This window comes from Staurois parvus, unplaced genomic scaffold, assembly GCF_062004578.1.
Source record: "Staurois parvus isolate SC_StPar_1 unplaced genomic scaffold, SC_StPar_1.0 ptg000156l, whole genome shotgun sequence".
Taxonomy (NCBI): domain Eukaryota; kingdom Metazoa; phylum Chordata; class Amphibia; order Anura; family Ranidae; genus Staurois; species Staurois parvus.
The window spans coordinates 528,479-672,657 of record NW_028317952.1 but is presented as its reverse complement, the minus strand read 5'-3'; the positions used below and the strand labels follow the sequence as shown (position 1 = coordinate 672,657).

The window sequence follows — 144,179 nt, the reverse complement described above, 5'->3', positions numbered from 1 at the left end:
CTCCACTCCTCCTCTGGTCCTCCTCCAGACCCTGCACTTTCTGCTTTCCAGCTCTGCCCTCAAAGGGGGTGCACGGTGATGTTAGAGAGGGTTTGGGATTCTTGACATCTGATGTAATGGCGTGTGAGGTGCTCTGGACATCTAGTTTTACAGATACAACCTGCCCTTTGAGGGCAACCATAATTTCTGATATGGCCCACAATGAAATGGAGTTTGACACCCCTTAAAGTGTTACTAAACCCAGAACCCTGCATTCACTATATCTAGTCTCCCACAGTACACAGAACATTGAAATGCAATTATTTTAGTAAATATAAACTGCTAAATACCTTTTCTCATCAGTAGTTAGAGCCGTCTTGTGAATTCTGTCAGTGTCATCACTGGTTAAAGCTTGTAGGAGTTTTTATTCTGCTCCAGGAGGATGCAGGACCCATGACTTCTGTCTGGACAGTGCTGATTGGCCCTGTGCTCATCACATGCACTCTCCCAAGAAAAAAACACTCTAGTAATACACACAAAACTGAGCATGTGCAGAGTGACTCCACAGGATATGTCTTATCAAGAGATAAGAGGGGGGCACTGTAAGGAGGATCAGAGAATTTAGGGTAAAACAGCGTTTTTACACAATGCAGAGGATTAACCCCATAGGTTTCACAGTGAGTATAACAAGCATGCTTTACTACATATACAAACTGAATTTAAAGTGTTAGTAAACCCACAACAGTAAAATCAAACTAACAATCTACTTCAAAGCATACTCTACTTATAAGTTTAAAGTTTAAACTTGAGTCTTATATATAAGATTTTACTTGTATCACGCTTTCTCTCCCTGTACTGTGCACATCCTGTGGATTCTCTTTGTAGTAGGACAGGCGAGTGACACTCTCCATGGTCCCCTCCTCATTGAGTGCCAAGTGCGGGTCACATAAGAGGCCAACTGGGGGGTGGGTTCTTCTAGGCTATACTAGGCACCTGAGATGGGTCACTACCTTACACATGGGGTACCAATACTTGCACAGCTTACTTATTTATTTATTTATTATTTTATTTATTTATCGAGTTTATATAGCGCCAAAGGGTTTGCTCAGCGCTGTACAATAGAGGGGGGACAATACATGAAACAGTACAGTAACATCAAACAGCACACAAGGGGTAAGAGGGCCCTACTCTTTCGAGCTTACAATCTAGGAGGGAGGGGGTGGAGGTGCAGGAGGAAATGGCTGTGGGGGATGGAGTGGTAGGAGGAGGGAAGGGCAGCGGCTGTTAGGTGAGGGTGGGGTAGGCTTCCCTGAAGAGGTGGGTTTTCAGGGAGCGCCTGAAGGTGAGGAGGGAAGGTGACAGTCTGATGGATTGGGGTAGTGAGTTCCAGAGGATGGGGGAGGACCTGGAGAAGTCTTGCAGTCGTGCGTGGGAGGAGGAGACCAGGGAGCAAGATAGAAGGAGGTCCTGTGAAGAGCGAAGGGTACGGGTAGGGTGGTACCTGGGAATCAGGTCGGTGAGGTAGTTAGGGGCCGTGTTGTGAATGGCTTTATAGGTCAGAGTGAGCAGTTTGAATTTAATGCGTTGGGCAATGGGGAGCCAGTGGAGGGAGAGGCAGAGGGGGGTGGCAGAGGTGGAGCGGCTGGTGAGGTGGATGAGTCTGGCAGCTGAGTTCAGGATGGTCTGAAGCGGGGAGAGTTTGCACTGGGGTAGGCCGGTGAGGAGGGAGTTGCAGTAGTCCAGGCGTGAGATAATCAGGGAGTGAACGAGTAGTTTAGTGGTGTCTGGGGTAAGGAAGGAGCGTATCTTGGCGATGTTCCGGAGGTGGAGCCTGCATGTATTTGTGAGGGATTTGACATGAGGTTGAAAGGAAAGGTTTGAGTCCAGAATGACGCCAAGGACCTTGGCTTGCTGGGCGGGATTGATGGTGGTGTTGTTGGTAGTGATGGAAAGGATGGGGGGGGGGGCACGGGAAGGGGGAAAGACGAGAAGCTCGGTTTTGGAGAGGTTGAGTTTGAGGAAATGGAGCGACATCCAGTCAGAGATGTCGTTTAGGAGGTGAGTGATGCGGGCGGAGAATGTGGGGGTGAGGTGAGGGGTGGATAGGTAGATTTGAGTATCATCAGCATAGAGGTGGTAGTTGAAGCCGTGGGAGTGTATGAGTTTGCCAAGGGAGGAGGTGTAGATGGAGAAGAGAAGGGGTCCAAGGACAGAGCCCTGGGGGACACCAACAGAGAGGGGGAGGGAAGAGGAGGTGGCGCCGTTGTAGGAAACGCTGAAGGAGCGTTGGGATAGATAGGAGGAGAACCAAGAGAGAGTGGTGTCTCTGATGCCAAGGGAGAGTAGTTTATTAAGGAGGAGGGGGTGGTCGACTGTGTCAAAGGCCGCGGAGAGGTCTAGGAGAAGGAGGACAGAGTAGTCGCCTTTGGCTTTGGCGGTTAGTAGATCGTTGGTGATTTTGAGGAGGGCAGTTTCGGTGGAGTGTAGGGGACGGAAGCCGGACTGTAGTGGGTCAAGGAGGTTGTTGTCAGTTAGGTGGGCGCTTAGGCGATCGTAGACCAAGCGCTCAAGGAGCTTGGACGTGAGTGGCAGCAGGGAAATTGGTCTGAGGTTGTTGAGGTCAGTGGGGTCCAGGGAGGGCTTTTTGAGTATGGGGGTGATGTGCGCATGTTTTAGGGGGGAGGGGAAGACGCCAGTAGCGAGGGAGAGATTGAAGATGTGGGTAAGGGAGCAGATGAGGGAAGAGGGGGGTGACCGGAGGAGTTGAGAGGGGATAGGGTCCAGGGGGCAGGTAGTGAGGCGGGCTTCTGAGAAGACTCTGGTGACTTCCTCAGTGGTAGTAGGGCTGAAGGAGTGCAGTGATGGGGGGGTTACGGTAGGCAGGGCCTTGGGTGTGGTGGGGGGCAGTGCCGTTGTAAGGTCAGAGGAGGGGAGAGATGAGAGGGTGATGGAAGGGGGGAGGCTAGATGGGGACTTAACTTTAACTTCCCTGGCGGTATTCCCTAGTGTAGCTCGGGGTTAACTTTCAGTACCAAAAGTGGTAACCCCAAGCTACTCTTGGGATTACCCCGCAGCACTGCTCAGGGATTCCCTCGGTCACTTACTTTGTCCTTCGCTCTCGCATGTCCCCCCTGCAGCGTCTCCAGCCATCTCCTCCGGCCGATGCCAATCACATAGTATAACATTACTGTATCAAACCATTTCACTTACATTTTGTCCCTAGTACTTTGTCCTGTGCCCTGCTTGCATTTTTACTGTTCTTTCTGCCTGGAAAATGAGAAAAGTCCATGGCATCCAAAAAGCGTCCCTTTAGGTCAAAAGTGGTTTTAGACCAGCTAGAGAACAGCGATAGTAAATTAGAACCACTTGAGAATTGAGTGATAATGATTTGTGGGGAAATTTGTATTCAGACACTGAAAACGATTTTGCGACTAAGCTCAGTGATGTGCGAACTTGGCACTCTATTTCAGATTTCAATGTTTTTGGTTTGATTACATTATTGAATTAAATTTATTTTTCTTATATTATTATTTTTATGATTATTTATTATAATATAATTTATGATTTTGTGTTTCAAATTTTATCATACCCGGGATGTTTACTAGGCTCTTGTTCGGACAGATTTCAGTGAGTTATTCCTAACAATTACAGGCCTACAAAAAAAAAAACAACATATTTCCATGCAAAAAAATTTACCTCTTTGAGCACAGAAATATTGACATAATCAGACTGCTAGGGAGGTTAATAAACTCTCTTGGGGGGCGTGGTCAGCACGCAATGTAACAGGACGAACAACTCCGCCAATATCTTGCTACTTATTCTGATGGCACCGTTATTCTGACACCTACATCTCTGTGAGACACCTTACTGGTTTCCTCTTTGATCTGTCCACCTCCTGACGAGTCTGTACTCTCCTGGACATCGGGATCGGGTGAGTAGACAGCCCTCCCGGCCCTTGACCCTGCCCTCCAAGATGGCGACCTCCCACCCCTCTCTGCAAAGTAAGCGGCTATTTGCACGGACACCTGCAAAGGTGCCCCTCTCCTCCATGTTGACTCCTGCTGGAGCAGTGATCTGATGCATTTGCTTGGGACCTAGACTCACCTCTTACTCAGCTGGGGGATCCTACGGGTGGTTGCCTTGTGAACGGGGCCGCCTCCTCTCTTCACCTGAGGCCTAACCTGTCTTCTACTCCTCCAGGCCCAGAGCCTTCCCTTAGAGATATCCTCACTGCTGTCACTATATGCAATGCCTCTATATCAGATTTAGCAGGTGAAGTTAAGCGTATGAAAATGGAAATATCTTTAGTTCGCCAGGATATGCAAAAACTCAGTGAGCGAACCTCGGCATTGGAGGGGTGGGTAGGTACTATAGAGGATGATTGGCAACCATTGCAGAGAGATGTTCGCTATATCCAGTCTGTATCCTGTGACTTTCATTGAATCCTGGCTGATGGCTACCTTTGGGAAAGACACCTTCTCCTCCACGTTTGCTGTGGAGAGAGTTCATAAGGCTCCCACGAAACACCCTCCCACAGCTGCTCCTCCGAGACCCTTACTGTTTTGCTTAATTATAAAGGCAGAGACTCCATCCTGACTAAAGCTAGAACAGTGAATCTTTCTGTGGATAATGCCCAGGTATCCTTGTTTCCTGATTTTTTGGCAGTGGTATAGTGGGTGAAGTTTCTGGATATCAAAAAGAGACAGTGTGCTCTTGGTGTGCAATATTTTATGCTCTACCCTGCCAAGTTGAAGATCATGGTAAATGGCACATCCAAGTTCTTCGATAATCCTTCGACAGCAATGAACTGGCTTGGTAGGAACTAGTATGTAGTTTTTTGGCTTGATGAGGAACTACAGTATGTGCCTTTTTGGACCCGGTTGGTCTGCTTGTTTGATTCTTGTGTTTTTGTTTCTTTTTTGCAACTGGGACTTTTCCTAGGATCTATAGTCCTGCATATACTTGTATTGCTCAATATTCTGTATAAGAGGGGACACCCTAGAACCCCCCTCTGGGTCATTGTTTACCTGTTTCATGCAGGACGCAGTTCATAAAAGTTAACTTTTTTTGACCTGGAATATGAGGTCTAAAAGATAAGGTTAAGAAGGGGGCTATGTTTAGTTATGTTATTCCTATGCAGCCATCTCTTATATGGTTTACAGGAGACTCATTTTGTTGCCTGATTCCGTCCTCCTGCTGCGATCTCAAAAATTTCCTACACAATTTTCAGGACGCAGTTCATAAAAGTTAACTTTTTTTGACCTGGAATATGAGGTCTAAAAGATAAGGTTAAGAAGGGGGCTATGTTTAGTTATGTTATTCCTATGCAGCCATCTCTTATATGTTTTACAGGAGACTCATTTTGTTGCCTGATTCCGTCCACCTGCTGCGATCTCAAAAATTTCCTACACAATTTTCATTCTACATATTCTTCTTTTGCCCAAGGGGTGAGTGTATTGATATCTAAAACAATCTAATTTGTGTGTCTGAAGCAGCAGATTGACGAAATGGATCGATATGTTTTTTTGGTATGTAATATGAATGTTTTGTTGTTTTTTTTTATGTATTGTTGCTGCAGTGTATGTACCTCCACCATTCTCCTCAGAGGCTTTGCAAAAACTTGCTCAATCCATAGCCCCATAACCGGATGTCCCAGTTCTAGCCTTGGGGGACTTCAATATTTTTTAAACCTTGCATTGGATAAATTATCTCTCACCCTGCGGAATATGCCTTCTGCCGCTAAGTGTATACCCTTTGCTATCCTTCTTACTAAACTAGGTCTGAGGGATGTGTAGAGGGAGAAGCACACAGATCTTAAATGTTACCCCTGTTATTCGTTCTTCCATGGAGGTTGTCCCATATAGATTTTGGGTTGGGTAACTCTGAACTAATGCCCCATGTAGAGGATTCAGCATATGAACCCCTTTCGGATCACTCTCCGTTCTGGGTGCGATTGCTGATTCCTCTGCTGTCCGCACACTCTCTGTGGTGGCCTAATCCATTCTGACTAACTCTCTTCCCCACATCTGACCCCGTTCCCCGAGCTTTTACTGACTTCCTTGCATTAAACACTGGTTCTGCTTCTGCTGCTGTCCTTTGGGACACGCTTAAAGCGTTCCTTCGAGGGCTACTTATATGAGAGATTACTACTATTAAATGCAACTCCTGGGAATGGGAGGATGGGGTCTGTACAGAGGTTCAATGTAGGGAGATGGAGTTGGTGGCCAAACCTAACCCTACCAACTCAGCAGCAACAATGGGTAGAAGCACAATCATTGTATAATAGGGTGGTCCTATCTGCTGCAGAGAAGAGGCATGATTTTCTTCAGCAGAATTGCTTTGAAGAAGGGGAGAATACTGGTCATCTCTTGGCTCTGGTGGCGAAGGCTCAACGAGACACTTCTACTATTGATGCCATTATCTTGGCCGCTGGAGAAGTGGTTACGTCTACTACTGCTGTTATCGATACGTTTCACCACTTTTACACTGCGCTTTACACGTCAAGACTGTTGCCTCACCTAAAATGTTGGACTTTTTTTAGATGCCCTTTTCCTTAATTATCTGATTCTGAGGTAGCAGAATTGAATTCCCCTATAACTATTGAGGAGCTTGTGGAGGCCTTGGCTGCTGCCCCTACTAACAAATCCTTGGGATCTGATTGGCTCCCGGCTGAAATATACAGTAGATATGGATAAGTCCTTCCATCTTAAAGTGGGCATTCGAAGTAAACCTTCCAACAAAACAGGAATGTGATATGTTGACAGTTGATATCTATAACATTCCTACGTTCTATGTTATTCCCAAAATACATAAGAATCCCACCCAACCACCGGGACGTCCAATAGTATCAGCCATAAAAGGCCCATTAGAGATAGTCGGCAAATTTGTCGATGACCTTGTTAAAGATATGGTCATCAAACTTAAGTCTTATGTAAGAGATACCGGAGATGTACTGGGAAACATTAGTGATTTGGAAGTACCAAAGGTAGCACTTTAAGTGGGTATAGATGTTGAATCACTTTATACCTCAATCCCACATGTTTGAGGACTGAGAGCTATAGCTTTTTTTCTGGAAATACATTTTCCAGGAATGGAGGCCCAGAATGAATTCATTCTGGACCTCATGGAATTTATGTTGACCCACAATTGCTTTCAATTCCTGGGGGCATGGTACCAACAGGTATGTGGTACTTCCATGGGAGCACCCTGGGCTCCGGCCTATGCATGTCTTTACTTGGGCCTTTGGGAGGAAGATTTGGTATATCCCTCTATTCCGTTTAACCTACATGTAGTTAAATGGCTGAGATATATTGATGACGTCCTGATGATATGGGATGGAGATATGGGACAATTGGATTGCTTTCTTGAACTTCTCAATAAGAATGACAGAAATATCAGGTTAACATATACTGCTGATAGCGAAGTAATTTCATTCCTTGATCTTTCTATTTCAATATGTGAGAATAGATTAATTACTAAAACATTTAGAAAAGAAACGGCAGCAAATACACTGTTACATGCTACCAGCTACCACCCGGAAAGCCTAAAACAGGGTATACCCATTGGCCAATTTCAGAGAATTAGAAGGAACTGTACTAATGAGGTCCAATATAAAGCTGAATCTATTCAGCTTTATAAAAGATTTAGGAAAAGGGGGTACTCACATAGGACTTTGAGAAGAGCGAAACAAAGAACTTCCTATAAAACAAGGAATGAATTAATCTCTAACTCTAAAACTAAAGCGGGCAACAAATATTTTAATCAACCAGTAAGGTTTATAACAAAATTTGGACAACAATGGAATGATGTTAAAAAGGCCTTACATTCACATTGGCATCTATTAACTCAAAACTCTGGAATAGCACAGATAGTTGGTGATAATCCACATATGGTAGCAAAAAGAACCCAAAACTTGAATGATATCTTAGTACAATCAGAGTTCCAAAGAACTCCTCAAACCAACTGGTTAACTAAGCAAACCCGTACTACTGGGACATTCCCCTGTGGCCACTGTCAATTTGCCCGTATGTACACAAGACTAACCAATTTTCCAATATAGATGAATCCCAGCGATTTAAAATCAAGAATTTTATTAACTGTTCTAGTAATAAGGTGATCTATATGATAGAATGTCCATGTAAAAAGAAGTATATAGGGAAAACAAAAAGAACCCTTAGAATTAGGATAGGTGAACACCTGAGAGACATTAAAAATGAGAATAAGCATGGAAATGATAAAGAGAGGGAAAACCCGCTTGCTCAACACTTTAAGGATGTACATGGGGGAAAAACTGAAGGCCTAAAAGTCAAAGGAATTTTCCTGTTGAACATCTCAGCTAGACGAGGTGATTTTGATAAAGTTCTTCTCCAAAAAGAAAAGTACTGGATATATACTCTTGATACATTAGTCCCATACGGTTTGAATACAGAACTCAATTTCAAAGTTTTTTTGAACTGAATGAAAGATATACTCTTGATACATTAGTCCCATACAATTTGAATACAGAACTCAATTTCAAAGTTTTTTTGAACTGAATAAAAGATCTACTTCAGGGCTTAAGATTTATCCACATTGCCATCTGAGTCAAAAGAATTTTTGGTATGAATCTGTTTGTCTATGCTGACCTCTTTTCCTTGAAATAAGGCTTTCTCTCCAATGTCACCATTGAGTATATGTCTTTTTGTATGATTTTTGATTTTAAATGTAGTGATGGTTTTTCAACACAAGAGGGCGACATAAACAACAATGTACGTAATTAAGGTACTATATAAGGCAATGTAATAGTAGTCCCCTCCCAGTTCTGACGAAGTCTGCGGTGATTGGCGGACGAAACGCGTCAACGTGATGACATCATTACGCTCGGCGTCCCCATAGGGCGCGGTGCCTACGAGGAAGGAAGAAACGGTTTGCTTCAGCTTCACATTGGAAAGGCAGGAGACACTCAAATTATGATGAGGACATCATCTTAACCAGCCCGCACATGGCAATTCTGAGTCACAGCCTACTTCCACCGGTGGCAAGGTTGTAGCCGTTTGGCTAAATTAGGCTTTAGCGCTATCTATATATACGGGTAATATACCCTCACATTTTGGAAATTCTGTGCCTATTTACCTCATTTTTGGGGAATTTTTTGAACTCCTATTGGAGGAATACATATACAGTACGCTTTATATGTGTTGTGTCATGCTAAAACAGTCTCATATATATTTTTAAGGAACTGCACTACTTTCTCATTATTGAGCAATTTTTGGAAACCCAGATTTGGGACTATATATTTAAATATACATAGACTGTATTAACCAGTCTGGACTCTATACATTAACCACCTGGCTTCCCACCCCATATTCACTTTTTCATCCAGACCTGATCTTACTTCAAGTGAGGAAGAGTCCCCTTGATCTTTTGTATGGTAATATTCAAAGATTTTTACCCTTATTTTAGTCCCATTCAGGTTTGCTGGTAGCTTGATATTTATGTCTCATATTTATACAGTTTTACAATCACTTACTACTGTGGATACATTTCCATTTGGGGTGGTTACCCAGGAAGGCCAAATATCCATCCTTTCATGATGGTCAAGTTTATGAGAAGGTAATGGAATAACATATATACCTTTTATGGGGTTGTTCTGTTATTGTATATGGTTAGTGCATATATCCTATTTTTGTTCCCTCTACTATGATCCTTTCTTTTCTGGTTTTCCATTTCAGGAGGTCATTCTATTTACTGTGGTGGTTACCAAAACAATTTTTTGAAGAATGCTCTCCCTATGCAGATATCGTATGGAAAATATGAAAATTCTTTGATCAAGTAGTTAGGAACTTCATTGCCTTATGTGGATTCCTGATTGCCGAATAACTAAATTGCCGAATAATTAAATCTGGAGACGCCAAATGTTTTTAATTTAGGGAATTTATAATGACTTGTTTACCATGTCTCTGTCTAACCTCCGTATAATCCATGTGATCAAATAAAACTTTTTTGTAATTACTAATTATATTACTCCGCTTGGATTTTCTAATAACCACTCTGTGTGAGTGGTTGTCATACTGCTGTCATACTGCTATTTTTTATGGAGAAGTCCTTCCATCTTTACATGGAGCATTGAGGGAGATCTTGGACACTGGGGATCTCTGAGATTCAATGAAAGAGGCTATCATTGTGGTGATACCAAAACCTGGGAAGGACAGGTTGCATGCTGATTCCTATCGCCTTATTTCTTTGCTAAATAAGGACATCAAACTTCTTCAAAGAGCTCTTGCTACTAGACTCTCTCGGGTGATAGGCAAGCTGATACATCCGGACCAATCAGGATTTATCCCCTCTAGGTCAACTGCCAATAATATTAGACGTTTGTTTCTCAATTTGCAGATACCTGTGGATAATCCAGAAGGTAGGGCCATCCTGAGCTTAGACGCTGTCAAGGCTTTTGATAGTGCCGAGTGGCCCTGTCTCTGGGAGGTTTTAAGGTGATTTGGTCTGGGGAGTGTTTTTATAAACTGGGTGCAGGTACTCTACTCAGCCCCTCGTGCTAGACTTCGTATTAATAATGTGCTCTCCTCTACCTTCCCCTTATATAGGGGCACTCATCAGGGTTGTCCTCTATCCCCCCTTCTATTTGCATTGGCGGTGTAACCTTTTGGCAATCCTGATTTGCAAGCTATTTTAGGGTTCCGCAGAGGCTGCATGGAGGGTAAAATATCTCTCTATGTAGATGATATGCTAATATATTTGAGGGATGTGGCTGACTCCATTCAAACCTTGATGGAGACCATTATTGAATTTGGTTTTTCAGGTTTTACTATCAACTGGATGAAATCTACCCTTGGCCTTGGACCCTTTGTCCTCTCCTTTATCTATGTGTGCTAGGCAAATTCCTGTTGTTCAATCCCTCAAATATCTTGGTGTGGTGATTTCTCCGGATCCCTCTACCTTCCTTTCACTGAACTTACTACCATTATTGGATAGACAAAGACAGAAGGGCCATAGTATGTGTAAGCTACCTTTATCTGTGGTGGGGAGAGTAAACCTTATTAAAATGATTTGGGCACCTAAACTCCTATACATATTTCATAACTCCCCTATGTGGATTCCACAGCAGTGGTTTAAGCTGGTGGACTCCCAATTTAGGGCCCTTATTTGAAGAAGGGGGACTGCTCGGATAAGTCTGACTACCCTACAGTGTGGTAAAGATAAGGGGGGCATGGCAGTTCCACATGCTAAATGGTACGTGCTGTCCAATCCCAGGAACTTGCTGGGTGGGGCCGACAGGACAATTTGCATCTGATTGCCAGACTGATCACTGTACATACTCCGGATTTACTGCCTGTTTCTCATTTGGATATGGACTTCCCGGCTATCCCTTCCTCATGTCCCACTGTTATCCTCCTGCTTAAAGTCTGGGTTGCCGTAAAATCGGTGCTAGCCATCTCAGGTTTCATAGATTTCACCTCTATCTGGAATAATCCTAGGTACCCAGAATTAAATACATTAGAGGGTTTCTCAGAATGGAGATGCAGGTATTCTCTATCTTACTCAATTGTTTTCTGATGCTCATCTCAAATCATATGACCAGTTGAGTCGGGAGTTTTTGTTGCCCCATAAGCACTTTTATAAATATCTTCAGCTTAGACATGCAATACAGGCTCAGAGGCAAACTCTCTCTCACTAGGTCCACGTCCAGATTACTAACTGAAGTATTACAGGCTTCTTTGTGCAGTGGTTTAATATCTCGTATTTACAAGATATTACTCTCCTCTATTCAGGACCATGCGAATTTGAAATGCAGAGCCCAATAGGTGGACAATGTGGGAGAAATAGGGGAAGACCACTGGGATATGGCTTTGGAATCAGTACCTATATCCTCCTTATCGGCATCACAGAGGCTTCCGCAACTATTTATCCTTCATAGGGCATACCAGACGCCTGTAAGATTGTTTGAGTGGGGTAGGAGAGATACACCAATTTGCCCCAAGTGTACTGCACACAGAGGAGACTTTATCAACTTGATTTGGAGATGCCCGAAACTAATGAGATATTGGGAAGAAGTTCTGTGTATTGTCTTCCCTCTCCCAGACTCCCATCCCATCGGATCCACTAGTGTGTCTATTGGGTGCGCTGGATCTGAAATTATACTCTCTGAATTATACATCTCTTGCATTTGGCGAGAAAACTAATAGCTAGATATTGGCTGTCTAGTACAATACCTACTAAGAAACGTTGGAATATGTTAATTCTCTCCTTTCACGGGAACAACTTATTTGCTGTAATGCTTTGCATAAATTTGAGCTTATTTGGCAGAGCTGGCTAGATACACCTGGACTGGCCCCTTCAAGGTTGATAATGAATAGACTTTTGCAAATATGAGACATAATGGTTAATTTATTCCTAAGATAAGGCCTGGGTACTCACCTGCAGTTGTTGTCTTTTTTCCTTCCTATTTTTATGTTGTCGTTCCCTTCCCCCCTTTCCTTTTTTTTTCTTTTTCTTTCCTCTTCTCTTTTTCTTATAAAAAATTATTTTCCTATTTTCCTTCTGTTTTGTAAGAAGTTGATTATTATGACATTGGTTATCCATAGCATATGTGCACTTTGACCGTGTCTGATCTATATATGCAAGGTATACCACTACCTGTACTCATCTGCATGATTGTTCCATGCCCTGTTATTTGCTCATGTACTTCTTTTCAATAAAAAAAGGTTTGTATTAAAAAATAAAACCTCTCTTGATGTTAACACAAACCACTGCTTCACTTGTTGCATTTAGGAGGGACACGCTGAGCCTATGCCCTCTCCACCTGTCCAGCCTATCTGCGCTACTTCATTCCCAGTAGCAGAATGGAACTCTGCCATGCACCTAGCATGGACTCCATGCTCCAGTCTGGGAACCTGTGAGAGCTACTCTTGTTGCTATGGGAGAAGGACCGCCAGGGGAGTTATGCCAAGAACACTCCCTCGCTGCAAGAGTATGTCCCACTTGTCACAGGTACATACTTGGCAACAGGCTGCTATTGAAACCTTTGTTATTCTTTGGTAATAACTTCTGTCTTCATGCCCTAACGTGTCTTAACTGACCCGAATTCTAGGCTAAGTGTAGGATGTGCCAGTTGCTTGCATTACACCTCTTTTTATAACTTCAGACCAGATCGATGGCTAAGCTTAAGGCTTTGCTGAAAAATTCCAAACATAACAGAGTTCAGGGAGCAATACATTTCTTTCCGTGCATCCCCATCTCAGGCTTTTGTGCTGCCCCGGCACCCCTACATAGGTAGAGTCCATTAGTGGCATGTCCATGTTTGGCAGTGTCCAGCAGATGGTGTCTTCGGGTGGACTAGCAGTCCCACTACATGATAAAAAGCTACAGTTGGCCAGCGACCTCGACCTTTTGCCTCAGTGGTGATATCCAGGGAACTCTGGATTTCTGATACGAATACACCACAACTATTGCTGCTCTCCCGGGCTCTCGGCGCCAGGCCACTCTCCCTTTTTATAGGTACAGGATCTGTGAGTCAGACCCAAGAAAGCCCACCAAAGAGAACTGCACAAAATAACATTATCCCTAACCCTCTCATCTGGGGCAGCACCTATCTTGGCTATAAGCAATTAAGTATGTGTATAACCACCTTCCCCCAAAACCCCTCAAAAAGTCACACTTTCTCCCCAGAAAGTAACACAATATTATAACCTTTTTGAAATTACATAAATCTACTCATATTCAAATAAATGAATATAATAATAAAATTCGAAAAATCAAAAAAATCAAAAAAAGTCCAATACAAAGTGTCCCAAAAAATGTCCCAATACAAACAAAAATAGTGTCCAAAAATTGTCCCAATGTTCAAACTTTATCCTCCAGTAGGAAGAAATTCCATTTCATCCCGTGGTACCTCAAAAAAAAACAAATTTGAATAATCTAGTGCATTACCTTTATAAATGATATATTCACTCCGTGCAAAAAACACAAAAACTGTGCAAGAACTGTATATATATCTCCTCCGTGCACATATGAGTTAATTGTGACCACTCTGTGAACACTGCAACACTGTGTATCCACCAACACCAATAGTATTAGATACTATTACCCTCTGTATCCATATACCAGTATCCAATGAGATCTTCTAATTCACTTCAAAGAAATTATTCCAAGGTCCTCAAAAGACAAGAAGGGTCTCAAGGCTCATATTCAAGGTATAATTAAGAAATTTTTAATAGCCACTTACATTAAAACTTCATTAATCCAGCTTCCAACATGTTTCTCATATGAGTTCTATCAAACAAATGCGATCTGCCATGTGTTGACAACCCACAAAATGGCCACGGCGACACTTTCGGTCTGCATGCTTGCGTCACGACGTCACACCCTTAACGCGTTTCGTCACTTCCGGACTTCGTCTGAAGGGATCGAAGTCCGGAAGTCCGGAAGTGACGAAACGCGTTAAGGGTGTGACGTCGTGACGCAAGCACGCAGACCGAAAGTGTCGCCGCGGCCATTTTGTGGGTTGTCAACACATGGCAGATCGCATTTGTTTGATAGAACTCATATGAGAAACATGTTGGAAGCTGGATTAATGAAGTTTTAATGTAAGTGGCTATTAAAAATTTCTTAATTATACCTTGAATATGAGCCTTGAGACCCTTCTTGTCTTTTGAGGACCTTGGAATAATTTCTTTGAAGTGAATTAGAAGATCTCATTGGATACTGGTATATGGATACAGAGGGTAATAGTATCTAATACTATTGGTGTTGGTGGATACACAGTGTTGCAGTGTTCACAGAGTGGTCACAATTAACTCATATGTGCACGGAGGGGATATATATACAGTTCCTGCACAGTTTTTGTGTTTTTTGCACGGAGTGAATATATCATTTATAAAGGTAATGCACTAGATTATTCAAATTTGTTTTTTTTGAGGTACCACGGGATGAAATGGAATTTCTTCCTACTGGAGGATAAAGTTTGAACATTGGGACAATTTTTGGACACTATTTTTGTTTGTATTGGGACATTTTTTGGGACACTTTGTATTGGACTTTTTTTGATTTTTTTGATTTTTCGAATTTTATTATTATATTCATTTATTTGAATATGAGTAGATTTATGTAATTTCAAAAAGGTTATAATATTATAATATTGGCTATAAGCAACCTGCTTACAAGTTCTCAAAATGTATGCACACTCTGCCAGTAGTCATTGTTGTGGAACTGTAATGCAAAACCATGTACCAAAGCACATTGTCGGCCATAATCTAACTTGAGCACACACAGGGAAGGACAATACAGGAAGATGTACAACACAGGGCTGGGTCTAGCCTGTCTGAAGTGAGGGTGCACTAAAAAAAAAAAGGGGGGGGGCAGAGTATGAACGGTCAGCAGGGTAGAGGATAGTGTCAGCATTTTGTAGGGCAGTGTTCAGAGGCAGATAGTTTGTAAGGCAGTATGCAGGGGTCAGAAGGGTAGTGTATGGGGTCAGCAGGCCGGAGAACAGGAGTGATTGCTGACAGGGCAGGAGACAGGTGCTACTGCTGACAGGGCAGAGGATTGGGATCACTGCTGGCAGGGCAAAGGTCAGGTCACTACTGGCATAGCAGAGGACAGAGGTCACTGCTGGCATACCAGAGGACAGGGGTCACTGCTGGTAGGGAGCTCAACAGAGCTCCTCCACCTATCTCTGCACTGCACTCCACCTCCCCACACAGCAAATAGCAGATTGCATTCCCTTACTCACGGCCACAGCACAGTGTATAGCTGTCTGTTGCAGCTGTGCTACCATTCTGATCTGGAAATGTCACAGTTCAGAACTGCAACAAACCAGCCAGGTACACACTCAGGGCCATAGATAATTTTCCTGGGCAGGGGGTTCAGCTCTCTCAAATTGTAAGAGAGAATATGGTGTCTTTTGCACCTGCCCAGTACAGTTGGCTATCCTATCAAGGTGATTTTGTACACTGTGTGCAAGATCATAAGTTGTGCTCTCCTGCCTTTAAAAAAGGTGCAGCAACCATTTACTATACAATTATAATCATTGGGTGTGACTTTCATTGCACTGAATATTGGCTTAAAGGGACACAGAATGCAGGGGTTCATTAGTAAGTGATGCAAAGGTTCAGTAGTTAGCGAGGCAGTTCAGAGGTCAGTAGATGGTGAGGTAGAGTTCAGGAGTCAGTAGTAAGTGGTGCAGAGTTCAGAGGTCATTAGTAAAAGGTAAGGGACAGATTATGTCTAACAGTGGGAGGGGCTTCTAGCATAAATCCTTCTTAACATTCCCCTCCCCCCATCCCCAAAAGCATGGATCATATTCCCTGCACCCAATTCCCCACTCCCTTGCTGTACCTATGCCACCATAAAACCTCCTATTCCCTTCTTCCAAATCTTCCATCCACAGGCACTCTCATTCCCCCTGTAACTCTTCTCTACTTCAGTGATCCTTCTGTATACATGCATACTCCCTACCCTGAACATTATCCTTTACCTCCATTTTTTGCTACTTTCCTCTGAGCTTCATTCTCCCTCACTTCTGTTCGCCGCCATTTCCCTCACTGGTCATCATAAGGAGGAGCCTAGGGGAGGCTTCCCCAGATCTGTCCCATCAGTGTGACAGCTGGGAAGAGATCCAAACAGCCACAATAAGAAAGCCCAAGTGTCAGCCTCACTATGCCTGAATGGAGCTGGGCTGAAGCTGCTTTCATTTATCTGACACTTGCGCTTTCGCAGACTGCAGCTGTTGTATCTCTTTTGCCTCACGTGTGAGAGTATAGTCGACATGCACGCTCTCCACTCACACACAGGGGGAGAGGGGTGGCAAAACTGAAATTTGGGGGTCCACCCTAGCACTCCTCTAGATCTGGCCATGGTACAACATGTTTAGTGTAAATATTTGGGTTCATATACCCTGCAAGGCAACATAAATAAATATACCATCCCAAATGTGGAAACAATATTACCTTTTAATAATCAAACATTAGTTTAAAAAAAAAAATCTAATCCATATTCAATTTAATCAGAAAAGCTTTCAAATAACAATCCTGCAGCATCAAGATTAACTGCTCTGTTCTGCAAATTGGTCTAATGAGAGCTTTAATTATATTTACTATCATTACATTCTCATATTACACAAAACAATAACAATGAAACACAAATTGTCCATGGAGGCTGTGATCTCCTTTTATAGTTCTGGGATATCAAACCATATAAGACAAGTGGATTGACGCTGTTTAGTACTATCTAGGAACTACACAAAAGAAAAGGTCTTAGTGTGGTATCATTACATTTCCCTGCTAGAAATAAACAAATGGTTAGCACCAAACACACATTGTGCAAAGCACTTTTCACAAACCACATTATACAAAACATATGGCCATTATTTTGTTGACTTGTCATATGGCCATATCACCAAGTGGATTTTTCTTGTTCAAACGTTTTATTGGTTTTCAAGGGATGGGAACATAGGCATAGCACAATCCATAGACATTTGTACAAAGCAATTTGTGAAAACAGATATGGCGTCCAAGTGAGAAAGGGGAGAATAGTACCAAAATACAAAAAGCTGCAGGTGGGGGTGTTGGGGAAAGAAAAGAAAGAACTATTGTGAGGGGGTAAGAGAGAAGAGGGGGGTAGATTAAAGGTGGGGGTAAAAAGGGGGAAGAGTTGGGAAGAGGATAGAGGAGTGGGCGGGTAGTGTGTGACTCCTAGGATCCTATAGGGGGTTTGAGACTGACGATAATGGAGAACAGATTGATGGAGTAACAAGGCAGTGGAGGTAGTAAAATCAGGGAAGGAGAAGGGAATCATCAAAGTTAGGTGGAAGGAAGCATTCCAATCATGGGTTCCAGATTACCATGAATTTAGGGATATTATCTAAAATGGTAGCTTCGATTTTAGCATGGATCATAGCCTGCGTAACCTTGTTCTTAACGGCTACTATACATAAGGAGGGAGATTTCCATGATTTGGCTATTATCTGCTTGGCGGCCGTGGTGACTTGTAGGAGGAGTTTAAATTGTGATTTAGTGATGCCATGAGGGCGTAAAGTTTAGGAGCGCTACTGTCGGATTGAGTATGGGCGGCTTTGCGCTGAGCCTAGATAACATATGAAAAATGTCTGTCCAGAAAGCTTGGGCTACCGGACAAGCCCACCAGATATGATAAAAGGTTCCCGCCACCGCACAACCTCGGAAACACTCAGGGGAGTAATTTGGGGTGCATTTAGCGATCCTCGCCGGGACCAGGTACCAACGAGCCAATACTTTATAGTTTGTTTCTAGAGCTACCACGTTTTGTGATGAGGATTTGGTATTGGTCCAGATAAGGTCCCAGTCTTCAGGATCCAGTGATCGGCCAAGGTCAGTCTCTCATCTGCAGACATGGGGGGGATGATGAGGATTTAGGGGTAGAAAGGAGGGAATAAATGTCTGAAATTAGTCCTCTCCTATGCGGGTCTTTGTAGCAAGCACGTTCAAAGAAGTACATCGGGTGGCCAGGACGGGGAGTGGTAGTGTGTGGAGCATAAAAGTGTTGTAGTTGTAGATATCTGAATATTTCAGAGGCTGGAAGAGAATGCGTCTCGCGAAGTGAGGGGAAATATTTGAAGCCGGCTCTAGTGAAGAAGTGGTGGGTGCAGAGGAGATTAGCTGAGGACCAGTTTCTAAAGGCGATTGGGGAGGACCAGGCTGGGGGAAAGGCTGGATTCCGGAGGTAGGAAAGCAAGGGGTTGTGTGGAGATTGCAGGGAGTAGCGAAGTTTCAGTTTATCCCATAGGGAAATATAGTGGGTTGTGATGGGGTTAGTTAATGAGTGGCGGTCAGCCAAAGGAGGTTAGCGGTCAATAGGGGGTCACAGTCTGTGGATTCGAGTACGACCCATTGGGGAATTTCTTGAGTCACATGGTATTTGGGTAATTGCGCGAGGTGCGCCGCTTGGTAGTACTTACAGATGTCTGGAAGGCCAAGGCCGCCTCTAATTTTAGAGCGATGTAATGCTGAACGTGGAATGCGGAGGCCAGTGTGTCCCCAAATGTAGGTGTATATACAACATTGTAGTGTACGGAGATAGTGCGTGAGTACTGGGATGTGGAGGACTCTAAATAAGTAGAGTATTTTGAGTAACATTGACATCTTCATGACTGTAATTCTGCCCAGCCAGGCCAATGGTAGAGAAGACCATTTGGTCATGAGGGCCGTGAGGTGGGTCAGCAGAGGCGTATAATCGGCCATGTATAAGTTCGAGAGTTTAGATGTCAGTTTTATTCCTAAAAATGGGATGGGGTGCTGCAACCAGGAGAATGGGAGGATCTGCTTCAGATGGGCTAAATCCCAGGGGGAAAGAGATATGTTGAGTGCTACAGATTTATGAGGGTTGATACGGAGGCCAGATATTGAGCCAAAGTCCTCAAGAAGTCGGAAATTGAGAACTAAGACTACCGATGTCCCAGATATCAGACTCTAGCCGAGGGTTCACGACATAAAGAGAAAATCCAGGATAAAAAGTAGGGGCCAAAACCCCAACGGAGTAGAATCTAATCAAGGTACGGCCACAAAACTGTATCAAAAGCTTTTCTGATATCCAGAGACAAGAAGCAAGTGAGAATGTTACGGGATCGAGCCAAGAGAGAAGGGAGGCATTTTTGACATTGTCCCCCGCTTGCCAGGTTAGGATAAAGCCTACCTGGTCAATGTGAATTAGGGATCCTATACATGTATTAAGACGGGTGTAGAGAATTTTTGCGAGAAGCATAATGTCTATGTTAAGGAGGGAAATTGGTCGGTAGTTTGACCACAATGTGTCATCCGAGTTTGGTTTTGGGATCATGGAGATGTTTGCCGATACCGTGCCTGGGTTGAAAGAATGGCCAGACAGAATTGCATTAAAGGCATTTGTTAGAATAGGGGAGAGGAGGTGGGCAAATTTTTTGTAGTATGCAGCAGAAAAGCCATCCAGGCCAGGGCACTTACGTAGCTTTAGGTTTTTGATGGCATTTGAGGTTTCAGTGGGAGTTATTGGTTGTTCTAGTGCCGATAGGTGGTAGTCTGATAGCTTCAGGAAGGAGAGGGGGGCTAAGAGTTTACGCACGGGATGGGTCAAAAGGGCCGGAGGGGGAGTAGAGTAATGAGAGGTGTTTGCGAAAGACATCCAGAATGTGCTCAGGGTTGCTAGTGAAGTTGGATTGATTTGGTGATCTGATCTAGTCTCCGAAGCAAAAGGGCTAGAAATTTGTTGGGCTTATTTGCTTTGATGTAGTACTTATGTTGAGACCTGCGGAGTGACAGTTCTGCCTGATCCGTGAGAAAGAGATCAAGAGCCAAACGTGATTGTTCTTATGCTTTTCGATTAGTGGATGATGGAACCGACTGAAAAGCCTGGTTATAAGCTTGTTTGAGGCGGGAGCGTTGTAGTCTTTTCTCTTTGTTCAAGAAAGATGCTTCACTGATACGGAACCCGCATAGGACAGGTTTGTGTGCCTCCCAAAGAAGAAGGGGGGAGATGACTGGGGTGGCGTTATAGGAGAGGTATTCCCTAAGGGCACTCTCGATGTCCGAGCAGTGTGATGGGTGGAATAGTAAATTGTCGTTAAGGATCCAGGAGGGATCAGAGGGAGAAGGTGCCAATGATGCGATGGATGTTAAGACAGCACTGTGGACCAACCAGGGTATGGGTATGATTGCGGAGGTCAAGAGGCGGGGGGAGGAACTGACAGTCGCGAGGATATGGTCAATTTGTGAGAATGTCTTGTGAGGATGAGAGTAGAAGGTATATTGGCGTTTTGCCGGGTTTAGTTCTCTCCAGGTGTGACGGTGTAGTAGAGATTGAAAACCATGTTTGGAGGCCGGTGGGAGGGAAGGTTGGGGCGACTTATCAAGGAAGGGGTAAAGGGTACAATTAAAATCTCCGCAGATAAAGAGAGTGCCAGGTTTGTGGTGGTCAATACATAAGTTCCTCAGTTGAGTGTTAGGCGGGAGAAAATGGAGGCAAAGGGTGTGCAACAGGCAGTTTGGCCCCGACCGGTGGTGTGCAGACGAGGGGGCCAAAGCGGACAAGTAAGCATCAGTCTATGTAGTCTTGGTGGGCTGGAACAGGTGAGGAGAAACGTCCTCTCTTTTGGGCACTGAGTTGACCAGCGGCGAGATGAGAAGGATGCAATTTTAGTGGAGAGCAGGATGCAGATTGTCGGCGGGAGCCCTCAGGGGGGGTCGCGGATGGAAGAAGTTGAAGACTTCGCAATGTGTCGAGGAGGTCCTCAGGAGTCTTGCAGGTGTAGTCTCGGGCTTGGAAATGGAAGAGTACTGCAAATGGGAAGCTCCATCTATAAGGTATGCCATGCTGTTGGAGCGCTTGAAGGTGAGGCTTCATAGCTCTACGTTTTGAGATGGTTGTGGGACATAAGTCTTGAAATAGCTGATAGGAATGGCACTGGAATGACAGAGAGCCTGCATTGCGGGAGGCTTGGAGGAGCTGTTCCTTGGAGAGGAAAAAATGGAGCTTGGCAATGATTTCACATAGGGTGCCGTCAGTGCGGCGCGGAGCCAGTGCTCTGTGGACTCTGTCCATTTCTAGTCGCTCTATTGGTATTGCGGGGGATAGCTCTTGAAACAGGGTGGTGACAGTGGATTGGACATCTACAATAGATTCTGGAAGGCCACGGATTTGAGCGACGAGCTCGGTTTTCAAAGTCCTCAAGATGAGATTGTAATGTTGCGTTTTTGTCACGTAAAAGCTCAAGTTCATCTGAGTGTGTTTGAAAAGAAGTGTCAAGGTCGTCGACCCGGTGTTCCAAGTCAGCGGTGAGTTGCCCCAATTTGCGGATTTCCTTAGACAGCTTGTCAGTTACAGTTGTGTCCAAAATTATTCAACCCCCAATGCTGTAAAGGGGTTTAGGGACTATAGTGTACATTTGGAATTGTATTCAGAATCAAATCCTACAAGGACGTTGTAACTACCCAAATGCAACTAAAATGACATCAATTGTTTATGTAATACAGTAGTAAATGGTTCTTATGTGGTTTCTTCATTGCCACAATTATTCAACCCCTTAAAGACTACCACTCTGAAGAACAGAGGTTCATACAGGTGCTTTCCATCAGGTATTGAAAACACCTGTGGATGTCACCGAGCAGCAATCAAGCATAATAAGCACCAATTAGGCAGCTTTAAAATGACTGTGATACTCAGCTCCTTCTAGACATTTACTGGTGTGGTTACAAACATGGTGAAGGCAAGAGAATGGTCCAGGAAGACAAGAGAAGAGGTGATTTCTCTTCACAGGAAGGGCAATGGCTATAAGAAGATTGCAAAGATGTTAAACATACCAAGAGACACCTTAGGAAGCATCATTCGCAAATTCAAGGCAAAGGGCACTGTTGAAACGCTACCTGGTCGTGGCAGAAAGAAGATGCTGACTTCGACTGCTGTGCGCTACCTGAAGCGTAGAGTGGAGAGAAGTCCCCGTGTGACTGCTGAGGAACTGAGAAAAGATTTGTCAGATGTGGGTACAGAAGTTTCAGCCCAGACAATAAGACGCACACTGCGTAATGAAGGCCTCCGTGCCAGAACTCCCAGGCGTACCCCCTTGCTGTCTCCAAAGAATAAGAAGAGTCGACTGCAGTATGCCAAAAGCCATGTGGACAAACCACAAAAGTTGTGGGATAGTGTTCTGTGGACTGATGAAACAAAATTAGAACTGTTTGGGCCCATGGATCAACGCTATGTTTGGAGGAGGAAGAACAAGGCCTATGATGAAAAGAACACCTTGCCTACTGTGAAGCATGGTGGAGGGTCAATCATGCTTTGGGGCTGTTTTGCTTCTGCAGGTACAGGGAAGCTTCAGCGTGTGCAAGGTACCATGAATTCTCTTCAGTACCAGGAGATATTGGATGGAAACGTGATGCAGTCCGTCACACACCTGAGGCTTGGGAGACGTTGGACCTTTCAACAGGACAATGATCCCAAGCATACCTCCAAGTCCACTAGAGCATGGTTGCAGAGGAAAGGCTGGAACATTTTGGAGTGGCCATCGCAGTCACCAGACTTAAATCCGATTGAGAACCTCTGGTGGGACTTAAAGAAAGCAGTTGCAGTGCGCAAGCCTAAGAATGTGACTGAACTGGAGGCCTTTGCCCATGAAGAATGGGCGAAGATACCCGTAGATCGCTGCAAGACACTTGTGTCAAGCTATGCTTCACGTTTAAAAGCTGTTATAACTGTAAAAGGATGCTGTACTAAGTACTAAGATTGAATGTCACTTGGGGGTTGAATAAAACTGATAATGCTGTGAGCACAGAAAAGACATTTGTGGTTATTTCATTATAACTGTTATGTTATATTTGTCTGACCTACAAGTGCCTCTTTAATGTAAATGTAAGCAAGATGACTGAATGATCAAAAGCAATGTCAAACTGGCCAAAACACTCAATTTCAGTGGGGGTTGAATAATTTTGGACACAACTGTATGTGGTCTGAGGTTTGTTTCAGGGCCTTATTGTCAAGGTCCTACCTTTCCTCAGGGCTTGTGCTGAGCAAGCTCCTGTTTAGGTTCTCATTGCTCTCCTGGATACCGACTTGGCTTTGGCAAGACTCCTTCCTGGCTTCTGACCTTGGCTCTAGCGACCATCCTTCCTGGCTTCTGACCCCGGCTCTGGTGACCATCCTTCCTGGCTTCTGACCCCGGCTCTGGCGATCATCCTTCCTGGCTTCTGACCCCAGCTCTGGCGACCATCCTTCCTGGCTACTGTTCTACCAAGTCATCCGCTGTTGCTGTTGGACTTGAATAGACTTTGTCTTGTTTTTGTATAATAAACCTACCTTTAATTGCACCTCCTTGGCTCCTCTCTCCCTGACACTACACGAATGCCATGAATCCTGACGGTGCAGGTATGCCCTCGCTCCCTATGTTCATTGCCAGACTTGATCAGCAGGATCTCTTGTTTGTTCAGTTCGCTCAGGCGTTGCAGACTCTGCTTGCACACACAGCGCACCTTACTCCTGGTGCTATTAGGCCGGTTGTCACTCCTGTGGTCGCTCCTGCTGTTGCTCTGGTTGTTGCGCCTACCTCCGCATCTGCTGCCGCACCTGCGGTGCCCAGAGGTATGACTGGTTCAGCCCCCCTTCCACAGCGCTTTGGGGGTGAGCTGAGTCAGTGTCGGGGTTTCCTTAACCAAGTGGGCATATATTTTGAATTGATACCTCACGCTTTTCCTACTGAGAGGTCAAAGGTGGGCTTCCTAATCTCGCTGCTCTCAGCTGCCTTGGCCTGGGCAAATCCCTTATGGGAGAACGATAACCCTGTGATTCACGAGTTTGCCGGTTTTGTTGCCTCCATACCATACGGTATTTGATATGCCTGCTCGCTCCGCCTCTGCTGCTAAGCTGCTCATGTCCATGCATCAGGGTTCACGAACCGTTGCCGAGTATGCCATAGAATTTCGTACCCTGGAGGCAGAGGTGGGTTGGAACAATGAGGCTCTGGTGGCTGCTTTCTCTCATGGTCTCTCAGATGCGGGAGGGTCGCTGCCTGTACTGTGGTCTCGGTGGGCATTTTCGGCAGTCCTGTCCGGTCCGTCCGGGAAACGCTCGCACCTGAGATCCTGTCGGGGGCAGATCTTGGGTGGAGTTTCCTCGTCCCCAGTTTCCCGCAAAGATAAACCGCTAAACTCGGGCACTGCCAGAGGGCCCCGGGTCAGTAGGGGGCCCCATGAGATGCCCCTGGTACCTTTTTCATAGGCTTTTTTGAGTTTGGGCAAAAAAGAAAAAGAAGGGCGGTGAATTGAGGCCTTGCATTGATTGTAGGGGTCTCAATTGAATCACGATTAAGAATGCTTACCCAATTCCGTTGATAACCGAGTTGTTCGACTGCCTCAAGGGAGACGGTCTTTACTAAACTCGACCTTAGGGCTGCGTACAACCTCGTATGGATCAAGGAGGGCGACGAGTGGAAGACAGCGTTCAACACCAGAACCGGCCACTATGAATCCCTGGTTATGCCCTTTGGGTTGTGTATCGCTCGTCTTTCAGGAGTTCATTAATGATGTCTTTCGTGACTTGTTGCAGCAGTGCGTGGTGGTTTACTTGGATGACATCCTGGTTTACTCTGCGTCTATGGAGTCTCATATCCAGGATGTTAAGCGGGTGCTGCAACGGTTACGTGAGAACGAGCTTTTCTGTAAGCTCGAGAAGTGTGAATTACACCGATCCCAGGTTGCCTTTTTGGGCTACATCATTTCCGCTGTGGGATTTTCCATGGACCCTCAGAAGGTTTCAGCAGTTCTGCAGTGGCCTCGTTCCAGTGGTCTTTGGTCCATTCAGTGCTTTTTGGGATTCGCCAACTATTATCGGAAGTTTATCAGGAACTTCTCCACGCTGGCCAAGCCAATCTCAGATCTGACCAAGAAGGGCAGTAATCCTCACGAGTGGTCATCCGAGGCCATCTTAGCTTTCGAAGCTCTGAAATCCGCCTTCGCTTCGGCTCCGATACTGTCTCATCCCAATCCTGGGTTGCTTTTGTCCTCGAGGTTGATGCATCTGAGACGGGAGTAGGCACCCTCCTGTCTCAGCGTCGGTCGCCCGATGGACCCCTACTTACCTATCGGTTCTACTCCAGGAAGCTTTCCTCCGCAGAATGCAACTACCAGATTGGAGACAGGGAGTTGTTGGCCATTATTCAGGCTCTCAAAGAATGGAGGCACCTGCTCGAGGGTTCTGCGGTTCCGGTCCTCATTCTCACTGACCAGAAGAACCTGACGTATCTCTCGGAAGCTAAGAGGTTGACACCAGATGGGCTCTGTTCTTGTCGCGTTTTAACTATGTGGTCTCCTATTTGCCTGGCTCCAAGAATGTCAGGGCTGATGCCTTGTCGCGGCAATACTCTGAGCTGTCCAGGGAGGACTCTGAGCCGACCTCGGTCATACCTCCGGATCAGATCCTGGCTGCTATTCGTACCAGCCTGACTTCTTCCCTTGGGGAGCAGATTTTGGCAGCTCAAACTGATGAGACCGGTTTGTAGATGTTTCGTACCTGAGGGATTGCGCACCCGCTTGCAGCGTACCTACCATAATTCCAAGACTGCCGGTCATCCAGGGAGGAACCAGTTGTCCTGGGTCATTTCTCGTTTATTCTGGTGGCCATCTCTCCGTTCCAACATCGCCTCATATGTAGAGGCATGTTCTGTCTGTGCCCAGAATAAATCTCCTCGACATCTTCCATTGGGCCTTCTGCAACCCAAAACTGGGCGTGGATTTTATTGTAGACCTCTCTGCGTCTTGAGGCCATACGGTCATTCTTATGGTCATTGATCGTTTCTCCAAGATGTGCCATTGTGTTCCGTTCAAGAAATTGCCGACTACGCAAGAACTGGCTACGGTTTTCACCAGGGAGATCTTTCGCTTGCATGGGTTACCTAAGGTGATTGTCTCGGACCGTGGGAGCCAGTTTGTGTCCAGGTTCTAGTACGCCTTCTGCTCCCAGTTGGGTATCAAGCTCTCCTTCTCTTCAGCCTACCACCCACAGTCCAATGGGGCTGCGGAGCCTTCCAACCAGGCCCTGGAACAATTCCTTCACTGCTATATCTCAGACCATCAAGACAATTGGGTCGATCTCCTGCCATGGGCAGAGTTTGCGAGGAACTCGGCTGTCAACTCCTTCTCCGGGATGTCACCCTTCATGGCCAACTATGTGTTCCAACCTGCTGTATTGCCTGAGTTGTTCTCGCCACAGGACATTCCGGCTGTGGATAACCATCTTGCTGCCCTGCGTTCCTCGTGGGGGCAGATCCAGAGGTCCTTGAAGGCCAGAGGCTCCAGGCTGATCGTAGACGGTTGCCCGCTCCTTCATACCAGGTCAGAGATCGGGTGTGGTTGTCCACTCGTAACCTCAATCTTTGGGTGCCCACACCGAAACTGGCTCCCCATTTTGTTGGTCCTTTCCGCATCCTCCGCACAGTGAACCCGGTTGTCTATGCCCTTGCTCTTCCTCCTGGGGTGCATATCTCCAATGTCTTCCACGTATCCCTGTTGAAGCCTCTGGTCTGTAATCGCTTTACTGCCTCTCCGCCTCGGCCTCGTCCTATCCGGGTTGACGGTCATGAGGAGTATGAGGTGAGCCGCATTCTGGACTCTCGGTTGGTCCGCGGTCAGGTGCAGTTTCTGGTCCATTGGCGTAGTGATGGTCCTGAGGAGTGTTCCTGGGTTCCTTCCATGGATGTTCATGCTCCTACCCTCCTCCGCGCTTTTCACGCCCGCTTTCCCCAGAAGCCTTATGTTGAGCTGCGGAGGGGGGGGAGCCCTTGAGGAGGAGGTACTGTCAAGGTCTTACCTTTCCTCAGGGCTTGTGCTGCTCCATGTGCTAGCATCCATCTTAGGTGTCTGCAAAGCATTGTGGGATCCTTTATGCTTTCAGGCCTCTGCAGCTCCTTCCCCAGGAGGTGGCGGCTTATCACAAATAAGTCTGCTGTTTGTAGCTGTCCATTGCATTCGTGTCCTGTCTGTTGCACAGCAGCAAGCTCCTGTTTAGTTTCTCATTGCTCTCCTGGATACCGACTCGGCTTTGGCAAGACCCCTTCCTGGCTTCTAACCCCGGCTCTGGCGACCATCCTTCCTGGCTTCTGACCCCGGCTCTGGTGACCATCCTTCCTGGCTTATGACCCTGGCTCTGGCGATCATCCTTCCTGGCTTCTGACCCCAGCTCTGGTGACCATCCTTCTTGGCTACTGTTCTACCAAGTCATCCGCTGTTGCTGTTGGACTTGCATAGACTCTGTCTTTTTTTTGTATAATAAACCTACCTTTAATTGCACCTCCTTGTGTGTCTGGCTCCTCGCTCCCTGACACTTATGTAGTATCCTTTCAAAATGCATGAGAAGGTCAGGTGTACATGGGTCAGTGATGGGAGCATGTAAGGGGGTCGCCAGGTCAGTGTCAGACTCACCATCTGATGTGCAGGATGGGCTGGGATGAGTTGGCTTCAGGGCTGCATGTGGCTGTGACTGTGTCTTGCCTCCTGCTGCAGGCACGGTGGCCATCTTGGATGAGGCTTTTGCTAAGGCCTCTTTAATGGGCTTAATTATCGGTGGCGCCTGATGTCGGTGCGCTCCTGGACCATACTGTTGGGTGCCAGGTTGTTGCCACGGCGACCGTTCCCGCTTATAATTCGATGTGTGGAGTGGAGATCAGGAGGCTATCTTCCCCCTAGTGTGGCGGAGCTTCAGGCGGACATGTCCATCCCGCCGGCTCGTGCATGAGTACCCCCACCAAGTGGATTTTTATTAAAGAAAGTCCATTAAAAGTTGTCATTAATTCATCATTAGTTAATTTGATATTCACAGTAATATTTTAAAATGTATTAATCACGTTTTTTGGACAAGGATTATACATCAACATATCCATTTAAATGTAAGGTTATACACTTGGGGGCTAAGAATATGCATGCATCCTACATACTAGGGGGAGTAAAACTGGGGGAATCAATGGTGGAGAAGGATCTGGGAGTTCTGGTAGATCACAAACTTAATAATAGCATGCAATGCCAAGCTGAAAAAAGCGGGCAAAATTGTATTAAAAGAGGTATAGACTCCAGAGAGAGAGATATCATATTACCCCTGTACAAATCATTAGTAAGACCTCATCTGGAATATGCAGTTCATTTTTGGACATCAATTCGCAAAAAGAACATTGAGGAACTAGAGAAAGTACAGAGAAGGGCAACCAAATTGATACGAGGCATGGAGGAGCTCAGCTATGAGGAAAGTTTAGAGGAACTGAATTTATTCTCTCTTGAGAAGAAGATATTAAGGAGGGATATGATCAACATGTATAAATACATCAGTGGTTCATATAGTGAACTCGGTGTAGAGTTATTCACCCTGAGGTCGTCACAGAGGACAAAGGGGCCTTCTTTACGTCTGGAAGAAAAGAAATTTAATCTCCCAACACGGAAAGGTTTCTTCACAGTGAGAGCTCTGAAAATGTGGAATAGACTCCCTCGAGAGTTGTTTCTAGCCAGCTCAGTGGATTGCTTTAAAAAAGGCCTGGATTCTTTTGTGGATACACAGAATAGAACTGGTTACTAACATTAAAAGGTAAAGGGATCTAGGATATATCCGATTGCCTCTCGGGGGATCAGGAAGGAATTTGTTTTCCCTGCAGGAGCAAATTGTATCATGCTTTGCTGGGTTTTATGACTTCCTCAGGATAAACTGTGGGTATAGGATTATAACTTTTTTTTAATGGTTGAACTGGATGGACTTTTGTCTTTTTTTTTGTTCAGCCAGACTAACTATGTAACTATTTTGATTTATCTATCTCAGCCACTTGTCCAACTCCAACTATACAGATGTTGAAAACTCTTTTTTTTTTTTTAAAAGAAACTTTATTGGGTTTTATTGTCACACACATTAACCAACGGTGAAGTTTGTCAGTAATCATATTGTGGCAACATTCCAAAGCAGGTGGAAAATTTCAAAGATGACAGTTGTACTCTTAAACATATTACATAAACCCCAAAGGAAACAAAGAGGGATTAGGGAGATTCGGAAAAAGAAAAGTTTCTTATGAAAAGAGAAGCATCGTATGATATATCAAGATGTAAGGGCTTAAAAGGTAAAGTAGTCAGGATGTGGAAGAACGTGTATGTGTATTCGTAGGTATGAGCAAAGAGAGATAAGCGATGTATGCAATGTTGACCATTTGTCGAATGACCAAGAGGGAGGTCATAGTGCATATGATTAGGAAGTAGAAGAAAAGTGAGGACATAAGGTGGAGATAAATCAGTAAGAAAATAGGAACAAGGAGTTGAGAGAACCAGCATATAAAAGAATATGCCAACAGGAAAGGAAAGAAGGAGAAATGGAGGACCAGAGGTTGTGGTGCCAAGAGTCTGAGGCCAGAAGACCCAGAAAACATGCCAGGATATAAAAATTAGGACAATAAGATAAAAGGAAGATATAATAAAAGGGTAGTAGGAAGCAGCGCAACAGTATGTGTGAAAATGGGCTAGTTGGGGAACGCTTCACTAAGAGTCAGCATTGAGGTGAGAAATAGTAAGAGTAAGAGGACAGAGCGCCAAGGTGGAAGGACGGCAGATCGAAGGGATAGTAGAGGAAAAGTCTAAGAAAAACACAGCAAAGGTAAATTAGCAATCAATTGCCCCCTTAGACAAATATAACACAATGCATCAGGAATAACCCAGTGACTAACTTGTGACTAGTTTAAAAAACCATAAGAGGGGGGTGCTAGGGCTCCAAGGTAGGGAATACTCTTGAGACATATTGACCCCACTTGTGGTTGAACTTTTCCACCCCTGATGTGGAAGGAGCGATATGAGTGCTGAGCCGATCCAATCGAAGTAGGGAGTTAAGTTCCATTTTGACATCCGAGATAGTAGGCGGACAGTTTGAAGGTAGAGACCAAAGGGCAACTCCAGAACCTGTGGTGAAGTGATGGCTTATATGAACCACAGAGCGGACATGTGGGGATCGTTGAGGCTGATCGTGAGTGCAGACAAGGCATATAAGCATGATGCATAATTTTGAATTGTTGCTCCCTCCAAAATTCGTTCGTGTTGAACACACAGGTAGTGTTAAAACCCGTGAGTATTTGCTTCGCAGTGAAAGTATTGTCGAAGTCCCGTATCCACGATTTAATGGAAGTATAGGATTCCAACGGTTTTGCGTAGTGCATAGAAAGTTGACCATATATATTGGATATGTTGTATTTTTGATTCCTTGCAAGGACTTCTATCATAGTCGTGCAGAAGCGAGTGGACTTGTTCCGAGCTATGGAGTTCACATAGTTCCTAACTTGTAAGATATACAAAAAATTATGAGAAGGCAAAGCAAACGAGCTAAGTATTTGTTGGAACGGAAGAGGAGATCCTGATGCAGAGTCATACAATTGACTAACAAGTCTAAGACCCTGGTTATACCATTTTTCATAGGCTGCATGATGTTGAGAGACAGAAAAGGAAGGATTTTGATGAATAGGGAGAAAACGAGACAGCCAGGGAGAAACTCCTAGTCTACGTCTGACCTCCCTCCATGTGAAGAGCGTATCCCGTATGAGTGGATTATGTTTAAGATGCAAAGGAAGTGAGTTGGTATTAGAATGTAAAAGGGCCGACAGATCAAACGGATTCACCATGGCAGATTTGAGTTGGTAATTGGAAAACACGGACGATCGGGAGATCCAATCTATACATACCCGTAAAATGCAAGATAGATTATAAAGCCTAATGTTAGGGAGGCCACGTCCGCCCTCACATCTAGGGAGAAAAAACTTATATATAGCTATGCACGAGCGGCGCCCCCTCCATAGAAAACTGGAGATCGCTTTGTTCAACCTGACTATATCTGTATGTTTGAGCAGGAGAGGGATAGTTTGGAGAGGATATAGAAGCTTCGGGGAAATTCGTCATCTTGAAGAGGTGGGCTCTACCCATAAGTGATAACGGCAGTTCTTTCCACATTTCTAGCTCCCCTAAAATTTTTTGTATTACTGGCGAGTAGTTAAGAGAATAAAGGGACGAAGCTAATTTCCCAATTTTTATACCTAGATAAGTAATATGATGTGTATTAAATTTGAAAAGTGATTTGCCGGCCCACTCAGGAAGTCGAGCATGATATAGGGGGAGAACCTCACTTTTCGCAAAATTTATACGGAGGCCCGAACAACACCAAAAATCTGCAAACACTGACTGAATATAAGGTAAGTCTAGAGTCGGGTTAGAAGTGAATATTAATATGTCGTCGGCAAATAAGGCTAGGCGAAGAGAAAACTCTTTTAACTTTTAGGAACAGATCTGGTTCCTCCTGTATTGATGAGAAAAACTTAAAAGTTTGTATTATATTCTAAAATATTACACTTTATTACAATCACAAATTTAGGACAATATAAAGTTGTAATCATTCACGATTGTCCCATCCTTTGCTATGAAGTAAAAATATTTTTGGCTTTGTCACAAACATAACATATTCTACAGAACTGCCTTCGAGGAAGTGCAACTTAATTTTTGTCTGTGGGTGGTGCTTAAATTGTACTTCACTGGGCATGCAAAAGGAAGAAGGTATGGACTGGAATGAAGAGCTAAGCATTCAAATAATTATATTCATGACTGTTTTTCAAGAATGTTAAATTTAAAATCAGCCATTTGCCTTCTTTCTTTCCTTTGTTTCAAATTATCTGATGAGTTGCATCATAAAAACGATTTTATTTTGTAAACTAGCCACTTGCCCTCTGCGAGATGACCCCCCCCCCTTAATGACCAGGCCATATTTTGCTATTCGGCGTTCAACTGTTAATGCAACACTGTACCCAAACTAGTTTTATGTCCTTTTTTCGCACAAATAGAGCTTTAAGATTTTGGTGGTTTTCGATTGTCACTAGGTTTTTTTTTCACTATAAACAAAGACCAAAAATTTTGAAAAACCCCCAAATTTTCTCATTTCTGTCATAATAAAAATCCAGTAAACTCAAATTTAATCATAAATTTAGGCCAAAAGATATCCTGCTACATGTCTCTGGAAAAAAAATCCCAATAAGTATATATTCATTGGTTTGTGTGAAAGTTTTATAGCATCTACAAACTATGGTATAAATACTGGAATGTACACAGCTTTTACTTTCTGACTGCCTATCACATTCCCTGAGGTGCTAAAATGCCAGGGCAGTACAACACCTACCAAATGACCCCTTTTCAGAAAGTAGACACTCTAAGCTATTTGCGCAGAGGCATGTTGAGTCCATGGAAAATCTTTTTTTTTTTTTTCCCTAGTTTTTTTGGCAGCCTAGCCACATACATGAGCCTGAAATCCAAATGCCTGATGCTGTGTACATTCCTCATTTCACTTCCTCATTAATTATCACAGTTTCAGAGGCTCTGAAATATTAAGTGATTTTCACCTTTTATTTAAGACTCTCTATAAAGCCGAGGGATTCTCCCCAAATTTCCATTTACTTATTAATTAATTATTCAACTTTCCAAGTGCACTATATCCTTACACTCCTACTTACATCTGTGACCACCCAGTGTTTTCCATCCACTAATTTCCACTTGCTTTAACCACTTGCCCTCTAGAGGATTTACCCCCCTTAATGACCAGGCCTCTTTTTGCTACTCGGCGCTGCAGTAATTCAACTGATAAATGTGCGATCATGCAATGCTGTAGCCAAACAAAATTTACATCCTTTTTTTCACACAAATAGAGCTTTCTTTTGGTGGTATTTGATCACCTGTGCACTTTTTATTTTTTGCGCTATAAACAAAAAAAGAATTTTGAAGAAAAACAATATTTTTTAATTTCGGCTATAAAAAATATATAGTAAACTCAAAGTTAGTTATAAATTTAGGTCAAAATGTATTCTGCTACATGTTTTTGTAAAACAAATCCCAATAAGTGTATATTGATTGCTTTGTGTGAAAGTTATAGCGTCTACAAAGTACGGTATAGATACTGCAATTTATGCCATTTTTTTGCTATACATCGCTTCACTAGTTTAACTGACAATTGCGCGGTCATGCAATATGGTACATAACTGAAATTTATGTATTTTTTCACTTTCTTTTGGGGATATTTGATCACCTGTGTGCTTTTTATTTTTGGCGCTATAAACAAAAAACTTTTGAGAAATTTTTTTTTCTCATTTCCGTGATAAAAAATATCCAAAAAAACTAAAATTTTGTCATAAATTTATTCTACTCCATGTTTTTGGTTAAAAAAATCCCAATAAGTGTATATTGATTGCTTTGTATGAAAGTTACAAACTATGGTATAGATTATAGAAATTACACTTTTACTTTCTGACAGCCCATCACATTTCTTGAGGTGCTAAAATACCAGGATAGTTCAAACACCCCCAAATGACCCCTTTTCAGCAAGTAGACACCCTAAGCTATCTGCTGAGAAGCATATTGAGTCCGTGGATGATTTATTTTTTTTCCACAAGTTTCTGGAAAATGCCAAAACCTTTTTTTTTTTATTACACAAAGTTGTCATTTAAATGATATATTTCTCGCACAAGCCATGGGTATATGTGGAATTACACCCCAAAATACATTCTGCTACTTCTACCAAGTGTGGGGGTACCACATATGTGAGACTTTTTGGGAGCCTAGCCACATACAGGAGCCTGAAATCCAATGACCACTTTGAAAGCCTGTAGGTGCGTAACTTCCTCATTTCACTTTCACTTCCTCACTACCTATCACAGTTTCCAAGGTCCTGAAATGCCAGGATAGCACCAAACCTCCCCAAAATTACCCCTTTTTGGAAAGTAGACACCCCAAGGAATTTAAAAAGAGGCATGGGGGGGTGCATGCGCTCCTGTATGGACGTGCAGTTAGCACCGCTCCGTCCATAAGCCAGACCCGATGCGGCACACACCGGCTCTAAGGGACAACAACCCCAGAGCACACAAGGGCAGAGGTGTACAACCCTCCCTACCTATGCCACGCCAACGGAAAACCCCGGGACAGCCCGGGAAACTGACCCTTTTCTTCCCTGCAATCCAGGCAGGGATCCAAGATGGCGCCGGATGTCGGAACGGAGCTGACAGGCAGGGAGAAGATGACAGGGCACAGCGCACAGATCCCAGGCTGCAGTATCCGCTCTACCCAGGGGACCCTGGTCAGTCTTCTCCTCCCCTGACACCCACATCAAGCAGCCCAGCTAAGTCCAGACCATGGCTAGACATGGATAATATATCCATGTGCCAAACCCTCATCCATCCATCCCCTCAGCATCCCAATGATCTCCCGATAATTGAGTCGTTCCCGGTGTCTGACCAACCTATCTCGGAGATCTGTATGAAAGATATGCTCCTTTCACTAAGGCAGACGCTACATAACGATTTGACATCATCGCTTGCCCAAATCACTACCGTGATTCAGAAACAAGACCACAGACTACGCCATATTGAGACACGGATGGGGGAAATAATTACAGCCCACAACGACATGATTGATGCACACGCTGACCATACCTCAGACATCGAACAAATTAACTTAAAGCTAGCGGACCTAGAGGACCGCTCAAGACGCAACAACATCAAATTTACAGATATTCCTGAACACATCACCAACGAGGCACTACTACCTTTCATACAACAATACATGAAATCTCTTATCCCGTCTCTCTCAGATATGGAGATCGCAATTGACCGCGCTCACAGAATACCCAAACCGTCTTTCCTGTCAGAATCAATCCCTGGGGATGTTCTGGCGTGGATTCATTTTTACCATATAAAGGAGAAAATAATGTCAGCAGCCAGAAACCCTCCATCACTCTCACCATCTTACTCAAATATTAAATTATACGCAGACCTTTCTAAAACTATGCTCCTTAACCGTAAAAAATTGGTTACCATCACCAAAGCCCTGCGGAACCACGGTATGGCATACCAATGGGGATTCCCCACAAAAATAACTGTCAGACACCAGGGAAGAATCTACACAATCAGAAACCTAGAAGCGGGCATTGAATTACTGAAGACATGGAACATAATACCCGCAGACCCCCAACAATCTACCTCCTGCGAAGCCCATCAAATGGAAGCAGGCTGAACATAACATTTAGCACCTCAACCATCCTCAAACTGCACACCTCTGTCGCTCAACTCTACGACGTCCCATTCTATCAAGATCTGGCGATCGGCCCGATTAAGAAAAATTATTTGGTTACAGAATACTGTTTGGCATGACCCTATAGATGGTCAATGCTTTTTCTCACCCCCAAGTTTTGAAGTAGCATACCATGCTACCCATGTTTCTTGCATTTTTTGCAAGCCTTTTTTAACCGTACCAGCACCCTTCCCTTCATGCACCACCAGGCAACTAGACATATCACCAGTTCCACTACCTCAACCGAATACATCAAGAATGCAGCTTCTGAATCCCCACATGAGCCAACTCTGCGTTACCCAGACCATGACAATCTATCTATTCAAACTATATCCGCTCAACGTGGATCAACGCGCTCACCGCTTTAAATGCCAACTCGACCACCCTACACACCGGACAGAAAATCTACATTATGATTAACATAACATCTCTAAATGTACGTGGTCTAAACTCCCCTTTCAAAAGATTGATGCTCCAAAAGGAAACTCGGACATCCAATGCGGACATAATTTTCATACAAGAAACACACTTCGTAACATCCAAGACCCCCAAACTACAACTGCATCGATTCTCTACCATTTACATGGCCACCAATCCCAAGAAGCATAACGGCGTTCTTACAGCAATTAAGGACACTGTACAATTCAGCCATGTCTCGGAAATAGCTGACCCCCAAGGTCGCTACCATATTCTGATCTGCAAAATTAATGACACTCTCTACACCCTAGTGAATGTTTACAGTCCAAACAACAACCAGACCCAGTTTCATCGTAAACTCTATAGCATCATCTCTTCCAAAAAACAAGGCAGATTCATCATCGGCGGAGAATTTAATACCATCGGCAACCCACTCCTGGACTCATCCTCCAAGAACAGATCCTCAAAACAAAACTTCAACCGTTTCCTGTTCGACCACGATCTTTATGACATTTGGAGATGTCAACACAGCACCGAAAAAGACTACTCCTATTACTCCCCTGCCCACATGTCCTACTCCAGGATTGATTTTTTTATCACAGATAAATGGACTTTACAGCACGTAACGTCATCCAACATTTAAGTTTTAAAAGTATAAATGCTACTGCGAAGAGCTTTATATTGTGAGAATCACAAGAACCAGACCAACATTTTGTTGTATAGTATGTCTCTGAAATATTAAAAATGAAGGCACAGTCGCAGTTTAAAAATGTCCCTTAAAATTTCAGGTGGCTGTGAGTGAAGTTTCAATGAAAGTCAATGGGAGGGGTGAGTTGCAAACAAATGGTCATATTGTGAAAACTATCAGGAGTATGGCTTAGCCGTGAACATTTTTAGTGACAGCAGGGTTAGCTGAACGTTTTGATATAAGATATGTGTAGGTGGGCTTGAAAATGACAGAGTGATGGCAGTTTACAAATCATGTTCTGATTTTTCCTTCCACACTGTAGCTTTGTCAGTTCTCACTCTAGTTGCGCCATTCATTCCTATGGGACAAATTTCACCACAAGAACCATTTGGCGAAACGTTCCACAAAGTAATAGCACACCAATCGGGAACAATCCGCACGTTTCGGTATATTACTTGTCTATGTAGTGTAAAAACTGTGGGAGGAATTAGGGTGGTAAAATTGGCTATAATAATAAGAATAAGAATATATATGTGAGATAACAATAAGTGTTCTTTGCAAGAACACTTAATAAGAATATATTTGTGAGATAACAATAAGTGTTCTTGCAGGAACACTTAATAAGAATATATTTGTGAGATAACAATAAGTGTTCTTGCAAGAACACCTAATTACGGTATCCATATCATTTTAATTAGGTTTATCCTCCCTACTTGAAAGCAGTAGTTTGCACCAGCTTATAGCTTTCTGTTTAAATTTAATAAACAGTGGGTTACAATTTAAATCTGCATACCTAAAGATATCCCGATGTATAATAAAATACCTAACCAGCCTGTCATTGTTAGCAGACCTCTCGCAACATACACTAAAGCAATGCAAAAAGTTGGACAACACTACCACACCTTTTATGCATTTACATATTGTTGGAGTATCCCCTTAAATTGATCACGATCTGAGAAGGTAAAACTTTCATTGTTAATACTTTGGAGGAAGGTCTCACTTTATTAAAAGAATGGCATATATTGCCTGCAGGGGACACGGTTCACAAAAAATCGCCCTCACCTAAAAAGTGTCCATTCGGAATGTAGTGCAGTTAAGCCCTACCTCTGCTAACAAGGATTGATGCAGTTAACGTACACCAGAAATATGTGCCTCAGCAAGCATTTGAAGATATTTTAAGTGCACTTAGTTATGGCATTATTTTCCCCCCAACTAACTGTTGCAGTACTCAACCCCCCAGATTCTTTTATGAGTTCACTCTCCCCCTTGCTGTTTGCTCTCATCATAGAGCCTCATGCCCAGCTCATTTACTACAGAACCAGCATTACCACTTGCCAACTGGGTAATAGCCATATGATGGCTGGACACAGCATCACAAATAGGGGTAAAGGGCCAATCACAGTGGCCCTTTACCATGTGAGCGCTCTGTCCAATGACAAGCGATCACAAATGTAAACACAGAGAATCATGCCTGGGTCTTCTTTCTCCTTTCCTCACACCAGTATCAAGTATGAAGAAAGGAAAGAGAATTGGTTGCAGCAGAGGGAGTTTTTTGTTATATGTGCCCCATCAGTGCTCATCAGTGCCCTCCAGTTAGAGCACTAATATGCACAGATGGACACTGATATGAACTAACTGGAGGGCACTGATGAGCACAGAGCACTGATATGCACAGACGGACACTGATATGCACTATCTGTGCTCATCAGTGCTCTCCAGTTAGTGCATATCAGTGCTCATCAGTGCTGCCTCATCACTGCAGTTTCAGTGTTCACCAATGCTCATCATTGCCCATCAGTGCTGCTTCATCACTGCAGCGTATCAGTGCACATCAGTGCTGCTTCATCACTGCAGCTTATCAGTGCCCATCAGTGCTACCTCATTACTGCAGCATTACTATCAGTGTAAATCAGTGCCACTTATCATTGCTGCCCTATAAGTGGATTCTCATTAGCACCCATCAGTGCCAGTTTATCAGTGCATCCTCAGTGCAGTGCATTAGTGCACATCAGTGCAGCCTCAGTGCAGTGCATTGGTGCACATCAGTGCAACCTCATCAGCGCCCATTAATGCAGCCTCATCAATTCACATCATTGCACCCTCATCAGCACTCATCAGTGCACCCCCATCTGCACTCATCAGTGCACCCCCATCTGCACTCATCAGTGCACCCCCATCAGCACTCATCAGTGCACCCCCATCAGCACTCAGGTGAGGTACGTGTATGCCTTCCTCATGCATGAAGGAAAAGACACCCAGATGCATCCCCTGAATGCTCAGATTACATTGGATCAAGTGGAAAAGTCATTTGGCAGCTTGTATTTCCACTCCTTGAAAAGGGATATCATCTCTATGTTGATAATTTCTACACCAGGTTGCCCCGTTTCTGCAATCTTCACCAAAGGAAAACACTAGCATGTGGCACCGTGAGAGCTAGTAGGAAAGGCTTCCCACAAAAGCTGGTAAACACAAGACTATAACTATAGGGGAGTCTGTGAGTTTTCAGAACAAATAGATATTGGCTATGAAGTGGAGGGACAAACATGACATCTACATGCTCTTATCAATTCACAACGACACCCACGTGCAAATCACCAGAAGGAATAGCACAATCCAAATACCAGAATGTGTCCACGATTATAATTTGTTCATGGGGGGGAGTCGACGTCAATGATCGGATGATCCATCTCTACCTTGCTGTAAGGAGAAGCCGTCAAAAAAGTATCCATTTATTTTTTCAATTTGGCCATTTATATTTATATATGTGATCTACCGCAAATTCCCAGAGACACCCATATCCTTTCTTTGATATCAGGAGTTAATTGTCACCCTGGAGGCCCACAGGAAAGCATTTGCTCAGATGCAGTAAGCAGACACCATGAACTCCATTTTCCCAAAAAAGTTTCTCCCAGAGAAAGGTCAAATATGTAAAAAAAAAATATTAGGTAAATCCATAACAGGATTTAGATGAGACACCAATTTTTATTGTGCTCAGTGTCCTTCCCAACCAGGCCTCTGCATAGGTTACTGTTTTTTCCGTTCCCATACCTCTCTACAATATTAGTGAAGTATGGTAAACGTAATTCTGACTTCCTGACATTTTCCTTCACACGCCTCATGCCTGCTCCTGAACTGACCCTAGCCTGTTATTTGAGCACGCCACTGCCTGCTGCCTAAACTGACCATATCTCTGGAACTGACATGGCCTGTTTATTGACGATGCCTCTGTTTGCCACATTTCTGCCTTCCATCTAGCTGACCTCGGCTTGTTACTTGACCACGTCTTTTGCCTGCCTCTTGGACTGATCTTCTGCCCTGCTACTGTAGTAGTAGTAGTATTCAAGATAATACAGGGGTCTCACATATGTGAGGGGCTTCAGAATAATTTTTCAGAGTGGAGAAAACAAAATTTTTTGGTTTTATCTGGGTTTTGTAATTCTGGGAAAAGGGTCTGTTAGTCCAGACTTCGAAGAGATTGGGTGGGATGAAGCCTCTTACCCCTGTGCCCAGGTCTTACCTGACCGAGGCCCTAAGCCTGATATTTCTACCTGCTGTCGACTTACTGCTATCTTGCCTGCTGCATGCACTGACCACACCTTTGCCTGCTATCTGTACTATGGACCTTGTTCCTACCTACTACCAGGACTGATATTTTGGCTGTGATGACCATGTCTCTGCCTGGACAATTCCTTTGGCTGCTGTTGACCACATCTGCCTGCTGCCTAGAACAATGCTTTGGCTGTGCTGACAATATTGCTGTCTGTACTGACTATAGACAATATTCCTGCCTGCTGCCTGGACAATTCCATTTGATGTCTCTGACCACATCCCTGCCTGCTGCCTGGATCAATTCTCTTCATTGTGGACAACTGCACTACTAAAACGACAAGTAATCTTTTGTTTACCCTTTGCTCAGCAGAATGTATTTTGGGGTGTAATTCTTGGTACGTATATGCTATATGTTAGAAATATGAAGGGCCTTCAAAAATGATAGGTTGTCAGGAAATTAGCTAGAACACCTGACGGTGCTACTTGGATGTTGGGCCTCTGTATGTGACCAAGCTGTGAAAAGGTCTCACACATGTGGTATTGCCATACTCAGGACGAGCAGCAGAATGTATTTTGGAGTGTGTATTTTGTTATTTACATGCTATGTGTTAGAAATATCTTATAAATGGACAACTTTGTGTATAAAAAAAGTTTTCTTTTTTTTCACATTTTGCAAAAACATATGGGAAAAAATTACATCTTCAAAAGACTCAACATGCCTCATAAAAAATACTTTGAAGTGTTTGCTTTCCAAAACGGGGTCATTTAGTGGGTGTTTCCACTGTCCTGGTGCTCCAGGGCATTGAAAACGTGATAGGTTGTCAGGGAATAGATGGGTAATTTTTGCCACTAGAATGCTTAAAGGTGCTACTTGGATGTTGGGCCTCTCTATGTCCAGGCTGTGGAAAAGTCTCACACATATGGTATTTTCATATTCAGGAGTATCAAAATATATCTTGGGGTGTAATATTAGGTATTTACATGCTATGTGTTATCTAGATAGAAATATCTTGTAAATGGACAACTTTTGTGTGAAAAAAATGCATTTACATTTTATTCCCCCATATTCCGAAAACTTGTGGAAATAAATGACATGTTCAAAAGACTCATTATGCCTCATATATTATACTTTGGGGTGTTTGCTTTTCAAAATGGGGTCATTTTGTGGATAATTCCATTGTCCTGGTGCTTCAGGGCCTTCAGAAGTGTAATAGGTGGTTAAGATGTTAGATGTGTAATTTATGTCTGTACAGTTGATGGTGCTCCTTGCATGTTGGGACTCTCTAGGCTTTGGAAAAGTCTTACACATATGGTATCACCATACTCAGGAGGAGTAGCAGAATGTGTTTTGAGGTGTAGTTGCAAGTATGCCTGTGCTGTGTGTGAGAAATAAAAATAAATTTTGTGAAAAGAAAAATCTTGTTATTTCAAAGGATTGTGGGAAAAAAATTACAACTTCAAAAAACTAACCATGCCTCTTACTAAATACTATGGCATGTCTACGATCCAAAAAGGGGTCATTACGGGGGTATTTGTACTGGCATTAGGGCCTTAAGAAATGAGAGGCTGTCAGTACATCAGGTGTGATCAATTTTCAATGATTGGTACCATAGCTTGTAGACTCTATAGCTTTCACACAGACAAAATAATATCAGGGATGTGCAAATCATATCTCCCAACGCCCGGGACATGTAGTTCCGGGCGCCGGGCAGGTAGTTTTTTTTTTCCCACCTTTAGCCCTGCTGCGGGCAAGCAGCAGGGCTCATCTGTTGGGCAGAAGCATTCGGGCGGTAGCGCTGCCGCCCGATTGCTTCCACGCATCCCATAGTGCCAGCCGCTGGCCCCCTACTTGCTATATGTCCCAGGCTCTGCTTGCCAATCTGCGTGCCCGGGACTGGTTCATTGGGTGCCAGCAGGATGCTAGTATAGAGGAGGGAGGAGAGCGGACACGTCCACTCCCTTCCCCTTCTTGTCCTGACCCGGAAGTAATGTGACGTCACTTCCGGGTCCCTGTTGACAGATTCCCAGCCATCGAGGCCGGGAAAGAATGCGATGCGGTGCGACGTGCACTGCATTACATTCATTAGAGCACAGGGGAGACATGCTTTCTTTAAATGTAAGTTACACCCAAGCATATAAACCCCCCCCAAAAAAAATTTCAAGGCCCCCTCACCCCCACATATGTATGCACGCACAAACATAAAAGCATGCACCGGGGCGCCTACACATGAAACTGGCGACTGCAATACATGTTACATATCGCCATGCACGCCAGCATGAAAGCTCTAGACCTCCTCTGTAACTCTAAACTAATGACCTATAAGGGGCTTTAAAAATATCACCTATAGAAAATATGGGGTACTAACTTTTGTTGCCGTTTCACGACCACATGCAAATGTAAGGTTTGACATGTTGGATATCTATTTACTTGATGCAACCTCGTCTTTTATATTTTACAAAAAGTTTTATAATTTATAGCTTTTTGTCCCCTAAAATTAACTAAAGTGTATTTTTTACTAAATGTTTGCGTTTCCTAGACCTTTGTGACAATATCGTGTGACATAAAAAAAAAAAAATAATTTTAACTACTGCTATTATATTCTCTAGGGTCTCTACTTTCAGAAAATATATAATGTTTTGGAGTTCTGTGTAATCTTCAGGCCTTAAATGATTTTTTAAATGTGTGCAAAAAACGCAAAAACTGCTTTGGCAGCGAAAGGGATAAAGTCCAATACTCCCCTTTCCTGACGAGCACCCAATCGGTGCTCATTACACTGCAAGGTCTCTCTCCTCCTTCCAAGTCTCTAGGTGCGGTGCTGGAGAGAGGCAGGGAGGGGAGGAGAAGATATACAGCGCAATGTTAAAAATAAAAAACGTTTAAGTCACCATAGAGCCCCTTTCATTTTTAATAGCCCCAGACATTACTTAAAGTAGATTTAAATACGGTTTTGGTTAGATTGTCACGAGGGACAAATAGATTGGTCTTTTAAAAAATTTCCACATACCTGTAATATACACTGATCTGGGTTATCTTTACCAAATAAATGTAGCAGTATAAATTTTGGTTAAAATTTATGAAGACAAATTACTTATTTGCAAAATGTTATAACAGAAACTAAGAAAAATGCATTTTTTCAAAAAAATTTGCAATCTTTTTTCGTTTATAGTGCAGACAATAGAAAACTCAGTGGTGATTAATTACCACCAAAAGAAAGCTCTATTTATGTGAAAAAATTAACAAAAATTTTATATGGGTACAGTGTTGCATGACTGAGTAGTTGTCATTCAATGTGTGAGTGAACTGAACGCTGAAAATTGGCCTGGGCAAGAAGTAGGTATGAGTGCCCAGTAGGCAAGTGGTTAAGGGGCTAGAAATTGGAGGACATCATCATAAAACATGCCTTTTCACAGATAATGTCCTGATATTTATGTCATCCCCCCTCAAATCTGCTCCTAATCTCCTGAGAACTCTTGATCGCTTTGCAAACATCTAGGGCCTGCCACATAAGGTTCAGAGCCATGGACTTCTGAGGATTACCGAACACCCTGCCTGACCTCCAATTACTGCAAGAGGCTTTGCTATTCTTGTGGTCCTCATGCCACCTCTACTATTTAGGAATAAAATTACTGAGCAATCCCAACAACCCCTATGGCCTTAACTACCCTACAATCTTGACCCATCTCTTTGCTCTTTTGACTCGATGATCCTTCCTGCCTATCTCATGGTTGGCTAAGATTACGGTAGTCAAAATGACGATCCTACCAAAAATACTTTTACCTTTTTTCGAGTACTCCTTGTCCCGGTCCCATCCTACTATTTTTGCATCCTACAACGTCACCTCTAAAGCTTTGATTGGGGCCCTGGAAAACCCTTGGCTTTCCAGAAACATACTGGAAACTCCCAATTTCATAAAATACTACTACGCAGTCCTCCTGGCACAATTATCAAAATATCATTCTGTACGACTGTGAACCACTTTCTACCTCCTATGTTTAAAACCCTCCAACAGGATGGCTGTCATTAGCCTGATCATAAAGCACTCCCTTAAGCTTAATACACAACTCTGCCTCTTATCCCCCAAATGTCCCCCCTACTATCCATCCTTTCTTAAGAATCCTTCCTTCTACCCAGAGTGGGTTTCCCCCTCTTCCTTCCAAGTTTGAACAACAGCAAACCTGATCAGAGTACATAAATTGACCACCGATACTCATTCCGAAATCTTTTGTTGCCTACAGCTCAAATATTTTACAATTCTTTACAGCCAGGATCACCGCTAAACAGACTGACTGACTCAATTTGAACATACACCCTGTTCCAAATTATTATGCAAATTATATTTTTCTCATTTACCTAAATAATTGATGTAAATAACAGTCAGCATAATTATCATGTTATCAACTATTAAGAGTACAATTCAAATTTTATTGAACAAACCTCCTAATGATAACAGTATTTTTTTTTAACATAAAAAACCTACAATGCACTGTTCCAAATTATTACACACAGTAAGTTTCAAAACACTTTATAGGTTGTAAAGAACTGAAAATTGTCATTTGTTGTGTTTGCAGCATATTTACTGAAATCAAAAGCTATTTCAATCAAACTTTTAAAAACATTTTAACTTTTTAAACATTTTAACAGGTCACGATACATTTTAACATAGGACCCCTTATTTGATAGCAGCTTCACAAGTCTTGCATCCATTGAACTTGTGAGGTTTTGGACAGTTTCTGCTTGAATTTGTGTGCAAGATGTCAAAATAGCCTCTCAGAGCTGCTGTTTGGATGTAAACTGCCTCCCACCCTCATAGATCTTTTGCTTGAGGATGCTCCAAAGGTTCTCAATAGGATTGAGGTCAGGAGAGGATGGAGGCCACACCATGACTTCCTCTCCTTTTATCCCCATAGCAGCCATTGATGCAGAGGTATTCTTTGCAGCATGAGATGGTGTATTGTCATGCATGAAGATGATTTTATTACGGAAAGCATAGTTATTCCTTCTGTACCAGGGAAGAAAGTGGTCAGTCAGAAATTCCACATTCTTTGCAGAGGTCATCTTTACACCTTCTTGGACCCTAAAGGGGCCAACCAGCTCTGTTCCCATGGTTCTGGCCCAAAACAGGACTCCACCACCGCCTTGTTGACGTCGGAGCCTTGTTGGAACATGGTAGCTGTCCACCAACCATCCACTACTCCATCCATCTGGACCATCCAGGGTTGCATGGCACTCATCAGTGAACAGGACTGTTTGAAAATTAGTCTTCATGTACTTTTCTGCAGAATGCAGCTGTTTCTGCTTGTGAGCATTGGTTAGTGGTGGCCGAATAGAAGGTTTATTCACAGTTGCAAGACTCTGGAGGACTCTACACCTTGATGTCTGTGGGACCCCAGAGGCACCAGCAGCTTCAAATATCTGTTTGCTGCTATGTAATGGTATTTTAGCAGCTGCTCTCTTGATCCGATGCATGGATCTGGCAGAAATCTTCCTCAATGTGCCTTTATCTGCACAAACCCGTCTGTGCTCTGAATCAGCCACAAATCTCTTAATAATGCGATGATCACGCTTACGTTTTCGTGAAATATCTAATGTTTTCATACCTCGTCCAAGGCATTGAACTATTTCACTCTTTTAGGCAGCAGAAAGATCCTTTTTCTTCCCCATATTGCTTGAAAATGGTGCTCTGCTTAATAATGTGGAACACAATCCTTTAGTAGTTTTTCCTTAAATTGGGCTCACCTGCCAATCTAATTATCACAGGTGTCCGAGATTGTTTTCAGTGATCAAAAGAGCCCTGACACACAATGCCATCCATGAGTTAAACTGAAAAACAAAATATTTAATCTTTGTGACACTTAAATAGAATTTGCATAATAATTTGGAACAGGATGTATTTGTAAACGTGACCCTCATGCATCAGGTCTTTTCACTCTTCTCTATGCACAGCTGCTCATTAAACTCGACTCTACCCCTCTAGCCTAGGTAGTCTGCTGGGAAGTAGATTTAGGAATTTCAATGGAATGGAATGGAATTTCTTGGAGTGATATTTGGAGCACCACAAAATCTTCAGCCCAAAATGTCGTAGCCCTGGAAATGAATTTCAAAGTCCTAACTCAATGGTACTTCTAGATAGAATTTTTAATACTATTCCAACATACCTGCCAGTTTGCTTCCATGGCTACGGGCTCATACATCTACATTTGGTGGCAATATCTTATTCTGAGAATGTTTTGAACAGAGGTATTTAACATTTCCTTTGATTTGCTTGCAGCTCTACCTAATACCTAATCCCCACACTTAACTTCATCACTGCAGCTAAGCAAATACTGCAAAGGACTAGAAAAAGGCTTCTTTTTAGAGACTGAAAACAGAGTTACCCAGGCCATGATTCATTCTAAAACTGATGCAGTCTACCTTGATAAAATCTGAAAATATGAAACAATCTGGAGGTTTGGGTGACACACATCCTGGGAACCACCTCCCCTCCCTTTCCTCCTCATGCCATCCCTTTTACCTCTCTCCCTACTTGTGTTCCTTTTCTGTACCAAGGTCCTTGATACCTGCAACTTTTTGAATGTCCCCAACTCTCATGCCTTGCAACAAGTTACATGGCTGTTCAATATACTACCTACATGTAGCTACCGATGTCTCACCCTTCATCCTACATATCTCATTAATACTTATTGCATACTAATGTGATGAATGTCTTTTCCTTTTAGCTTGCATACTTTATAAAACGGAACTTGGATGCTCTGGGGTCTGTTCCCCATTTGTAACCGTATTGCAACTTGCACCATTGTTTGTTCTGCTTCCTGTACTATTTAAAACTGTTCAATAAACCTCTTGAACAAGTAAAAAGTGCAGGGGGTATGTGTCTACCCAAGGATTATTATATGGCAGTAATACTAGATCAAGCAAAACATTGGATTCTTTCTACTCCAAAGCATTGAATTGCCCTGGAGCAGTTGTGTATCTCCATGCAGACTTTATTATTGGAGAACCCCATAATGAAAATCAAAATCTAATATAGACCACCCAACTATCTCAGCAACTCTTATTGCCTGGGATAATTTTCTAAAAGCAAACTATCTTCATGAAAAGCAAATACAGATTGCGTTGCCATTTAAACATTTTTAAATTTCTTATCCCAGCCATCTCTCTTAAAAGCTGATCTGAGTCTAACAACTAACGTGTCTCTGACCTATTTAAACAAAGCAAAATAATACCTTTTGAATGTCATAAATGCCTTTTTGAATGTTTTGAATGGCTCCGGACTTTTCCTTTTCACCATAAGAGTATCTTGCATATGCTAAACTGTCATTTTACCTAAAATGCGACCCTGTTTCCCAACTTAAAATTTCCAACTGGAATTTTTGGATATATATATATATATACAGTATCTTGGATCATTGAATAGTACAATGAGAGGTATATGAATCTATGAACTTCAGTGCAATTATGTGCTATCCCATATAAATAATGCATTTACACTGCAGCTAACACTGTGTTCGCAAAATATAATATTGTCTCAGTGTAGCGCTGTCTTATGTGATTAGCTGTGCCCAAAATTTAACATTTGTACCACATAAAAATCAAAAATATTAATTCCTTCAATAAAACATGCATTTAACAATCAATATGTAAAACAAACATGCAGCGCTCCTAAATGGTATGAAACAAACAACATAGAAAACAAATATATATTACTCCCAGTTTAACATATATGCTTATATGTATGCAAAATGGTGCATGACGCACATAGCTTTAAAACGCCGTGCGTAGATAAGTTCATAGAAGCGTGAAGATGGGTGACAGTCTGTTTCTAGTGAACATCAAACATTCGTGATATCAAATGGTGAGGAAATGAGAATATTATGCACTAACCAGATAGCGCTATATAAAACGCATGTAGATGATGAGATCATCTAGGTGTGAGCATCTGGACCCAGGTGTTCTGATTATGGCAACATCTATCACAGCATTTCCACAGGATTTCTAAATCTACAAAAAGGAGCTTAAAAGTCTTCTAAAAAGAGGGTATGAAACAGGAATTTTGAATAAAAAGGAGAAGGATTACCTGTGTCCTATAGCACCGAGGTTACCGGTTTTTTACAGCTTACCAAAGATACACAAGAACCCAGCCAAACCTCCAGGTAGACCAATAATAAGTGGCATAGGCTCATTGACCTCACGAATAGGACATTGATTTTTTTCCTGCAGCCATTGGTAGCTAATACACCGGCCTTTCTAAAAGACACAAAACAAGTAATAATAGACCTGAAAACCATTAGGATCCAACAACCCACTTATCTTGTAACGGCTGACATGGCTTCATTGTATAGCAACATCAAACATTCCGATGGAATGCTAGCTGCCAAATCATACTTGAATATAGCAGAAGATATCCCATTGCTACAAAAGGACTTTATACTAGACCTTCTTGACTTCGCTATGAAGCGCAATTATTTTTGGTTTGGAGAGCAATACTACCTGCAGATCACGGGCGTGGCTATGGGGGCAAAGTTTGCCCCCAGTTTAGCTAATCTGTTCATGGCAAACTGGGAGGAAGAAATTATTTATTCCAGAGACTGGCCGGACCTTCTGTTTTACAGACGCTATATTGATGACATTCTATTATTATGGAAAGGTGATGAATATTCCTTAAAAAACTTTTTTAAAACCTTAAATTTTAACAATCTTAACATTAAGTTGACATATGAATACAGCTATTCAGAAATTAACTTCCTAGATTTAACACTTTTTATAGAAGATAATACTATTTTAACTAAAAGTTTTTTTAAAAAAACAGATCGGAATGGTTACATTCCAAAAAATAGCTGCCATCATCCAAGATGGCTGAATGGGATTCCAAAAGGTCAGTTTCTGCGGATACGCAGAAATTGTAATAAATGGGAGGACTATAATGCTCAAGCCAATATACTCAAATCACGGTTTGTGGAAAAAGGATATGATAGCTGTATCCTAGAGAAAGAAATCGAAGAGGTGGGAAATTTAGATAGAGAAAATCTCTTCATTCCCAAAGACAAACAGTATAATAAAAGATTCTGTCCTTTCATAACCCAGTTCTCTGTCCAGTATAAGAGGGTCTCCAGAATCATCAGGAAACACTGGTCTTTACTTAAAAATGACCCTATACTGGGAGAGGTTTTACCGGAACATCCGGAAATTACATTCCGAAAAGCCCCCCAGTTGAGAAATATGTTAGCACCAAATGTGGTTGATTCCCCCAGACAACCTTTGTTTAATTTTAACCAGAACCGAAAAGGCTTTTATCCTTGCAATCGCTGTATGCTATGCACACATAACGGTATTCACAAAAAGCCAATTAAAAGTTTCCAATCAAGCGCCACTGGGAAAACCTATGAAGTCCAAACGGTAATAACATGCTATAGTACCCATGTAGTGTACCTACTCGAATGTAGCTGTGGAAAACAATACATCGGTAGGACTACTAGACGCTTACAAGACAGACTTAGGGAACACCTAACGAATATTAAAAAAGGATATAAAGATCACTCTGTGTCTATGCATTTTCGTAATGTACACAATAAAAATCCACACAATCTTAAATTTATGGGAATCGACATGGTCAACAGTCACTGGAGAGGCATTTTTAAGAGACGAGCAGTATCAAGGTTAGAAACGAAATGGATATACCTACTGCGAACCTCGGCACCATCAGGCCTCAACATAGAATGGGATATCAACTGCTTTATAGACACTAGCTGAGAACAAAGGTATTATATAGGATCCATTTTAGAGCCATAACACATAGTCTCAATACACATTTTATTAAGTTACGTTATCTATTGCCAATTTTGGCAACGCATCTTGAACAGCAACAATGGAGTGCGATACCTAATTTGACCTCTAGTGGTGAACACTGGGGGCTAATCATTATATCATATATCCAATATTGAATAGTAATGAAAGGCGAGCAAGGCCAGGACTAAGTTATGACAGGTCCTCTTTGCCACCTGATACGTTTTACTACTATTTTTATGTACGCCATCCCATCAGGCTCATTCAGATTGAAGTACACAATTTATTCCTATGAAATTATTACTAATTATTACTAATTTTATAGATTGAATTTTATATTTTTATGATTGTAATTTAATTATTTTATGCTCATATCATATATGTGATTTATAAAATATAATCATTGGGTTCACATTTTTAACCAGTTTTATGAATTTAGCATGCTTTTCACTAAGTTTCATATTGTTGTGGTGTGTAATATCGATTATCTATAGGGGTATATACAGGTTTGGGAAGAAAATTCTGGCACCTGTAGTTCCACAGGACTGCTAAACTAATAGATCCTCACACTAAACAAACAGGTGATTACTTTGAGTAAGATCCCTGTTATAAGTTTATATTTCCCCAATCATTCATCTCTAGGATGTATACTCTGCCTTCCAGTACCAAATATGCATATCGATAGAGGGTATTAGCATTGTAATATCATGCTTCAAACATGGGAGAGAAGTGATAGTAGAGTGACCATCCATACACTCTGGCTGATCACTTCCCATGTCTGCAATTAGAAGCCAAATATGCATTGAACTTCAATAAAATGGCCGCCGTGGGCGCGAACCGGCAAGCGCGATCTGCGCATGCGTGAACGGCGGGAACGCCAATTTCAATTGAATTGAAGGGAATCTGTTCCTCTATATATATGCTTGATCAGTCACTGAGGGGGCCAGCTTTCTTTGAGAACGTGCTTGGCACGAAACATGTCAGAAGGCTGCCCTCAGTGACCTTTTAACCACGTGGACCTATTTTGTCTGGCCAATGGGCTTTTTCATATCATGTGAGTTGTATATTTTATCATTTCTCTGCATCTTTGAATAAAGTAATGCTGCACTTAGATATTTTTGTTCTTTGGCTCTTTTTTGCTTGAGCCAATTTTCCCTAAGGATATTATTGGATATTCTCCTGAGCTCTTTCTCCCTCTGGTGGTCGGTGAACACACTATATGCCTTGGGATACCTGGTCTGAAGAGATCCTGGTTGCTGGCTCCCTCTGGTGGTCTTCAATCAGAGCTCTGCCATTTGGAAATCCTGTGGAAATGCTGTGATAGATGTTGCCATAATCAGAACACCTGGGTCCAGATGCTCACACCTAGATGATCTCATCATCTACATGCGTTTTATATAGCGCTATCTGGTTAGTGCATAATATTCTCATTTCCTCACCATCTGATATCACGAATGTTTGATGTTCACTAGAAACAGACTGTCACCCATCTTCACGCTTCTATGAACTTATCTACGCACGGCGTTTTAAAGCTATGTGCGTCATGCACCATTTTGCATACATATAAGCATATATGTTAAACTGGGAGTAATATATATTTGTTTTCTATGTTGTTTGTTTCATACCATTTAGGAGCGCTGCATGTTTGTTTTACATATTGATGTTTTTCCAAGAGGTTTTCTGAGGTTTTACCCTTTTATGCTAAGCTGCTCCACTATATAGATCTAGCGCCCCTTTCTTTTTAGATATTTGTATGCATTTTAACAATGTGCATAGTGACCTTATTAGGAAATAAATGTCCTTTTGGTAATCTATCCATTAGTGTTAAACCATCAATATACACTAACATTTAATATTAAATTATCCAAGTGCTGTATAAACGTGCCATTATTGATATGAATGTCCCAATTAATTTGCGATCAATTAATGTGTAATCCATATAATCTGCTTTTGACACTCATCAATTACAGTGCTCTTCCCTCCACCGACACATACTGTATATGCACAGCCAATATCTGACCCAAAATATTGTTAGGTCAAATAGCGCTTTTCCCTTTAAACCGGGTAGATATAGCTTAATATATATATTATATAGATACAGGTATTTCTCGAGACTTGTGTATTCCAGATGTGCAATCCATTTCCATCCTCCTTGATCATGCCAAATACCTTACACCAAAACTCACATGAAGATTAACCATCATAGCGTAAAACAGTTTCCACGAGTGTTGCCAACTGTCTGTGTTTTTACAGGCAACTAGTAAAAACGAGGCAATTTTTTCATGCTGTAAATGGCCATGAAGGGAAAAGCGTGCCAGTTAAAAAGCCTGTGATGGGTGCAGTTTCGGACCGGAGCCGCATAAGACCATCCGACATGATCGAAGATATTCTGAGTGCGAGCAAGACTCAACCCGTGCCGGCGGGAGTGGGGGAGACTGACCTGCAGAGAAATGGGAGGCGATGCCGGGGCATGATGTGACCTGTGATGATGTAATTTCCTGCCACCACCGCGCCAACTCAGGAGCCGAGCAGCCTCATTTGCAGCAGTGGGATGTTGGCGGTCATGGAGTCAGACTTTGTACATAGTCTGGGCACAGGAGAGGTACACTTTAAGAAAATGCCATCATACTATTATAGCTGAGGAAAAGGTTTAATGAGTATGTGTCTCTAAATCTTATTTCTGCAACTGGATACTTATCAAATCATACATAACTTGGATGGAACTTCCTTTTGTTAGGACTGCCTCCAATGTCCTCAATGAGATATGGCTGCTTTGAAGGATCTGGGGAACCCACTCTTTGTGTGTGTGTGTGTGTGTCAGTTGCAAAAACGCTTGTGTAGTATAGGTTTTGCAAGGGTTCTACTCAGGGCTCAAAAATACCAAAAGTAATATGTTTTTTCACCTTAATATCTACCTTAAATTACATTGCTAATTGCATATTGTACTTGTTTGCAGCTTAAACACTGAAATTTGCACTTACAGCAAAATTTTAACTGGCAGTTACAAAATTAGTTTTGTCAGTAAGTTTTGGCTATTGTGCCAGTGAATTTCAATCTGGTAGGTTGGAAACACTGATCTCCACCAATATTTATTTAAAAATAGTTTTAAAAACTGACATTTAAATGCTCAACAGTAAACAAGCCTTTTTTCTCTTAAGGGTACTGGTGCCCAGACACTCACAAGCTGGCAGATTGCAGACCTCTGGCTGTGTGGCTTGACTTCATCAGCCCTGCCCTACGCATTATGTCACAACACACGTGACTTTATCAGGGGATAGATTTAGTTTGTATTGTGATAGATAAAGTTGGTTGTCACACTGTAGACAGTGTGGTTATAATTATTGTTAGGTAAAAGCATAACTTGCACACTTTAATCAGTGTTGCTGTATTCTAGTGAGGTCTACTCAGTATGTTCAACTGCTGCCAGCCTGATGGCTCCCTCTGCATCCAGAAAACTTGAGGAGTTGCTGGATAATAGGTGTGGAGTTGTGCAAATGGCAGCCTTGACCTATCCCAGAGAGAGAGGCTCTGATGGCATACTGGGTACCTGTATATATTCAGTGATTACACTGACTGTTCCAACCTGGAGAGGGCATGCTGCCCTCCCAGGCAATGCTGATGCAACTACTGTCATAGGCCTCAGGTGGACGACCCGAGGGCCTGAATGTTGAGACCCGGTTTCTGCTAAAATCGATTTCAACATAGCTTATCTGAAAGAATACCTAAAGTCTTCAACTGTATATAGTTCTTGTTTTTGGAGTATCCCACCTAATTCCCTCAACCCTATCCAAGTTCTCTAAAAATAAAAACACCCCTAGACTGGTCATTGAATAAATGTGTGAGTGAGGCTATGTGCCTGACTGCGGGGCAAAGCTTTTGGGGAAGACCTGAACAGTATCCCTGCAGTTCCTACAGGAATAGCACTACATATAAAAAAAAAAATGACAAGTCATGCAACCATATATGCAAACATCATCATATTGCCTAATGGCTGTGTGTGTAACTTATTTAAAGTGGTGATGGCTCAACAGGCATAGTTAAACCAATGTGATTTATTCTTAATAAGCATGTGAACATAGTAAAGCATGAAAGCTGATTAAGTACAATAGATACGTTTTTTACAAATAGTTTTTTTTTTAAGGTTACGTACTTTTAATGTGACCCAACAAATATTAACAAGGAAAATGTATGAAAACAGATGGTAACATATGATCAGTGAAAGTAAATATTAGGGAAGTAAATAGGCATACATTAGCTAAGCAGATAAGTTACTAAGGGATTAACAGCCTAATCACACTTTGTCTTGTTTAATTTTTTAACGTGTAGGTTTACTTGAACTGAATTCTTGTGGAGATGAAAGGAAAAGTCTTTGGTCTGTACATAAGTACTAAAACAATATATTGTAACACCTTTAAAATTACAACAGTATGAATAGAGTCAGCCAGCTTTATTTACACAGAAACAGCCAAACCAGACACTGTACATAGCAGTATTAAACTAGAATGTCCATTTCAAATATGTATAAGTGGCAACCCTACCCAAGCTTTCTTAGAATGTCCACATAGATTTAGTTACTTACTAGCTACATAAGGTTGACCATAAAGGTTTGCTTGTTTTTTTAACTTACCAAGACTGTACTGTGTAGTGTGTCCAAATGCTGACTATGGACTATAATATATTGAGTTAATTGCATATACTCAAATCAAACAACTTTAAAAACAGGTTAAGGATCAAAGGATATAATACATTGGAGATTTCTGTCTATTTTAATGTGTGCATTAATAGAAATTGTACAATTCAATGTACCTGTACAAATACCCAAATAATATATTGGATATCCTATTATTGACAAATAATATCAAAAGGCCCAAATAAACTTTATCTGTAAATATCCAGAAGGGGAACTTCAGCTATGGCCCATTAATATTTACAGAGTGTAAATTCATACTGGTCTATGTTTGTATTATTTAAAACAAGTAAATTCTTGATAATCAAATGTAAAGACTCTGAATTCTATAACATTTAGCGTTTTTTAGGTCCATGCCTAAAAGTAAGGATTCCACAGACTTATAAAGGTAACAGACACAGTGTGAGAACAAATCTGTGAATCCTGTATTCCCTGAACTAATCCCAAAGCCATTCTAAAATAGCAGTTATCTTCAAATATCTTCACTGTATAGTGCACTTCTCTCTGTCCCGGCTCTGTCCTTCTCCTAGAACTTTTGCTTTAATATATTTCAGATCACTGTTGACACTAGGACGTCTAGCAGAAGGGGATATCATGCCATAGGCATCCATTTCCTTGAGCCTTCTTAACCTAAAAGACTTCTGTTGAAATGTGTCTCCATACTGCATAGAGATCTTCCTATGAAGGGCAGGACTCATTTCATTAGGAAGCTTGGCTATACTGAAAAGAACCTGAAACATTTTATCCACGTTAATATTCTTTTTTGCAGAAATTTCAAAGTAAGCACAATTTTCATCTTCAGAGGCTAGCCTTTCTGCTTCTTCAGTCCGCACTTTGCGGTGATGCTCTCCACAATCACTTTTATTTCCACAGATCATCATGGGAAATTCTCCAGTTTCTTTTGCCTTATTTTTGACACATGACTTTACTTCCAAGATTTGTTTTCTTAGTCTCTTGACTTCATCAAATGTTTCTCTGTTGTCTATGCTGAAGACAAGGATGAACACATCACCTGTAGAAAAAGGACATGCAACTATTGATTTTAGGGGCTTATTTACAAAAGTTCAGCAGATAGTTCACATTTTTTTTTCACAGGAAATAGGGATTGCTATAATTTTGCCCATGAAAAAAATTGGCATGGGCAACTTCCCCTCCCATATTTATGATTTTTTAGAACAGAGAACATAACTCAGTGAAATGATTATGTACAGTTTATTGATTATGTACACACAATTTTCATACTTTCGGCTCCGTATGCCACCAGAATAAACTAAAATGAAACAATCCAAATGAATTTGAAGTGCAGACTTTCAGCTTTAATTCAAGGGGTTGAACATACATATCAAGTACAAATTTTAGGAACTGCAACCATTTTATACAGAGTCCCTCCATTTTCAGGGGCTCAAATGTAATTGGACAAATTAATATAATCATAAATAAAATGTTCATTTTTAATATTCTGTTGAAGCCTTTACTGGCAATGACTGCCTGAAGTCTGGAACCCAGGGACATTACCAAAGACTGGGTTTCCTCCTTTCTGATGCTTTGCCAGGCTCTCACTACAGCTGTCTTCAGTTGTTCTTTGTTTATGGCTCCAGTAACTCAGCTACCAAGAGTAAAATGTAAAAATATTTGTATATAAAATAAAATATTACACAGATAATTTGGAAATACTGATCTACTGTATATATGCATCTGTTGCTGTATCAGTGGCATTGCTACGGGGGTGTGGATTGCACCCAGGTGACACCCGCCCGAATGGTGACACCAGATGTAGACTGGGCCAATTGTCCCCCGGGCCATTTTGATGCCCTCTGAAAAGCTGTACTGCTTCCGCTGCAGACATGCAGGGCCACCAGAAGCAATGGAGAAGCGACCAGCCATTAATCAAAACTGAAGTGAAGATTACACAGTTCATCCGATCACAGTTTGAATGGGGAGGAGAACCGGCTGAGCAGACAGAGAGGGGATCTCCTGATGTCACACAGCTTGGAGCTGAAATGCCAGCCGCTGTCAAACCAGGTCCTGCCTCCTGGACCAGCTCCTATGGTAGACGTCACACTGGCCCATCATAGGAGCTGAGAATGTGGGACTTTTTTACAGAGGCCAGTGTAGCATGAAGACTCCAGAATCTCAGCTCCAAGTGGTGATAGATCCCCTCTCGGTCTGCTCCAGCCAACTCTCCTACCCATTCAAACTGTGATCGGGTGCACTGTGTCATCTTCCACACAGTTTTATTTTAATGAATGATCACTTCTCCGTTTGTGAGTGCCTTATAGTTTTTGTTTAATGCTCTATTTGAACTGGGTTCTTTATTTTTTCAGCTTCAGGGCCCATTCTCAATAACACATTCCGGTGTGATTCACATTTGATCTGAGTGCAGTATGATGCAGTGCGTTTTCAGACCATTAATTTCAAATGGACTGAAATCACACTGCACCACACCAAAAGTAGTGCATGCACTTCTTTTGGAAATGTACTGCAGCTGGATTGCATGGTACTTCTGTATCATACAATCTGGTTCAACAAATGCACTGCAATTGCGACCTGCATTTGGGGCGTCCTGAACTTTGCATTGACACCTGTTGAGGATCGCAAGGGCAGTGCGTTTGGAATGCAGAGTGGGAAATGTGCACGGAACACGGGTTTCCTGCACTGCATACCAGTGTTAATAGGCCCTAAGAGTTGTCTGCTTCACTATCCTGGGTTGCATAGGACTGCTTCACAGTTTTAGGGTCTTTCACACTAGAATGTGGTGCGTGAAAACCACATTCCTGTGCAGCTGACCGTACTACTTTCCATTTGCACTGCCCATGCAATCTGCTGCAGATGTCAGTGCAAAGTTAATGACACCCCAAACGCAGGTTACAAAAATTATTGGGGGTCGGGTGACACCATGTTTTACTGCAATAGTTGACACCAACCCTAGTGACACCATTGTGCTGTACATGTCATTTAAAGTAAGCTTCCTCCCAAGACCACCCTTTTCCTTGCTTTGATCTTAAGTCCTGCCCTGTATCAACAAAGGTAAATAATGATAGTGATAATAAAAAACAATAATAAAAATAATTTTATGTGTACATGCTTAGGAAACAAAATACACACAGTATATCTCATGTTTTATAAACCAACTCCAGGGGGGGAAGTTAACTTTTGTCTATTTTAATTGTGTCTGTGTCCCCGTTTGGCATATTTCCCCTTACTTTCTATCTATCTGATACAGTAGGTATCTGTACAGGAAGTGAGGGAAACGCTCCTTGACTTTTAGTTTATCAAATGTATAAATTTATACTTGTGAGCCACTCTTATGGTTGTGAATTAATAAGTGTTGTGGTTCGCTGACATTAATCACATCCTCATTAACATGTGTATTAGTACCAGATCATTAAAAAATCAAAATGTCGTGCTCCAAAATTAAAAATATCTAAATAATATATCACAAAATAATTCCCAGTGATTTGAATCCTTGACTCAACATATAATCAAATGTGCCTTATACCATATATTCACTTATCTAATTAATGTGATAAATTATTCAATTATTGAGAGAAAATATTAACATTAATCAACTGTGCCATATAATAAATTATTTCAACTCAAATGTGATAAAAACTAAAATAAATAAGTATACATTTAAATAAATAGTGACAGTCCCATAAATCCTTATCCAGAACGATATTTGCAGAATCTTGTATGCTCTTATTTATGATTTTAGTATGCGCTCACCTCCATGTAAGCCTAATATTATATTTAGTAAAACATCACTTTGTGTCCATAATTAGAACCTGATGGAATCGTTTGTTGAGCCATTGGGATTTAATGGATGATGGATATTCCCTGGGAGCTCCTTAGTAATATTCTCCTTGTCTGCAGATATGACTGCTGGGATCTCTCCCTCCTTGTGCTGCGGGATTTCTCCTCCATCCCCCCGATCCTCTCCTAGATTCTCCTCCGTGTTAATTGCATAAAAGAAAGGAGATATAGTGCCTTATCCTTTTTTAAAATTTACTTTAGTGCCCAACATTGCACTCACATTATTAAAAAACATAGTGCGCTTTGTATATACAAAATAGCCTCCTCTTTGTGTGTGTGCCGTACACAGCCTATACTCGTCGTCCTGGGTGTGTGATGACATCAGAGCCCCTACCCTACACATTGCGCCACAGGTCCACGTGGCTTTGTCACGGGGATGTGATTGCGATGTGATTCAAAATTCTTATTATACTTAATGTACAGTACAGGACACAGTGGGGTGTCTCTAAGCAATGAATAAGAAAGGTGGGCAACAATGAAGCAAACAGAACAGTGCCAACAATGAAGCAAACAGAACAGTGCCAACAATGAAGCAAACAGAACAGTACCAACAGGCCCAAACAACAAAGGTCAGAAAAACCAACCTCAGTGTGCTGCTGCGAGAACCTTGAATCCAAAAGCTGCAGAAGACTGGATGTCCACGTGGTAAACTTTGAAAAAGTATGAACAGAAAACGGGGCACTATTGAGCAGTTGACCAAGATGGCTGCATTCTGAGCTGGCTCCTGTTCCTCCAGGCTTGCCCGCAGTAGGATCACCTCTGTCCCACGTCTCTCATTACCCCTTCTGTATACTTTGTCCCTCCCAATCACCTTGTGAACCATCAGGGACAGTTTGGGAGCTAGTGCCTGCTGCGGAAATCCTGATCGCTAGACTCACTAGCAGCTCTGCTACTGATCAGCACATTTGCATCTGAGGCTGCATTTCCCTGCCTCTGATCGGTGGTTCATGTTCTCTCTCCTCTCACTCACAGCAATGATTAGAACCCTCCAGCATGAGCACACAGAGTGCCTGCAATACTTGGAAGCTGTATTTACTTGTGAGCTTCACTCTTCATATTGGCAATTTCCTGTTGACCTGGTCACATGGCACCATCTGCATACATTGGGATCTCTTTCACTCCACCTTTGTAGCTACACTGATTCTTGGACCCAACAAGGTACTCTGATCCATATCCTCCTAACCCTCTTGTGCCTCACTCTCTCCTCCACTCTGGAGAAACCTTTCTACTGCTTTGAGACATAACTGTCATCTGCCTGCCACTAATCTAGCTGTGAGCCATTCCTTTCCTTATAGCTGGCTGCTTCACAGCTTTTATAATGCTCAATTTACTTTACAATCGATCTAGGCAACACAAGTATTTGTCCACAGCTTAGTGTCCAGCTGGTGCACAGTTACCTCGCATAACCCCACCTTATCCTACCATTTGTGGACCCTTTTCTTCTGCACCATCCTTTCACTATATATTTTTCACATTATAGGGAAGAGCTCTGCAGTTCCCTCAAAACTGAACAAAATAACTACAACTAGCCTTAAAACTACCGCAATTCAGGCCAAGTGGCCACAAACTAAGATGACCTCTCTGCAAACTTTGCCTGAACAACCACCACCTAATACCCAACAAATCGTCCAACAATGCTCCTGTCTGGTTGAATACAAACAGACAGAGGTGTAACTAGAACCTTTAGGGCCCCTGTGCAAGCAACCATGAAGGTCTCCCCTGATCAACAGCCAATGTCCTTCCCACTGATCCCGGGGGCCCTTTACTCCTGTTGCAGCACCCTTTATTACAGTCCTACAATGGGCCTACTTTTTACCGTCTTGGGGCCACCTCACTGCTGTTAGCAGTTTTTTTATTTTTGTTCTTTTATTTTTGTACTTGACATGTCAGGGTGTGAATGGCATTGTTGAACTGCTTGGAGACTATCTGCTATGGTGGGCTCAGCAGCTTGTCCAGGGGGTCCAGGTGGGCATACTTTCTGTGCTGGAAGGGTGCTGTGCACCATGTTCTGAGTGAGTAGCTGCTGTAGCTGCAGTAGAAGGGCTGGAGCATGGTTGAGTGTCAGGTGGTGACAGGGTGGCCTCTTCCACCCTGTCTGTGCTCAGGGCAAATATGTTAAAGCATTGGGAAATAAAAGTGTCATGCACATATGTTAACTTGCTACAGACAGAGCAGGCATTTCAGAGGGCATATGAGATTGGGGGTGTTTGGAATCAAGGGGATAAATGTTAAGTGGATTGCGGCTGTCGGCAGAGTAGAAAAATTAGGATAAGGAGGGTGAGGAAAGTAAGATGGGAACGGGATGTATATGAGCGTACATATCTCACTGTCCTGGTGTTTGTCAGCACGTGGGTTCAGTATTTGCAGGAGACGCTGGGTGCAGTAATAGGGAGAGGGTAGGAATGAGGGTGATATGGATGAGCTGTGGGGTAGAAAGGAGGGGTAAAGTGAGGACTTTTTGAGGACAGAAAACACTAATGTGAGAAGAAAACGCATGGAGGGAACATATTAGTGGGAAGAGAGTGGGAATCAGATGTAGAAATTGAATTTTCAAATGTTGGTTTGCCTGCCATCTTTCCACAGTGGAGCAGAGTTCTTGTTGTATCTAGTTATGTATTCATACTGCTTTTGTTAAGCTGCTGTGTTGAAACTGCTACAACACTCATTCAAGAAACGCTCAGAAGAGAAACACCGTGTTCACGACTGACCCCTGTTTTCAACTTTCCCATAAGCTGATCTAAATTTATACGGAGATGGGGCAGGAAAGCAATTGCCAATTGATCAAATAAGGAACTGATAACAGACACTTGACTGGAAGGGGAAATCGTCAAAAAACAGACTAGCCACAGACATAGGCCATAGTCATAAAAGGCAATTGATTACCGTATTTTCGCTCCATAAGATTCCTCTCCCCCCTAAAGCACGCGCATATCACCCCCATCCTCAAAAAGCCCTCCCTGGATCCCGCGGACCCCAACAACCTCAGACCCATCTCCCTGCTGCCACTCACCTCCAAGCTCCTTGAAAGCATAGTCTACGATCACCTAAGCTCCCACCTTACAGACAATAACCTCCTTGACCCTCTACAGTCCGGCTTCCGTCCCCTACACTCCACTGAAACTGCCCTCCTCAAAATCACTAACGACTTACTAAACGCCAAAGCCAAGGGCGACTACTCTGTCCTCCTTCTCCTGGACCTCTCTGCGGCCTTCGACACAGTTGACCACCCCCTCCTCCTTAATAAACTACTCTCCCTTGGCATCGGAGATACTGCGCTCTCTTGGTTCTCATCCTACCTATCCCGACGCTCCTTCAGTGTCACCTACAATGGCGCCACCTCCCCCTCCCTCCCCCTCTCTGTTGGGGTCCCCCAAGGCTCTGTCCTTGGACCCCTTCTCTTCTCCATCTACACCTCCTCCCTGGGCAAACTCATACACTCTCATGGCTTCAACTATCACCTCTACGCTGACGACACCCAAATCCACCTCTCCACCCCTCACCTCACCCCCACTATCTCCGCCCGCATCACTCACCTCCTAAATGACATCTCAGACTGGATGTCGCTACATTTCCTCAAGCTCAACCTCTCCAAAACCGAGCTCCTCATCTTTCCCCCTGCCAACACCCCCCCCCATCCTATCCATCATCACCAACAACTCCACTATCACTCCTGCCCCGCAAGCCAAAGTCCTTGGCGTCATTCTTGACTCGAACCTCTCCCTCCAACCGCATGTCAAATCACTCACAAACACATGCAGGCTCCATCTTCGCAACATTGCCAAGATACGTACCTTCCTCACCCTTGACACCACCAAACTTCTAGTACACTCCCTCATCATCTCACGCCTTGACTACTGTAATTCTCTTCTCACCGGCCTACCCAAGTGCAGGCTCTCCCCGCTCCAGACCATCCTGAACTCAGCGGCTAGACTCATCCACCTCACCACCCGCTCCACCTCTGCCACCCCCCTCTGCCTCTCCCTCCACTGGCTCCCGATTGCCCAACGCATCAAATTTAAACTCCTAACCCTGACCTACAAAGCCGTTCACAACACTGCCCCTGACTACCTCACCAACCTGATCCCCAAGTACCGCCCTACCCGTACCCTTCGCTCCTCACAGGACCTCCTTCTATCCTGCTCCCTGGTCTCCTCCTCCCATGCACGACTGCAGGACTTCTCCAGGTCCTCCCCCATCCTCTGGAACTCACTGCCCCAATCCATCAGACTGTCGCCTTCCCTCTTCACATTCAGGCGCTCCCTCAAAACCCATCTCTTCAGGGAAGCCTACCCCACCCTCACCTAACGGCCATCCTCCCTCATTCCTCCCACCACTTCATCCCCCTCAGCCACTTCCTACTGTACCTCTACCCCCTCCCTCCTAGATTGTAGGCTCGAAAGAGTAGGGCCCTCTTACCCCTCGTGCGTTGTTTGTTGTTGTTGTACTGTGCCATGTATTGTCCCCACTATTGTACAGCGCTGAGCAAACCCTTTGGCGCTATATAAACTCGTAGTAATAATAATAATAATAATAATAATAAGATGCACATTCCCCCCCCCCAAAAAGGGGGGAAAATGTCAGTGCGTCTTATGGAGTGAATGTAAAGCGGCCAGTCCGGTATTTCTGCCGCCACCATGTCAGAATATTGGGACGGCTGCTTAGCTCTTCTCTCCTGCAGGACCTTACCAGTTCCTCGCTCCAGCACTGCAGTCTTCCCGCAGCGGCTTCTATGACAGCCGGGTGCCCACTGCGCATGCGCGAGAAGCGCCGCACTTTGTGAATGGTCCGGTGTCTTCTGGGACACATGACAGGTCTCAGAAGGCTCCGAGCCATTCACAAAGCGCAGCGCTTCTCGCGCATGCGCAGTGGGCATCCGGCTGTCACAGAAGCCGCCGCGGGAAGAAGAAGGAAGGACAACTCTGCGGAAGTGGGAGCGGGTACCTGTCAAATTCAGGTACCCTCTCCCCCTCCCTCCCCAAAGGTAAGCAGTCTCTGGTAATCTCCTTTACGGTCTGCAGTCTCTGGTTATCCCCTGCACTGTCCGCAGTCTCTGGTCTTCTGTACTATGTCCACAGTCTCTGGTCATTCCCTGTACTGTGTCCGCAGTCTCTGGTCATCTCCTGTACTGTGTCCGCAGTCTCTGGTCATCTCCTGTACTGTGTCCGCAGTCTCTGGCCATCTCCTGTACTGTGTCCGCAGTCTCTGGCCATCTCCTGTACTGTGTCCGCAGTCTCTGGCCATCTCCTGTACTGTGTCCGCAGTCTCTGGCCATCTCCTGTACTGTGTCCGCAGTCTCTGGCCATCTCCTGTACTGTGTCCGCAGTCTCTGGCCATCTCCTGTACTGTGTCCGCAGTCTCTGGCCATCTCCTGTACTGTGTCCGCAGTCTCTGGCCATCTCCTGTACTGTGTCCGCAGTCTCTGGTCATCTCCTGTCCTATGTCCGCAGTCTCTGGTCATCCCCTGTACTGTGTCTGCAGTCCATTGGTTCAGAATATTTTTTTTCTTGTTTTTCTCCTCTAAAACCTAGGTGCGTCTTATGGTCAGGTGCGTCTTATGGAGCGAAAAATACAGTATTTGATAGATGAAATCAAAAGGAGGTAAGACTCAATCATCAATTTTATAGACAAGTTTAAAGGATATTGCAAGCACTCATTTACCATAAAGCATAGAAATGACAATTATCAATCATACATGGCAAGGGAATTGTACGCATGGATGTTGCAAGCAGTCATGTACCTGTGAAAGAGCGCAGAAGACATGAGAAAGTGATAGAAACAGCGCTACAACAATCATTCAAGAAACACTGAGGAAAGAAACAGGATGTCCACGACTGATCTTCAATAGCACTAGTCTTTTATTGTAAATTTGCTTATTGGATTGTTTATGTTTATTGTATTCATATATGACTTTCCATTCTCTAGGACTATTTTTGCAACTAATGAAATTTTGCTAATTTCTGCCAGGCTTTTCATGTTATATTTTGAAAATACCTCAATAAAAATGTATTGAAAGTGAAAAAGTATGAACAGAAAAGCAGGTGGTGGCCTTACACAACTGTGCATAGAGATTTAGTACCATAATGCCCAGAAAACTCCCGCTGATCTTGTGCAATGGGCATATAAAATTCTATAAGTACGTGTAATAATAATAAATAAGAATAAGGGGAAGGGAGGAGAGGGAGGAGAGGGAGGAAAGAAAGGAAGTGTGACAGACCAGGACAGGGGCTTGCCTACTGACCATGGTCCTGGCATCTGAGGGAGCTCTATTCTTTAAATGTGCCTGGGGGGAACCTTTGGAGTAGTTTTACTTGGGATTCAAGTCTATGTCTGCCCAAAACACACAGACTCTGAGAACTGGAGGGCCAACATACAGATTTGGCATCTCTGTGCTCAAACCAGGATTGACTGCTTCAACCCGCCCTCCTTTCCAGACTCAGAGACTCTAAGAAGATGAGGATGTAATTAGCAAAACGACCTGATGTGAGGACTCTTGCTCTGTGTTTATTAAGGTGTTATGTGTTTACTATCTTCTCCAATTGTGTGCCTCCTAGGTGTGCCTTCCCATTGTTAAATGAGTCACCTATTGTGGGTCTATTGGCAAGTCCTTTTGGAGGCTCCTACATGATGAAATTAGACTGATGTCAGCTTCACCTTGTTATCTGTAATGGGATGTAATATTTGTTTTATTGTTCATGTGAGAGCACTGCCCCTATTTCTGGAGTGTATTTCTGTTCAATAAAGTAGTTCCAGTTTGCATCAAGCTGTGTAGTCTTGGGTGCAATGCCTGGCTATAATACCTTGGCCCTGTGTCCCAGTGGTGAGGAAGTGTTTCTCTGACGGAAGGCACAAGCTGGGTGTCAGACATTCCATCATGTTTGGTGGCAGCAGTGGGATGCTTCCTGTAGTCTGGAACATCCATACCACCACCGGTTAGCAGAGGAGGAGAGGTACAGACACCAGCCGCCATGTTAGGAGCTGTTGGACGCTGCTCCACCAGAGCCAGCCGCCAGCACTCTCCAGGGTCAGCTAAGGAGCGCTCCTGCTGCCCTGCACTCCCAGCAAGACTATACAGCACATGCTTCCCCAGCAGCTAAACCTGGTGTAGCTGTAGGCCGCCATTGTGGCTGTCATTGGAGCTGTTGTTGATGTTCAGTTTGATGAAGGCCTTCCACCTATTCTAAATGCTCTGGAGGGCCAGGGCAGGGACACCAGGCTGGTTCTAGAAGTGGCTCAACACTTAGTTGAAAACACTGTTCGTACCATTGCTATGGATGGTACTGAAGGTTTAGTCAGAGGGCAAAAGGTTCTCGATGCTGGCACACCAATTAGAATTCCTGTGGGGCCTGAGACCCTTGGAAGAATTCTGAATGGTGAACCCATTGATGAAACAGGCCCAATTGCAACAAAACAGTTTGCTGCTATCCATGCTGAGGCTCCTAAATTTGTAGAAATGAGCGTTGAGCAAGAGATCCTGGTCAATGGCATTAAAGTGGTGGACCTTTTGGCTCCATATGCTAAAGGAGGAAAACATGGTTTATGTGGTGGTGCTGGTGTGGGTAAAACTGTACTGCTTATGGAGCTGATCAACGTAGCTAAAGCTCATGGAAGGTTTGCTGGTGTGGGAGAACGTACCCGTGTAGGAAACAATCTTTACCATGAAATGATGGAGTCTAGTGTCATTAACCTGAAGGACATAACATCAAATGCAGTCCTGGTATATGGGTAGGTGAACGAAAACCCATGTGCCAGAGCTCGTGCAGCCTTGACTGGTCTTACTGTTGTTTAATACTTCAGAGATCACGAGGGACAAGATGTGCTACTTTTCATTGACAACATTTTCAGGTATACTCAGGCTGGCTCAGATGTGTTTGCCTTGCTGGGTCGTATTGCCTCTGCTTCCCTCTCCTTGTTTGTCTGTACCAAGGTCAAACATTTCAAGGTATGTAAACTGTTGATCAGGGCTCTTTGGGTGATTTATGTTACCATTATGAATTAAAAAGCAGCCAAACAACTATGTAATAATAAATGTACAAATAAAAGATGATCAGTCATCTTTTCAATATAAATGCCAAAATGTCATAATTACTGCCAGGGTATGGAACATTTTGAGCACAACTGCATACACCTCAAAAGTGCAAAAAATGTTAAAAGTGCTATAGTGTATAAATAAATAAACGGTCATAAAGTGATAATAAAAACTCATTTTTTTAATTTTTTTTACATACAGGTAAGCTTATAAAGCTTACCTGTAGGCAAATTGAATATCTCCTAAACGTGCATCGTTTAGGAGATATTCTAGTGAGCGGAAGCCGGTGACATCACCAGCGCATGCGCTCTAAAGGAACGGTATACCCGTGCTGTTCCTTCAGTGCTCTGTGCCATGGCCGTGACTCCAAAGTGCATGCGCGGGAGTGACATCCCCATGGCTGGGCCATTCAAGTGGCAGCAGCCTGGGAACCCAGAAGGAAGACTGTGTAAAGACGGAAGCAGCTTCAGCGGTGACAGTGACTTGAGGGCTTCGTTTCAAGGTAAGTCTTTAATAATGTGCTAGTATGAGATGCATACTAACACATTATGCCTTTACCTTGCAGGGGAAAATCTTTTTTTTTTCTTTTTTTTTTAACTTTACTACCACTTTAGGTCCAAACAACATCTCATACTGGTGCTTGTGAAATATTCCAACCACAGCTGGTGCTTTCCAAAGTGCTCCAGTTCCTTCAAAAAACAAACTCCTTACCAAACAGGTAGACTTCTAAATTATAGGAGGTCATTACAGCACAAATGGATAAAACCCAAAAGCATAACAGCCTCTGTCTGGATTACATCTCTCCTTGGCCCCAAAATATGGCTCTCCTTGGCCCCAAATGGCTCATGATTACTTCCAACAACTTTGGTAATTAATTAACTCCATCAAAATATATGCCACTCAGGGAAAGAAAAATAAAGATTCCATGACCCAGTATCAACTCTAACCAGACAATTTATAATAGATATCTACTTATAGATCTACAGCAGTGTGGCCTGCGTGATTAATTCTCAATTCTCAAAGAAGTGACACCTTCAAAATGTACAGCGAGATGTCTGTTTAGATCATACATTGCAGAATCAATCACAGAATAGCCCACTTTTTTGCAAACTCTTTTTCCACTGATTTTAGATTTGGGGGGAGGAGTCTTTCAGGAGCGACTCATTCATCACAGACTGAACATTTTATCTGTTCATGAACAATGTCACGGTCCAACCTGCAGATTTCTGTTTGTGAAACTCTTACCTCCTTGTTGCAGTGTTCTGCTGGATCTGTGACTCCATTTCACATATGGTGTTTGGCATCACCTGCTATACTGTGGGTTTATATAATTTTCCCTTCTATGATCTCCCGGTTTGCTTCCCTATTTATACATGTGCTCAGCAGAGCGCTCCTTGCCTGAGCAACGTCACAGTCCTCTGAGCTCCCATCTGTGTATCCTGTCTGACTACCCATGTACCACCTGCCCTGACCTAAGCTTGTTTCCTGGTTTCCTTTCTGTCTCCTGCTGTTGTAGTCCACACTTGTTTCGCATTCTCAGCTGGGAATACCTTGGTTCCAGCTTACTGCAAGACCATCCCCACCATCAGGGGCCATGGTGAAGAAGCAGGCCTGGGCTTAGACTCCGCGTCCTGGGGAACCCCAAGTTGGCAAAACTACAAGGGCTCACTACTATTGCAATCTGACAAAAAGGAATGTTTGCAGGTCAATGGGCTTTCCATTATTAGAATGCATGTTGCATGATGCTTCCTCTTCAATATAATGATAATCTGGGGAAGAAAAATAGAATGCAGTTTCCTCCAATACTGCCTCAATATTCTCTTCATTTCCTTCTGTGTATTTGTCCTCTATGTCTGGTTTTTTGGTATCTGACGTAGCTTGAGAAACAAGGGTAGGCCATCCTGTAACAAATCCTTATGGTGCAAGGTTGGGAGGAAGCTCTAGGTAAAAATGGCAGTAAAGTGTCCAACCAGAGGTCTGATGTAACACATAGTCATCCACCTGAGATTAAGCTCTTGCATGGAAGAATTTTAGTGCCATGTTAGAAAGGTTTACACTGCAAGGAGAATGCAGTCCAAACATAAACATATTTTCACAGTAATGGTCACAAATACATGGTGGCCCTGTCTTACCTTACCACGGCACTGGACTGTAAGAAAAGGCTTTGCCCATCATGGTGGGCATAACCCGAACAGATCTTCAGAGTCTGGGTTCTATATCAACAGACCAAAGCCCTGTGCCTTTATATGATCCTGAAGTCAACTTAACATGTGGCACCAAGTGCCAAGGCGATTGGTTATGCAGGATTCAGTGCTCGAAGCAATATTACAGGCTGTTCCTACAGCATGGTGTCCAGGTATTGCTCCCAAGGTTTTACTGGGGTTGCACTGATCCAGATACATTGCATCTATGTTGTCATTAAAAGACAGTGAGGGACTGATTGAAGAATCCAAAGATAAAAAAATAAGAAAAATAATAAACTAGTTAGGCTAAGACTGATTTTCTCTGTGAAGGAGAAAAGGTCCATCATATTCAGACACTAGCACAAAACTGAGGACTCTCAGAGCAAGGTAGGGTTACAGGGGAGGTGCCCACAGGGTGTGTCCTTTAAAGATTTGCAACTGTCCAATCAGCTGAAGGCATATGCCTATAATCCATGGTGTAGGACTACTCTGCCTGTGTCCTGTACTGTATGATTAAAATAATCTATTTTTAAGTAGAGTGAGGAAAGGTTAGAACCCTTGTCAGAATTTTATTGCTGTATTCCAAAAGGGAAATAAATAAATCTGACAGACAAATCTCACTAGGGACACAGAATTTAAAATCTAACATAAGTTTCAACTTTTCACTCTAACAAAAACTAAAATAATGTAAATTGCCTGGAGATGGGCTTCAAGTGGTAATTGTAGGTTTGTTAATAAAAGAAATAGCTCAGGGCAGTTTGAGGTTACTGGACATTATAAATACTTTTTTTTTTTAAGTGATAACATCCCCTCTGTTCTCAGCTGCATAAGAGCTAGGGGAGGAAAAACAGCAATACACTTCCTAGTGAAAGGGGGGGGGGGGGGAGTGTTAGGATGAGTCTGTTCGTTGGAGGAGAGCAGTCTGAGTTCCCGGAATAATTAGAGAACTGACTGTTCTGCTTAGTGTGGTCAGGTTTTAGGAGGAAAGCAGAGATACTGACAGAAACACCAGGGATTTCAGGCAAAAGGAAGCAATACAAATAAAACAGGATACTAGTTCATACATGTGCATGGTACAGCAGGCACATATCGGGAATATGAAATGTTGGGTTTACATACTATCATGTACCTGGTGTTAAAGGCCACTGGAGAGAGGGCTTCCCTTGCGGCTAAGTTCCAGACTCCCCTGGATATGGGACAGAAGGAGTCAGGCCCAAAGTAGCACGGGTTGCCTGTAAGAGTGCTTGTCAGAGGTTGGCCAGGAGAACAGCTGATGTACTGGAATGGTGACTGCAGACAGGTGGTGCCCAGCGGCGGACTGACCATTTGGAAACTCGGGCACTGCCCGAGGGCTTGGGGTCAGTTGGGGGCCCCATGAGATGCCCCTGGTACCTTTTTTATAGGCTTTTTTGAGTTTGGGCAAGGACACAGGGTCCCCATGATCCCCTATTGCCCGGGGCCCCATGAGTTGTCAGTCCGCCCCTGGTGGTGCCTGTGAGAGGTACGCAGGCCTTCAGAGTAGCAGAGGACCACAGAGTAGTTGGTTCAAAGCCAAGGTTAGATGTCAGGTGGAGATTGGAGCAGACTTAGTCAATAGGATAGCTGGGGTCATACACAGGGGAGCAAGTGAGAATATCCGTTAGCCAAGCTGGGGTCAACTCAGGACAGCAGCTGAGAATATCTGTTAGGCAAGCTGGGGTCAGATCAGGAGAGCAGGTGAGAATATCCTTTAGCCAAGCCGGGTGCGATCAGGAGTCAGGCAGAGAAGACACGTCCAAGAACAAGCCAAATCGGTAACAGCAGATCACAGTAGCAAGGGAACATGGACAAAAGGTACTGAGGAGCCAGAGATCATTCAGAAATTTGAGGGAGTGATGGGCTTCCTTATAAAGGCTGTCTGGCACCAAACTGGGCTAATGCATGCATAACTATGCACCAGTGCGCATGCATGTTCTGGCTCGTGTCTGTGCGCCAATGCGCACAGATTTTTTGCCAGTGTGCATTTGTGCCACCGTGCAAGGTACTGGCAGGAATGCCAGGTTTTCGAGTACCTCTGCTGTGGACAGAACCCTGACACATACACTAAGGTTTTTTTTTTTTACCTCAGTGCATTCTCTGCATTAAGGTAGAAAACTTTCTGTGCTGCAGGATGTCCCCCTGAGTCCAATCTCACTCCAGCACTGTGCACGAGAGAAGAGGGGAAAACCCCTAGCTGTCTGTGTCCTTAGAAGCAAGCAGCGAGGCTTGTGAGCGAGCCTGAACAAGTATCCCCCCTTAGCAAGAGGCATGGTAAGGGGGTACTCAGAAAGGAGGAGGACCCAGGAGCACCACATCCCTGATGACAAGGATCTGGGCTGCTCTGTGCAAAACCACACAGCACCTGCACAGAGCAGGTAAGTATAACAGGTTTGTTATTTAAAAAAAAATAACAAATACGATTAACTATCACTTTAATGTGCGTTATGTCATTGCATGGGTGGTGAAGCATTTTCAAGGCTTGTAATGATCATCCTGTAGTCTCCACCATTTGCCAAACATTATGTACTGTACCACGATCATACTGTAGCTGCACACCTGGTCCCGGTCAGGAGTACTTACGTGGAGATTAAGATATTTATTCATTCTTGATCAGAGCAGTGTCTTGCTACCTGTCTGGCTACATGTGGACTACTCTTCAGTATTATGATGGAACGCCTGTCACCCCGATTGAGTGATTCCATCAGAGAACTGCTTCCTTGCTGCTTAGACACAGGACCAAGCTATTACAGCTGGGCATCGCACCCACAACACTAGCTCATGTGCAAAAACTGGAACTGTTTATTGAACATAAATACAGGTATTTTTTACAATGAACAATAAAAACAAATATTACACATTTGGGATAAACATCACACAATGATTAGATGAGGTCTAGTTAACACAAGACTAATCCCATCCTGTAGGAACCTTAGTGAGAACTAGCCAACAAACAAAAACAATGGGTGACTCAACTCAATTAACAATGGAAGGAATACACAATGGTAAACACATCACACCTCAGTGAACAGATTACAACAAGAGAGCTCAGCATCAGGCTGTTTTCAGCTGTTTATATTAACATATGTTCTGAGTCTCGGAGGAGGGTTGAAGCAGTCAATGCTGGTTTTGACCCCAAATCTGAATCCTGGTTCTCCAGTTCTCAGAGTCAATGTGTTTTGGGGACACATGGACTTGAATCTGAAGTAAAAGCCCCCCCCCCCCAGGCAAACACCTCCCAAAGGATAGAGCCCCCTCAGATGCCAGGGCCCATGGTCAATAGGCAAGAGGCTAGCCTGCAGTCCCCTCCAAAAGCCCCTGTCCTGGTTGGGTCTGTCACAAGTATCAAGTCAGACTTCCCTTGGTTACTGCCCTGCCTTCAGATTATTTGCTGACCTCATGAGCCTGCCCTGACTTGCTGCCTCTCCTGGCCTTTTCTAAATAACTATGGTCCTGCCTTGAAATTCTGTACTACATTGTCTTGCGATCAGTCAGCAGCCCATCGGCATACCTGTCGCCAGTGCAGCCTAATCAGTGAACACGTCACAGAGCCTCCATCACTGCCATCCATCAGTTGTTTACTCATCATACAGCTGTCATGTCCAAAAAATTTTATACTAGTGAGGCGGCATTTCAAATCCACAGTATGACGGACGAGAGCAGCAGGGAGCTCTCACCGTATGATTCCGATTCGGAATACAAGCTAGTCAAAAGCAGTGGATTGGTGACCAAATCAGAGGAGGAAGCAGTCCCTCCTAAAAGAATAAGATGCTCTGAAGACCAGGCAACCATGAGCTGCATCTTACACCCTAAAGGTGAATCTGCACACACCAACTGCGCTAGCCCTCAGAATGAAAACGACCAGTACAAGCACTGGAATATCATACCAGACATCAAGAATCAGGACTCAAAAATATCTTCCAGATGCTGTGCCAAACCCACTATGGCAGCCTCCCAGCTCAGGATCAGCTGCAATCCCCCCTTTCACCACACAGCCAGGTGTGCAGGCCAACACTGAAAATTTTTCAGAAATTAAATTTAACATTTATTTTTCTATGCCAATTTCTTCAATTCATTGTGGACCAGAGTAACCTTTTCGCCCAACAATATATTGAAAACAACCCCAATTCATGCTATGCCCATCCGTTTGAATGGAGATGTCTAACAGTGAAGGAGTGTAAATTGTTTTTGGGCCTTACGATCAACATGGAGCTTACAAAAAAAAAAAACCATACATGCTTATTGGTCCATCCACCCCATCCATCACATTCCCATTTTATCAGCTGTAATGTCCATGTCACACTATGACATGATCATACGCTTACTGCATTTCTGCAATATCTCACAGTGCCCTCCCTGAGATCATCCTGGCTATGACAACTATACCAAATCTCCCCCTAATTTATTTTTTTTTCTAAGAGATTTGCTGAACTTTAGGTCCCTGACCAAAGCATCTGTGTGAACGAATCCCTTGTCCACCTTACTAGACAGCTGGTAATCAAGCAATACATTCTCAGTAAAAGGGCCAGGTATGGAGTAAAGCTCAACAAGCTCTATGAAAGAGCCATGAGATATGTGCAAGCCTTCCGCGTGTACGAAAAAAGACTCCCAGCTCCAATCCCAAGAGCCCAACCTACATCAGCACAAGTGGAAAATTTATCTGGGACCTGGCTTTTCCACTATTCTAAAAGAGGTATCACATCTACTCAGATAATTATTACACAAGTCTGCCCCTTTTCCGCCACCTGTACTGTGAGAAAATTATGCCTGTGGTACCCCCGAACAAACAGGAAGGACTTCCCACAAAGTCCCATGGCTACAAAGGAGGAATCAGCAAGTCTGAGGAACGAGGAAGTGTTGGCCTTGAAGTGGAGAGACAAGAGAGATGTGTTTGCCCTTGTCAACCATCCACAATGACACCGCTGTGGAATTTCAGGGAAGACGCAGTCCCATCCAAATGCCTGTCTGTATCCACGAATACAATAGATTCGGGGGGGGGATTTAAATGATCAGATGCCACAGCCCTATTTATCAACAAGAAAGTCCCACTTCTGGTATGCAAAAGTTGTAATTTACCTTTTTCATTTGACCATTTTTAACGCATAAATCACCTATCAGAAATCAAGGAACAGACCCTCCACCTTCCTCAAATTTATAGAAGATGTGATCACTGCCACTGAAGTGTCAGCAGACTTCTTGAGCGCCATTTCCCTGAGAACGTTTCCATCAACAGAAACAGGAAGAAGACACCAAAATAAATGTAAGGTATACTGCAGAGAGGGAGTTAGGAGAGACAAGTTTTTGTTGTTCCCAATGCCCCTCCCAACTGGGCCTATGCATCAGCGACTACTTCTGACTTTATCACACATCATTAAAAGTCTGAGTTATTATCTGATAACTTCCTTTTCAGGAATCCTCCATGACGGTCACATGAGAGATCACAAGCACAGACAGGTTTAAAAGACCGCCCAAGAGGCTGCCCCCTCAGTTATACAAAGATTGATTGGACAGCAACAAAACAGATTTCACAAAATTTCTCACAAGCGTACTTCAGTGAGGATTCCTGGAAAGGGAGTTATCAGGTAATAACTCAGACTTTCCTAAGTTATCCTCTAGGACGGAGACCCCAATGATGCACACTCGATGGAAGCCCCAGCCCTCTCAACCAATGAAGTAGTGACTGCTGGAATGAAGTGATCCCTAATGCCTGAAGGACAAGGCCATAGCATTAGTCATTTTGATCTATCTAGCTATGGAATTCTTTGTGGCAGGCTTCCCTTCGTTTACCTCTCAAATTAAGACAAAGGGAATTGGTGATTTTCTAAAAGATTTGGTGGCTTTCAAATATTGAAGAACACATCTTTTGATATCTAGTGAGGCAAAATTTCTCTCTACTTGATTGCTAGGATTTTGAAATAAGGATGGCAGCACCACTTCTTGAGTTCTATGGAATGCCGACGCCACCTTAGATAAAAAAAAGGGGATCCATTTTGAGTATGAGCCTGTCTGAAAAAACAGTTAGAAAAGGCTCTTTAATGGATAAGTCCTACAAATTTTACTGATGTCTCTTCCAAAGACTCAAAGGAATCTCTGGTCAAGGCTCTCAAGACTACCAAGAGGTCCCAAGGTGCCACCTTGACTGATTTACTGATTTACAGGGGTGATTTCTCGAAAGCCTTAAAGAACCTCTTAACCATAGCATTTTCGCTCAATGGAAAGTCAAGAAAAACAGCCAGTGCTGCAGAATGGACTTTGAGGGTGCTTACTAAAAGTCCCACTTCCGCTCTGTCCTTTAAAAAATTTAAAACAGTAGCCAGTCTGGAAATTTGTTACCCAGACTTATCAACGCCAAGCATTTATTTCAAACTTTAGTGTAAAATTTCATTGGTTTCCAGTTTTCTACTGTTTAGCAAGGTATCAACTACCCGAGTAGAGAAACCTTTGTTCAGTAAAATTGACTGTTCAGGATCCAAGTAGCCAATTTTCGAGTGTTTGGATGTGCATGGAAAATGACCAACTGAGTCAATAAGTCCTCCCTTGCTGGAAGAATCCAGCGAGGCTCTTCTGCCATGTTCTCCAGCGCAGAAAACCAGGCCCTTTTTGGCCAAAAGGGGCATTAGTATCACCTTCATTTTCTCCATGTGTTTCTTTCTGAGTAAGTACCCCTGGGATCAGTGGGATGGGTGAAAAGGCATAGCCCAGATTGAATTTCCATGGAAGCTCCAGCGAGTCTATCCCCAAAGACTTTTTCTTCAGAGAAAAAAATCTTTCAGCTTTTTTGTTGTTTGCTAAATAAACCTATCATCGTAGTCTCCTATCTCACTGTTATTTTTAGGAAGATCTCCTGGTTCAACTCCCATTATGTTGGTCCTAGTTGCCTCTGGCTTAGTAAAGCCACCAATTTGTTTTCCGTACCCTTGATATGTACTGCAGAGATGGATGCCAGGTTGGCATCTACCCATGTTAACAGGCAGTGGGCTGTGCTCATCAGGATTTTTGAGCTGGTGACTCCCCTGGTTTGGGTGAGCACCCCACCATGATGTACTTGCGTCAGCATTTTGGCTTTCAGTATCCACTATCGTAGAGAGTCCTTAACAGTCGTTGGAATAACAATGAGTTCTTCTAGTGACTCTATTTGCCCATTCCAATCACACAGTAGATGGGCCAGGAGAGGTCTCCTATGGAGCTGTGCCCATTGTATCGCTGGGATAGAGGCTGACTTTACACCCAGGAGTGACATTAGCATCTGTTTCAAGACTAACTGTGCCTCTGCCACCTGACCTACAGTCTGTAGCAATTTGGTGACCTTCTCTGCTGGTAAAAAAATTCTGTGTTCAACTGCCTTGTCCACCAATAACAGAGAATCTATGGCCTCTTCTGTGCTCTGAACCTTCTCAAGGTGTGAGTGGAGCTGCTCCAGTGAGAGCATGAATTTCCTGGCCATGCAAGTGTTGGCTCTGTTCTGTGAAAAAGTCACTGCCTCATAGGCACATTGTAGCATAGTGTCAATTTTCTTGTCCATGTTGTCTTTCAGAAGTGCCATGTCCTCAAAGGAGAGCTCCGATTTTTTTTGAGACTATAACCAATGAAGCATCGAGCTTAGAACATTTGGCCTGTGCTCCTTTTTTCATTCGGTGCCATCTTGCATTACATAATTTTTGCCTTTGTTAGCCTTCATGGTAAGCCAACAGCTGAAGGAGGAAGCCACCGGTTTACTGTGGGAGACAGACTCTATGACCCTCCGGTCTGTCCATGCAAGGCGGTGGGACAGCGCACCGAAGGCAGGCTGGCACACAAGTTAGCCCCATCCATGCATTCCAAACATCCCCACCTGGGGTGCAGGAGGAAGGCATTCCCTCACAAGGGAGCTTGAAAACAGAAAGGAGCCTTGGAGAACCCTTCACAGCTCCCCTCTGTGTCCTCTCAACCCCATACCCCTGCATCAGGCCCCCTAGTCTGCCCTCCATAGGGAGGGATGGGAGGTATTCAGGGACACCTGCTCCAAATAAGACCCTGAAAAAAAACAAATAAACTGCAGATGCTGTGCTGATGTTTGAAGGATGGATGAAACAGAAGAACTAAGGGGGCAGCCTTCTAGGCAGCCTTTTAAACCTGTCTGTGTTTTTGTTTCATGTAGGATGTGGAGCCTATCTCTCATGTGACCGTCCTGGAGGATGACTTGGGAAATATTAGTTCACCTTATTTTTAACAGTTTGCCATTTCCCCATTTCTAATATCTGTGCTGATCATTTGTCTGCTGCCTCGATTGACCATGCCTCTGCCTTCCACTGTAACTGACCAGGGGCGGACTGACAATTCATGGGGCCCCCGGGAAGTAAGAGATAATGGGGCCCCCTGTGCCCCCCACCTACACTCAATCCACACACACACACACACACAACACCCTACCTATATATTGCAGCTCAACTGCATAGAAGGGGCATTTAAATATTTACTGCAGCAAAGACTGCATGAATGTTCCCGGCTTCTTTCCGTAGAAGCCACTGGGCACTTTCAGGTTTAAAGATGGCTGCCATGTGGGGGCAGTAATAGAGAGAGGGAAGTGAGAGGGTGAAAAAAAGAGGAGGGGTGAGAGAGAGAGAGAGAGAGAGAGAGAGAGAGAGAGAGAGAGAAAGGGATGAGAGAGGAGGGGTGTGTTTTAAATTGCACTAAAAATTGGGTATGGCTTAAAAGGGGTGTGGTTAAATAGTGTCTGAGATGACTTATATAATGCAGAATGAGGTAATGTTAAATAGGGAATGTACAGTGTGGAGTGTATGACAGTGGGTAGTATGTACATGGACAGGAGTGTGGAGCATATGGCTGTGGGTAGTATGTGTAGGATGGTGTCAGTAGGTGGTGTCAGTAGTTCTTCATTTTTATTATTATTTTACAGTATATTTTTTTACAATTTTATGATTTTTGTTTACAAATTATTACTTTTATCATTTTTTTAAAATGATTTTGGGTGGCCAGTGGATGGTGTCAGTAGAGCCATTGTGTGGGTGTCAGAATTTTTTTATTGTTATCTAATTTTTTAATTATTTTTTACAATTTATTTCTGTATTATTTTTTTCACAATGTTTTGTGGAGGCAGTGGACAGTGTCAGTAGGGATTGAAAAGGGAGCACTAGTATATGTTGGGCTGTCATTAGATTGGGATGAATAAACAGAACCTGTACCCCCTTATATCGGAAGGGAGGGAAGGAAGGATGAATGAAAAGGGAGGGAGGTAGGGAGGGAATGGAAGGGAAGGAAATAGGGGTGAGAGGAAAGAATGAAGGGAGGGGATGGAGGAAGGAAGAAAAGGGAGGGATGGAAGAAGGAAGGAATGAAGGAAATAAAGAAAATGGATGGAGGAAGGAATGAAGGAAAGGGAAGGAAGGGAGGGAGGAAGGAAGGAAGGAAGAAAGAGGAGGGAGGAAGGAGGGGTGGGAGGAAAGAATGAAGGGAGGGGATGGAGGAAGGAAGGGAAAGAAGAAAAGGGAGGGAGGGAGGGAATGGATGGAGGAAGGAATGAAGGAAAAGGAAGGAAGGAAGGGAAGAAAAGGAAGGAAGAAAAGGAAGGAAGGAAGGAAAGGAAGGAAGGAGAGGAATGAAGGAGAGGGAATAGATGGAGGCAGGAAGAATGGGGAGGGAAGGAAGAAAAGGGAGGGAGGGAATGGATGGATGAAGGAAGGAATGAAGGAAGGAAGAAAAGAGAGGGAATAGATGGAGGGAGGAAGGAAGGAAATGGATGGAGGAAGAAATGAAGGAAAGGGAGGGAAGGAAGGAGGGGAGGTAGAAAGGAAGGAAATGAAAGGAGGGGAGGGAGGAAAGAATGAAGGGAGGGGATGGAGGAAGGAAGGAATGAAGTGAGGGAGGAAGGGAGAAAGGAAGGAAAAATTGAAGGAAGTGGAGGGGGGAGGAAAGGAAGGAAGGAATGATTGAAGGACAAAGACAGAGGGAATGAGGGAGGGAGGGAATGGATGGATGGATGGATGGAGGAAGGAAGGAATGAAGGAGGGTGAGGGAAGGAAGAGGAAGGAAAGAATGAAGGAAGGGGAGGGAAGGAAAGGAGGAAGGAATGTAGGACGGAAGCAAATGAAAGGAGGGGAGAGAGGGAGGGAGGAAAGGAAGTAAGGGAGAGGGGGAGGGAAGGGAAGGAGTGAAAGAATGAAGGGAGGGGATGGAGGAAGAAAGAAAAGCGAGGAAGGGAATGGATGAAGGAAGGAAGAAAAGGGAGGGAAGGAATGGATGGAGGAAAGAAGGAATGAAGGCAGGGGCGGGAAGGAGGAAGGAAGGAAGGAAGGAAATGAAAGGAGGGGAGGGAGGAAAGAATGAAGGGAGGTGATGGAGGAAGGAAGAAAAGGGAGGGAAGGAAGACAGAGAGAGATATGACTTGGTACATTTAGAAGCATCACAGAGCTGTCGGCTGCTCTGGACTGGGGAGGCAGAGCAGATCTCTCCTCTGCCATGGAGGATGGGGGGGGGGATGGACACTGTCAGAGAAGACGAGGCATCAGAGACCTGCGAGGGGGGGCTGAAGAGCACAGAGGGGGGTCCAGGAGGGAAATCTGCTTCACAGTCAGGGATGATTGGTTCAGTGGAGGGACAGTGACAGCACCGATCTCCCTGCATGGTTTTCAAGGAGGCAGCTGGAAGGCTCTCCCTCCTGCAGCTTTCAGCTGCTTCATTGAAATTCAAGCAGGGAGATCAGTGCTGTCACTGTCCCTCCACTGCACCGATCACCTCCGACTTTGTTCCTGATACAGATCACCCATGGAGGCGGGTTTTGTGTGCAGGATGTGTGCGGTGAACACCCAGCACCCATGGATGATATGCCTCTCACCTTCCCACTACCCACCGGCTCCATCATGGATGTGAGACTGCCTCCTCCTCCGCTCCCCACACTGTCACCGGACAGTGATCCTCACGGGCCCCCTACTGACCCCGGGCCCTCAGGCAATGCCCGAATGCCCAAATGGTCAGTCTGCCCCTGTAACTCACCCTGGCATGTTTACCAATGATGCCTCTGCCTGCTGTCTAGATTGTTTCTAAACCACATTTCTGCCTTCCACCTGAACTGACCTTGGCCTGTTAATTAACCATGTTTTTGCCTGCCACTTGGACTGATCTTTTGCTCTACTACTAGTAGTGGGATTCAAGATAACACAGGAGTCTCACATAAGTGAGGGGCATCAGAATAGTTTTCAGAGTAGAGAGAGACAGTTTTTGGTTTTCCCTGGGTTTATAAACCCCGGATCAGGGTCTGTAGGTCCAGAGGCTTCAAAGAGATTGGGTGGGAAGAAGCATCTAACCCTTTTCCCAGGTCTTACCTGACAAAGGCCCTAAATCTGATATTCCGGCCTGCTGCCTGGACCAATTCTTTGACTGTGCTGACCATATCTCTGCCTGCTATGACCCAGCACTTTTTATGGACCATGTTCCTGCCTGCAACAATACTTTGGCAGTGCTGACCATATCTCTGCCTGCAATGATCTAGGACTTTTTATGGACCGTGTTCCTGCCTGCTGCCTGGACCAATACTTTGGCTGTGCTGATCATATCTCTGCCTGCTTTGTGTACTGACCCAGGACATTTTATGGACCATGTTCATGCCTGCTGCCTGGATGATTCCTTTGACTGTTGCTGACCAGATCTCTGCCTACTTCCTGGACCGATACTCTCTTCTGTGGAGAACTGCTCTACTAAAACCACAGGTAATTTTTTGTTTATCCTTTGTTCAGCTAGGCTGTGAAAAAAAGTCTCACACATGTGGTATTGCCATACTCAGTAAGTGTATTTTGGAGTGTAATTCTTTGTATGCTCATGCTGTGTGTTAGAAATATCTTTTAAATTGACAACTTTGTGTAAAAAAATAACTTTCATTTTCTTTACACATTTTCCAAAAACTTGTGGCAAACAATGACATGTTCAAAAGACTCATTATGCTTCATAGAATATATGTTGGGGTGTTTGCTTTCCAAAATATGGTCATTTTGTTGGTGTTTCCATTGTCCTGGTGCTCCAGGGCCTTCAAAAGTGTGAAAGGTAGTCAGGAAATTAGATGTGTAATTTATTCTCCTAGAACGCCTGAAGTTGTTGCTTGGATGTTGGGTCTCTCTATGTGGCTAGGCTGCGAAAAAGTCTCACACGTGGTATTGCCATACAACAGGAGGAGTAGCAGAATGTATTTTGGGTGCAATTACACAAATGCCTATGCTGTATGAGAGAAAACTTGTTTTTTTGTGAAAAAAAAATACATTTTATTTAATTTCTTCAATTTCCAAAGAATTGTGGGAAAAATTACTTAAAAAAAAAAAAAAAACAACAACTCACCATGCCTATTAATAAATAACTTGGATGGCCTACTTTCCAAAAAGTGGTCATTTGGGGGGTATTTGTATTGTCCTGGTGTTTTAGGATCTCAAGAAATGAGATAGGAAGTCAGTACATCAGGATTAATCAATTTTTAATGATAGGTACCATAGCTTGTGAACTCTCTAACTTTTACATAAACTAAATAATTAAACACTAATTTTGGTTATTTGTACCAAAGAAATGTAGCAGTATTAACTTTGGTCTAAATTTATGAAGAAAAACTACTTATTTGCCAATTTGTATAAAAGAAACTAAGAAAAATGCATTTTTAAAAAAAAAAAATGTTCTGTATTTTTTTGCTTATATCTCAAATAATAAAAAAACTCAGTGGTGATTAAATACTACTAAAAGAAAGCTCTATCTGTCTCCAAAAATAATAAAAAATTAAGTTTGGGTACAGTGTTGCATGACTGAGTAATTCAATGTGACAAACTCCTGTGCTCCTACCTAAAAACTAATACCTACCAACAAAGGTAAAGCTGCTACATACAGTCATATACCCATAGACAAAAAATATAAATGAAACACAAATGATGCAGCGTTACTACCATAAAAATTCTTCACACATAAATGAATAAGTGAAACAGTGCAAAATTAGTGACACAAATAACAAACACACAATATTAAATAGTGCCAAAAAACTCATAAATAATCACGTGTGACAAGTGTCAATACGAGGTCCTAAAAGGACCAAATAACAAATGGTGCCCCAAGTAATCCAATGGGATCCAATAGTGTTCCAAATCAAACAAGTAAGTCACAACAGGACTCAATGTGTTAAAAAACCTCCCACCGGAACTAAAAATCAGATCCCACCATATAACAAAAAACACACGTGCATCCCAATAAACGCATAAACTAAGAACTGATCATGCAAACAAACATGAATAAATGAATAAATATATAAAGTCCCATGAGGTGTAAAACACCTGACAATATACAAAAAAAATATATAAAGTCCACAGCAATTCTTGAAGAAAAAAAAAAAAAAGTGCTGATAAATGTGCAGAGATATCCAAAAATGGCTGAATTGCCCGCTCACTTCGCTCTTGCAACCCGCACAGGGTCAAAAGGCCTTCAGGATCACTAACACATGGACCCTTATAGTAGGTAATCCTCCACAGCTCTCCACACTGACCTCCCCTCATGTACAGATTCAAGCACAGGCTCACAGGGCAGCAGATCTCCTCTTCAGGCACATACGGTGGCTGCAGCCACTTGATCCCTCAGAGAATATAAGTGAATGCTTGCATAGTGTAAAACTATTTATTCACCAAAGTATCACATATCGAATATGCTCACATTTAAAATCATCTTGTACATCACATGTAAATCAAACCTCAGATCAGATGTACTTGCATGATTGTCCAATGTAAATAAAGAAGGCGTCCGACCGGAAAAACAACTTATTTGCCAATTTGTATAATAAAAACTAAGAAAAATGCATATTTTAAAAAAAAAAATGTTCTGTATTTTTTTGCTTATATCTCAAATAATAAAAAACTCAGTGGTGATTAAATACTACTAAAAGAAAGCTCTATCTGTCTCAAAAAATAATAAAAAATTAAGTTTGGGTACAGTGTTGCATGACTGAGTAATTGTCTTTCAAAATGTGAGCACTGAAGGTTGAAAATTAGCCTGGCCAGGAAGGGGATAAAAATGCCCTGTACTGAAGTGGTTAAAAGGAAATCTGATAATATAGACCCTCTAAAAAGTAAACCATACAATGTAACTGAAAACAAAGCAGAAACTGCATGTATAATTGTTATGCATGCTCATAAAGAAATATCTATGCCACAGAATATGGTTTTTAGATGTAACCAGAAACCCTACCTACTCCACAATGCAAATGTACTAATCAGAAAGTGGAGCAGTTAAGTAAATTTAAAGTGTATCAATAACATTATTATAATTTGGATAGAAGTCATTGGTTACAAGAAAGGGAATGTACAATTGTGAATATTTATTGCCCAAATAAGAGACCGGAGTTATATTTGAAAGGTATTTTGAGCAAACTGATGGCCTTTAAAAAGGGACGTTTGATAGTGGTAAGGGACCTGAATTTCTGTATGGATCCACAAATGGACACGACTTCTTCTGCGCAGCGAGAGGGAGGTAGGTCTCTGAGAACTTTAAAGAATGTGATGCATGAGTGCCAACTGGTGGATATTGGGAGAGTAATACATGGGAAAGAGAGAGACTATACCTTCTTCTCTAATGCACTCGAGATTGGACTATATATTGGTTGATCATCAACTTATAGAGATGGTGGTTAAAGTAGAAATAGAGGCAATGTCTCTCTCAGACCATGCCCCTGTTACATTGAAATTAGGGTGGGGGAGGAGGTCGACAGGTGGTATAGGATGGAAGTTGAACTAGGCTCTTCTCCTGGATCAGGAGATTGATCAGAAAATTAGGGAAGAGATTGAAAGATTTTTTTCAGGAGAATGAGACAGGGGAAGTGTCGGTGGCTACAGTATGGAAGTCCCATAAGGCCTACATAAGAGGTATATTAATCGCGTCCGGGGCAAAAAAGAAAAGGGAAAGAGAGAAACTTACTAGGTTGTTAAAAGAAATATTTGACCTGGAGCAGATACATAAAAATAAAATAACAAAAGAGATAAGACAGAAGGTAATAAAAAAGAAAGAAGAACTAGAGATACTGATGGAAGAGGAGAGGAGAAGAGTTTTTAATAAAGTGGCAAGTGAGAGGTAAAGATGGGGAGATAGACCAGGAAAATATTTAATGAGAGCCTTGAGGAAAAAGAAAAACAGGAATTATATAGAAAAAATAAGAAACCCCAAGGGAGAAATGGTTTATTCTACTAAAGAGATCGTCAAGGTGTTCAAGGAATACTATAACAAGCTGTATAATATAACTTCTCAGGATTCAGTAAATAAAAGAGGAAATTCGAGTAGAGAAAAAAGAAGGGTATATCTAAAAAACGCAGTTAAGTGAAGATCAACTGAATTCCCTTGATTTAGAAATTACGCAGGAGGAAATAAAAATAGCATTAAAAAGTACCAGGACGGGGAAAAGCCCAGGCCCAGATGGTTATACTGTGAGTAGAGATGAGCGAATCGAAGTAGGCGAAGTGGAATTCGTTTCGAATATTAGGAAAATTTCGATTCGCGTCGAATCCGAAAATAAGCAGACTTCGGATGCGAGAATCGAAATTTTTCCTAAAATGGCGGCGACATGTGCGGCGACGGAGCGGGGATGTCTGGGAAGGCGCGCAGACAAGGCGCGCTGACCCATAATGCATTCATTCATGACATGTGATCGCATTAGCCAATCAGCAGCCAGCCAGCCAGCACAGTGTAATGGTCGAGCTATAAATGGCGGCCATTTTAGAATTCTCCATTTGCCTCCAGTCATTCAACAGAGGCAGACCTGGCTGTATTCAGGGAGAGAGTTAGGGACAGAGAAACGTTACTTAGGGACACAGAAACGTTAGTTAGGGCCACAGAATCGTTAGTTAGGGCCACAGAAACGTTACTTAGGGACACAGAATTGTTACTCAGGGACAGACAGAATTGTTACTGAGGGATACAGAATTGTTACTGAGGGCCACAGAATCGTTACTTAGGGCCACAGAAACGTTACTTAGGGCCACAGAATTGTTACTTAGGGACAGACACAGAATTGTTACTGAGGGACACAGAATCGTTACTGAGGGCCACAGAAACGTTACTTAGGGACACAGAATTGTTACTTAGGGACAGACACAGAATTGTTACTGAGGGACACAGATTTGTTACTGAGGGTCACAGAATCGTTACTTAGGGCCACAGAATCGTTACTTAGGGCCACAGAATTGTTACTTAGGGACAGACACAGAATTGTTACTGAGGGACACAGATTTGTTACTGAGGGCCACAGAATCGTTACTTAGGGCCACAGAAACGTTACTTAGGGCCACAGAATTGTTACTTAGGGACAGACACAGAATTGTTATTGAGGGACACAGAATTGTTACTGAGGGCCACAGAACCGTTACTTAGGGCCACAGAAACGTTAGTTAGGGCCACAGAAACGTTACTTAGGGACACAGAATTGTTACTCAGGGACAGACACAGAATTGTTACTGAGGGATACAGAATTGTTACTGAGGGACACAGAATCGTTACTGAGGGCCACAGAAACGTTACTTAGGGCCACAGAATTGTTACTTAGGGACAGACACAGAATTGTTACTGAGGGACACAGAAACATTACTTAGGGCCACAGAAACGTTACTTAGGGCCACAGAAACGTTACTTAGGGACAGACACAGAATTGTTACTGAGGGACACAGATTTGTTACTGAGGGCCACAGAAACGTTACTGAGGGCCACAGAAACGTTACTTAGGGCCACAGAAACGTTACTTAGGGCCACAGAATTGTTACTCAGGGACAGACACAGAATTGTTACTGAGGAATACAGAATTGTTACTGAGGGACACAGAACCGTTACTTAGGGCCACAGAAACGTTACTTAGGGCCACAGAATTGTTACTGAGGGACACAGAATTGTTACTGAGGGACACAGAATTGTTACTCAGGGACACAGAATTGTTACTCAGGGACACAGAAACGTTACTTAAGGCCACAGAAACGTTACTTAGGGCCACAGAATCGTTACTTAGGGCCACAGAAACTTTACTTAGGGACACAGAATTGTTACTCAGGGACAGACACAGAATTGTTACTGAGGGATACAGAATTGTTACTGAGGGACACAGAAACGTTACTTAGGGCCACAGAAACGTTACTTAGGGCCACAGAAACGTTACTTAGGGCCACAGAATTGTTACTTAGGGACAGACACAGAATTGTTACTGAGGGACACAGAATTGTTACTGAGGGCCACAGAACCGTTACTCAGGGACAGACACAGAATTGTTACTGAGGGCCACAGAAACGTTACTCAGGGACAGACACAGAATTGTTACTGAGGGACACAGAATTGTTACTGAGGGCCACAGAACTGTTACTGGGGCCACAGAACTGTTACTTAGGGCCACAGAAACGTTACTTAGGGCTACAGAAACGTTACTTAGGGCTACAGAAACGTTACTTAGGGCCACAGAATCGTTACTTAGGGACACAGAAACGTTACTTAGGGACACAGAATTGTTACTCAGGGACAGACACAGAATTGTTACTGAGGGACACAGATTTGTTACTGAGGGCCACAGAACCGTTACTTAGGGCCACAGAAACGTTACTGAGGGACACAGAATTGTTACTGAGGGACACAGAATTGTTACTCAGGGACACAGAACTGTTACTTAGGGCCAGAGAAACGTTACTCAGGGACACAGAATTGTTACTCAGGGACAGACACAGAATTGTTACTCAGGGACAGACACAGAATTGTTACTCAGGGACAGACACAGAATTGTTACTGAGGGCCACAGAATTGTTACTGAGGGCCACAGAATTGTTACTGAGGGCCACAGAACTGTTACTTAGGGCCACAGAAACGTTACTCAGGGACAGACACAGAATTGTTACTCAGGGACAGACACAGAATTGTTACTCAGGGACACAGAATCGTTTAATTAAAGAGTATGTCAGACAACATGCAGAGGAGTGGCAGAGGAGGCAATATTTTAGGAGCGAGCAGACGTGGCAGCAGAGGAAGGGGTCGAGGCAGCACTATTCGCAGCCAGAGGCCAGTGCTCCCGGTGTCATCCAGCGGTCGTGTCTCCACCGACAACCCTGCCGTCATCGATTGGTTGGCTCGGTCGTCTCCTCTTCCCAGGTCACCTCTGACACCTACAGCCAACGGTCGGTGGGTACGTCAGACACAACCGTTAGTTGGCATGGCCCGGGACCAAGCCCACTGAAATCACGTGTCCTCTACCTGCCCCTGTCCTTTGGTGTTCCGTCACCAAGCGAAGTATCGCATGCTGTGGGCTCAGCCCCACTGTACAGTGAGGAAGAGCTAACAGAGGGCGGTCAGGAACGGGGGGAGACATCCGCCTCTTCAGCAGCCAGGCGAAGAAGTAGTGGCGAGGAGAGTGGCTCGGTAGCCGGTCTAGAGACAGGTCTGTCTCCTGACCCACACGCAGCCGAGGGGGCTAGTAGTGAGGTGGAGACCCTAATTGATGATGATGAGGCTGATCGCACTTGGCAGCCTCGTCGTCATCCAGCCACTCGTTTTACAAACTGCAGCATATTTAAAGGACACTAAACAGGTTCTAAACGAGGTCAGCTCCTTAGTTACTTCTCCCGACACCTTTTTAGTTACAGCGGATGTCGCCTCTCTGTATTCAAATATTAATCACAATGATGGTATGGAAGCAGCTGATTTCTTTTTAACACATTACAGCTCCTTACCTGTCACCCAGAAGAATTTCATTCTAGAGCTATTAGAATTTGCTATGTTCAGGAACTATTTTTGGTTCAACAAAGACTACTATCTGCAGATAAGAGGCGTGGCAATGGGGGCAAAGTTTGCCCCCTCCCTGGCAAACCTGTTTATGGCCAGGTGGGAGGAAGACCTTATTTTTGCCAGAGATTGGCCAGAGCTGTTGTTTTACAAAAGATATATCGATGATATCTTGCTTCTATGGAATGGGGAGGAGGAGTCTCTCATAAACTTCTTTAACTCATTAAATACCAATACTCTTAACATCAAACTCACATACGTTTACAGCCGTGAAGAGATTAATTTCTTAGATTTAACTCTTGTCAACTACATGGGCAGGATTACCACTAAATCTTTCTTTAAAGCGACAGATCGCAATAGCTTCATTCCTCTTGGGAGTTGTCATCATCCCAAATGGCTGTCCAATATTCCAAAAGGACAGATAATGAGGATTAGGCGCAATTGCTCGGATGATGAGACTTTTCATGTTCAGGCCAATATCTTAAAATATAGGTTTCTAGAGAAGGGATACAGTGAGGCAACCCTTGATCATACTATTCGTTTAGTGGCGCAGATGAATAGAAACACCATGTTGATGGATAAAACAAGGAACAATCAGAAAAAAATCTGCCCCTTCGTTACATCTTTCTCGACCCAATATAAGGCAATCAATAAAATAATGAATGATAATTGGGGTATTTTAAAAAAGGACCCAGTTCTTACAGCAATACTACCGGAGAAACCGGAAATTGTATTCCGGAAAGCAACCGCTGTTAGACATATGATTGCACCAAATGTTGTTGATCCCCCTAATAACATTTCTTTGTTTAATGATTTAAAAGGGTTTCACCCCTGTAACAGATGCATCATCTGCAAGTGTGACAATACCAGAAAAAGGAAAGTCAGCACATTCCAATCATTAGTTACTGGCAAAAGTTATAACATCAAACATTTCATCTCTTGTCATAGCAAATTTGTAGTATATTTACTACAGTGTCCCTGTCACAAACAGTATATTGGCAGGACAACAAGACGTCTACGTGACCGGTTACGTGAGCATGTTTCTAATATCAAGAAGGGTTTTAGGGAGCATTCATTATCAAATCATTACCGCCTTCACCATAATAAGGACCCTTCTTCACTCAAATTTATTGGCATTGATGTGATCAGTAACCATTGGAGGGGTATTAATAAAACTAGGGCAGTTTCCCAAGCCGAAACTAGATGGGTGTTTGAGCTCCAATCTTTACATCCTTTAGGCCATAACATTGAGGTAGACGTCAATTGCTTCATTGCTAACAACTGACGGTTTTTATCTTTCATATAATCATATATTGTGATTTGAGCTTATCTTGCATATTATGTTTTAATTGTGTCGGATTCTCATCATGTGTTTATTTCCAGCATGAGAGATATTTTTCCATGTGTATAACATTTTAACATTTGGCAATTTATCACGAGAGACATTTTTCCATGTGTATAACATTTTAGCATCTGGCATTCTATCGTGTATCTACCCTGACTGTTATACCAGTCTTTTTTATTACTAATTGCCTCCTCCCGCCCTGCTTCTTACGTTCATTTGGGAGACGGGCGCAGGAAGGAATATGCGGTTTCTATAAACCTTTTACTGGTTTTAAGCGTTTTAGGTTTTTTACCTCTTTTTACCCTGATTTCCTGCAGTTTCCATATATATCTATTATGGGACATATATTCGATATCCTGACTGGGTCTGGCATTGTGATATCAGATATGCTATTTTGCCAGATCCAATACACGATATATATAACATCTGAGGTTTTAAATTATATGTCCTCATTTTATTTCTTTATATCTGAAATTTGTATCATTTAAGCATTTGTACTTTGCATCTTGCCGTGGTCCGTTATATAATCTTATGCCATTCACTGAGGGGATCCCTATACCCCATAGATCATTTTGTGCACTGTTAATGTTATAGCTATTTGCACTTCCACTTTCTATAAGGATATAGTGTTTACAGCAAATTCCCTGGGGTCTGTGACATAGCTAGCAACTGTTTTTGGGTTTTGCACATTGAGACTTCTCTGTCTCCTCCTCACTACATGGTAGATCGCGGATCCACGGCAAAATGGCGCTGCCGTGCTCGCGCATGCGCAGTGCGTGTTCTTCTTCGGGAAAATGGCCGCGGCTCACTGCGCATGTGCCATTTCCCCTATTTCTGACACTGGCGTCTGTCACGCTTCTGTGCAGTCTCCCCTCTGATGATGTGCCTTTAGCACGAAAGGCCTAAGGAGGAACTGTACAGAGCGTGACGTCATTCACCCGCCGGAGCCACGAGGAGGCCCGGCGGTCTGTACTATTGGGGTCAGTACTGCATCTTTTACTCTATGCTTTTCACCATATCCATGATGTACTATATGCATACTGCCCTGCTGCTGTTTTTATAAATAAACCAGAGTTTTTGGACATACTACACTATTTTGGGCATTTGTTTTCTGGGGCTCCTGTCTGGAGCTTTCACTCCCATAGAGAAAGCACTTTGCCATCCTGAGAGGAGGTTTCTCCTGAAACACCTGGCTTACCTTAAGGGGATCCCCCGGACCTGTTATAGGAGTCTGTGATGACCCACCGTGAGGGAGACGCCTGGCTGCCTGGATTCTGATGTACCCATTGCCCGTGATGCATAATCACACATGCGCATAACCCATGCGTTTCCGGTGAGTGCGCATTTCTGTTACTCTGACAGAGTGGAGGCCGTGGGAATCCGTATCTCTACAGTTTACCATTGTGATACTAGATTATCACCCTATTGACTTTTCATCCTTCTTAGCGCTGCACTTTATTATTTAAGATTGATTGTTTATGTTTAAGGCATTATGGTTGCCTAATGTGTTCCAGCTGCTGACTTCTATTAGAGCGCTCACTACATATTTCATATATAAGGCTATTGCTTCCGCATCATCAGGAGAAGAGGGTGGCAGCTTGGCAGCGAGCAAAACAGTCGGTGGGTTGCCCAGGAGGCAGCAGGGTCGCAGCAGTGTCAGTGGAGGCAAACGGCCACGGAGTACAGCACCAGCTCCACTGCAGCCTACCACCACGGCCAGTAGTGGTGCCGGTGTGCACGGAGGAAGCAGCAGTCAGCCAGTGAGGAGTATCGGGGGCAAAGTTTCCTACTCGGCGGTGTGGCAATTTTTTGTCAAGCCGCCCGAGGAAGTAAACGTAGCCGTATGTCGACTATGTGGCCAGAAAGTCAAGCGTGGCCAGGGGGCCCATGTTGGGAATACAGCGTTGCGGCAGCATATGCAGCGTCGCCATTTGGTGGCCTGGGAAAACCGTGATAAAGATACGGCGGTTCTGCCCGCCCCAGCCCCCGCTCCATCACCCGCTCCATTACTTGCTCCGTCACCCGACGTCAATCGCCCTCTATCAGCCAGTCAAGGCTCCAACACCTCTGCTGAGGGGAATTGTCGCTCGTTGCCATCTTCCGCTCGTTCAGATGCTCCTTCTCCTGCTACTCCTCTTCACGGATTCCGTCAGCAGTCTTTCTTGGAATCCGTTTCTAAGAGACAACAGTTTGCGAGCACGCACCCGACGGTGCAAAAGCTGAACGTCCTCCTGTCCAAGTTGCTGGTGCTGCAGTCCCTCCCTTTCCAAGTGGTGGACTCAGCACCTTTCCGAGAAATGATGGCTTGTGCCGCGCCGCGGTGGAGAGTGCCAAGCCGTCATTTCTTTGCCAAAAAGGCAGTGCCAGCCCTGCATTCACATGTAGAAGAGATGGTGGGCCAGTCTTTGAGCATGTCGGTCTCTGCCAAAGTGCACGGCAGTGCCGACGTGTGGAGCTGTAACTACGGTCAGGGACAGTACATGTCATTTACGGCCCACTGGGTGAACGTGGTGCCGTCACAGCCGCACCAGCAACTTGGACAGGTCACGCCGCTTTTGCCTCCACGTTTGCACGTCCTTGGTCCACAAAAGATGTCCGCCTCTACCACCTCTTCTTCCTTCGTGTCCTCAGCCGCCACCCCCGTGCCAAGTCCCATTACCCGACCGGCATATCACATGTGCAGGGCGCAACGGTGTCACGCTGTGCTGCACCTGGTATGCCTTGGCGAACGTAGTCACACAGGGGAGGAACTTCTCAGTGTAATGAACAGAGAAATCGACAGATGGCTGTCTCCGCGCAAACTCAAAATCGGAACCATGTTGACCGACAACGGAAAGAACATGGTGTCTGCTCTGCGTCAAGGAAGGTTGTGCCATGCGCCATGCATGGCTCACGTGTTCAATCTGGTTGTCAAGCGGTTCCTAAAATCCACCATCCCACTGCAAGACATCCTTAAAATGTCACGTAAACTTTGCATGCATTTCAGCCATTCCTACACCGCAAAGCACACCCTCCTTGAGCTGCAGCTGCAGAACGGAATTCCACAGCATCGCCTGATCTGCGACGTTGCAACAAGGTGGAATTCAACCCTACACATGTTAGACCGCCTTTACGAACAGCGAAAGGCCATCACCGATTTCCTGATGTTACAAGCGGATAAAGGTACTCCCTGTGTAACTTCGATGTCAGCCATTGGCAGCTCATGCGTGACACCTGCCGCTTGCTCAGGCCCTTTGAGGAGGCCACGCTATTCGTGAGTCGGCAGGACTATGGGATGAGCGACGTCATTCCTCTGTTGCACGTTCTGGAACAAATGCTGTTAACAATGGCTGGTCAGGGTGCGGTAGACGTGGCGCACAGATCTCAACGCCACATGACCCCTGTGGGGGCAGGACAGGAAGAAGAGGAGGAGGTAGAGGAGGACATTTGTGCTCAGGAATTATTGAGTGAAATGGGTGGTTTTTCCACTCAGCGGACAGGAGTGGAGGAGCAGGAGCATCTGGTAGAGGAGGAGGAGACAGAGGACCCAGACGCACCGTGGCAGTATGCTGTGGAGATGGAGGCAGGGAGTCCCTCGCATTCCTTGGCACAAATGGCCCATAGCATGCTCGGTTGCTTGCGTACCGACAGCCGAATAATAACCATCAGACAGAGGGATGACTTTTGGCTGTCCACCTTGTTGGACCCTCGCTACCGTTCAAAAATGGTGGCCTTTTTCACACCTGCTGAGAGAGAGGCCAAAATAACGTACTATAAAAACCACCTATGTAGTCAGTTGGTCTCTGCCTTTGTGCGCCAACGTCCATCCTCAGACACTGTGGGCCCTGTGCGCTCGCGTTCCGCTGCCATGGCAGCAGGGGAGGGGTGGGGTGGTAGGAGCAGTGGTAGCTCCACCAGCAGCGGCTGCCTCAGTCTGCAGTCGATGATGAGTAGCTTTCTTCACCAGCGCAGTGAGGAAACTACTAACCAGACGCAGCAGCAGCAGCAGCATCAGGTGGACCTGGAGCAGGACCTCAAACAACAGGCTTGGGCCTACTTGGACAGCACCCTGCCAACCGAGGTAGACAATCCCCTTGACTACTGGGCAACGAAACTTGACCTTTGGCCCCAACTAGCTGAATTTGCCCTTGAAAGGCTGTCACGCCCGGCCAGTAGCGTGGCATCGGAGCGCGTGTTTAGTGCGGCAGGAGGTATTGTAACTCCGCGGAGGACACGACTGTCCACCCAAAGTGTGGAGAGACTCACGTTTGTGAAAATGAATCAGGCGTGGATTAGTCTGGATTTCAAACCACCAGTTCCTGACACAACTGACTAAATCCGCCATGAATCATGCCCCTGCCATGTGCCACTTTCAGGTCTACTCACACTGCTGGTGTGTTCCATTTTTTGTCATAGGGTGCTGGCAGATTACGGGCCTCCCATAGCTGCTGCCAGGCCCCTAATCTGCCATGGGCCCCTGTACCGCCTCCTCATGCTGCTGCCAGGTCCACAGTGTCTCATGCCATGTGCCACTTTCAGGTCTCCTCACACTGCTGGTGTGTTCAATTTTTTGTCATAGGGTGCTGGCAGATTACGGGCCTCCCATAGCTGCTGCCAGACCCCTAATCTGCCATGGGCCCCTATACCGTCTCCTCATGCTGCTGCCAAGTCCAGAGTCTCTCATGGGTCCCTGTACGGCCTCCCATTGCTGCTGTCTCCATCGCCACACTCTGCCATGTGCCACTTTCAGGTCTCCTCACACACTGCTGGTGTGTTCAATTTTTTGACATAGGGTGCTGGCAGATTACGGGCCTCCCATAGCTGCTGCCAGGCCCCTAATCTGCCATGGGCCCCTATACCGCCTCCTCATGCTGCTGCCAAGTCCAGAGTCTGTCATGGGTCCCTGTACGGCCTCCCATTGCTGCTGTCTCCATCGCCACACTCTGCCATGTGCCACTTTCAGGTCTCCTCACACACTGCTGGTGTGTTCAATTTTTTGACATAGGGTGCTGGCAGATTACGGGCCTCCCATAGCTGCTGCCAGGCCCCTAATCTGCCATGGGCCCCTATACCGCCTCCTCATGCTGCTGCCAAGTCCAGAGTCTGTCATGGGTCCCTGTACGGCCTCCCATTGCTGCTGTCTCCATCGCCACACTCTGCCATGTGCCACTTTCAGGTCTCCTCGCACACTGCTGGTGTGTTCAATTTTTTGACATAGGGTGCTGGCAGATTACGGGCCTCCCATAGCTGCTGCCAGGCCCCTAACCTGCCATGGGCCCCTATACCGCCTCCTCATGCTGCTGCCAAGTCCAGAGTCTCTCATGGGTCCCTGTACGGCTTCCCATTGCTGCTGCCAGGTCCACAGTGTCTCATGCCATGTGCCACTTTCAGGTCTCCTCACACTGCTGGTGTGTTAAATTTTTTGACATAGGGTGCTGGCAGATTACGGGCCTCCCATAGCTGCTGCCAGGCCCCTAATCTGCCATGGGCCCCTGTACCGCCTCTTCATGCTGCTGCCAGGTCCAGAGTGTGTCATGGGTCCCTGTACGGCCTCCCATTGCTGCTGTCTCCATCGCCACACTCTGCCATGTGCCACTTTCAGATCTCCTCACACTGCTGGTGTGTTACATTTTTTGTCATAGGGTGCTGGCAGATTACGGGCCTCCCATTGCTGCTGCCAGGCCCGTAATCTGCCAAGGGCCCCCGTACCGACTCCTCATGCTGTGACGTTGCAACAAGGTGGAATTCAACCCTACATATGTTAGACCGCCTTTACGAACAGCAAAAGGCCATCACAGATTTCCTGATGTTAAAAGCGGATAAAGGTACTCCCTGTGTAACTTAGATGTCAGCCATTGGCAGCTCATGCGTGACACCTGCGCTTGCTCAGGCCCTTTGAGGAGGCCACGCTATTCGTGAGTCGGCAGGACTATGGGATGAACGACGTCATTCCTCTGTTGCACGTCCTGGAACAAATGCTGTTAACAATGGCTGGTCAGGGTGCGGTAGACGTGGCGCACAGATCTCAACGCCACATGACCCCTGTGGGGGCAGGACAGGAAGAAGAGGAGGAGGTAGAGGAGGACATTGGTGCTCAGGAATTATTGAGTGAAATGGGTGGTTTTTCCACTCAGCGGACAGGAGTGGAGGAGCAGGAGCATCTGGTAGAGGAGGAGGAAGAGGAGACAGAGGACCCAGACGCACCGTGGCAGTATGCTGTGGAGATGGAGGCAGGGAGTCCCTCGCATTCCTTGGCACAAATGGCCCATAGCATGCTCGCTTGCTTGCGTACCGACAGCCGAATAATAACCATCAGACAGAGGGATGACTTTTGGCTGTCCACCTTGTTGGACCCTCGCTACCGTTCAAAAATGGTGGCCTTTTTCACACCTGCTGAGAGGGAGGCCAAAATAACGTACTATAAAAACCACCTATGTAGTCAGCTGGTCTCTGCCTGTGTGCGCCAACGTCCATCCTCAGACACTGTGGGCCCTGTGCGCTCGCGTTCCGCTGCCATGGCAGCAGGGGAGGGGTGGGGTGGTAGGAGCAGTGGCAGCTCCACCAGCAGCAGCTGCCTCAGTCTGCAGTCGATGATGAGTAGCTTTCTTCACCAGCGCAGTGAGGAAACTACTAACCAGCCGCAGCAGCAGCAGCAGTAGCATCAGGTGGACCTGGAGCAGGACCTCAAACAACAGGCTTAGGCCTACTTGGACAGCACCCTGCCAACCGAGGTAGACAATCCCCTTGACTACTGGGCAACGAAACTTGACCTTTGGCCCCAACTAGCTGAATTTGCCCTTGAAAGGCTGTCATGCCCGGCCAGTAGCATGGCATCGGAGCGCGTGTTTAGTGCGGCAGGAGGTATTGCAACTCCGCGGAGGACACGACTGTCCACCCAAAGTGTGGAGAGACTCACGTTTGTGAAAATGAATCAGGCGTGGATTAGTCTGGATTTCAAACCACCAGTTCCTGACACAACTGACTAAATCCGCCATGAATCATGCCCCAAACATGTGCCACTTTCAGGTCTCCTCACACTGCTGGTGTGTTCCATTTTTTCATAGGGTGCTGGCAGATTACGGGCCTCCCATAGCTGCTGCCAGGCCCCTAATCTGCCATGGGCCCCTATACCGCCTCCTCATGCTGCTGCCAGGTCCAGAGTCTCTCATGGGTCCCTGTACGGCCTCCCATTGCTGCTGTCTCCATCGCCACACTCTGCCATGTGCCACTTTCAGGTCTCCTCACACTGCTGGTGTGTTCCATTTTTTGTCATAGGGTGCTGGCAGATTACGGGCCTCCCATAGCTGCTGCCAGGCCCCTAATCTGCCATGGGCCCCTATACCGCCTCCTCATGCTGCTGCCAGGTCCAGAGTCTCTCATGGGTCCCTGTACGGCCTCCCATTGCTGCTGTCTCCATCGCCACACTCTGCCATGTGCCACTTTCAGGTCTCCTCACACTGCTGGTGTGTTCCATTTTTTGTCATAGGGTGCTGGCAGATTACGGGCCTCCCATAGCTGCTGCCAGGCCCCTAATCTGCCATGGGCCCCCGTACCGACTCCTCATGCTGCTGCCAGGCCCGTAATCTGTCATGGGCCCCTGTACTGCCTCCTCATGCTGCTGCCAGGTCCAGAGTGTGTCATGGGTCCCTGTACAGCCTCCCATTGCTGCTGTCTCCATCGCCACACTCTGCCATGTGCCACTTTCAGGTCTCCTCACACTGCTGGTGGTTTCCATTTTTGTCATAGGGTGCTGTATGGCCTCCCATTGCTGCTGCCTCCACCGCCACACTGTGGCTCCACACTCTAGTTTTGGCCCCGTGACTGCCCAAATGAGTGAAGTGTGCGGTGATTCTAAGATCGACGGCACTCATCTGCATGTCATACTGACTGTCAGTATTATTTCTCTTCCCCAGCAGACTCCAAGGGCATTTAAATTAAAGGTACAGTGTTCTGCACTAATATAAAGGCTCTCTGAAGCCTAGAAACACCCTTTTATAAGTTAAATTCGCAGCGAATATATTCGACTCGAATCAAAATTTTTCCACAAATTCGCCGAATCAGTCTAATCGAATTTTTGAATACTTCGCTCATCTCTAACTGTGAGGTACTATAAAAAATATAGTGAACTGTTAATACCTAAATTGAAGAAATATATGAACGCCCTGAGGGGGAGATGGAGATGAGGCGAGAATCTGTACAGGCCCACGTAGTGCTTATTTAAAAGGAAGGGAAGGATGCTTCTCAGTGCTCTAGCTATAGACCAATCTCACTTTTGAACATAGACACTAAGTTATATGCAAAGGTTTTAGCAATAGACTGAAAGATTTAATGCCAGAATGGATCCAGGGGGACCAGGTGGGATTTGTACCAGAAGAGAGGGTAGAGACAATGGGTTGAGAACTTTGTTGCTTATCCAGAAAGTTAGGAAGGGGAAAATTCTGGCGGTGGTGCTTTCAATCGATGCTGAAAAGGCATTTGATAGAGTAGATTGGAGCTTCATGATGGACACTCTGGAGACTCTAGGACTGGGAGTTAGAATGAGAGAGTGGATAGGAAAATTGTATATAAAGCCCTCCGCGGTTATTTTGGTTAACGGAGAGAGGTCGGAACCGATTGGGATGTCAAATGGAACAAGACAGGGATGCCCACTGTCCCCATTGTTGTATATATTGTCATTGGAATCTCTACTGGCAACAATTAGAAAAAATATGGACATAAAAGGAATACAGATAGGAGGAATTGAACATAAAGTGGCAGCCTTTGCGAATGACCTGTTGTTCTATGTGGGAAACCCTAGGATAACACTCCCAAATTTAATGAAGAGCTTAAAGGTTTATGGGGAGCTATCAAATTTGAAAATCAACCCAACAAACACTGAGATCTTAAATGTAAATCTTCCAAATAGTGAAAAAGAAAAGATACAAAAAGAATTCCCTTTTATATGGAAAAATAGAGAGATAAAATATCTAGGGGTTAAACTCACTGCTTCATATACGAACTTGTATAAATCAAATATTATCTCACTTTTAAATGAGATTAAGGAGGAATTAAAGAAATTGGGAGGAAGTAATCCGTCTTGGATAGGGCGCATAAATCTGATAAAAATGGTAATAGTACCTAAAATCCTGTATAAATTCCAGATGATCCCAATTAAACTTCCGGAGGTTTTTTTCAAGGTAATTAAAAAGATGTTAACAAGATATATATGGAAAAATAAAAAACCCTAGAATATCTTGTGATTTGTTGAGTAGAAATAAAGAGAATGGAGGACTGGGAGTGCCAGATATTAAAAGGTATTATAGAGCAGTAGTTCTAGCAAGAATTTATGACTGGACACACAATCCAGAGGGGAAAAGATGGGTCAAGATTGAAAATGAATTAAGCGGAGTTAACTTGAGTAAAATCATATGGGTACCAGCACAATATAGAGGATTAAAAGATACCACGAGTGTTTATACATTAAATGTTTTAAAGGTTTGGGATAAACTGCACAAGCTTATGAAATGGGATTTTAATTCACAATTAATGTCACTGAGGAACACAGAGTTTTTCCCTCCAGGTAGGGAAGAGAGCACAGGATAATGGTTTAAAAAGGAGGATATTCAATTGAAGGATGTTATGGAAGGGCAGGAATTGAAAAAGGACAAAAGGGAATTTTTCATTAAGATAGATGAGTGGAGATACCACCAATTGAAACACTTTGTCGGGAATCTTCCGAAACCTTTCAGATTGAGAAAGGATTGGAATTTGTTTGAGAGGCTGTTGGAATCACGTGGAGATGGGAAACGGGGCACGGCAAAAGTTTATAAAATTTTCACTGAGTTAGACACACACGCAAAGCCAATGTATATAGTACAATGGAAAGGGATTTAGGAATAGAGATAGATGAAGACAAACAAAGGAAAATATATAGACTAACACATAAGAATATAGGCATGAGAGAGGTGGAGGTAAATTATACGTGTTTAACAAGATGGCACATTGCACCGAACGTGGAATATAAGATGAGTGGGGAGAATACACTGGAGTGTTGGCAGGGGTGTGGAAAGATAGGTACGTTATATCACATATGGTGGGAGTGCCCAAAGATTCAAGGTTTTGGGGAGACAATGGTTCATTTGATTGGGATAATATCTGGGATAAAGAAAGGATTGGATCCAGAGTTGTGTCTATTACATAGTACAGAGCTATCAGTGAACAAATACAAGGATTCGGGTATATGGTATTATCTGAATGCGGCAAAGGGTCTGATACCCAAGTTTTGGCATAGCTCAGAGGTGCCGAGAGAAGAGGATTGGGTGGAAAGAGTGAACCAGATATGTAGGATGGAGAAACTGTATTATATGCAAGAAGACAAGATGGGGTTATATTATAGGAGGTGGGGAAAATGGGATGATTTTGTGTCCAAGGTGAAATATATGAAGCAGTAGAGTTGGATATGTGAAAGTACTTAAGAAAAGATGTAATGGAGAGTGGGTGGTTTTATGGGTGGGGTGGGGGCAGGTTTTTAGGGTGGGTGGGGGCAATGGTAATAAAGATAGAAAGGGATATAAATGATGGTTTTGTATGTTATATGAGAGTAATGATGGAACATGTATTTTATATGGAAAATTAATAAATATTTAAATTAAAAAAAAAAAGAACAGTCATTGGTTAAAATGCCTGTTGATGTGTTTTTCACTGGCCATTGGGAGGATTTCCATTTAGTTCCTGAAAAGAGATCACTAAATTTTGGAAGAAGGCATCCACTGCATATGTTTAGCTAAGCCTTCCTATCCTTCCAACTCATTTAGTTCCAGCCAGACAAATATGAAAAGCAGAAGATATTTTTCTTGTTCTTCACCTTTGTATCCAGGCAAACAAACAGTTTACAGATTCCTTCCTTCTCTGTACTAGTCTGCTTGCTGACTGTAGATAAGCAGATGGAAAACAATGGATTGCTTACACAGCGCAACATATCACAAGTGTGAGATGACCACTACAATTAGAAGCAATGACATCAGGCAGATCTTGCAAAGGAAGATAACAAGTGCTTACCGCAATATACACTAGAAAATAGCACATTACTTTTAATACAGTACACTCGAAACCATGACAATGCACATTTTTACCTGTTAGTATAGAAAGCCTTCTCATAGCTGGAAATGGGTGGTTTCCAGATGTATCTAAAATATCCAGTTGATACATTTCTCCCTTTATATTATATAACTTGCGATGAAAATCTTCAATGGTAGGGGTATACTGCTCTTCAAATCTTCCATTAAGAAACCGTGAGATAATGGAACTTTTGCCCACCCTTGAGGCACCAAGGACAACCATGCGATAAGAGTTCTTGGCAGGGACACTAAGAGTGCAGCTTCCAGAAGATAATGTCTTCATCATGGCTTATGCCTGTTATGAGGGAAAGTCATAAAAGACTAAAATGAATAGCTTTATTCAATACACAATGCAAGGAGAGAAGTACCAAATATAAAAAGTAATTACGCACAAATACCAATCAGACATTTTTTTAAATTAAGATTCAGACTAGTAGAAGGCTGGATTCTAGTGCTACAGTTGCAAGAAAAAGTATGTGAACCCCTTGGGATTACGTGGAGTATAAAATGTGCTCTGAACGTCATCTAAGTCACAACAATAGAAGAACACAGTCTGCTGAACATAATACTACACAAACATTAGATGTTGCCATGGTTTAATTGCACATAACATGTAAACATTCACAGTGCAGGGAGGAAAACGTATGTGAGGCCCTAGCTTAATGACTTCTCCCAGAGCTAATTGGAGCCAGGAGTGAGCCAACCTTGACTCCAATCAGTGTGATGATATTGGATGTGTTGCTGACAGCTGTCCTGCCCTTAAAAAACACACACCTGTTTTGGGTTTACTGGTTTCAAGAAGCACTGTCTGATGTGAACCATGCCTCGCAAATAGAGCTCTCAGAAGACCTACGATCAAGAATTGTTGACTTGCATGAAGCTGGAAAGGGTTACAAAAGTATCTCCAAAAGCCTTGATGTTCATGTGTCCACGGTAAGACAGACTGTCTACAAATGGAGAAGGTTTAGCACTGTCGCTACTCTCCCTAGGCGTGGTCGTCCTGTAAAAATGACTGCAAGAGCACAGCGCAGAATGCTGCATGTGGTAAAGAAGAATCCTAGAGTATCAGCTAAAGACCTACAGAAATCTCTGGAACATGCTAACATTTTTGTTGACACATCTACAATAAGGAAAACATTAAACAAGAATGGAGTACATGGGAGGACACCACGGAGGAAGCCATTGCTGTCCAAAAAGAATACTGCAGCACGTTTAAAGTTTGCAAAAGAGCACCTGGATGTTCCACAGCACTACTGGCAAAATATACTGTGGACAGATGAAACCAAGATTGAGTTGTTAGGGAAGAACACACAACACTATGTGTGGAGAAAAAAAGGCACAGCACACCAACATCAAAACCTCATCCCCACTGTAAAACATGGCGGAGGGAGCATCATGGTTTGGGGCTGCTTTGCTGCCTCAGGGCCTGGACGGATTGTTGTCATTGATAGGAAAATGAATTCCAGAGTTTATCAAGACATTTTGCAGGAAAACGTACGACCATCTGTCCGCCAACTGAAGCTCCGCAGAGGATGGGTGATGCAACAGGACAATGACCCAAAGCATACAAGTAATTCAACAAAACAATGGCTGCAACAGCACAGAATACACCTTCTGGAGTGGCCCAGTCAGAGTCCTGACCTCAACCCGACTGAAATGCTGTGGCATGACCTTAAGAGAGCGATTCACACCAGACATCCCAAGAATATTGCTACACTGAAACAGTTTTGTGAAGAAGAGTGGTCCAAACTTACTCCTGATCGTTGTGCAGGTCTGATCTGCAACTACAGGAAATGTTTTGTTGAGGTTATTGCTGCCAAAGGAGGGTCAACCAGTTATTAAGTCCAAAGGTTCACATACGTTTTCCTCTCTGCACTGTGAATGTTTACATGTTGTGTGCAATTAAACCATGGCAACATCTAATGTTTGTGTAGTATTATGTTCAGCAGACTGTGTTCTTCTATTGTTGTGACTTGGATGACGTTCAGAGCAAATTTGTATGCCCAATTCATGCAAAACTCCACGTAGTCCCAAGGGGTTCACATACTTTTTCTTGCAACTGTATGTGTACTACAATCAGAGTTTATCAGTCTGCTCTTTCACTAGTATGGAAAGTCTAAATGGATTGGAGCAATCGCTAAAGTTCAAGTAGAAGGAGATTTACTAGCATTTTTCATCATTTTGATCAGTATGTGCAAATATATGAGTAATATTTAAATGAGCTCTTCCCTCATGTGTATTTCAGATTGCCCAAAAAACAAATGCACGAAAAAAACAAAAAACTATGAACTCCTATGATTTCCTTATCCTCATATTGGAAAAAGATAAGATGGAGCCAAAAGTTTACTTTCACCTCTACAATGTAAAATAACCTAAAGTTTTAATACGGACACAGTTTTAGACTGCAGGTGCAGAACCTGCTTGCTCACTACTAGAACCTCTGCCTCTTCCTTTGGGCCTCCCAGACATGATGAAAACCGGGGATTGCTTAATTTTATTATTAACTATGGCAGTAGGGTGATTGTGGGCGTGGTGCTTTAATGCACTTTACAATCTGGGGATTTGTTGCAGTAAACTGGACTGTTACAATATGTGGTGCTTCAAAGGACAGCTTTGCTTGCGTCAGGAAGCGCTGCATATTTTATTTTTATGTTTGTTATTTGGGCCCCAAGGTTACCTTTTATGCTAGCTGCTTCGTTTATATGTTCCCAGCGCTCTATTACCTACTTATACATTTGCGTCAGGAACAAGCTCATGCTACTGATCCTTTAACAATAAATACATAAATAAAAGACCCCATCAAAATTATATATCTTTCTAAAAAAATATAACTAAGGCCCAAACACCAACCCTAAAACCACTATAACCCAAAACCCTTTTTTTTTAAAGTCTCCATTCCTTTGTAGCCCCCCACACTGCATTTCACTGTAATGGAACAGTAGTACTATAAAGCAGTGTATGGCTCTGTAGGTAGCACTATAGTGTACATGAATAGTAACTATCTCTCACTAAAATTGCTGTCAGCTCTCCCTATCTACACCATATCAAACACATGCTGACAAAAAGCTGGCTTTTATAGGAATATTTGCAAACCCCCATTACTGACATAGCTAGTCCGATAGAAAAAAAAATGTTCAACCAATGCAGTGCAAGGCCAAGTCCATCTACAGTGGATATAAGAAGAAGTCTACACGCCCCTGTTAAAATGTTAGGTTTCTGTGATGTAAAAAAATGACAAAGATAAATCATTTCAGAACTTTCCCCACTTTTAATGTAACCTATAAACGCTACAACTCAGTTGAACAACAAAATGAAATATTTTAGGTGGAGGGAAGTAAAAATTAAAAAACTAAAATAACATGGTTGCATGAGGGCTCATGTACACTGCGGCTGATAAACTGACGTTCAGGAGCTTTTCTGCGTTTTTCTCAGCAACCCCTGAACTCTCCCTAATGTTTTCCTATGTGTCCATGTACACATAGTCGTTTACAGGCAGTTGAGTTTACAGTTGTTTTTTTTAACGCAGCAATTCACTAAGCGGTATCCTTCCACATCCGAGTATGCGGTAGTATAGCGCTCTGCATTTAAAAAAAAACAACAAGGGCCATTCCCCACAATTCTGGGCTGTGGTTGTGGGGGTCGCGGATGGGGGGCTTATTGGAATCTGGAAGCCCCCTTTAGCAAGGGGGCCCCCAGATCCCGGTACCCCCCCACGTGAATAAGTATGGGTTACATGGTACCGCTACCCATTCACAAAAAAAAAAAAAAAAAAACGCTGTAGTGTGAAAAAAAGACAGGAGTCATTCTTTGACAAGTCCTTTAACAAAAGAATGTCTCCCGAAGTAGATCCAATGTCAATCATGATGCCCATCGCCGCCACCGCTCCAAAGGAAAAAAAAAGACTCCGTTTCTGACGCTGGCCTCCGGCATTTGCCTCTGAGCTGGTTTGACAGTTCTTAAATATGTAAGAGTCGGAGCCATCACATGTTACCCCACCCCATGTGACGTCAGTGACCAGCATGCCCCGGTTGATGATGGCACATGGGGCGGGGTCACACGGGTGATGTCACCGGGTAGCCCCGCCGCTTACATATTTAAGAGCCACATCACGGCACCCTGAGTATCTGTGGTCCTAACTGTATAAATCTTGAGTCCTCACAATGGAGGCACATGCATTTAAATGGATAGAAACAAGGGCAGGTGAACCTGAGGGAGCCCACCCCTCATTAAGGTCATGGGAGCGCACCTGACACCCAGCATGTAGCACAACGGCAGCCAGGGTGTCCAATGCACCCACTGAACCTCCAGAATTAACATACAAAGAAAAAGCTGGTCACCTACCCAGGTCAAGATTTCTAGAGTTAGGACCACAGATACTCAGGGTGCCGTGATGTGGCTCTGTGGCTTACGTATGTATTTGCAAATGTGTGCTAACTAAACCCCTGTTTTTAAACGCATGTTCTTAGACAGGTTAATTTGGTTTTTGATAGTTGGCTAACTGGCTGGCAGTTTGAACTGGCTTTCTTATCCCCCTCTTTTGATAAGTTATACTTATCCATGTTCCTTGCCGACAATAGCCATTATTAGACTGGGATAGGCTGGCAAGTTGAACTGGATAGTCCTATTTTTTACTTCATGTAAAGTACACCCATAGCATGTGGTTATGCACAAAGGCTTATGTTTTGAATTTTAAAATGTGAGCGGGACTTGTAATATTTTAACAATTTAGTACAATAAAACTTTAGTACACTATGGGAGCATCTTCCTTTCTCTCTCTGGCCGTATGAGGAGTGACCATTTCCAGGACATCTTTGAGGAAGCGGATTACGGTACCTTTTGCCCAGTGAGGGGGATTGACACTACGTTAGACCTTACATCTGCAGGAGGGGGTCCAGGTTCCCGATCGGTGTGGTATTTTCCTAAAAGACGTTTTGACCCGGTAGGGTCACTTCATGGAGGTGAGGGGCCATTTCACATAGTGTGGGACTCCCGTCATCCAGCTCTGCATACACATACATTAAAAGGCCTACAGAACACCTCCACCATTTAGGTGGTTTTTGGACTTTTTTTAGTTTATATTCTTTTGGAGTTAAATTTACTCTATTGATTAATTATTTATGAGTTATTTTGGAGGTTTTGATCCACTAATTGTGTCACGGATTCACGTGTACGCCATTTTAAATCCCCGCAATTGGGGTCACTTATCACTTCTTTCTTTATAAGCGGCGCAGCCTATAATTTTTTCTCACCTAATTGATTTTGTCACAGGTTGACTTGCTTATCCCCGGTATTGCGGTCACACATCAATATGTGCGGTGCAGCCTATATTCTCCTTTTTTTCACCATATACAGTTTATATTGGTGTCACCTAGTCACTATATTTCTCTTTATCCCCATTTGGGATCACTATTATATGGTTTTCATTTTTTATTTTTTTCTTTAGTTTACATCAGTTATTCTGTGTTGATTTATATTTATGTATGGTAAATTTGTGGTTTTTCACTTATATGCACTGTATTATTCACCTATGGGCACTTTGAGTGTCCTTTTTGGCTAGCTTTCTGGATTTACCAGGTAGGCACTTATATAACAGTGGATATATCCTCACATCACTTGTCTATTTGTACTATTCAGCACAGCAGTGGGGGGGATTTCATTCATCACCAATATTTTCAGTTTTACTGATTTATATGGTTTATCATTATCATTTTACGTCTCTTTCTTCTTTCTGAATATATCAGTTTGGCACATATTATTTGTCACTATTACTTTGTTTGTGCAATTTAGCACAGAAGTGGGGAGGTTATTCCTGTTATCATCTTTGGGTTCCTTGGCAATTATTGTTTCATGTTTTCATATATTTTGTGATTTATAATCACATATAATTACACCTAGATATTGTTTTTGGGTTTTTTTTTGTATTTATTTATGTAAAAGGAAAAAAGGTAGCTAAATGGGTGGAGAACCCACAAGTAAAGGGGGTCAGAATGGGGACAGACTGCAGCTTGTAAACGCTAATGATAGAAAAACATAATTTATTGAATGTAGTAAAACCAGAATATCAAAAACCAATGAAATACAAATGAAATAACCTCACCACCACCAAAGAAAAAAATGAAGAAAGACTGACGAAGTGATCCTGGACATCGCTAGGCATGCACAAAGTCCCATACCAAGATGATAAAGAGAGACCTGAGACAGATAAAATGCAAGGGGAAAGGATGAAGGCCAAACATGAAAAATGTGAATAATAAATGAAAATCAATAATATACAGATGATAAATAAACGCATGAAACACATATGAACGTGCATAATAGAATCAAATGTCAATGGCCAATGGCTTTTCCATAAATGTACACATAAAAAAGGGACCTCTGACACTGACTCAGGGGATATGATGAAGCATGTAGCAGGTCACTAATCAAGGGTACAAGCAGTGTGGCTTGAAGAGAGTAAAGTGGAGGCATGGATCTCCTTACAAGGAGATAATCAATGGTACAACTTCCTCATAACGCCCACTGTGGTGGATAATGGAGGTGAAAGGGTTGCATGCAAAGGTTTTGATGATAGACAAAGTCAAATATAAATGATGATATGATTGAGGGGAGGACCTATATCAGGTCTGCAGTAATAGGTGGGCCACAGCGATGATAGATGGGCCAAAGCAATGCATTCAACTGCACATATACAGACATTGTAATCAGTGAAGTAACATAATAGGCAGATAGAAGTCCTCCAACTTGGAATGCAGTGTAGTATAATAAGGCATCAATCCTTCAATTGGCAAACCCAAGTATGAAAAGTATCCACGAGGTGGAAAAATCAAACCATATCCATCAGGGCAGGTAGAGCAGTAGAGTGTTGTCATCCGCGCACTTATCTCGGAAACCGCTCAGATATGAAGGTAAGTGTCCAGTTAGATGGTCAATCGCACATTAGAGCAACTAAATGTTGCATTTGCGCACATTATTGGGGAGCCTCTCAAAGATGGGCACATATGACATCAGCGACTCGAAGCAGGCCACACCGCGGGACTTCGCACGCGTCTGCGTGTCCAGGAAGTGACGTTGATGCGTTTTGCCCACTAGGTCACATGGGCTTCTTCAGATGACGGCAGCCATGTTAATGGAGTCCATATATAGCCATACAGAGCCTGATGCTGGCCAATAGTGTGCTAATTGAATATCAAACATAATAATAAAAATGTGAAAAATATACAAATCACAAATAATAGCGCAAACCAAATCACACAAATAAATATAACCACCACCAAATAAGTGCATATTAATAGTGCAAACAAAAAAAAAATCAATAAATAGGGAATCTCAATATAGTCCATTCACAAAAGTCCATATAAACATGATCCTCAGTAAATGAAGTAATGAGATCCTCCTTCATAAGCAATGTGGTATTCAGTGCTCAAAAACACCCCATCAAAATGCACACTCACCATGTGCTAGTAATTAACCAGCATGTCAGTATATATCCAGCATTCACCAAACAGACTTCAAAGGACGATCCTCATGTGTTGGTAATTACTCAGCATACTACTGTGTATCCAGCATATCACCAAACAAACTCCAGAGAAGATCCTCTCATATCCAGATTAGCACATGTGGGTAAAGAAAATACTCGCCATAGTGCAGTATCATCCAACAAATTTATTGCCAAACAAACCCCTCTTAAAATCACACTCACAATGAGCAAATAAAAACAAGGCGTTTTGTTATATCAGAGCTCCAGTCTCTGCATCCTGTGTCTCACCAGCCAGCCCACATTCAAGATGGTAGTAGTGCAATCACGTGATCCGGACACGTGCATCAGCATGAGTAGTGATGTCCGAGGAAGGCCACACTCTGACGCGTTTCGTCCAATGACTTCTTCCGAGGGAATGGTGAGCTCTCCATAAAGAGCACTTATATAGACCCAAATGTCTCCTAATTGGCCCAATCTCAAAAAACACCTGAGGGTGCATCATTATCACTAGGTAGAATTCAATCTAAATGAACTCTGGATCACCTGATCACAATAGCACCATCTTGTGTTCAAAATTAATTATAGCACCAATATAAACATAATTAAAGAATATATTCAAAATTAAGCTAAATAAGAAAAAAAATATTATATAAATACATTCCAAAATTACATAAATAATATTGCAATATAGATTTAAATAATATAAATATAAATCAATAAAAAAAAGAACATAACTTATATAATAAATCATATAACATGAACAAATTAATCATAAATCACTTATAAAACAATTTAAGTCCAGTTCGACATTTAGACCCCCAGGAGATAAAGCCTCAGTCAAATAAATCCATTTTGTTTCACATTTTGACAGTTCCCTAACTCTATTAGAATCCCTCCACGCTTTAGGAACTGATTCAATGGCCCAGAATTTGATATTAGTTGGATCACAATTATGGTATCTCTTAAAGTGTAAAGATACACTATGGTACTTATACCCCTTACTGATATTCCTTATATGTTCAAGTACCCTAACCTTAAGCTGTCGCTTAGTCCTTCCAATGTAAATATGGCCACAAGGACATTCTAAACCATATACTACATGGGTAGAGTTGCAAGTAAGAAAGGAGGAAATATCAAATTCCCTTTGATTAGAATTAGAGGTGAATCTGACCAATCCCCTAAATTTATGTTTAACCACATTACATGCAGTGCACCTCCTACATGAATAAAAGCCTTTTTTATTACTAAACATATTCAAAACCCTTGGTGGATCCAAAATTTTATGAACAATTCTATCACCAATAGTGGGCGCCTTCCTATAAATAAACACTGGTTTCTCCGGGATAACACTCCCTAATATCTTATCAAGCTTCAAAACATGCCAGTGTTTCTGAAAAATATCCTCAACCGCCTTATATTGTATATGGGAATTAGAAATAAACCCCCAGTGATGTCTATTATCTATGACCCGTTTTGGCTTATCCGCTAGCAACTGGTCCCTGGGAATAAGCTGAACCTGGTCCACTATACCCTCAAGTTGATCAGCCTTATAACCCTTATCCACAAATCTTTCAACCAGAATATCCGCTTGAGCACGAAATGCACTAACCTGACTGCAGTTCCTCCTCACTCTCATAATCTGACCCTTAGGGATATTCCTTAACCAATGGGGGTGATGACCACTAACTATTGGCAAATAACTGTTCCTGTCAGTGGGCTTAAAATACGTTTTGGTGAACAGCTTATCATTCACCCTCAAAATAGTAAGATCCAAGAAATGTACTGCTTCAGTGTTGTATTGGTAATCCAGCCTAATATTGTTTGGATTATTATTCAAACCTTCCAAGAAACCAACTAATCCTTCTTCATCCCTAGCCCAGATCATAAACATATCATCTATAAATCTCTTGTATAGCAATACCTGCTCATGTTGATGGTTGAAGACAAATCTGTCCTCCCATTCTGCCATGAACAGGTTTGCAATACTGGGCGCAAAGCGAGCTCCCATTGCTACGCCCCTCTTCTGGGAGAAAAAACTGTAATTATACCAGAAGTAGTTATGAGATAAGCAAAACTCCAAAGTATCCCTCAAAAACTTTTTTTGATTAAATGGTAAGTCATCCCTCTTACTCAAAGCCCAATTAAGTGCTAAGAGAGCATCATCATGCTGTATAATAGTATAGAGGGATGATACATCCGCCGTCACCAAATATAATCCTGAATGACCCATGACCTGAACCTCAGAGAGAAATTTGATCAGATGTTTAGTGTCTCGTAAGTAGGCCTTAGTAGATGACACACTTGATTGCAAAAATACATCTAAATATTGGCCCAATCTTGCGGATACTGAACCAATACCATTCACAATAGGTCGAGCTGGTGGATTCTCATTATTCTTGTGGACCTTGGGGAGGGTATAAATAATAGGAATCCTACTTACACTTGGGATTAAGTATTGCTTTTCTTTTTTGGTCAGAACTCTTGTCCTATATCCCCAATTAACCAAGGATTTCAATTCTTCCCTATATCCATTAGTAGGGTCTTTAGTCAACTTTTCATAGGTATTAACATCAGACAACATCTCTACAATCTGGTTATGATAAAACGACTTCTTCATAACCACTACTCCCCCGCCCTTATCAGCCGGTCGTATGATGATATCTTTATGTTCTTCCAACATTTTAATACCCTCCTGTACATATCTTGGATTTACATTCCTTCTAGGGACTACCTGTTCCAAATCTCTTAAAACCAAACCTTTAAACACTTCCAGATGTTGATTGGATGAAATGTTTGGGTTAAAAAGAGACTGTCAAAATGTGAAACGAAATGGATTTATTTGACTGAGGCTTTATCTCCTGGGGGTCTAAATGTCGAACTGGACTTAAATTGTTTTATAAGTGATTTATGATTAATTTGTTCATGTTATATGATTTATTATATAAGTTGTAGGTTCTGTTTTTTTATTGATTTATATTTATATTATTTAAATCTATATTGCAATATTATTTATGTAATTTTGGAATGTATTTATATAATTTTTTTTCTTATTTAGCTTAATTTTGAATATATTCTTTAATTATGTTTATATTGGTGCTATAATTAATTTTGAACACAAGATGGTGCTATTGTGATCAGGTGATCCAGAGTTCATTTAGATTGAATTCTACCTAGTGATAATGATGCACCCTCAGGTGTTTTTTGAGATTGAGCCAATTAGGAGACATTTGGGTCTATATAAGTGCTCTTTATGGAGAGCTCACCATTCCCTCGGAAGAAGTCATTGGACGAAACGCGTCATACCACATTGCTTATGAAGGAGGATCTCATTACTTCATTTACTGAGGATCATGTTTATATGGACTTTTCTGAATGGACTATATTGAGATTCCCTATTTATTGATTTTTTTTTTGTTTGCACTATTAATATGCACTTATTTGGTGGTGGTTATATTTAGTTGTGTGATTTGGTTTGCGCTATTATTTGTGATTTGTATATTTTTCACATTTTTATTATTATGTTTGATATTCAATTAGCACACTATTGGCCAGCATCAGGCTCTGTATGGCTATATATGGACTCCATTAACATGGCTGCCGTCATCTGAAGAAGCCCATGTGACCTAGTGGGCAAAACGCGTCAACGTCACTTCCTGGACACGCAGACGCGTGTGAAGTCCCGCGGTGTGGCCTGCTTCGAGTCGCTGATGTCATATGTGCCCATCTTTGAGAGGCTCCCCAATAATGTGCGCAAATGCAACATTTAGTTGCTCTAATGTGCGATTGACCATCTAACTGGACACTTACCTTCATATCTGAGCGGTTTCCGAGATAAGTGCGCGGATGACAACACTCTACTGCTCTACCTGCCCTGATGGATATGGTTTGATTTTTCCACCTCGTGGATACTTTTCATACTTGGGTTTGCCAATTGAAGGATTGATGCCTTATTATACTACACTGCATTCCAAGTTGGAGGACTTCTATCTGCCTATTATGTTACTTCACTGATTACAGTGTCTGTATATGTGCAGTTGAATGCATTGCTGTGACCCATCTATCATCGCTGTGGCCCACCTATTACTGCAGACCTGATATAGGTCCTCCACTCAGTCATATCATCATTTATATTTGACTTTGTCTATCATCAAAACCTTCGCATGCAACCCTTTCACCTCCATTATCCACCACAGTGGGCGTTATGAGGAAGTTGTACCATTGATTATCTCCTTGTAAGGAGATCCATGCCTCCACTTTACTCTCTTCAAGCCACACTGCTTGTACCCTTGATTAGTGACCTGCTACATGCTTCATCATATCCCCTGAGTCAGTGTCAGAGGTCCCTTTTTATGTGTACATTTACGGAAAAGCCGTTGGCCATTGACATTTGATTCTATTATGCACGTTCATATGTGTTTCATGCGTTTATTTATCATTTGTATATTATTGATTTTCATTTATTATTCACATTTTTCATGTTTGGCCTTCATCCTTTCCCCTTGCATTTTATCTGTCTCAGGTCTCTCTTTATCATCTTGGTATGGGACTTTGTGCATGCCTAGCGATGTCCAGAATCACTTCGTCAGTCTTTCTTCATTTTTTTCTTTGGTGGTGAGGTTATTTCATTTGTATTTCATTGGTTTTTGATATTCTGGTTTTACTACATTCAATAAATTATGTTTTTTTTTATCATTAGCGTTTACAAGCTGCAGTCTGTCCCCATTCTGAGCCCCTTTACTTGTGGGTTCTCCACCCATTTAGTTACCTTTTTTCCTTTCCTATACTATTAGGGTCTCGTGGACACCACATACAAAATTCTATGTGAGTCAGCATCGCTTAGTATTAGGTCATTTTTTTGTTACCATATTCATATATTTTGACCTAGCACTGTGGATATCCTGTTGCATTCCTATTTTTCATTTTATTTATTTATGTAGATTTTATTATATGCTATTATTTCATATGTTCTTTCTGATATGTTGTATGTATAAGCACAGCACCACATTATTTTATCTGATTATTGGCCATTGTAGTAAGAGGTAGGGTGTTAGCAGCTTTATTTAGAGTTTATATTCTGAGCGTAGGAGGATTATACAGTTTAATTTGTGACAACCTGTTTGCTACATTTACTGATGGTGCAAAGATTCTCTGCTATGAAGGCATAGTGCCAGAGTGAAATCTATGGCCATAGGATGCCCGTGCTTTGTTGTTTTTTTGTAAAAAAAGAAAAAAAGTGAGTCATGCTTAACGTGACAGGCAAAGGTTTGTCAGGCGGAAGTAGTAGGTTTTTATGGGGGTTTTCTTTTAATCCAATATTTGTATACATATTTAATTTTTAATTATATTTTAAATAATGTTTTCTTTCCTTGAGTCTCACTCAATGAACATGAAAGAGAACAGAAAATAATTATTATTATTATACAGGATTTATATAGCGCCAACAGTTTGCGTAGTGCTTTACAAAATGAAGGTAGACATTACAGTTACAATACACTTTGGAACAAGAGGAAGCAGAGGGCCCTGCTCATTAGAGCTTACAATCTAGGAGGAAGGGTTGAGTGATACAAAAGGTAATAGTTGTGAGGGTGATGAGCTGATGGAGGAAACAAATGGTGGTTTACTAGGTAGAAGCAGGTTAGATTTATTTAAAGAGAGGTTTTCAGGGATCGTCTAAAGGTGGATAGATTAGGAGACAGCCACAGAGGTTGGGGTAGAGAGTTCCATAGGATGGGAGAAGCTCGAGAGAAGTCCTGGAGGCGAGCATGGGAGGAGGTGACACGGGAACTAGAGAGCAGAAGGTCTTTGGAGGATTGAAGAGAGCGGTTTGGTTGATATTTTGAGACCAGGTTGGTGATGTATCTGGGGGCAGAGTTGTGGATGGCTTTGTAAGTTGTTGCTAGTATTTTGAATTTTATTCGTTGAGCGAGTGAAAGCCAGTGGAGGGATTGGCAGAGAGGGGTAGCAGACACTGAACGGTTGGTAAGGTGGATGAGCCTGGCAGCAGTATTCATGATGGACTGGAGGGAGGGTAGCCTATGTAAAGGTAAGCCAATGAGGGAGTTGCAGTAATCGAGTCGAGAGATTACCATGGAGTGAATTATGAGCTTTGTGGTAGCATTGGTTAAGAAGGGGCGTATTCTGGAGATGTTGCGGAGGTTGTGGCGGCATGATTTGGACAGGGATTAAATGTGGGCCTGAAAAGATAGTTCAGAATCCAGGGTTACACCTAGCACCTTGGCATGCAGGGGATGGGTTGATAGTAGAGCTATTGATCCTGACGAGAAATCAGGGGAAGAGGTGCGTGGGGGAGGAAATATTATGAGCTCAGTTTTGGATAGATTGAGTTTTAGGAAGTGGAGTGACATCCAGTCTGATATGTCTGTTAGTAAATTGGTGATACGAGTGGAAACTGATGGAGTGAGCTGGGGAGCAGAGAGATAGATTTGTGTGTCATCGGCATAGATATGGTATTGGAAACCATGGGAAGCTATCAGCTGACAAAAGGAAGAAGTGTAGATTGAGAATAGGAGAGGTCCAAGGACAGAACCTTGGGGGACCCCCACAGTAAGAGGAGTAGGAGAGGAGGAAGTAGAGCTGTAAGTGACACTGAAGGTGTGGTGAGATAGGTAAGATTCAAACCAACAGAGAGTATAGTCATGGAGACCAAGTAAATAGAGTTTTTTGAGGAGGAGGGGGATATCAACTATGTCAAAGGCAGCGGAGAGGTCCAAGAGCAAGAGTACGGAATAGTGACCATTGGTTTTAGCAGTTAGTAAGTCATTTGTGAGTTTTAGGAGAGCTGTTTCTGTGGAGTGTTGTGGGTGAAATCCAGACTGAAGGGGATCGAGAAGGTTATTTTCAATAAGGTGGCAGCTCAGCCGGTTGTAGACTAGATGTTCAAGGAGTTTGGAGGCAAAAAAGGGAGTAAGGAGATGGGTCTTAGGTTGCCAAGATTGGCGGGGTCCAGCGAGGCTTTTTTAAGTATGGGGGTGACTAGCGCATGTTTTAGAGAGTTGGGGAAGATGCCAGTAGAAAGGGAGAGATTGAAGATATGAGTTAAAGAATGAAGGATAGAGCCAGAGGGTGACCGTAGTATTTGCGAGGGAACAGGGTCCAGGGGGCAGGTGGTTAGGTGGGTTTAGAAAACAGTTTACCAACCTCCTCTATAGTAGCTGGGTTAAACAAGGGAAGTATAGATTGTGCAGGTGGACAAGGAGTGTAGAGTGAGGGAAATATCTGTACAGTGGAGATCTCGTCACAAATTGTATCAATCTTATTTTTGAAGTGATTAGCGATCTTCTGGGCAGTGAGTGAGTTAACCACTTGAGCCCCAGAGGATTTACCCCCTTAATGACCAGGCCTTTTTTTGCTGTTTGGCGCTGCACTAATTCAAATGATAATTGCGCGGTCATGCAATGCTGTACCCAAACGAAATTTACGCCCTTTTTTTCACACAAATAGAGCTTTCTTTTGGTGGTATTTTATCACCTGTGCGCTTTTTATTTTTTGCACTATAAACAAAAAAACCACAAAACTTTTGAAAAAAAACAATATTTTCTACTTTCAGCTATAAAAAATATATCGTAAACTCAAAGTTAGTCATAAATTTAAGCCAAAATGTATTCTGCTACATGTTTTTGGTAAATAAAATCCCAATAAGTGTATATTGGTTGCTTTGTGTGAAAGTTATAGCGTCTACAAACTATGGTATAGATACTGTAATTTATGCCTTTTTTTGCTATACAGTGCTGCACTAATTCAAATGATAATTGTGCGGTCATGCAATGCTGTACCCAAACGAAATTTACGTCCTTTTTTTCACACAAATAGAGCTTTCTTTTGGTGGTATTTGATCACCTGTGCGCTTTTTATTTTTTGCGCTATAAACAAAAAAAACACGAAAATTTTGAAAAAACACAATATTTTCTACTTTCAGCTATACAAAATATATCGTAAACTCAAAGTTAGTCATAAATTTAAGCCAAAATGTATTCTGCTACATGTTTTTGGTAAAAAAAATCCCGTGCATTAGCGGGCAAACTGGCGCTATCTAGGAGGGGCGCTAACACTATCGGAAGTCACCAGTGACACTAATACAGTGATCAGTAAAAATCTGTTCACTGTAATCAATGACACTGGTGACAGGGCAGTGAAGGGGTTAACTGGGGGGGGGAGGGGGGCAATCAAGGGGTTAAATGGGACTTCTGGTGCACTAGTGGGCAAACTGGCGCTATCTGGGAGGGGCGCTAACACTATCGGAAGTCGCCAGCGACACTGATACAGTTATCAGTAAAAATCTGTTCACTGATCAATGACACTGGTGACAGGGCAGTGAAGGGGTCAACTCAGGGGGTGGGGGCGATCAGGGGGGTTAGACGGGATTATTGGTGTATTAGCGGGCAATCTGGCGCTATCTGGGAGGGGCGCTAACACTATCGGAAGTCGCCAGCGACACTGATACAGTGATCAGTAAAAATCGCTTCACTGATCAGTGACACTGGTGACAGGGCAGTGAAGGGGTTAACTGGGGGGGGAGATTAAGGGGTTAAATGGGATTACTGGTGTACTGGCGGGCAATCTTGCGCTATCTGGGAGGGGCGCTAACACTATCGGAAGTCGCCAGCGACACTGATACAGTGATCAGTAAAAATTGGTTCACTGATCAGTGACACTGGTGACAGGGCAGTGGAGGGGTTAATTGGGGGGGGGGGGGCGATCAAGGGGTTAAACGGGATTACTGGTGTACTGGCGGGCAAACTGGCGCTATCTGGGAGGGGCGCTAACACTATCGGAAGTCGCTAGCGACACTGATACAGTGATCAGTAAAAATTGGTTCACTGATCAGTGACACTGGTGACAGGGCAGTGAAGGGGTTAACTGGGGGGGGGGGCGATCAAGGGGTTAGACGGGACTACTGATGTATTAGCGGGCAAACTGGCACTATCTGAGAGGGGCGCTAACTCTATCGGAAGTCGCCAGCGACACTGATACAGTGATCAGTAAAAATCGCTTCACTGATCAGTGACACTGGTGACAGGGCAGTGAAGGGGTTAACTGGGGGGGGGCAATCAGGGGGTTAAATGTGACCTAGAGTGTTCTAACTGTCAGTGTGTAGTGTTTTACTCACTGTTTGGATGTCTTCTTCTCTGTCTGGAACGGAATGTGTCCAGGCAGAGAAGAATGACATCATATCCTGCCCTGTGTAAATGTCAACACAGGACAGGATAGGACAGGGACCGATCATGTGATTTCAGCCAGAAATCACTGGCTGAAATCTAATGATTGATCCCTCCTGGATCGAATCGTGTCACCCGCGGGTCGGCGGGAGCGCGGAGCACGTTTTAAAACGCGCTTTTGCGCTCCACTGCCGCCCTGCACACGTATATACACAGTGGCAGGGCGGCAAGCGGTTAATCGGTGGAGGTAGAAAAGGATGAAGTAGAGAGTTAAAGGTAAAAAAGAGTTGATGGGGGTTGCGTGAGAGGGTGTTAATGAGAGTGATAAAATAGGTCTGTTTGGCAGTGTGGTGACAAGAACTGTATTTTTGAAGGGCAGGTTTATATTGCTCAAAGTCTTGCTGGGTCTTAGTCTTACGCCATAAACGCTCAAGAGCACAGCTATGTGTTTTGAGGTATCTGGTATTGTCTGTTTGCCAGGGCTGTAGCAGTCGGGGCCTAATTCTGTGTGTAGTGAGGGGGGCCAATGTGTCCAGGGTGGATGACAGTGAACTATTGTAGATAGAAGTGGCCAGGTTGGAGCAGGACAGGGCTGAGATTTTGTCATAGAGATAATCTGTTGCCGAAAAAAGAAGAAGAGAAAGGTTAAGATAACGAAGGTTTCTATGGGTAATTGTTTGGTAGTTGGAAGACAATGAGGAGGAAGCCAAGGAGAGAGTGAAGCTAATAAGGGAGTGATCAGAGAGAGGAATAGGAAAGTTGGTGAGGTTGCAAGGAGTGCATAGGTAGAAGAATAAGGTCAAGGCAGTTACCATTGCAGTGAGTAGAAGCATGTGTCCATTGTTTTAGGTCAAAAGAAGCGGTTAGGCTCAGAAGTTTAGAGGTAGCAGGAGTGTTAAGATTAACAGGGATGTTGAAGTCACCGAGAATGATAGTGGGAATTTCAGAAGAGAGAAAGTAAGGCAGAGACACCATCAAGGAAGCTTGATACCAGTCCAGGAGGACGATAGATCACAGCAATTCTTAAAGAAACTGGAGAGAACAGATGAATTCAGTAAACTTCAAATGAGGAGAGGGACAGAGAGGGAAGTGAATGGAGGACCTGAAAAGTGCTTTGAGGGGATAGGAGGATTCCTACTCCACCTCCTTTCCGTCCACTAGGCCTGGGGGAATGAGTCCAGAGGAGACCACCATGGGAGAGGGCAGCAGGAGAGGGAGAGTCAGATTCATGAAGCCAGGTTTCTGTAATTGCAAGCAAGTTAAAGGAGTATGTGATAAAAAGGTCATGGACAGAGGTGAGTTTGTTACAGACAGAGCGGGCATTCCAGAGGGCACAGGAAAAGGGGATGTTGGTTCTAGGAAGAAGAGGAATAGTAACTAGATTGTGTGGATTGCGGCTGCTGTTGGAGGGTAGGGGGTGCCGGGTGTGTTGATCAAAGGAAAAAGATGGCGGCCCAGGATTTGGGGAAATGTCTCCAGATGTTAGGAGAAGCAGAAGGGTGAGGGAGGAAATATGGGAGTGTGACTTATTTGGAGGGACAGGATCCAGTGTCCTGGAGGTTTTATTAGTGTGTGGGTTCAGAATTATCAGTAGTTGATGAGTACAGTAATAAGGTGAAGAAAAGAGTGAGGGTGATATATATATATTGTAAGCTGTGGGGTGAAGGCGAGAGAGTTTGAAGAGAGAGGACACAACTGTGAGAAGGAGGAGTAGGGAGTGCATGTTACAGAGTGGTGAGCTGAAAAAGCAGACTGGATAAAAGCTGAAAGAGCTGGATGGGGAAACGGGTCACCTGTAGTCTGATTAGTATTTGAAGTGGTCTGCTGTTGTTTCTCGCTTTGTGCATTTGCTGAAGTGCAGAGCCGAAGTGTAAAATTTAATCCACGATTAATACTTTATCCATGATGATAATTGTCAATGCTACCCCTGGCTGTGCCTCCCCTAATGAGTTGGGGGGGGGGGAATTGCCAATTATTCAATTAGGAATGCTTAGCAGAGACACATGGCTAGCAGGGCAAACCTCTCACACCAAAGGAGGACTACAAGAGATCAGGAGGGCAGAGTTGTAAAGATTAGGATCAGCTCATAAATTTGGGTTAGACAATAGGAGTAAAATAAACACCACAGTAATATGGACCAGAGTTAAAGATTTTTGAAGCAGTAAGAATGACCAATAAGAACATTGACAGTTATGAATCAGCCTCAGTTAGAGGTGGATTTTAAATGCAGTATAGATTACCCATATAGCAGTGCAGGGTGAATTAGCATTCATACATGGCATGGGCGATATTACAGATGGATATTGCTCGCAGACAATTACCATATAGCAGTGCAGAGTAAATTAGCATTCATACATGGCATGGGCGATATTACAGATGGATATTGCTCGCAGACAATTACCATAAAGCAGTGCAGGGTGAATTAGCATTCATACATGGCATGGACGATATTACAGATGGATATTGTTCGCAGACAATTACCATATAGCAGTGCATGGTGAATTAGCATTCATACATGGCATGGGCGATATTACAGATGGATATTGCTCACAGACAATTACCATATAGCAGTGCAGGGTGAATTAGCATTCATATATGGCATGGGCGATATTTCAGATATTGCTCGCAGACAATTACCTGTGATGGGATAGAGAAGAGTTATTCAGTTGAGGCAGAGCCGAAGCATAATACTTAATCCATGATTAATACTTTATCCATGATGATAATTGTCAATGCTACCCCTGGCTGTGCTGCCCCTGACTGAATAATAAACAAATACAAGTTGTAAAGCAAATCAATGAAGAGATTGTTATCCTTACTGAACCCATCAAATCAAAGTATTTATCTAGTGTTGAATTCAAAAAGAATATTGTACAGTGGATCCATAAAAATTCAAATGTAGATTCAATAGTTGTCAACAAAATAATTAAAGGAATGAAAGATCATCTGTGGTGGAAATTGCTACAAAGCAGCAACATGAAAGAATCAGATGAATACAATAAAGTGCCTATAGTCCATTACCCTGTGGCAAAAATTCAACCTACTGTAGGTGCACGTAGAGTGAGAAATGTGTCTATAGTGTTAAAAAGGTAGCTTATGAAATGCAAAGAGAACCAGATTGTCACTAAAAAATGCATATTGGGCCCTCTGCATTATCTGCACATTGGAGAGGTTGTGATCTTTAAAAGGTACTGAGGCGCTATGTCTAAGCACACCCCAGATCTTCACCAGAGCATACTGCAAGGAATGATTAACTTTCCTGGTAGCTGTTTCAGGTTGTAGAGATGGAAGCTGACCAGAAATTGAACCTAAGTATCACAGAAAAATTGGATAGTGGGCATTCTGTGCTATTTATAGAGGGTGTGAGTCCTTAAAAGGACCAACGTGCTGAGCCTAAGTGCACACCAGATCTTCACCAGAGCACCCCACAAGGTGTGATGACTTTCCTGGTGGGTTTAACAGGCTGTTGCCCTTGGACACACTTGTGCAGATGGCAGGTGCACAAAAACAGAACCAGAGCATGGGACACAGCCAACAAGCAATATAAGAAATGGGGGTAGGCAAAAGGTCAGGACTTGCTGTGAACAAGCATAGTCCAATGCAAGCTTAAGCTGTGGAAACATGGATAGAGACTGGGACTAGGAAATAACCTAGTGCACAGGCAACAGGTATTGGTATGAGCACAGCTAAATAGTGATCTGACAATGACAGGCTGGATGAGGACTCATTCTCTAAGTGCTATTTCAACCAACAAGTGAGTTGTGGTACCACATCAGGTGTGCCCATCAAAGTGCTCCTTTACATCAGGTATCCCCATCACATTGCCACCTTACATCAGGTATTCCTGTCGGAATGCCCCCTCCCTTACACTCAAAGTACCCCTTTATATCATGTTTCCCCATCAGAGTGCCCCTTTACATCATATTCCCCATCAGAGTGCCCCTTTCCACAGTATGTGCCCATCAGAGTGCCCCCTTAACATAAAAGATGCCCATCAGAGTTCCCCTTAACATAAAATGTGCCTGTCAGAGTGCCCCTTAACATAAAATAAGGGGCATGCTGATAGGCACATTTTATGTTAAGGGGCACTCTAATAGATACATTTTATGTTAAGGGACACTCTGATGGATACATTTTATGTTAAGGGGCACTCTGGTGGGCACATTCTATGTTGTGCCCATCAGACTGAAGCTTAACATTAAATGTGCCCATCAGAGTGCCCCTTAACATTTAATGTGCACATCAGAGTGCCCCTGTAAGACTACCCTACCTTGAGGGCAGACAGGAGCTGTGCCGGGATCCTTGCTGGACGCTTGGTACAGGCAGGGAGCGTGAGCCAGAGAGACAGTGAGCGTGAGCCAGAGAGACAGATCTGAAAGGGGCGGGGTGCACACTTGATGTCATGTTGCTGTGATGACCGCCCTGCTCATCGGTGGATCTGGCATTGCGGGCGGCAACGCTGCTGGGGCCGTTTGTGGACCGTGGTCCACCATTTAGTGACCACTGATATAGGGTCTGGGATTAAAAATATCATTTCAGTCTTTGCAGATAAGACCAAGTGTGCAGTGGAATAACATCCTTACAGGATGTCTCCAACTTACAAGCCGACCTCAATGTACTGTTTAATTGGGCAACTATGTGGCAAATGAGGTTTAATGTTGATAAATTTAAAGTTATGCAATTGGGGTCTAAAAATATGCATGCATCGTACATACTAAGGAGGGTACAATTGGGGGAATGAATGGTGGAGAAGGATCTGGAAGTTCTGGTATATCACAAGCTTAATAATGGCATGCAATGCCAAGCTGCGGTTTCTAAAGTGAACAAAATCCTCTCGAGTTAAAGAGGTATAGACTCCAGAGAGAGATAGATGTCATTTTACCCCTGTACAAATCATTAGTAAGACCTCTTCTGGAATATGCAGTTCAATTTTGGGCACCAATTCACAAAAAGAACATTCGGGAACTGGAGAAAGTACAGAGAAGGGCAACCAAACTGATAAGAGGCATGGAGAAGCTCAGCTTTGAGGAAAGATTAGAGGAACTGAATTTTTTCTCTCTAGAGAAGAGGAGATTAACCTCTTCCCGCCCGGCCTATGGCCGAATGGCGGCCGGCAAAAACACTCACCTTTCCGGGTGGACCCCAGATGGTGTCCTTTCGCACATGAGCAGTTTGCATGCCTGCAGAGCCGCGCAGCGGCACGATCTGTCACCGGCCGTGTACCTCAGACATGGCCGATGACAGATCTGAGTACCGGGCCCGTTGCCGGTACCATGTGACCTGCTGTGACCAATCACAGCAGGTCACATGACAGTTGTATACAATGGATGGCTTCATTCATGCCATCTATTGTATACTAGTGTATCTAGCTGTGAATGGTCACAGCGATCACATGCACAAGCTGGGCCAATCACAGCCCAGCTGTGTCATGTGATTAGCCGTGGCCAAATCACAGCTAAAAAAAAAAAAAACCCTGAATGAATCGATGTCATTCAGGTAAATGCTTGCTTATAGCAAAGTAATTCTTTGCTATAAGCAAATTGTGTAAAAAAAAAAAAATACTGATCACTTCCCCAAAGTAGTACAATGTTACTATGGTAACATTGTACTACTTTGGTCATAGTGAAATATGAAAAAAAATCTTAAGAATAATAAAAAAAATGTAATAAATTAAAAATAATAAAAAAATATTTTTTTTTTCATGCTGTCACCAGTCAGTGTCCCTGATCACCGCCATGCCAGTTATATGATGATGCTGTACTGCACTGGTGACGGTATGTAAAAGAAATAGTGAAAATAATTTTTTTTATTTTTTCATTTTCCAAAATATTATGACAAAAAAACAACTTAAAAAAACTCACCATTCCTCTTATGAAGTACATCGGATTGTCTACTCTGCAAAAAGAGGTCATTTGGAGGATATCTGTACTGTTCTGACATTCTTGGACCTCAAGAAATTAGATTGGCCGTCAGTACTTCAGGATTGATCAATATTCAGATATATCCCATAGTTTGTGAACTCTATAAATTTCCTACAAACTAAAAAATACATCCTAATTTGGGTTATTTTCACCAAAGACATGTAGCAGAATACATCTTGGCCTAAATTTATGAAGAACAATTATTTATTTGCAAACATTTATAACAGAAACAAAGAAAAACGTGGGATTTTTTTAAAAAAAATTTTTTGTTAATTTAGCAAAAAATAAAAACCCCGGCGGTGATTAAATACCACCAAAAGAAAGCTCTAGTTGTGTGAAGAAAATGATAACATTTTAGTTTGGGTACAATGTTGTATGACCGCACAATTGTCATTCAAAGTGTGAGAGCGCTGAAACCTGAAAATTGGCCTGGGCAGGAAGGGGGTAAAAGTGCCCTGTATGGAAGAGGTTAAGAGGGGATATGATCAACATGTATAAATATATCAGTGGATTGCTTTAAAAAAGGCCTGGATTCTTTCTTGGATACACAGAATATAAATGGTTACTAACATTTATAGGTGAAGTTGATTCAGGGAATATCTGATTGCCTCTTAGTGGATCAGGAAGGAATTTTTTCCCCTGCAGGAGCTAATTGGATCATGCTTTGCTGGGTTTTTTGCCTTCCTCTGGATCAACTGTGGGTATAGGATTAAAACTTTTTTTTTTTCTTTTTATGGTTGAACTGGATGGACTTTTGTGTTTTTTTCAGCCAGACTAACTATGTAACTATGTAAAGAAAATGACTGCTTTTTGCTCCAGAGGAGGAAGTCTGCTTGATTATATAGGAGGGATTGCAGCACAAAGAATAAAATAAAAAATGGCTGTTGGTTGCCTTTGAAGAGGAGTAGAAAGGAAATGGCCCATTAGCAGCATTTATAGACATGTGGCTGTCCTGTGCATGGGAGGAATAAGAAGTGAAAGGTTTTATCAGCCAATTCAGTAGCCCCTGTGTGATTCATCACTGGCAGGAGAAAAATGCATCTTCATGCAGATTGCCAATTTTTTGGACGCCATGGACGTTTCTCAGTTTCCAGGCAGAAAGAACAGTAAAAATGCAGGCAGGGCACAAGACAAAGCACTAAGGATTATCAGGAGGTTTTTTTTTTACCTGTGATTTGGCCACGGCTAATCACATGACACAGCTGGGCTGTGATTGGCCCAGCTTGTGCATGTCAAGCTCTCTCTCTGATATTTGCAGCCATCATAGGAAGAAGAGTAGGCAGCTTATGGCCATAGGATTCGGATAATTTTTTTGCTGCTGTCTGCCCTTTCCCCTGGCTGTATAATTTGCTCCCTCCATTTGCTGCTGCCTTCTCTCTTTGAGGAGGAGGAAAAGGATGCATCAACAGGTTCTAAAAAGGAGGAGGAGGAGAAGGATAACTGGCTAATAAGCAGAACTATAAAAACTATAAAAGACAATTGCTGCTTCATGCCCTTAAGAAGGAGACGTAAATGCCTTTTGCTGCTGATATATCTCTTTGAAGTACTTCTCCCACTGAGATCTAGGGTTCAGGGTCTTGTATTTGCTCATGCATGTTATACCTTCATGGCTGATACTTTTACCATAGTTGATACACCTAGGCAGAGGCTGCAGAACACAATGGTGCTGTAAGCACCAAATATGTTAAAAAATGCTACTACAGCTGCCTCACTCTGATTGTCTGAGCTGGGAAGATGCCACTGCAATTGGCTAACAGGTGTTCAACTTACATTGACATAGTGCACGGGCCCTTGAACTATCAGTATTACTAATGTTCCATTGACCAATGTACTCTGCATTGCCTACTACTGACCCCTGCATGTTGTGTTACTTCTGACCTCTGCATTCTGCATTACGCATTACTTACCTTTGTATTGAGCATTACTACTGAATCCCCTGCACTGTGAATAAGGTATTCCTGACCTTGCACTCTGCATTACTTACTCAACCCTTACATGTTATGTTATGCATTACACACTACTGAGCTCTGTGTTACATACTACTAACATCGACAATACTTACTCCTTGCCCCAGCACTGTCCTAACCAAAATATAAAATACTTCTGAAAGTCCTGACTCAGCACAGCCAGGTAAGCCAAACCAACCCGCCAGGCTAGGCCAGTCAAACAGCGTGTGTGTGTGTTGCTATGTGATTATGAAAATAAATTCCCTTTAAACTACCTGAAGCCTCTATCTTGTGACATTTCTAGCCCAAGTATTCTTCTCTTCTGCTTACTTCCTGGAAGGATCCTTATTAGGGTATCCATTCAGACATCTCCATGGCAACCAGACTCCATAAAATAGGAGTCATACATATAATGCTCATTTATCTAGACCTGGAATAGTTAAAACGAAACTATACTCATCTCAACTCCAGTGATGTAGTGTTCTAGAGCTCCCTTGCAAACTACGGACATCTTCAGCCAGTCTTATACTGGGTTTCGATCTTCAGCCATTTAAACTGGCATGGCTGAGATGATGGCTCATTCCACAGCTCAGTGTACATTGCGAACATACAGATGTAGCGCTACCCTCGTGAGGGCCACTTGTATTTTTGTCCCCGGTTTCCCATTGCTTCATCCTGCAGCCAGGAACAGTGTATTTCTTCAGCCAAATACACACACACACACACACTTCTTCTCGTTGTCTTCTATGACCAGCTATGGGGAGGTTTGTTTCTGGAGTTTAATTGTAGAACTGGGGATAGGCGATGTAGTACGATATTACAAAATTAGAACTATTCTGACTGAAGTTGTTTAGCTGATTTCTTAGTTGAGCATTATTGAAGTCTTGACTGAAAGCAGACAGCAGACTTCTCTTTAAAGTATAGCAACAAGTAGTTTAAGAGTGAGCAAAGTCCCTTTAGCAGTAGCAACACTTGGGCAAGCTCTTCAGAACACTTTCCTTTTCAAACCCATGCTGACTATCAAGCACCAGAAGGGTAGCAAAGCACACAGAGTTCCCAAGATTTCTCATTGTCTATACTTACAAGTCCTGGTCACCGACATACCTGCCTGCTGCCGCATCCATGCTCCTGTGTCCAGTCCCAGTCTGCATCCTGATTGCCGTCATACCTGCCTGCTGCTTCACCTACGTTCCTGCATCTGCACCGGGCCTGCATTCGGATCTCCTGGGTCTCCACCTACCTGCGGCCAGCTCCAGACCTACCCGATACTCGTGCCACTCCTGGCTCTGCGTCCTCTGTTCCCAGTGTCAGCGGGAGTAGTAAGAGGACGCCTCCTCTCCACGTCAGGCTCCCCAACCAGGTACATGACAGTTAGTTTATTGTAGGACCAGGGTCACTCTCTCGAACTTCAGGCCCTCGGGTCAACCCACCTGAGGCTGCATGGCAGCACGTGCCAGGTACAGCAGCCTGACTCCAGCCTGGCTGGTTCAATCCTCTCCCAGGAAAGACACTAAAATCATGTGCTCACAGAACATAAATACCACTCCCCAATGGGGCCACCCTCCCCTGCAATTGGCCAGGGCTGTATCTATATTCATGCTGTTCATTTGCCTAGCCCCTACCCATGATCTGGAAGGCTCTCGTAGCTTCCTGAAGGTGGGCAGAAATCAGAAAAACTCAACAGCACCAGAGCATCATGAGCAGACCTGACTAATCCATCACAGCACTATGTTAAGCAGAGAGCCCAATTCAATTTTCCTAACAGTCTCTCTGTTAAGCAGAGAAACACAGCTATGCTTAACCTCCCTAGCGGACTGATTATGTCCATATTTCTGTGCTCAAAGCGGTACATTTTTTTGTAGGCCTGTAATTTTTAGGAATAACTCACTGAAAACTATCTGAACAAGAGTCTAGTAAACATCCCGGGTATGATAAAACTTGAAACACGAAATCATAAATTATAATTTAATAAATAATCATAAAAAATAATAATATAATAATAATACATTTAGTTCATTAATATAATCAAACCAAAAACACTGAAATTTGAAATATAGCTCCAAGTTCGCACATCACTGAGCTCGGTCGCAAAATCGTTTTCAGTGTCTGACGAATTTCCTCACGAATCATCACTCAATTCTGCAAGTGGTTCTAATTTACTATCGCTGTTCTCTAGCTGGTCTAAAACTGCTTTTGACATAAAGGGACGTTTTTTGGACGCCATGGACGCTTCTCAGTTTCCAGGCAGAAAGAACAGTAAAAATGCAGGCAGGACACAGGACAAAGCACTAGGGACAAAATGTATGTGAAATGGTTTGATACAGTAATGTTTTACTATGTGATTTTAGTGAATGTCACTTTTTGTCATTTTCAAATTTCCCGCCGTTCCGTCCCCTGTACATCCCGACGCTCGCAGGGGATGGAACCCAGATGACAGATGCCGGCATCCGCCGGATTACATTGCCGGGGACACTGCAGGAGGGACATCGCAGGACAAGGTAAGTGATTGAGGGATCGCGGAGCAGCCCCACATGGTAAGCCCGATTGTAGCTCGGGGTTACCGCTTGTGGTACTGAAACTTTACCCCGAGCTACACTCGGGAATACCGAGAGGGAGGTTAACCTAACTATTCAAATCCTAGCACCTGACTAGGAGGGTGCTTCACAGGTAAGAATAGTTTAATACAGAAGAGACATAGAACTGCCCAAATTGACCCAGCAATGCTAGAATTTTGCTCTGGTTGTTGGGTCTTTACCAAAATTGCTTCACTACTAGGAAGTCAGGCTCTATGACCAATGTTGCAAAAGGACCTGTATATACAGTCAACTGTCACTCAATGGTAAATGTCCCAGGCTCTTGCAGTCATGTGCACATCAACTGAGCTGAAGTTGAAATAGAAAGAATATAGCAATAACACAGTGGATCAAGCCTTGTAACTAGAAATTGAAGCGTAATCCCTCAATGTTGAATTATGAAATGAAAGTTCCAAAAGCATCCCTGCAAGGTTATGGATGATATACCAATAATGTAATGTTTTTAATATGATGCCCTTAGGAAAGCCACACCCATGGATGTATATACTTTCAATAGGGGATCATTCCCAGTCCCAAAACCAGGTGAATATGAAGACAAGTAAATGATTGTTGAATATCAAATGATGTCCAATTTATTAATATGAATACTTAAAAACAATGGCTGTGTGCCCAATATAGACCTGATCCAGTGGTGTGTGTTTAAGCCCCAATGGTATAGGTATAGCTCCATACAGGATGGCCAAGTGTTTAAGGAGCACTCACAGGGATTACACAGATGATAAAGAAAATTCAGTGGGGGATCCCTTGCTGTAACCTGTGAATGGACCAGACCCATGTCAACGGAAACCACATCACAGAAGTCCAACTCACTGCAAGTGATATGGCAAAACTCCAGAAGGAGATCAGAAGGGCTGAAAGAGTCCATGGTCTTTAAGACAACATGTTTCAAGACATGGCGTCTTTGTCAAGTCATGGAGGAGGGGACTGAGATACTAATTTAAACAGGCCGGAGCCCAAACATCAATCATAGTGGGGGGCAGAGATGACAGCTACAATAGCGGCTCCATGACACCACCAAAATATATATTAAAATTCCATTTACAACATGCGTGATTCATGTACAGATTATAGACTATAAACACAATGTGTATAAAAACTGTAATCAGATAAAGCCTGTGTTTTATTAAGGGTAAAAAATTATTAGGCTCCGGCCTATTTAAATTGATATCTCCGTCTCCTCCTAGGTGGCTCCATCCAAAATCTTCCTTCCCCACAGCAGTACTTTAAAACTTTAAAAGCTCAAGGTAAGGGAACAAAGCAACACACATAGCATAATCCCATTTAACAAAATGTATTTCTTATTTATTCCCATTAAAAACTCACTCACAAAAATAAAAAGAATGATCGCTTATCACAATCCCAATTCGTTAGACATCACACATGAGCATGAGCTGATCCTGCTATGTCATATTACATGGCCGACCACTTTGTGGCTGAGTTGCTGTTTGTTATAATACCACTAACAGTTGATGGTGGAATATTTAGTAACAAGGACATTTCAAGGATGTACTTATTACACAGGTGGCAACCTAGCACGGTACCACACTTTAATTCACTGAGCTCCTGAGAGGGACCCATTCTTTCACAAATGTTTGTAGAAGCAGTCTGCATGCCCAGGTGCTTGATTTTATACACCTGTGGCTATGGAAGTGATTGGAACACCTGAATCCAATGATTTGGAGGGGTGTCCTAATACTTTTGGCAATATAGTATGTATGTGTGTGTGTGTGTATATGTATATATATATATATATATATACATACATATATATACATACATACATACATACATACATACACACACACACACACACATATATATACATATTTATCACACACACACTTTTTAGCAAAAAATGTGTTCGATGTTTCAAAATAATTATGCCTCAACGATGTGATAGGAGCTTACAGGTCTACTGTATCTGTGTTTCATTGACAGGGGGAGCTGCGCCCAAGGAGAGCTGGTAATATGCTGGTATTCTAAAGCCTTTGTTTACTACACATCTCTCCTTGTGTGTGTGACTTTACTGTTAGCAAAGAGCAGACACAGGACATCACTGAGGAAATGTGATAGGAACCTGATAAAAATAATGTTAGGTTACAGGGTCTTGTTAAAGTGCACATATCATCAACATTTTACTCAGTAATTCACAGTTCATACTCTATTATGTAACATAGCAAATCCCCATAGTTTTCAAAAACCTGCTTTACTCAAGAAAAAAAGTATTTATTGTGCTTTAAGCAAATCATGCACCGTAAGGCCTACGCTTCATTATTAATTCAACTTACCAGTCACAAAACTATGACATTTCAGCTTGCCATCTCCTGTGGCATCCAAATCAAAAAAGGGTCTGTAAATTACTGCTCCCTCTCTAGCATTCTCAATGTTTCAGCAATTAAGTGAGCTACTTCATTAAAGAAAGGTAGTTGCATTTTGGCAATTCTGTCAATAACAGGATGTTGCCAGTGATAGAATTGTCAGGGAGACAGTGAGGCTGTGAGAAGTCAGTGCATCACATGCCTCTTGATTGGGATGCCAACGTTGGAATGAATATGCCTCACTTGGTTACAAAACAACCATAGACTTACGTCATATCTAGTATCTTTAATTGTTAAAGATGTTAATACTGAAGGCTATGGCTGGATTCACGCTGTTCAGTGTGCTTTTGTCATTAATTTGTCAGGCCTTATACCATGTGTTGATGCATCAAAAAATAATAACGCACATGGATTAATCGGCATTTAAACTGTGCTAGTACATCACACAGATCTGTAGTAGCACAGTTTAAATGCCGATTAATCCATGTACATGCTTTGCCATGCATTAAAACATGTGCAGTAAAATTCATTTAGGGAGTTTATTCCAATATTTTAATAAACAAAGGAAATGCCAGGAGATGTCAGTGCAAACAGTCATGTATTTTAATATGCATTGCATATCAACTTTGACATGTGTTTTGATGCATTAAATTGATTTTAATAGAAAATGCACAAGGCAAAAATGCAGTGGTTAGCTTGCAGCCTAAAAGATGATGCACCTTGCCCTGTTGCCCTATTTCATTCTGTTGACACAGGGAACACGCTAGAGCAGAAATCTGGAAGATGCAACTGCTGACTGACTTTGTAGGTGCAATCCCCAGGACTGTCATTCTTGACTTTCAATCAATATTGCATTACCAATCTTGAACATGCATGCATGAAGCTGAAACTCAACCTGCACACTTGATTTAGGCCCATGACTAATCATCAGTTTAGATTTGCCCATGTACACAAGCTCGTATGCGCTCAACAGTAATGTCACAATAAAATGAATTGGCCCCTTGTGCTGCCCTTCCATCTACCAGGCTGATACCATGCATTATGTTAATTTCTAGGTTCATTGCACTTAGTAAAGAAAACTTTATTTCTTAATTTATGGTATAGCTAACTTACCACATAGCCAATTTCATATCGTAGGACAGAACGTAAGCTGTATTGCAGGATGGCTCAGTGTCTAGCACTTGTAGTTTTGGTATGGCTGCTATTTTTGATACTACAGCTGTTGCTATTTTATCTACTATTTAGAAATGTTTACATTTGGAATGTATTTGAAGAATTCCTTATAAAATGGCTATGTGCATCTTGTAATAGGTACAAGGAAGAATTGTTGTACATTATTTGGTGAAAGCCTTTGAACTCCTGACAATATTTGTTTCCTATATCTGATTGTCTTAGTTTACACTTGCAGGCAAGAGGGCAGTAAAAATAGGAGTCTTATGCAGGCCATAGACGGGTCGTTTATCGGCCACATTTTCGTTCACATGAAAAATCGGCCGATATTCACGCTGTTAGTGGGGCAATGCCATCGGCCGTTTTTCGTGGATCTTCTCATTTCTTTTTATCGGTCATGCCGATTTTCATAGACATTGGTGGCAGCATCGGCAACGACAATTCGGCCAATAAACAGCCCATCTATGGCCTGCATTAGCCAGAGGTTTACTGCCCCCCTTAACCCAACACAGCGGCCAGAGTGTTGTACACATGCCACAGCTGCGATGCTTTACTTAGGGGTTGCAGCAAAAATGAAACCCCCTTCAAATGAATGAGGCTGCACTGCAACTGTCCTGCAACCTTGTGCAATTCACGCAGTTGTGGCCCAGTGGTGCGGGCTTATAGGGTTAAAACAAACCGTAATAAGTCATTATATCACATCATCATAGAATGTCAAATACCAAATCACTTTTCAGAGCAGTGGTAAGGGCTTCCACAAGTGTAAACAAGCCCTTTGAACCTGTATGTATTCCTTCCCATCAATAATGTTCTAACGGGTTGCATGCTTTGCCTTATCTTACCTTTGCTGAAAGAAAGTTTCTGCAACAGAATTAAGTCAGCTTTTACTTCCTTCTGGTATCCAAAATAAGTAGTTAGCTCCCTTTCATCCAATGTCGTACCCATAGGCTGTTAGATCATTCCCCGAAATCAGGCACAGGATGATGTTACTATATACAATATCCAATTCATAATTAATAGGGAAGATCCATGACAGAGGAAACTGAGATCTACGTGAAAATAGTTAACTGCTGTTTGTGAACTAAATGTATGTATAAAAAATCTGCACAGATTTGCTCATTTCAGAAGATCTCCGGTGATGGTAAATCGTTTCATGCCCCTAGCTTATGTCTTCAAAACAGCTTCCTCCTTCAATTCCTCTTTTTCAATCAATTTCATCGAAGTTCACTGCATAGCAATGTTAGGCACAGTGCTATAACTGCAGCAAGCGATTCCTTTCACATTCCTGTGCGAGCAATCCAAAGCCTGTACACTGCAGCTGAAGCACATCATGAATCTGACTCCACAGCACTGGCTAGGGAAAAGGGGTTTTGTGCTTTCAAGACACACCCCCTGCATGGCTAATCACCCAATGGTATCACTGTTGGCTCTGTCTTTCTCACTATACATTCTTCTACCCTTTTGTTGCCAGAGTGTTTTGCATTCTTTGCACTTCTGCTGCTCAGACTTCGTTTTACAATTATGAGGTATAACAAAAAAAATGTTGGACAATCTTTTTTTTGTTGTTTTTGCAGCAGCAATTTTATAAAATTCACATTTTACCTCTTTTTGCAGTCTATATCCTTTAGGGCCTTATGCACACTGCAAACCTTCTAAACAGATTTCTCCTGGCAGGAGAAAGCAGCAATAAAAAAAAAAAGCAAAAAAAATACAACTAAAGGACCAGTTCACACCACATGCAGTGCAATGCTTTTTTCTGCATGAAAAACGCATGGAAAGTATGTTACATGGGTTCCAATGGCATAGTTCAGACCGGTTTAGTCAGTTCCAGAAAAAAAGTACTACATGCTGCTTTTTTTTCCTGCACATCCGTTTAAAGTAAAAAAAACTTGTCCTGATGTCAGTGGAGGTCTACATACAGTGTCCAAAAGTTGGCCCTTGTTTTCCCACTCCATCAATAATGGATATACCCAATAACGCTTTCTGTAGTCTGCATGTTAATACTTTACTTATAACTGATAACAATTAGGGTCCAGTCACACCAGCCATCGCTTTATAATGGAGTGACTGGTGTGCTGTGCAGTCCAGTGGGTATCACTGCTCTGTACCACACGATCCCTTTTTTATTTTTAAATGAACTTTATTGAAATGTCGCACAGACATTTCATTAAGTTCAATTGGCTGCTGTGCAGTGCAAGGCAGTGCCTCGCACTGCGGTGCATTAAAAAAAAGTAGTACATGCCCTACTCTTTTTCAGCACATCATGCCCGCACACCACCGCAATGGTGTGAGATAGGACTGCTCTGGAATTACCGCTCAGCGCAGTCCCACTGCATGTGGTATGAATGGAATCTTAATGTTCTTTAATGAAAAAAACATACATTCCACATTACTAATTATGCTTCTGTTTCTTCTTGTTGAAGGCTGACATTTTGTTGAAGCCCTGAGCAGTCACTTCTTTATTGAAAACTCTGTAGGGCCTAAGGAAGTGACGTCATCGCGCACAATGTCTAGAGTTCAGGTGTACGCTGTTTGCTGATTTGGGATTACATGCACTGACATTGTAATGCAATGCTTTTTATGTATTGTGTAAGTGTACACTTTTTATTTTTATTTTGTTAAAGGTAAGAAGCGCACTTTTCTTTTTAATAATTGTACATTTTAAAACATTATTGCCCTATGGATGCCGTTTATCTCTTCCTCCATGGTATTGTTTACAAGAGTTTTATTGAAGTATATGTAGCACTACCCCCTTATTAGTCGCTGAGTTTTGGGTCCCCTATAGTCCTGCACAGCCAGGTAACACGCATTTTTCTTCCACACTTGCACTCTGGAGACACTAAACAGTTCTTAAACTTGTTTTTGTAGTTTTAATAGGGGTATTGAACTTGGATGGGGTTAAAGGGTGTATGGGATGCCCAAGGACCTATAAAAACTTAAGGACACTCTCCTTAGCAACTATGTACAGATGTGAATAAGAAAATTAAGTCTTTCCTTTGAAGAGCTCTGCAGCCCTTCTGGTGTACCTCCTCAGACTCCAGATGAATCCTCCTTTTCACCTAGCTGCCTGAGGGAATCCCTGAGCAAGGGGACCCACAAACTGCCACTGTTGTACAGCAGACCCAGATGAGGAACTAGTTGGATTAGCCACCTGACTGCTGTCTCCCCTTATCCAGCCCAGGGGGTGTAGGGTTACTCACTCAGTACAGTCCTTTAAGCTTGTGGTTTGGTGGCTGCCTTCAGGCCTTATGCTGGGCTGGCTCCTTCCCTGCTTCCCAGGTTGTCCTCTCGCAGAGGACAGTGAGGCTGAGATATCCTCCTTCCCAGCTCCTGCCTGCAATGTAGACCCCTCCCCTGGCCCCTTCCCAGGCTCCACGCTCTAACCTTCCCACATCATCTTCCACCCGACACTGACCTACTCCTCCCAGGCTCTCCCATACTTAAGGGTTTTCCTGACCCCATACCAAGCCTCCTGCTTGGGGATTGGTCAAGAACCCTTAAGTATGCAGATCAGCCCCTACTCACCCCCACCGCTTTCCAAAAACCTCTCAAGCTTCTGTGGCAGAGGGAGATATGAGCCATCAACCCTGGCCTAAATTGATCCTTGCCGAATCATACCAGGCTGTCTCATGCCAGGCTGCGATCCAGCCTCTATCGGAAAACCTATCTAGCTCCCCCTAGCTAAGAAGAAGGGCGCGATATATAAAAACAGGCAATGTACAAAACATACGGAAGTAGCCCTAATAAAGTATCACCATCAGGAATAAAAAAGTGGCATCCAAGACATACAAAACCACAAAATAAATAAAGCATGCATACATAACAAAGTAGCCAGTAAGCCAAGGGTACTGCACCGTACATAGAAACATGAAATGGAATATGTAAAGCATCCTATATATCAAAGAAAGACCTATCCTATGATGAGGTAAAACCAAACTCCCAACAAACAATAAAAATGGTTCTCGAGACAAAGCACAGAAAGAAATATAAGGACTGTGAGCATGGAGTAGGGGCTGCAGGCCCTGTAACTTCCTTAATATACATTCCAATAGTTCCATTTATTAGTAAAGATGGCCCAGGTACATGGGCGGTTTGAAAAATGTGTTCCAATAATCTAATTGAGTCCATGATTACCTGGGACCAGGGAATATCAGGGGATCACCAATTAGAGGTTATGCCCCAAAGAGCTGCACTAAAAAAAGGTATGAATTAGTCTTTCACAGGGGGGAGGAGCATCAGTGATAGGAATGAAAAGTCAGCACATCGGGGCTGTCAATTTAATGGGGCATCCGGCTATAAGAGCAGTGTTAGATTTAATTTGCTGCCAAAAAGGGCATAATTTCTTTCAGCTCCAAAAAGTATGTACCAGAGAACCCAGCTCAGAGCAACAACGTTAGCATGTCAGGGGAACTTGAGGATAAAATTTGTGAACCCTGACCGAGGCCATATACCACCTCGTATGAAGTTTAAGGGTGCTCTCTCAGACTGATACAGATGTAGTGCTCCTATGAAGATTAGTCAACAAGTCCAGCCATTCCTCTGAGCAGAAAGAAATTCCCAAGTCTTACTCCCATTGAGACATACTGTAGCTGAGAACTTGTCAGGGAGTACAGAGGAATTCATATATTGATAAAAAGAGGAAATGACACCTCGGCCCCTAGGATCTCGCAAACACATTTATTCAAAGAGAGTGTACAGTTTAGAGGGCTTTAGGGTGAAATGGTTGGAGTAATATCTGAAGATACCTGTAGCGAGAGAAGCAAAGGAGTGGAGGATAGAAGTGAGTCAAAAGAGATGAAGACAAAAGGTCAGTTTGAAAATTATAAAGAACAGTATAGGGCAAATTAATCCAGGTAGTTACAGAAGTTATAGTTAAAAAAGCTGATGGGAAGAGGGGGTATCCAATATAAGAGGCCAAAGGTGGGACTGGGAAAGACAACTGGTAGGAGGACTTACATCAAGACTAAGGAGCGAATGTGATACCACTAAAGTTATGGGTTTTATCATCCCTGGGTGTATGACCTTTCACTACAGTAAACCCAGGGGATAGAAGGGGAAAATAGAGGCGTGTTCAAATTGCAACCAGGGGACAGATACCATTGTGCAAGCTGAGTAAGTTTGGCTGCTAGAAAATATCTCCATAAATGCAAGACTCCAAGGCCTCCTGTAGTTTGGGATCTAAAGAGAAGAGCTGTCAGGAATGGAGATATTTTATTATTATGTATTTAAGTCATACATATCCATCATACTTTTCTTATAAAAGTAAAAAACATAAATAAATAAATACAAACATGAAACTCATGCACAAACAAAAGTCCAGAAACTCCTGAAAAGGAAAAACTTTAACAAAAACCGCCCTTTAGGCTCACTATATAGTAGTCCCAGGCCTATATTGGCCTATTACTTAAGTCCAAAAGGCCTTAATGATCAAAGAAAGTTCATCCCTAGAAGGAAAAAAAACCCCATATAAACGTAGGCCTTTATGGCCAAAAACATGCCCATATCCAAGAACTTATATAAGCACAGGATATTCCCATGCAGTAGGCCTATATGGCCAAAGAAAGGACACATGCAATTTCCAATCTCCCGCAATACTCGGCCTTTATGGCCTAAACTCACCATAGAAAAAGAACTTAACACTTAAACAACTTTACAAACTTACCAGAAGGAAGGCCACCAAACATAGACCTTCAGCGTCGCAACCTTTCATAAAATGGAATATTTCTTGACAAAATCTAGGGGGGTGAAAAAGGAGGAAAATAGGGACAGATGCCACCACCCAAGATCAGCAGACAGAGGCTACAGGTCTGATGTTCCTCCACGCCTCCATCCAGGCCTTCTGCCGCCACCTGCCTTTCTCAAGGCCCCGAATTTTCCCAACCTCACCAAGGATGTCATGCACCACCACCTGAACGGGGAGGACTTTTTTCCGAATAGAGACCTGACACTGTGCATTCCATGTGTAATACCAGACCACTACACTAAGAACAGGGTGTCCAAATCAAAATCCTGGCGGCTTTCAAATGCTGCATACACCCACTCTGCATAAGACATGCAATGGAGGAAAGAGACACCCTGTTATGATCCGCCAGGTGGTGCTGCTGGCTGTCCACTTGACAGACCTACCCAAAGTGTGGAGTCTAAGTCCCGGTCTGTGCTTTCACCAGGGCCCCTGATGGTGGGGATGGACTTGAAACAGACCAGGACCAGGTCACGACCTCTGAGCAGGCCTGCCAGCGGGATGTATGGTACCGGAAGAGCCAGATGTGAGGAGGACGGCAGGGCCCAGCAGGATAGATTGCGAGCAGGGGACCCGTGGAGGAGACGTGGTACAGAATCGGCAGGCGGAGAATCGTCAGGTCACTCGCAGGGTCAGCAGGAGAAGTCAGTCCGTAGATAGGTTTTAACAAGCCGGGGGTCAGGATGGGAGAGAGTAGAGTAGTCAGGACAATCCGGGTCAAAATGCAGGAGAGAGTAGAGTAGTCAGGACAATCCGGGTCAAAATGCAGGAGAGAGTAGAGTAGTCAGGGTCAATCAGGATCAAAAACTCAGGTACAGGATACAGGAACTCAGAAGACCTTGCGGCAATCAGTGACAGTGCAGGGCATCTTTAAATAGTGCGCCCTGCACTGTCATTGGCCGGCTAGGACGCTCCCCCGGCAGTCATTGGACGCCTGAGGCGCGCACGCGGCTCTCTACCGTGCATGCGCGGCGTCCTGTCAGCCGCGGCTCGCCGGGACCTAGTGCCTGTGTCCCGGCGAGATCCGCCGCCAGTGCGCGTGCGCGGGGGAAGGTGCCGCGATCGGAGCCGCGATCCCTGACACACCCAGAGCCCCACCCACCTCTCTGTACACTTCTACGTTAAAGGGGCACTGAAGCAGGAAGTGGTCCATAGTTTCCACCTCACCCTGACACTCCGACCTCGGACAACCACGGTCATCCAGAGGACGGCACTTCAAGTTGCCCCTCACGTAAAGTCTGCCATGAAAGGCGAGCCAGGCCAGGTCCCTAAACTTCAAGGGAATCCGTTCCAGATTTAACAAACGTAACCCTCCCTCATGATATGGCCTGGGCAATCCTTCAAGGCCAACGGCGCATGGAAAGCGGTCGCCACAATCCTCTTACCTAGGAGTCTTCTAGGGAGGGATCTGACTTCCTCCGCCGTCACATGCCACCGCCGCAGTAACTTCAGGCACAGGGCCACATAAGCCGGGAGCTTACCGTGCTTGACCCGCAGGCTTCTCACTGGCCCGCCACTCTCCCAACTGCTCAGAAAGGGCCTAAACCAGATCTGGAACAGTCCTACCCATGCAGGCGGTCTCTCTGCTAACATACTACCAAGATTATGTTTTAGGAACATCAGAGAGAAGAATACTATCGGGTTGACCATACCTAGGTCACTCTCCCGCCTAGATGAGTAAGTTACGTCCCTCCTAACAAGGTTCAGCCTGTTCCCCCATAACATCTGGAAGAAGCAGTAGTAGACCCTCATATATAGTGACTCTGGCAAGAGGCAGACGAAGCTGACATACAAAAATTACAGGAAGCAGGAAAGTCTTGATCAGGTCAACCCTTTCCCTCAAGGAGAGCCGCCACCCCTTCCAGCATCTCACCTTGACCTCAGCATCAGACAGTTTGGCTTCCCAATTTGACTTGCCATAATCAGCAGGGCCAAAATGATGCCTAAGATTTTCACACTCTGTTGAGGCACTGGGAAGGTGTCCGGAAATGAGAAGCTCTCACCCTCCCTACCCATCCAAAGAACTTCACATTTGTCTTGATTGACCTTGGAGCCAGACGCCTCAGCATACTGATCCATCACCGAGACCACCTCCTGCGCCTCCTCAGTCTCGGAGATGAAGACAGAAACGTTGTCAGCATAGGCAACGACCCTCAGGGGTGGATCACCAGCAGCACCCACCAGCACCCCACCCAACGCTTCACCATCTAGCCTCCTGATGAAAGGGTCGATAGCGAAGGCGTAGAGCAGAGAACTCAGTGGGCACCCGTGGCGCACCCCTGATCCAACCTCAAAGGGCCGCCCAACCCAACCATTCACCAACATGAAACTCTCAGCCTCCCTGTATAACGTTTTCAACCAGCCAATGAACCTCCCCTCCAAACCGTACCGGTCCAGAAGACGCCAGAGGTATTCGTGATCGACCCCATCAAAGGCCTTTGCCTGGTCCACTGCCAGCAAAAACTTTCCCCATCCTTCAGCCTTACACCGTTCCAGAGCCTCCCGGACAGCTAACACCACTGTGAAGGTGCTCCTGCCCTGGACCGAGCAATGCTGCTGACGAGAAAGCAAACCATCTGCCACTGACGACAAGCGCCAGAACAAGATCTTGGCCAGAATCTTTTTATCGACATTGAGCAGGCTAATGGGGCACCAGTTCTCAATAGCCAAAGGATCCTTACCCTTTGACAGAAGGATAACTGCAGACAGCCTCACGGAGGGAGGGATCCCTCATCCAAACAGCAATTGTAAACCTCCGCAAGGTGAGGCGCCAAGCTGGACTTAAAGGTCTTAAAAAATTCAGCTGTTAAACCGTCTGGCCCAGGAGTCCTCTTAATGGCCAGACTGTCAATAGCTTTGGCCACCTCTTCTGCAGTAATTTCCCCAGTCAAACTTGCAGACGAGACGCTACCCTCCAGACCCGGTGTAGACTCCAAAAAGCTCAACATCCTTGTCCGGTCGAGGCGCTTCTCACTCAGCAAGTCCACATAAAAGGACCTAGAGACTTCCAGAATCCCTGACCTGGATCTCGTCAGGGACCCCGTACCATCCCTCAGGGCAGAGACCGTCTTAACCGCTGCACCCTGTTTGCAGTTCTGGAAAGGGTCGGGCGAGTGGTACTTCCCATAATCCCTCTCCAGAACCAAAGAGGTCTGCCGATCATACTGGTACTCTCTGAGGAGAAGCTTAACCTCCGAGATTGCCCCAGAATCTCTACCGCACGAAACAAGGCGGTTGAGCTTCCTCCGCAACCGTTGGTAGGCGTTATATTTGTTAAACTGCTTTCTCTTACCTATGGCCTTGATAAACCTGCCGATCCGCACTCTAGTAAGCTCCCACCACTCCGACTTACTGTTGCAGAAATCCAGCACGATCACCTGGGCCTGAAAGAACTCCTCGAAGGATTGTCGCACCTCCTCGTCTTCCAGCAGGGCCGAATTCAGCCTCCAGATGCCTTTCCCTCTCACTGGCGTGTCTGAAATATTTAAAGTCACAGTAAGCATAAGGTGATCGGAAAACTCCATCGCCTGACACTCAGGTGCCGAAAAGGCAGAGTCCTCCTTTAAAAAAAAACCGATCTATCCTACTCTGACTATTACCTCTCCTAAACGTGTAATCAGTGCTGTCTGGGCTGCTCTTAACCAAGGCCTCCACCAGACCTGCCTCTCTGACTATAGCATTCAGAAAAACGCTGTCATATCCCAGCCTGTCATTGGAGCCTCTCCTGTCCTTGGGACTAGTTAGGGTGTTAAAATCACCTCCAAAGACTACCAGCAGGGACGTAAAAAGGAAAGGTTTAATCTTTGTGAAGAGGCATTTCCTGTCCCACTTGGACTGCGGCCCATAAACATTAATCAGACGCAGTTCCTGCCCCCTCACAAGGACGTCCAGGATCAGACATCTTCCAATCTCCACCTCAATAACCCACCGGCACGTTACCATGCCGGTAAAAAGAACCGCAACCCCGCTGTAAGGCTCAGCCGCAAGAGACCAGTAAGAGGGCCCACGCCTCCACTCCCGCTTGGCCAGGTGTATATCCGCCAAGCTGGACAACCTGGTCTACTGCAAAAAGAAAATATCAGCATCCATACCACTGACCACTGTGCACTTACAGATTTCAGGCTGGCAACATTACCATTAGGTTGCCACCTTCAACGGAGCGGGAACTGCCATTAAGGAGATTGAAAAAGGCGTTTCTTGACCTTCCTTCTGGACTTTCGAGCAGGATCCCTCACCCTCTTCAGGGACCCACCTCCCTCCTCATGCTCCATCGGGGACGTGGGGTCACTAGAAGCCCCCCCTTCCTCCTCCGACAGAGCCCCAAACCGATTATCCTGGGCCAAGTCTTCCACCTCCAAGGAGGAGACTGACCCCGCCTCAGAAAGGACAGGCTGATTCCGCTTCCCCACAAGGGACCAACCCTTCTCCACCTGAACCCCATCCCGCTCCTCCCGAACAGGACCATGAGCCTCCCGAGAGACACCCCCCCCACTCCGCCTGCGAGGGAGAAGGACCGGGGGAACAGGCACAGCAGACCCAGATCCTAACGCAACCACCCCCACCCCTTTGGCAGCCTCAACCAATTTCCTCCCTCTCCTGGGAAGGGGGACAGGTGCTACAGAAGGGACTGCAGGGGACTCTACTGGATCAGGCTCAGCAGGGGTAACTGAAATGGGCTGGGCCTCAGACGCCTTCCCTCCTGCCCCGGAAGACACTGCAGAAGCCATGCCAGCCCTCTCTGCCCCCAACTCAGCCTCCTCAGCATCCATCCGGTCCAGCTCTGCTGCCAACTCATCTACGGGCAAGTTGCGTAGAGCCTCAGGACATTGACTATAGGAGTGTCTAAAAACACTGCAGAGATTGCAACAAATCTGGTTGCAGTCCCTCGCCAAGTGACCGATTTCCTGGCATAGGGAACACCTAATAACAGGACAGGTGGCGGCAAAATGCCCCTTGCCACCACATCTGTGGCACACCCGAGGCTGACCCGGATAAAAAATGATCAGCCGGTCTTTCCCCAAGAAGGCCGAGGAGGGGATGTGTTGCAGGACATGACCGACCACCCTCAAACGGACATGTGCCGTCCATCCTCCCGTCCAGATTTTCCTATCATCCAAAATTTTCTGAAGGGGTCCCAACACTTCTCCATATCTTCCCAGCCAGACAACTATATCCGAGGCCGGAACAGACTAGTTCCGGACGAGAACTGTCACCTTTTTAATCACGTTCTGACGTGAAATAAGCTTTGGGGTGAGACCCGCCCACCTGGGGCTGTTGACGTAGGTGACCTCGAATTTTTGTCAGAAAAGGTCAAGCTGATCTGCTCTTACAAAGGACTAGCCCGTACCCACTGGGGCAATGAAGGCAAAAATGTCCCATTTCTAGGACCCAGTCTATAACCTCTTTGCGGCTCAGAGGGGGAACCTCCCCGGTCCATTTTAATTGTGCTACATTCCTGCGAACCACAGATGTTGGCAGGTTCCCCGCCCTTGCTTGGAGTGGCCTAGCTGACTCCTGACCCCCTCTTAATGCCACCGAATAACTCAAAGCGGGCCTGATCATGGAGGTACCCACTGCAGAGGGACCTGAAACAGGAGGGGCCACAGCCGGAACAGCTGAGACTGTAGGGCCAACCCCAGATGAAAGGGGCTCAGCAGAGGTCAAAGGCCAAGAGATTGGACCAGCAGAGGTGAGACTCCACACCGCAGACCCTAGGGAGACCTGAGCAATAGCAAGAGGACCAGGGGAACTAGGCACAGCTCCAGGAGCAACCACCACCCTCAAGGGACCGGGACTAGGCTGGACCTGGACCGGAGCACTGACAGGGGCAGTAACACCAATCCCTGAACTTACAGAGGGAGCCCTCACCACAGACCCTCCAGCACATGCATCCCCAGCTACTGCTACATTACCAGGCACATTACCACCCAATGCTTCAGAGTGCTGCACCACGTCCTTAACCGCTCATTCTCCAGCTCTTGCCAGCAGGCCATTCTCCAGAGCGTTAGGCATATGCTCGAGCTTCACATACACCGCCCGCTCTGTTAGAACCGGCTTTGGCGGCTTCCGTGACGTCACTTTCTCCACTTCGCCGTCAGACTCCTCTGAGGCAAAGCGGAAGGCATCCGCCTGTAGTACCTGCCCCACTTCTGCCTCAAAGCAAAGCTCTCCCACTGCCTCCGCCTCCTCCATCCATGTCCCCCATTCAGCCGACTGCTGTTGCCCAAGGGGGAGGGAACCAGACTCTCCCGCGCTCTCCACGGCCACTGCGTCTTCCTTATTGGGATCAGTGCCATGCTGGGAAGATGCAGCAGGCTCAGCCAGTCCCTGCACCTGCTCACCTTCCACCATGAGCTCCTCTGACAATTCTTCCTCGGAGGAGGCCTCCTCCACCTGGCCCCTCACAGCTGCAATACTGTGGTTTCTTGCTGCCTTGAATCTGGCGTCATTCTGGTACTTTTCCCAGAGGATTCCACTCTTGCGCTTCAGCGCCGCCACATATTTTTCCTCCAGGGAAACACGCTGCTTCAATGCTTCCAGGCCTGGCTTCATTGCCTCACGTTTGGAGCTCCATACACGGTCATTCTGTGACCGGAGCTTCTTCAGCTCCAAACTGAGCTTACCGAGCTTGGCCTCTTCCTTCTCCACCGCCTTGGCCCAGGCAGCCACACGGACCAGATTCTGTGAGTAGTTCTCACCCTTCCTAGGGGCCGCTCCCAGGTCCTCCACTGGTGGAAAGCTGGGACCAGTACTAGATCCCTCTGGGGGCCTCCGAGCACTAGACCCAGGATCCGCCATCCTCCCTGGGCTGGGCAGGGCACTTTAGCCCCAGGCTTTTCAGGCCTTCCTGGAGCTCAGCAGAGCACAGATCAGCAAAACCTCTCCACACGCTGTCAGGAATGGGAATTTTGTTTATTGATGGTATATCAACCAGCCAACACAAAAATTTTCTTAGAAAAGTACAAAAGTGGAAAAATATTAAATATATGCATAGCTACATTACTTGCATGTAACCACAGAAATCAAAACTTAAAGTCCAACAGAAAGTCCATACGGTAAATACATACTTAGACCTATGCGGTCAATAGAGGACTTGCACAATAAATACAGTCAGGTCCATAAATATTGGGACATCGACACAATTCTAACATTTTTGGCTCTATACACTACCACAATGGATTTGAAATTAAACAAACAAGATGTGCTTTAACTGCAGACTGTCAGCTTTCATTTGAGGGTATTTACATCCAAATCAGGTGAACGGTGTAGGAATTACAACAGTTTGCATATGTGCCTCCCACTTGTTAAGGGACCAAAAGTAATGGGACAGAATAATAATCATAAATCAAACTTTCACTTTTTAATACTTGGTTGCAAATCCTTTGCAGTCAATTACAGCCTGACGTCTGGAACGCATAGACATCACCAGACGCTGGGTTTCATCCCTGGTGATGCTCTGCCAGGCCTCTACTGCAACTGTCTTCAGTTCTTGCTTGTTCTTGGGGCATTTTCCCTTCAGTTTTGTCTTCAGCAAGTGAAATGCATGCTCAATCGGATTCAGGTCAGGTGATTGACTTGGCCATTGCATAACATTCCACTTCTTTCCCTTAAAAAACTCTTTGGTTGCTTTTGCAGTATGCTTTGGGTCATTGTCCATCTGCACTGTGAAGCGGCGTCCAATGAGTTCTGAAGCATTTGGCTGAATATGAGCAGATAATATTGCCCGAAACACTTCAGAATTCATCCTGCTGCTTTGTCAGCAGTCACATCATCAATAAATACAAGAGAACCAGTTCCATTGGCAGCCATACATGCCCACGCCATGACACTACCACTACCATGGTTCACTGATGAGGTGGTATGCTTAGGATCATGAGCAGTTCCTTTCCTTCTCCATACTCTTCTCTTCCCATCACTCTGGTACAAGTTGATCTTGGTCTCATCTGT

The 144,179-nt window shown here is 43.7% G+C and overlaps 2 protein-coding genes and 1 pseudogene across 3 annotated transcripts; 1 reads left to right on the top strand and 2 right to left on the bottom strand.

Moving 5' to 3' along the window:
- Nucleotides 1-54,039: 54,039 nt before the first annotated feature.
- On the bottom strand, nucleotides 54,040-131,845 carry RASD2 (RASD family member 2). 2 transcript variants are annotated; one of them, XM_089675685.1, is made up of 4 exons: nucleotides 131,335-131,845; nucleotides 119,105-119,180; nucleotides 99,906-100,185; nucleotides 54,040-55,701 (listed from the first exon to the last, which is right to left on the bottom strand). In XM_089675685.1, the coding sequence occupies exons 3-4, from the start codon at nucleotides 100,174-100,176 to the stop codon at nucleotides 55,172-55,174; spliced, it is 801 nt and encodes a 266-aa protein (XP_089531811.1). In that variant the 5' UTR covers nucleotides 100,177-100,185; nucleotides 119,105-119,180; nucleotides 131,335-131,845; the 3' UTR covers nucleotides 54,040-55,171. The 2 variants fall into 2 exon arrangements, with proteins under 2 accessions (XP_089531811.1, XP_089531810.1); XM_089675684.1 differs by lacking the exon at nucleotides 119,105-119,180.
- Nucleotides 65,468-73,643, top strand: LOC149463221 (ATP synthase F(1) complex catalytic subunit beta, mitochondrial pseudogene; annotated as a pseudogene).
- LOC149463220 (uncharacterized) lies at nucleotides 108,137-109,003 on the bottom strand. Its single transcript, XM_089675690.1, has one exon. It carries the CDS (start codon nucleotides 109,001-109,003, stop codon nucleotides 108,137-108,139), a length of 867 nt encoding a protein of 288 aa, XP_089531816.1.
- Nucleotides 131,846-144,179: the final 12,334 nt, after the last annotated feature.

Excerpts from the sequence above, each read along its gene's own strand:
- LOC149463220 (XM_089675690.1), bottom strand. The coding sequence starts at position 109,003 with ATGAGAGTGAGGAGGAACTGCAGTCAGGTTAGTGCATTTCGTGCTCAA.
- RASD2 (XM_089675685.1), bottom strand. The coding sequence starts at position 100,176 with ATGATGAAGACATTATCTTCTGGAAGCTGCACTCTTAGTGTCCCTGCC. Across the intron at positions 55,702-99,905 it reads AAGGCTTTCTATACTAACAG|GTGATGTGTTCATCCTTGTC; the intron begins GTAAAAATGTGC and ends CTTTTTCTACAG.